Source organism: Gymnogyps californianus, chromosome 23 (assembly GCF_018139145.2).
Source record: "Gymnogyps californianus isolate 813 chromosome 23, ASM1813914v2, whole genome shotgun sequence".
NCBI lineage: Eukaryota > Metazoa > Chordata > Aves > Accipitriformes > Cathartidae > Gymnogyps > Gymnogyps californianus.
Window position 1 is genome coordinate 1 of NC_059493.1, and position 122,672 is coordinate 122,672.

General features: G+C 61.9%; 11 protein-coding genes across 13 annotated transcripts; 6 read left to right on the forward strand and 5 right to left on the reverse strand.

The window, feature by feature from the left end:
- Positions 1–407: 407 nt before the first annotated feature.
- Positions 408–3,064, forward strand: CIAO1 (cytosolic iron-sulfur assembly component 1). The gene is made up of 7 exons (XM_050910258.1): positions 408–546; positions 1,249–1,397; positions 1,483–1,594; positions 1,750–1,838; positions 2,037–2,238; positions 2,351–2,438; positions 2,539–3,064. Exons 1-7 carry the CDS (start codon positions 408–410, stop codon positions 2,777–2,779), a joined length of 1,020 nt encoding a protein of 339 aa, XP_050766215.1. The 3' UTR covers positions 2,780–3,064.
- Positions 3,065–3,429: 365 nt separating this feature from the next.
- SNRNP200 (small nuclear ribonucleoprotein U5 subunit 200) lies at positions 3,430–25,683 on the reverse strand. Its single transcript, XM_050910177.1, has 45 exons — positions 25,627–25,683; positions 24,807–24,970; positions 24,221–24,392; positions 23,749–23,941; positions 23,433–23,488; positions 22,715–22,813; positions 22,255–22,407; positions 21,667–21,766; positions 21,342–21,478; positions 20,365–20,448; positions 19,968–20,141; positions 18,017–18,154; positions 17,716–17,871; positions 17,181–17,351; positions 16,720–16,913; positions 15,994–16,117; positions 15,449–15,598; positions 15,173–15,283; positions 14,458–14,589; positions 13,904–14,092; positions 13,163–13,360; positions 12,523–12,675; positions 12,316–12,396; positions 11,919–12,002; positions 11,102–11,208; positions 10,752–10,870; positions 10,329–10,483; positions 9,978–10,167; positions 9,602–9,775; positions 8,798–8,958; positions 8,301–8,528; positions 7,755–7,946; positions 7,495–7,673; positions 6,952–7,103; positions 6,446–6,554; positions 6,137–6,245; positions 5,753–5,942; positions 5,445–5,609; positions 5,075–5,196; positions 4,796–4,939; positions 4,526–4,702; positions 4,277–4,437; positions 4,104–4,185; positions 3,909–4,001; positions 3,430–3,790 (listed from the first exon to the last, which is right to left on the reverse strand). The coding sequence occupies exons 1-45, from the start codon at positions 25,669–25,671 to the stop codon at positions 3,647–3,649; spliced, it is 6,411 nt and encodes a 2,136-aa protein (XP_050766134.1). The 5' UTR covers positions 25,672–25,683; the 3' UTR covers positions 3,430–3,646.
- A 571-nt stretch (positions 25,684–26,254) lies between these two features.
- On the forward strand, positions 26,255–30,511 carry FAM178B (family with sequence similarity 178 member B). Its single transcript, XM_050910299.1, has 15 exons — positions 26,255–26,516; positions 27,089–27,474; positions 27,594–27,655; positions 27,751–27,861; positions 27,950–28,099; positions 28,206–28,311; positions 28,387–28,456; positions 28,539–28,659; positions 28,741–28,828; positions 29,032–29,208; positions 29,317–29,414; positions 29,807–29,897; positions 29,993–30,094; positions 30,193–30,270; positions 30,371–30,511. Exons 1-15 carry the CDS (start codon positions 26,255–26,257, stop codon positions 30,509–30,511), a joined length of 2,043 nt encoding a protein of 680 aa, XP_050766256.1.
- Positions 30,512–32,634: 2,123 nt separating this feature from the next.
- Positions 32,635–40,475, forward strand: SEMA4C (semaphorin 4C). The gene is given in 16 exon segments (XM_050910083.1): positions 32,635–32,739; positions 33,857–33,995; positions 35,747–35,782; positions 35,785–35,894; positions 35,997–36,059; positions 36,196–36,294; positions 36,887–36,983; positions 37,077–37,193; positions 37,310–37,461; positions 37,563–37,738; positions 37,819–37,963; positions 38,045–38,267; positions 38,361–38,476; positions 38,586–38,743; positions 38,829–38,899; positions 39,009–40,475. Coding segments are annotated over 16 exon segments (2,634 nt in total). The 3' UTR covers positions 39,836–40,475.
- Positions 40,476–41,757: 1,282 nt separating this feature from the next.
- Positions 41,758–42,919, forward strand: ANKRD39 (ankyrin repeat domain 39). The gene is made up of 4 exons (XM_050910114.1): positions 41,758–41,906; positions 42,084–42,187; positions 42,282–42,485; positions 42,560–42,919. The coding sequence occupies exons 1-4, from the start codon at positions 41,807–41,809 to the stop codon at positions 42,695–42,697; spliced, it is 546 nt and encodes a 181-aa protein (XP_050766071.1). The 5' UTR covers positions 41,758–41,806; the 3' UTR covers positions 42,698–42,919.
- On the reverse strand, positions 42,892–44,318 carry LOC127025222 (uncharacterized). Its single transcript, XM_050910084.1, has 3 exons — positions 43,952–44,318; positions 43,705–43,874; positions 42,892–43,534 (listed from the first exon to the last, which is right to left on the reverse strand). Exons 1-3 carry the CDS (start codon positions 44,316–44,318, stop codon positions 43,325–43,327), a joined length of 747 nt encoding a protein of 248 aa, XP_050766041.1. The 3' UTR covers positions 42,892–43,324.
- A 2,318-nt stretch (positions 44,319–46,636) lies between these two features.
- On the reverse strand, positions 46,637–55,608 carry LOC127025249 (metal transporter CNNM4-like). Its single transcript, XM_050910113.1, is given in 10 exon segments — positions 46,637–47,541; positions 47,640–47,821; positions 49,362–49,461; positions 49,615–49,784; positions 50,342–50,479; positions 50,566–50,709; positions 54,290–54,667; positions 54,670–54,903; positions 54,906–54,953; positions 54,956–55,608. Coding segments are annotated over 10 exon segments (2,196 nt in total). The 5' UTR covers positions 55,548–55,608; the 3' UTR covers positions 46,637–47,331.
- A 747-nt stretch (positions 55,609–56,355) lies between these two features.
- Positions 56,356–65,486, forward strand: LMAN2L (lectin, mannose binding 2 like). The gene is made up of 8 exons (XM_050910335.1): positions 56,356–56,485; positions 56,568–56,686; positions 58,325–58,442; positions 59,009–59,091; positions 61,124–61,285; positions 61,359–61,473; positions 62,788–62,907; positions 63,576–65,486. The coding sequence occupies exons 1-8, from the start codon at positions 56,356–56,358 to the stop codon at positions 63,716–63,718; spliced, it is 990 nt and encodes a 329-aa protein (XP_050766292.1). The 3' UTR covers positions 63,719–65,486.
- A 171-nt stretch (positions 65,487–65,657) lies between these two features.
- On the reverse strand, positions 65,658–83,446 carry FER1L5 (fer-1 like family member 5). The gene is given in 42 exon segments (XM_050910085.1): positions 65,658–65,747; positions 65,851–65,998; positions 66,104–66,140; positions 66,143–66,212; positions 66,322–66,524; positions 66,660–66,759; positions 66,851–66,992; positions 67,096–67,191; positions 67,293–67,381; positions 68,087–68,225; positions 68,291–68,443; positions 69,791–69,961; positions 70,720–70,811; positions 70,901–71,056; positions 71,134–71,265; positions 71,786–71,908; positions 71,979–72,020; positions 72,125–72,150; positions 72,983–73,160; positions 73,249–73,398; positions 73,719–73,817; positions 74,126–74,307; positions 74,381–74,441; positions 75,862–76,038; positions 76,812–77,156; positions 77,259–77,373; positions 77,462–77,625; positions 77,714–77,827; positions 78,395–78,550; positions 78,661–78,847; positions 79,837–79,957; positions 80,054–80,231; positions 80,363–80,476; positions 80,574–80,659; positions 80,750–80,826; positions 80,931–80,974; positions 81,108–81,176; positions 81,967–82,017; positions 82,100–82,162; positions 82,240–82,368; positions 82,682–82,790; positions 83,352–83,446. Coding segments are annotated over 42 exon segments (5,073 nt in total).
- Positions 83,447–85,230: 1,784 nt separating this feature from the next.
- KANSL3 (KAT8 regulatory NSL complex subunit 3) lies at positions 85,231–111,047 on the forward strand. 3 transcript variants are annotated; one of them, XM_050910181.1, is made up of 22 exons: positions 85,231–85,457; positions 87,227–87,397; positions 88,163–88,253; positions 88,565–88,750; positions 88,897–89,028; positions 89,342–89,458; positions 90,052–90,153; positions 90,302–90,373; positions 90,709–90,783; positions 91,704–91,861; positions 92,753–92,816; positions 93,300–93,500; positions 93,775–93,931; positions 95,318–95,395; positions 98,629–98,820; positions 100,590–100,674; positions 101,572–101,726; positions 102,206–102,318; positions 102,947–103,166; positions 103,396–103,529; positions 107,883–108,045; positions 110,289–111,047. In XM_050910181.1, the coding sequence occupies exons 1-22, from the start codon at positions 85,231–85,233 to the stop codon at positions 110,873–110,875; spliced, it is 3,480 nt and encodes a 1,159-aa protein (XP_050766138.1). In that variant the 3' UTR covers positions 110,876–111,047. The 3 variants fall into 3 exon arrangements, with proteins under 3 accessions (XP_050766138.1, XP_050766139.1, XP_050766141.1); XM_050910182.1 differs by lacking the exon at positions 95,318–95,395; XM_050910184.1 differs by lacking the exons at positions 95,318–95,395; positions 98,629–98,820 and having other exon boundaries at positions 85,233–85,457.
- Positions 111,048–113,329: 2,282 nt separating this feature from the next.
- On the reverse strand, positions 113,330–117,285 carry ARID5A (AT-rich interaction domain 5A). The gene is given in 8 exon segments (XM_050910241.1): positions 113,330–114,788; positions 114,791–115,177; positions 115,180–115,297; positions 115,589–115,736; positions 115,822–115,919; positions 116,009–116,061; positions 116,153–116,318; positions 117,187–117,285. Coding segments are annotated over 8 exon segments (1,812 nt in total). The 5' UTR covers positions 117,247–117,285; the 3' UTR covers positions 113,330–114,006.
- Positions 117,286–122,672: the final 5,387 nt, after the last annotated feature.

A 122,672-nucleotide genomic window follows, 5' to 3' on the forward strand; every position in this document is an offset into this window, starting at 1 on the left:
GGACGGACACACCCGGCCCGGCCTCACCTCGTAGCAGCTCGGGGTCGACGTAGCCTAGGACATCGGCGACGCCCAGCTCCTGACGGGCGCAGGTGCCGCCGTGGATGCGGAGCCAGGCGGGTTCGGCCAGCGCCGTGCAGAGCGCCGTGATGGAGAGAGCACCGGGCAGCGCCGAGGCCAGGCTACGCTCCGGCTGCTTAGGCAGGCCGCTCCCCGCCGCTCCTCGCCGCCGCCGCCCGCCGGGCAGCCCCGGCCCGCCCGGGGTGTACATCCCGCCCCGACCGCCGCGCTCCGGGCCCACCGACAGCGGCTCCGCCTCGGACCCTTCCCTCACCGCCCCGCTTCCGGTCGGCGCCGCTTCCGCTTCCGGCGCGCTGACGTCACGGCGCGTCGCCGGGAACGTCGCCATGAAGGAAGCGTTGGAGCTGCTGTGCCGCGTACCGGCGCACCCCGATTCCCGGTGCTGGTTCCTGGCCTGGAGCCCCGGCGGCGGCCTGCTGGCCTCCTGCGGCGGCGACCGCCTCGTCCGCCTCTGGGGAAGGGAAGGTGGGCGGCGGGAGGGGCGGGGCGAGGGGGCGGAGCCGCAGGGGCTGCGAGGGAGGGGCTGCGAGGGAGGGGGCGGGGTCAGAGAGCCGGGGAGGGAGGGGCTGTGGTGAGGGGGCGGGGCTACAGGTGCGATGAAGGAGGGGCTGGATGAGGGGGCAGGGCCAGAGGGGCAATGAGGGAGGGGCTGCGATGAGGGGGCGGGGCTAGGGGACAGGGAGGGAGGGGCTGGGAGGAAGGGGGCAGGGCTAAAGGTGCGATGAAGGAGGGGCTGCGATGAAGGGGCAGGGCCAGAGGGGCAATGAGGGAGGGGCTGCAATGAGGGGGCGGGGCTAGGGGGCAGGGAGGGAGGGGCTGGGAGGAAGGGGGCAGGGCTACAGGTGCAATGAAGGAGGGGCTGATGAGGGGGCAGGGCCAGAGGGGCAATGAGGGAGGGGCTGTGATGAGGGGGCGGGTATAGGGGACTGGGAGGGAGGGGCTGGGAAGGAGGGGGCGTGGCTACAGGTGCGATGAAGGAGGGGCTGCGATGAAGGGGCGGGGAGGGGGAGGGAGGGGGCGGGGCTACAGGTGCGATGAAGGAGGGGCTGGATGAGGGGACAGGGCCAGAGGGGCAATGAGGGAGGGGCTGCGATGAGGGGGCGGGACCCGAGGGTCTGTGTGGGCGGGGCTTGTCCCGCAGGGTGGGCGCCATGCCGCTCTCCCCAGGCCCGGGCTGGTCCTGCCGGGCGGTGCTGGGCGAGGGGCACCAGCGCACGGTGCGCAGGGTGGCCTGGTCCCCCTGCGGCTCCTACCTGGCCTCCGCCAGCTTCGACGCCACCACCTGCATCTGGAAGAGGCAAGAGGACGGCTTCGAGGTGAGACATCCCCCCTGCCCCAGTCCCCCAGCTCCCCCCCACGCCCCCCCCAGCCCCCTACCTCCCCTCTCCTCTCCCTCCCCAGTGCGTCACCACCCTCGAGGGGCATGAGAACGAGGTGAAGTCAGTGGCCTGGGCTCCCTCCGGCACCCTCCTCGCCACCTGCAGCCGAGACAAGAGCGTCTGGGTCTGGGAAGGTGAGGGGAGAGCAGGGGGCGAGGGGGAGCAGCCCCCCACCGGGTGCTGGAAGGGAGAAGGGGGGACGGTGGAGGGCCCAAAGCTGCGCCCCCCCCCCTCCCCGCCACCAGCCCTGGCCTCCTCTCTTCTCACCGTAACAGTTTTCTCTCTGCAGTGGATGAGGAGGAGGAGTACGAGTGCGTCAGCGTCCTCAACTCCCACACGCAGGACGTCAAGCACGTGGTTTGGCACCCCAACCAGGAGGTAAGAACTAGGGCTGGCGGGGGGGGGCAGACCCCCCCCATTTCCACCCCAGACCCTACCCCCAGCGCTGGGAATGGGCCTGGAGAGCGGAGACCTGGTCCTGTTCCGGCTCCACCAACCTCAAAGCGCGGGTGAAGGGCAGCTTCACGCGTGCAGGCAGCTGCCTGGCGCCCGCTTCATTCCTCTGCCCACCCTCAGCTGTTGGCCTCGGCCAGCTACGACGACACGGTGAAGCTGTACCACGAAGAGGAGGACGACTGGGTGTGCTGCGCCACGCTGGAGGGCCACGAATCGACCGTGTGGAGCGTGGCCTTCGACCGCAGCGGCGAGCGCTTGGCTTCCTGCAGCGACGACAAGACGGTGCGCATCTGGCGCCGGTACAAACCGGGCAACGAGGAAGGTGAGGCTCCTAGCCCGTCTTGCGTGCCGCAGGGCTCGTAACCTGTTGGGAAAAAGAGCGGGCAGGGGGAAAAGAGCGGGCAGGGAGCCGAGGTTATTCTCTTGCCTTCCAGGGGTGGCCTGCAGCGGCACCGACCCCACTTGGAAGTGCGTCTGCAACCTTTCTGGCTACCACACGAGGACCATCTACGACGTGGCGTGGTGAGTGGAGGGAGGCGGCGGCGCAGCGGAGCCCGCCCGGCTCCGTTCTCTCCCGGCGGCGGCGGCGTGGGTGACCCGCCTGGCGCTGCCCTCGCCCTAGGTGCCACCTCACCGGGGCGCTGGCGACGGCCTGCGGCGACGACGCCATCCGAGTCTTCGAGGAGAGCGCGTCCTCCGACCCGCAGCAGCCCACCTTCGGCCTCGCCGCCCACGTTCCCCGGGCCCACTCGCAGGACGTCAACTGCGTGGCCTGGAACCCGAAGGAGCCGGGTTTGCTGGCCTCCTGCAGCGACGACGGCGAGATCGCCTTCTGGAAGTACCAGCGCCCCGAAGTTTGCTGAGAGATTCAATCCTCTCGCGCGTTCCCCCCCTCACCCAAGCAGCGGGACCCGTCGGCGCTGCCGCCGGCACGCAGCCCCGTGCCGGTGCAGGGACGAGGGTGACCGATCTCCTCTGTCCCACGAGTTGGACTTTTGCGTGCCCAGGAGCACAGGGCTCCCACCGGCCTCCCCGGGGATGCACACGGCAGCGCGGAGCCTTTGCCGGGATCCGGATGGCTTTGGGAGACGGCGGAGCAGGACTCGCTCCTCCGTCCTGCTGCCCCACACTTAATAAAGCTGTGCTCTCCTGGCCAAAGCCTCTGGCTCTTCCTTTCGGTGCCGTCACCGACATGCCTGTCACCCTCGGGGTGAGCGGAAGGGGGTGTAGGTGCTCCCCTGGGAGCTGGAGGAGGTGGCACAGGGGGACAAGCCTGCCGGGGAGCTGGTTTTATGCCTCCCGGTGAAGCGCAAGCCCGAGTGGAAGCGTTTAGGTCCGCTGGCGCCGGCATCGTGCTCCCAGAAACGGCTGCTAAGCTAACTCTGCCTTAATTAGTTCTGCTAATGATCTTTTTTTGAGCCCCACAGTGAGTTGGAGGACAGCTTCGGGGTTACGCCTGTTTCCTCCTCCCCTTTTCCGCCCCCCCCCAGACCCAGCAGCACAGAGGGCAAGATGGCTCTCAAGATTTATTCAACGGCCGCAATCACGCTTCTGCGCGCAGCTCCCGTCTAAAAAAAACACTGTACAAAGCATCAACACCTTAAAAAAAAAAAAGAAACCAGGAAAATACACGGAATCCACACAAAGAGAGGCGACGCAAGCGCTACCGCGGCTGGGGTTTGCTGGCTGAACTACGGGGAGGGATCCTCGCCGGGACCTGCGGCCCCGCGTTAGTCGGAGTCGCTGTCGCTTTCCGCCTCCTTCACGTCCACGCTGAACTTGTACTCCTGGTCGCAGCCCATGTAGGCGTCGCTCATGAAATACAGCGTGTAGTTGTGCGTCCCCGTAGCCGGAGCCACGAAATCCAGTTTCACCTACGCGACAAGGAAGAACCGGCGTCGGAACGGCGACGGGGAGACCGGGCGCCTGGCCGGCACATCCAAACCGCGTCCGTTTGGGTGCCGGCTGCCAACCCTGCCCGGTCCCGCTCACCTTGGCTTTCTGTTGCAGCGTCAACCGCTTGATGGAGATGAGGCTGTTGGATTTGGAGTCGCCGATCACCACCCACCAACCCTCCTCGCGTTTCTGCCGGAGAGGTAAGAGTTAACGGGCTGGGGACAGTAGGGGACAATCCCCACACACACACATACATTCTGCCACGCCGGTGTCACCGGGTTTGGCACGTACCTGTGGGAAAAGGGGAGCGATGACAGGCCCGGTGACCTCCTCTTCGCGCTCCAACTGCACCAGCACCACCACGGGTCCCCCGCTGCGCGGAGAGAACCGAGACAGAGGGTCAGGGCGTCCCCTCCCGTGCCGGCACAGCACCGAGGGGGCCGCACCAGCCCTCCCCGCCTCACCTGCGGATGCTCTCCTTCTCCACCACCTCGTAAGAGAGCTCGATGTTGGGGTAACGGTTACAGAAGCGGGCGACGTCGGCAATCTGGGCGTCCGAGAGCTGCAGCAGGGCGTTCCGGTCCTCGTCCTCCATCTCCATGATGTCGAAGACGCTCTCCACCCCCTGCAAGGATGAAATTTTCAGCCCTGAGCTTTCCCGGGGCTCCTCAGTGGGCGAAGGCAGGACCCACAGCGTTTCCCCCAAGCTTTACCTTGTCCGTACAGCGCTTGATGTGCTCAGAGGTGAAGTGAGGCAGCTGCTTGAGGTAGGAATCCTTCGACCACATGGCCTGCGTCACCATCTGCGCCAGCTCCATGGCGGCCAGCGCAGGACTGAGCCAGCCGTTGCTGGAGAGCACGTCCACGCAGGCCTGGATCAGCCGGATCGCCTGGAGGCGAGGGGACAGGGACAGGTCAGAAGGCAGCGAGGCAAACGTAGCGACCCAGGCAAGGCGGGCAGGTTCCCACCCGCCCCCTCGTACCTTGCTGAGGATTTCCTCGGTGTCCGACTGCAGCTCGGCGCTCAGCTGCATGCGCGACAAGTGAGCCTGCAGCAGGAGGTTGGTCTTGACGTGGGGATCGTTGAATTTGGGGTTGGTCAGCTTGTGGGGAACTTTTTGGGCCAGCTACGGGGAGAAACGATAAACCCGTCAGCGCTTTTAGCCTTACAGAGCCCAAAACGCGAGCAGCTTCCTTCCCCCGACCCTGCAGGACCCCACGTCTGTCCCCTCCGGCCCCAGATCTGCCGCGCTGCCGCTCACCTGCCGCAGCAGGTTGTCCTCATGGTGCCTGATAGGGATGTTCTCGTACTCGGCAGCGTTGGAGATGATTTCGATCAGCCCTCGTACCTTGGTCTTGGCGTTGAGGGACATGCTGAAGAGCTCTGAGGAAGCCAGAGAGATAGAGGGGTTAGGGAAAACCAGACAGCATTAAATCCCACGGTACCGGAGATGCCTTCAGGCAGACAACACGCAGCCACGGGCTAAAGGACAGAGTTTTTACGCACCCGACCACGCACACGGCACTTTCTGTCCATCGCCCGCGGCACAGGGAGCGACGCAGAGAGGGGACAGAGCGCAGGAGCGCCGGCGAGCGCTTGCGTGCGGTACCCGTCGCCCGCGGAGCCCTTACCGATGGTGGTGTAGTTGATGTAGTAATAGGCGGCGATCATCCCCAGGTTCAGAGGAGCCACGTCCATCTCGTCCTCGATGCTGATGCACTTGGACTGCTCCAGGTCACTGAGGGTTTGTTCCACCAGCTCGGAGAGATGATCCGAGAGATGCCTGTGGGACACACCTGTGGGTACAGCAGCGTTGCGACAGGGCTCCGAAACTCCCCAGGACAGAGAAAAGCCGCTCTTGGGAAAGCAAAGCCCACAAGGCAGAGGGTCCCCAATATCCTCCAACCCCGTATCCACCGGTGCAAACCCCTCCGCCCACCTTGCAGGTTGTAATAGTTTGGATTCTGCGTCATCCGGCGATACAGGAACGTCCAAGTGAGGTAATCCACCGCATCCTGCTTGTTTTCGATGGTCTTGGTGACAATCTCGGCATTGAAGTGATCGTGCATGCAGTGGTCCAAGTGCGACTCCACCGGCAGGGGCTCGTAGAGGAATTTCTTGAAGAAATCCTACAGCAGGGCAGGAGTAGAGGGAAGGGGTAAATAAAGCCCAGCACCTCCAAAATCCTGGAGCAGCTCCCAGGCAGCAGGGCTCTGAGTAAGGGTTATCCAGCAGCCTGCCCAAAGCTGGGAGAAGAAATCCACGCCCCAGGCAGGAGACAGACATTCGCAGGCCAGTAAATGGTGCCCCGCTCCTCACCCACCTTCTTGGATCCCTGGCACATGATGACGCAACGGCCCTCGTCGTCCTGCAGCGGGCGATTAGCGTGGCCCACCATCTGCAGCACGTCATAGATGGGGTAATCCACGTACCTGGGACACGGAGAGAGCGTTAACGAAGCTCCACGGAAAGTTACCACCGCTCTCCCGTTGATTCCCAACCTCTGCCTGGATGGGGATGAAGCTCTTTGGGATCAGGGCCTCGTTCCCTCGGGCTCAGCGCAGCCTGAACTGGCAGGGTGGACACCAAGGGAAGCCCACGGCCGGTCTTGCCGGCATCGCATCACACTCACGCGTGGATTTTGCCGTTGTAGTACTGCGTGTCCATGATGATCACCAGGTGAGCGGCGATGTTCATACCCCAGCAGAGGCTGCGGGAGGCAACCATCACCTGAACCGCACCTGAAAAGGTGCAGGGGGAGAGGAGTCAGCCCGCGGGCAGAACACCTCTCAGGGTCACAGAAATTAGGGGAAGGGAGAAAGATCCGGGGGAAGGGAGAAGATCGGGGGGGGGAGGACGGGGGGGGGAGGGGGGGGGGGGGGGGGGGGAGAAAGATCCGGGGGGAAGGGAGAAAGATCCGGGGGTTCTGCGCTCGAGCAGACGGGTCTCAGCATACAGGGAGGTCCAGGAAAGATGGTGAAGTTTAAGATCGCAGCGTTTTTGGAGCCGGGAGGCAGAGAAGAGACACGAGGCTTGGGCAAGCTGTTATCTCCAGTCCAAAGACTGTAGGGCACTGCCAAGCTCCGGGGAAAAGGGTTTACGGGTAGAAGTGGTGTGTCCCCATCCCACCCTGCTCACCGGAGCTAAAAAGCTGCTCCACCACTCGCCGTTCCATGGCGGTCAGCCCCTCGTGCAGGTAGCCCACTCCGTTCACAAGCGTCTCCTTCAGAGTGTTGTCGTTCAGCTTGTCCAGGTACGGCACCAGATCCTTCTCCGCGCAGTGCAGGAATCTGCCGGAGAGAAGGAGGGAAGAGACCACTGCCAGGCCCAGCAAGCCCGTCCCTCCCTGCTGGCACAGCAGATGCCTGAGTGAGACCATTTCCCCATCACTAGCTGTCCAAAACAGCCCCAAACGCCAGCAAAACAGCCCCAAACGCCAGCAAAACAGCCCCAAACGCCAGCAAAACAGCCCCAAACGCCAGCAAAACAGCCCCAAACGCCAGCAAAACAGCCCCAAACGCCAGCAAAACAGCCCCAAACAGCCAAACGCCAGCAAAACAGCCCCAAACGCCAGCAAAACAGCCCCAAACGCCAGCAAAACAGCCCCAAACGCCAGCAAAACAGCCCCAAACCTTGCCCCTGCCTCAGGCAGAGGAGGGACACAGGCCACAGCACCCTTACCTTTGCCTCTGGACATCCGAAGCGCAAGTGGTGAGGATGTTGATGGCCGTGAGCCGCGTCTGCTTGCGGGACGGGACGAAGACGATGACCGGCTTTTTGGGCGAGTGCTTCATGATGGCGTGGTAGACGGGCTTGGCCATGGAGAGCAGGCGAGTCTGCGTGTGGCTGATGTTGAAGCCCTGCAGAGGAAGAGGAGGAGGCAGTGACGCTGTCTGGAGAGCCGGCAGAAGGGAAAGGAGACGAGGGTGCCCAAACCCTACCTGAATGTGCAGCTCCAGGGGCACGGGACGGACGTTGGGGTGGAAGTTGAAGGTGGAGGTGGCACTGCAGCCCAGCCAGTGAGCCACGTCCTTGGCGTTGGACAGGGACGAGCTGAGGGCCACGATGCGGATGGGTCGCTCGATTTGGGAGGAGATGTAGCGCATGCGGGAGCAGATGACCTCCAGCACCGGCTGCAGGCGGGAGAAGGCAGGTTGTAGCAGGAACAGGAGGGGAATGCCGAGCTCTCCGCACCGCGGCCGCCTCTCCGGGCTGAGCTCCGGCCACTTCAGCCCACGGAGAAGCGCTCTTCAGCACTCTCACCCACAGAAACCCCAGGGGATACCACTCCCAAGCTTCCCAAAGGATATGGCCCTCCTATTCCAGCCCATCCTGCAGCTTGGGGAAACTCCCGGCAGGAAAAGCTGACCTCAGACCAGATATTAAGAGCGAGCAACCGTCTACCCCGCAGCGGCTCTACTACCGAGACCAACACGACGACGAACATCACTCAAACGAGTAGCGCCCTCCTCCCCTCCCAGACGCACCCCGTTTTCGCCCCCAATGAGATGCACTTCGTCCACGATGAAGAGGTTAACGTTCTGGACGTTCTTGCGCTGCTTCCAGCGTCGCGAGAGGATGTCCCATTTCTCAGGGGTGCTGATGATGATGTTCCCTTTGCCCAGCAACTTCAGGTCGGTGCTGGTCTCCCCCGTCAGCAAGACCACCTTCTTATTGAGACGTTCCTGGAACTTTTCGTACCAGTCCAAGAAAACCTGCCAAAAATGTGCCGTTGTTAACCTCAAATTAGAACAAATCCTCCCAAATCCCTGGAGACACACACGTGCACACACCGACATCAGCAGGTCGGCAGTGGGGCGGTGTCTCTTTGCTCCCTCAGAGAGACCACAATTAATCAAAAGACTCTAGAGTCATCCTGAGGGATATGACAGCAAAGAAGGGATGAGGAAAAGTGAAACAGGGGATGAAGAAGCAAATCTAAGCCGGGCTAAGGCTCCGGTTTTCCTCAGGATGCCAGGCTTACCTGCTCTGCCAGGGCTTCCATGGGGGTGATGTACACACAGCGTCCCTCCGAGTTCTGGAGCAACATCCTCAGGATGGCGAATTCAGCACAAATGGTCTTTCCGCTTCCCGTGGGGGCACCCACAAACACGTTGTCGTCGCTGTTATAAACCGTGTTAAACACTGGGGACAGACGGACAACACGGAAGAGAGCAGTTTAAGCAAAATCTCCGTGGATTTCTATCAAAGCTCTAGAAACAGGGATGGAAAACACAGCCCGGACCCAGCCCGCGCAAGGAGGAGCTACAGAAAAGGCTGTTGAAAGAGTTTTAGCCCAGGATCCACTGAGCAAAACAGGCCCTAGTCCGTCACAATAGCTCCTAAGTGTGAATTCCCCGCTCTGGCTAAGCCCAGGCAGAGAAACACGGACAGGGCAGCTTCGGTTCGCTCACAACTCCATCCCTACAAGCAGCAAAGACGGAGAAGTTTGGGGCCAGCCGGCTCTGTGAACCTGAGCTGCGGTGTTAGCACAGAGACGGCTTCCAGGAGCAAACCTGCTGCTGCCAGACAGCCCCGGACTGGCTGCTGCATGTACTTGAAGAATATATCAAAGATATATCAAGATACAAAGGTCTGTGGAGAAAGATTTCAAGCCATCAAACCTCTAAGGCTCAGGGAGGTAGAAGGGATATCGCTATTGCTACAGAAATTCCTCACATGGCATGAATAAACCCCACAAAACCAAGGCTACGGGACTGTGAACACCGAAAGGGCCGGGGCTCGCTGAAGAGGCAGTTTGGAGGAGGTGAGCAGAGGCAATACCCACCCTGAGTCTGGATAGGGTTGAAGAAAGGGAACTTGTCCTGGTAGAGGCTCTCGAAGGCACTGTTTCGCAGAGCCGACACGGGCAGCGGCTGCAGATCCAGCAGCTCGGTCGGAGGAGGGTACTTCTCAGGGAGGATCAGGTGGCGGAAGGAAACGGGCAGCTGGGTCTCACAGGCTGTCAGACACACAAAAAAACCCATTTTTGTCTCTGAAAACACTCCCGACGGTTTCATCTCTGAGCTCCCTCTGCCAACGGGATCCCCAGCCCTGCCGTCCCTTGGATGTCAGAAGTCTTTCCCCCAGCACAGCACGAGGAGGGAGCCCAGGGAGAACGGCTGCTGTATAACCGAGGCGCTCCTGGCAGAACCGAGACTTACAGAGCCAGCGGTCGGAGACCACCCGGATGAAGTACTGCGGGGGCAGCGGCTCAAACACGGGCACGAAGAAGGTGACGAGGTGCTCGTCCTGCGCGTATTTGGCTTTCAGCAGGAAGTACTCGTGGTGCAGGATCACTTCGCTGTCCACGTCTTCCACCAGGATCCAGAAAGCTTCGGATGAACCGTGTACCTGAGCAAGGGCAGCCGTTACCTTCGTATCAGAGTCCAGATCCCCGCCTTCCAGACCTCCAGGAGCTGAACGCCAGCCCTCCCACAGCAATCCTGCCCCAGAAGTGCCCTCCTCTCCCCAGCACGGTATTTAGCCCGGTGATCTTGAGCTGCACAGCTCACCTTTTCATCCCACTGGAAGTCAGGGGCAATGGTGAGCTCTACTTTCAGAGTGGAGCGGGTAATGGGCTGCAAGTGGACCGAGAGCTCCAGCTTTGGAAACAGATGAACATATTTGTGGATTGTCTTGCCCATCTTGGGCATTCGGATCAGTTCCCCTGCAACAGAAAGGCGCTGCCGTCAGGACAGACGGACAATAGGGAGACCAACAGCTCCCAAACTGAACGGTATTCATTATCGGCAATCCAAGCAGCCGGAAGGTGCCAGGGCAAAGCCTCTGCCCTCCTCAGGCTGTACCAAGACCCTCACCAGTTCTGCCCCTTCAATCAGAGAGGAACAAGCCCCTCAATCTCTGGGTCAAAACACGGCAGGGGAGACCAGAGAGGCAGACGCCTCTCCCTGCCCCATTCGCCCCTGTCTCCGTACCTATTTCGTTATGGTTCAAGTCGTAGAGCCGTTCAAACGGGAAATTCTTCTTCTCGATTTTCTTCACCACTTCTTCAGGCAGTTTCTTGAACTGGCGCAAAGGGCACATGGACTGCCACCTGCCAAGGACACCGCGGGGTGAGACAAGCGAAGAAACGGAGACGAAGCCTTCAGAGCTCCAGGTTCCCCACGCTGCCGAAGACCAGCCCTCGGCCAGCCACACGCCGCGGCTCCTTTGCACCCCGACAGGCACAAGCGCTCTCCTTCCCAAACGCTGCAGACCTAGCCAGGCTACGCTGCAGAATCTCATCCGGCTTGCCATCAGAAAATACCTCCGAGATCTCACTTACATCCGTTTGTCAATCATCTTGCAGAGGTTAAGGGTCTTGTCGGTGAGCTGGGCCCAGCCACGGTTCAGGACGATCTCAAAGATGGCACGCATCAGCCGCCCAGCAGACTGGGGGAACAGAGAGCAGCTCTCAGAGCCTGGCTGCCATCATCACGTTTAACTCTTCCTTCCTTTCTACCCGTTCTCCTGCCCAGCCACACGGTAACAGAATGGTTTGGGTTGGAAGGGACCTTCTAAAGATCACCTAAGTCCAAGCCCCCTGCCATGGGCAGGGACATCTTTCACTAGATCAGGTTGCTCTGAGCCGCATCCGAGCCGACTTTAAACACTTCCAGGGATGGGGCATCCACAGCTTCTCTGTGCCAGTGTCTCACCACCCTCACCGTAAAAAAATTCTTCCAACCTAAAGCTACCCTCTTTCAGTTTAAAACCGTTATCCCTTGTCCTATCACTACAGGTCCTGGTAAAAAGTCTTTCCCTTATACTTAAGGTCCTTCATCCCAAACACCTACAGGGCGAGGAACTACTTGATTCCCAGCCTTGGGAACTTGGCCTTTGTGGCAGAAGAATAAGGCTACACTGCAGTCCTCTAGCGCTGAATTATTTTGATTACAAATTGGAGACTCCAATGAAGATCTCACTCCCATCCTGACAGGGGTTAGACCTTCTCCCCACTCACAGCTTTAGTGATTTTCAAAGCCATTTATGACCGCAAACTAAATTTCCGAGGTGCCAATAGTTGTCCGAGACTGAGACGTGGCCGGACTGCGCACACCTAAATGGAAACAGAGAGGCCCCAGCCCCGTCTCCTCACTCACCTGGGTGACGTACACCATGTCTGCCATGAGAGCAAATCCTTCCAGCTTCAGCTGGGAGATGAAGGCCTGGAGGAGCACGTTGATCTGGGGAAGCAAAAGAGAGAGGGTCTCAGCGCCCTCCGCACCAGCGCCTGATCCCGGCGGGCTCTGACACGTGGCAGGACAGAAGCGATCAACGGGGACTGACCGTCCTACGCCGCAGGACAGCGCGCTCAACCAGAGACAAGAAGCACCTGCAGCTCTTTGAGCATCTCTGACGCGGCCCAGGATGTCCCACAGAGCGAGGAGAACAGAAATCCCCCCCCAGAGTGGCCTTTACCATGACAGCTCTCCCCCAAGGATCACCGCTCCCCTCCAGACAGGCAGAAGTCCCCTCGATGGGGCAGGCAGGGCTCACCTTGGCACTGGGCTCCTCTATGCTCTCCTTCACCGGGATGGGAACTCGCTCCAGCAACTTTTGAAGCTCGAGTTTCTCCTCCTGCAGAAAACCAAGGCAGGAGGGATGAGAACGGTCCCTCACAGGGCAAGTTCTGCATCTTCCCCTGCAGCAGCAAGACCGATGCCGCAGGGCTGTCTCACTCGGGACGGGCGTCTGGCTCCATACCTCCCTCACAGTGATGTTCCTGAACTCCGAGGACAGCGAGAAGACCCGAAACAGCTCGATTTCACTCAGGGTGGGTTTCAGGAGCTGATTATAAGTTTGCATCGTCTCGTTGGTGATGTAGTAGTGGCTGGCGATGCGGCCCAGCTCTGTCACCTGCCACGAGGACAACAGCCAGAGTGAAGCAGCAGAAAGACACCCAACTGTTTGTGGCACAGACAGAAGACGCTGAACAAGAACTAGGCTGCAGCAGGGGAGACGTCTCCAGACAGGCTAAGCGTAAACTCTCCGGCTACAAATCCCCCAGGAAAGCTGCTTTACCTGGTACACAATTCCATACATCACAGCCTCCCCTTTCTCATCTCACTGCCTCCGAAGCAATGAAAATGCAACGGGAACGTGAATTTGCTTGGGAGGCAGCAGCAAACACCCAACAGTGACAGACTGAGGGTCAGGTTTTACACCAGCAAACAGCTCCCTGGAATCACAGACGTGCGCAACAACAGGTCTGAACGACGGAGCAGCATTCCCTGGGATCCGTATTTAATCAGCGAGATGCCTCTTGCACCCTTTCTCTCAGTCAGAGGATGCTCCCGTCCAGCTCTGCTCGGTCACACAGCGCCTTTCCCCGGTCCTGTCTCACCTGGAAGTTCCCCGTCTTCTTGTCGTACTTCACCAGGTTGTTCTTGTCCAACATGAGGGCTGCGGTGTGAACCAGATCCAGGCGGCGCTGGTCCAGCAGCGGATCCCCCTTCAGATCATCGTGGGATATCCCGTAGAGAGTGGGGGAGCGCAGCATTCGGATGTACAGGTAGGTATAGCCCAGCCAATTCACGGCATCCTGAGGAAACACCAACGCGCCGTAAGAGCTGACAAACGTACCTCACGGCAAGCAAGGGCAACGCTCCGGCTCGGAGCCCAGCGCTCCCAGCACTAGCGTAGGACGCAGCAGGCTGAGCCCAGCTGAATCCTGACGGGTCAACATTAAATCAGAGCTTGGAAACCCAGCAGTGCCGTACACAACTCTTCTCCAGTAGCAGAAAAATATTAAGGAATTAAAAAAACAAAAAAACCCGCTCTCGACATGCAGACTTTTCCCCAGTGTCCTTCTCCATGTGGAGAACTCTGCTCTGAATTACAGAAGCACCTACCCACTTGCCTGACACACCAGCCAGCCTTACAGGCTGGTAGTTCTCGTGGCTGCCCTTCCAGATCTCTTAAAAATTTGCTCCCCAGGCACCAAAGGTTGCAAGTTTCTTTGCTCCCGTACAATGACGGCATCTTTCCCCAACACTGATCATCCTTCGGCCCCTGCAATTCCCACCAGCCCTCTGGGTGCAACAAAGGGCGCACGTACGTGGGGAAAGCAAAGATTTGCACTCGCCTTTGCGTTCTGGACGTTGCCGAGCACAGTCTCCGCATTCAGCATGTCTGGGAGCTTCGACACCATCTGACTTTCAATGGGGAGCTGCTGGTTGAGCAGGGACAGGTAATACTGCAGCTCGCCGTGGGATGTGATGAGAATCCCCTCTCCTTTGGTATCGTACTGAGGCCTCCCGGCACGCCCCAGCATCTAAGAAACGAGAAGGTGAGGTCAGCAAAACATAAAAGCTTTTAGCTTGGCAATTTCTCCTTGCCGCCGTGTCCTGGGGCTTTACTGCCAGATTGCTCAGTCTGTTGTTACTTCTAGCTGGCAGGAGACAGGTCGAAATATCTCAGATGTGTCTGGGCAAGACACTGGGAGAGGAATCATTCGTCCTCTTCTCCTACTGATCTGCTTCTCCTCTGCCCTCAAGCAGGGCTGTTCCCAGAACAGCTGAGACAGTCTGACAGTAGAGAACAGGGAGAAAATACAAAAGCAGACCTCAAACGTGCCTCAGCGGGAAAGGAAAAATCCTACCCCGGGTCTCAGCAGCGTCTTTGTTACCAGAACTTCACCTGCAGGATGTCCAGAGCACCCAGCTCGGTCCAGCGCCCCTTCTCGGGGCTGTACACCTGCGTCCCCTTGATGATGACGGTGTGAGCAGGGAGGTTCACGCCCCAGGCCAGCGTGGCTGTGGAAACCAGCACCTACAGGGGCAAAACAGCGGTCAAAGCCAGGTAGAAGCCTCTTCCCGAGGGGGGGGGAAAAAAAAAAAAGGATCTAAAATGCTGGTCCTGACATTAGAGACACGTACAAAAGGGACAAAGACGGAGAACTGTGACCGTCTCGACAGCTCAGCAGAGGAAGGTCAGGTAAACAGCAACATCTTTGCCCAAATTTCCCAGCTCACCGCACCACCCTGAGAAAATCCTTTGCCTTCCATTTATAACGCAGCTTGGGAAATTGCTTGGATGAGGTTTTGCCGAAGCGGCAACTGTGGAGGAGACAGCCTGCTCCGGGACAGACGTCTAGCTTTAAACACTCAGCTAGGCCTAGGGGAGAAGTTCTTGCCCTCTCCGCTCCTGGCCATGTGCTTTTAGTTTCTATTCTTTATGCGAAAATCAAGGCTGCCTTCATCAGGCACCAGCTTCAGTAGAGCGGGATGGGGGTTGGCTATGCTCGATCCTCTTGATTTTGCCCAAAGGGCTATTGGAAAACACGGCTCAAGCGTTTCTTGTGAAGTACCTACCCCGAACAAACCTGCAACTCCTCCTGGGAAGCGAGGCTCACCTGAATGTGCTTGTCAGCAAACAGATCCTCCACCAGTGTCCGGTCCACTCGCGTCATCCCGGCGTGGTGAATGGCGAAGCCGTAAGGGAGGAGGTCCTTCAGCTCCAGGTTCTGCAGCAGAAAACACAACCAGCTCTAGGTTTTCTACCCGAGCCAAGTAACACCAGGGAGAAAAGAAGGAACAGAAGGTAGTGCAGATCCTAGGGGAAAAGCCACGAAACTGCACCAAACTGGCAGCATCTTTGTAGCTCCTGCCATCGCCGGCCGGGCAGTTACCTTGCACTGCTCAGCTTCGGTCCTCAGGACCTCGGTGGAGGCTGAGCCCTCCCGCAAGAAGAGGCCCAGGGTATCTTTCTCCAGGCACATGTCCCTGATGGCCCGGGCAGTCTTCCCGGTCTCCTTCCTGGAGTGAACGAACACCAGGACCTGTTAAACAAGCAGACGGTACCATCGCTGAGAGAGGAATCACTACGGCTGCAGCTGGCAAAGATGCTCGACCCAACCTGCTCCTGGTGTTCGGGGTGGGAAGAGATCTAGAATTAGTCCAGATGCCCCGTGAACCACGCACAGAGTTCCTGATTTAATAGGGTAGCAGCACAAAAACTCCCTCACCCTAAAAGGCCGGGTCATACATTAATCAGACAGCTGGCACAGAGAGAAAACCCGTGTTCCTTCCTCTCTCAGCTGCCATCGACCACCCCAAACCTACCTTCTTCTCCACTGCAGCGCTTCTGCAGCGACAGCAACTCGTAAGAGTCTCACCAGCAACAGACAAGCACCAGGATTAAGCGCGTCAGGAACAATAAAATAAAGTATCAAACCTGGTTCTTTCCAGCATGCTCCATAATCTTCTCGTAAACAATCTCATTCATTATCTGGAAGCGTTTGATTGCTTTCTTCTCTGTAATACCCACATAGGTCTGCTCTAGGGGCACCGGTCGGAAGCTGTAAGGAAAAAAAACCAAGTCCATAAAAGAGCAGAAGAATGGAGAAACCCTGCTACAAAGGTCCTGTCAAAAGGCACCCTGTATTTCGTGCTACCAAGTTCAACACGCCTCCTTTGTGCCTCAATTTACTCAGAGATTTGTCGGCTCCAGTTCTGCCCGGTTAGATTAAACAGTAGGGGACAGTAACGTGTACTCCTGTTTCCTGGAATCCATTTGCTACGCACACACTCAGGGAGCAAAAATGGTGTTTTGGGAACTACCGTAATCCTATTTTAGGCTTCCTTCAAACAGCTTCTGCAGCACACAGGTACAGCAGGGTTTATCCACCTTCTCTAAAGCATCTTCTTGCAAGTATGACAACGCAGGAACCCTGGCACACATTTTGAAGCTGTATTTAACTGCTCCAGTCCTGAACGTGCGTTTACCGGCACATCTAAGAGCAAATAAACGCGTGTTGAGAGTAGGCTGAAGGCCCGGTGAGACCCTGGCACCATCTGACAGAGAAACACTCAACTGCCTCCACAGGAGGGAGGTCTTTCCCGGCTCTCAACAGCTACCCGCCATCTGATCGTAAAGATCTCTCCCAGCTTTCCACGGTACCTGTTATCAAAATAGAACAAGCCTTTGGCCGGGTCCACTCTCAGGAACGTAGCCACGTCCTCGTAGTTGGGGAGGGTGGCACTCAAGCCAACGAGCCTCACGTCCTCCTGAGTCATCTCGATGTTGCGGATGGCTCTGGCTACCAAAGACTCCAGGACGGGTCCTCGGTCATCATGCAGTAGGTGTATCTCATCCTAAAGAGAGGAAACAGGACCAGAGTTATCCCCGCTCCAAACCAGCTCTATTTACCCATTTTTCTTTTAGTTTCTTAGCAGACCTGCTTGCATGGACTGAAGCACGCTCACCCCACAGCTCAAAGCCCCAGTCTCTCCACAACCAAGCACCAGAGACATCTTCAACCGCTAACGCACGTTCAGGAACCGCAATACCGAAAGACCCGGCGTCCGTCATCGCCCCCCCCTTCCTCACGCCAGGGCTTTGCAGGCGCCGGCGCTGCTCACCAGGATGACCAGCCGCACCAGCTGGGTATAAGTGCGTTCTCCTCCCTTGCGGGTGATGATGTCCCACTTCTCCGGGGTGCAGACGATGATCTGGGTAGCGCTGATTTCCTCCTTGCAGAGCTGGTGATCCCCCGTCAGCTCAGCCACGTTGATGCCGTAAGTCGCCAGGCGCTAGGAGGAAGCCCGCAGGCGGTTAAACCGGATAAACGCGCGTTCCCCGGGGCGGCGTTGGAGCAGCGCAGCCCCGAGAGGCTCGCAGACAGTTTCACGCTTCTCCCATCACAGCGCTGGAAGAAACGCGGGGATTTCGTAGCCCACACTGACATCCAAAGCCCGTATCGACGCGCACCCAGAGCCTAGTGAAGGCAGACTACACGAACAGAGACTAAAGGCGCAACCCAAACTCGTCCTCTCCCGACAAGCTTCTGCCACAGCTTATATCCTTCCGTAAGCGTAATATAAGGAAGCCACCGCGATAAAGCTCATCTTCCCCAACCTACAGTTCAAGCAGGGGCAGGATCAAACCTCTCCTTACCTTCCCAAAGCTGCCCACCATCTCCTGCACCAAGGACCTCATGGGCGCGATGTAGATAATCTTGAAATCATCCACGTTGATGGTTCCGTCGATATTAATGTGTTTGCCTATTTCTCGCAACATGCACATGAGGGCCACGTTCGTCTTCCCGGCACCCTAGAACGCAAACAGAACCAGTCCCGTCAAATTCGTGTCCTCTCCAGGATAAAGGTTCACCCGCAGCGGCCAACCTTTTCCGCCCAAACAGATCGTCCTTCTGGATTCCCCCATCGCAGAGGACCCGAGTATCAGGATTCCTTACCGTGGGAGCGCAGAGCAGCAAGTTCTCATCCGATTCCAGCGCAGCGCGGTAGAGTTTGCTCTGAATACGGTTCAGTGTTTTAAACCCCTCGAATCCAGCCTGGGCGTATTTGGGCAACTTTTCGACAGAAACCAATTGCTGAAAAGGGAAAACATCAAGTTCGATGCCTTTGTTTCAGTACCTCGCAGGCTGCAGGGCATATGTGAGACCTCAGAGACACCCTGGGGAGTAGCAGGGCCATGTTGTCTCCAGATGGCCGGAAAAGAAGCCCCGTGCCCAGGGATCGTGGAGCAGGTTAGGAAGAGATCAAACGAGGCTCATTAGCTGGCCCGTGAGCTCCAACGAGTACAAGTTATAGCTGGCTACACCATCAGAAAAGCAAATCCCCACCATGTTCTCATGATGGGACAGATCAGACCACATTTCCGCTGCCAGCGCTGATCAAAAGAGGCAATTTATCACAAGATACGCCATGAATCAGCCAGCTCTCTGGCCCACGCTGCACATCACAGCAAGGAGGGAGCAAAAGCAGAGCCAAGGGCTCAGCAAAGCAGCTGAACGGGGCAGGGGAGTCCCGAGACAGAAACCACCACGCTCCAGAAGTGAGAAACTAAAAATCAGGAACTCTCTTCAGACAGGCGAAATCTCTTAGCTTAAAATAACAGTTCTTCAAGAAATCTGAGAGGGCGTCAGAGCCACATCAAAGCCTGCTGAGTCCCAGGAAGTATCTGTCACGATATTCGCAACAACTCATAGAATGATAAAATGGTTTGGGCTGGAAGGGACCTTTAAAGGTCATCTAGTCCAACCCCCCTACCGTGAGCAGGGACATCTTCAACGAGACCAGGTTGCTCAGAGCCCCATCCAGCCTGGCCTTGAACGTTTCCAGGGATGGAGCACCTACCACCTCGCTGGGCAACCTGGGCCAGTGTTTCACCACCCTCAGCATAAAACATTTCTTCCTTATATCTAGTCTAAATCTCTCCTCTTTTAGTTTAAAACCATCACCCCTTGTCCTATCGCAACAGGATCTACTAAAAAGTCTGTTCCCATCTTTCTCATAAGTCCCCTTTAAGTATTGAAAGGCCACAATAAGGTCTCCCCAGAGCCTGCTCTTCTCCAGGCTGAACAACCCCAACTCTCTCAGCGTTTCCTCACAGGCTCCAGCCCTCTGACCATTTTTGTGGCCTCCTCTGGCCCCGCTCCAACAGCTCCGTGTCTTTCCTGTGCTGAGGACCCCAGAGCTGGACGCAGTACTGCAGGGGGGGGTCTCACCAGAGCGGGGTCGAGGGGCAGAATCCCCTCCCTCACCACGCTGCTTTGGATGCAGCCCAGGATAGGGTCGGCTTTCTGGGCTGCGAGCGCACATCGCTGCCTCACGTCCAGCTTTTCATCCCCCAGTACCCCCAAGTTCTTCTCGGCAGGGCTGCTCTCCATCCCTTCATCCCCCAGCCTGTATGGATACCGGGGTTGCCCCGACCCGGGTGCAGAACCTTGGCACTTGGCCTTGTTGAACCTCATGAGGTTCACCCGGGCCCACTTCTCCAGGTCCCTCTGGATGGCATCCCCTCCCTCAGGCGCGTCAACCGCACCACGCAGCTTGGCGTCATCTCCAAACCGGCTGAGGGTGCGCTCGATCCCACTGTCTGTGTCACTGATGAAGATATTAAACAGTACTGGTCCCAGTACGGACCCCTGAAGGACACCGCTCCTCACCGATCTCCATCCAGACATCGAGCCATCGACCACTGCCCTCTGGATGCGACCATCCAGCCAATTCCTCGTCTGCCGAACAGTCCCATCCATCAAATCCATCTCTCTCCAATTTAGAGAGAAGATGTCGTCGGGAACCGTGTCACAGGCCTTACAGAAGTCCAGACGGATGACATCAGTCACCTCGTCACTTAAGACACCTAGTGCTAAATAAGGGGGAAGAAAGCAGGTCACCTACCTCTTCGGAGCCAAAAGGCTTTGGCTTCAGGGCAGGCACGTGCACCTCCTCGTAGCCCTTGCGCTGTCTGCGGAAGGAGCCGTCGGGCAGCTGGCATCGCTTGTTGGCCATGAAGTGACTACCTTGGGCAAACACCAGATCCTCCAAATCCAGCACCTGCCGGGGAGCCAGTGCCTGGAAACCGCAACGGGAAAGGGGCAAGGATTAGAGAAGAACCCTCTCCTGCCATTTTCACCCTGGGACCAAATGAAAAGCAACCGCATCCAACGGGCAAGTGCCTCTTTAGCACATCAGGGGCTTATTCTTGGTATCTCCCTGCCCACGCCACTTCAAGTACTCTTTTTGCTGAGGATGCTTGTCAGGAGGGCTAGGAACAGATGACTTCAAAGAGTTTTACCTCTCCTCCTTGGTCCAGATCCATGGTCTCCAAGTCAGTATCCATCCGGGACTGACGAACACGCTCCCGGCGAGAGCGTTCCTCCTGCGCGAAGAGATGAGAATTCAGCCCCGGGGAAAAGCTGCCGAGCCTCCTCCGCGGAATGCCAGGCTCTCCTGTCAGGCACGGCTTCGCACCCTGCGAGGCCGCGCAACCAGAGCGGCCCCGCGCCACGATTTCTTTCAAGCGTAGGCATTCACGTAACCAGAGCCAATAATTTTTGGCAGCAGAAACCAGCGCTCCCAAGGCCAGGACATAAACTTGTCTTCCAGGAGAGCAGATGAAAGGAAGCAGGGAGCAAAGACACACAAACCCGCAGCCCCCCAGCAAAAGCCCAGCCTGCCGCACGCCGGCAGCGCTCCTCAAACACAGAGATGCCAAACCGGCCCCTCACATCAACACAACCAGGTTTTTTTCTAGCAACAAAGCAGCAATATGGTATTAATCCCCCAAAAAACAACCCCCACATCAGTCAGGGAACTGCTATCATCCAAAAGGCCAAGCAGAGCTAATCCTGCATGCCAATAAACCTGTTGGGCGTCACATTCCAACCCCAGGTAATTAGGAGCTGATCAGAGGTGACCAGGGTGTTTTATTGCGGTGAGCCTCCCATCAAGGAGGCCCAGAGGTGAAACGGTGCTGTTGCAAGACAGTTATTACCAGCGTCAAAATGTGAAACTTGCAGATATTGACATTTTCCTGCAAAAGCAGACATCTGAGTGACTCGAAAATAAGAAGTGGTAAATATATCGCCCTCTCAGCCGAGTCTCAGCCGTCACCTACGCAACGTTTCCTACGGTTTCAAGATTCCAGCCGAGTCAGCAGGCTCCTCTCTCACGAACAGCAAACAAAACCCACAGCCCAACGATGACCGCAGACAGCGGCAAGGTTCCCACGATTTCTCTTCTCGTCCTGCCTGAGGTTCCCTCTAGCCTTACCCGGATGAGATCCTCCTTCTCCGTCTCGTGCAGCTGATACAGGAACTTCGACAGCTCGGGATCCGCTTCCATCTTCCCCATTATCCTCTCTTTTTCAGCTTCGCTTTGTGCGCTGGCCAGCAAAGTGCAGTACAGGACTGATGAAAGAAAATGAAGGGATGGCAGGCGGGGTTAAGGGTTGAACCAAAAGAAGGGAGCAAATAACAAGGCCCCAGGCTTCACAAAGCAACACGGATGGCAGTTAAAAAGCCTCGGGTCGTGCTAGAATCACATCAGGACAGCAGGGAAACCACAAGGTGGGACAATTAAAGTGAACGCCACTCACTCATCATCCGGTGCTGTCGCAGGACTTTGATGAAGTCGAAGGTGTTAAAGCCCAGGAGCAGAACAAGCTGGTTCTCACATTCCCGGTCATCGCTTGCAGTCTGGGAGAAGAAGAAACAAGGAATGACCGGTCACCTCTGCGCCCCGCAGAACAAGAATCCCTGCTTCACCCAGAACTGAACTCAAGCGGAGGTAAAGAGCAGCTACACGCAAGACTAGGTACCCGATTCAGACCGCGGATAAAAATCCCATCCTCTCTGACTCCCCTTCTCCCCCAGCGAGTCACGATGCCCAGCGCACACGAGCATCGGCACCAAAATTAGCCGGGAAACAGACCCGACTTAGGATGATCTCCCAGCAAACGCTGACAAAAACCCCCTCAGCCTCCCCTTGGAAGAAGATTTCTGTGAATTAAGACCAGGCCCAACCTAGTCCAGCGCTTATCTATCTCGTCGGCAAACACGACACATCGACAATTGCCTTTAATTTGAAGAAACATAGATAACGAGTTGTTGGGGCAAATTCCTGTCTTCCAGACAGAGAGGTATTCTGAGACCGCTGCAATCCTGCGGATCAGGTGGCCACTGACCTTCAAAATCTCCAGCACTTCATCCGCCTTCTTCTGGGAAACAATGGCGTCGTCGTAGAAGCGGCTCAGCTGCCGCTGGAGCCAAAAGGCATCGATGTCTCGAGGGTGCAGATCCTTCTTCTTCGAACTCATCAGCTCACCCGACGCCACAAGCTTAAGAAAATCCCACCAAAATGTTATCTTCCCGCGAGAGGAAAGCAGGCACGCGACCTTTGTGTTGCGGAGCGAGCGTTTGGGGCCTCTCTCTACCCCGGCAGAGGAGCAGAGAACCAGCAGATGCAACTGTGCAGCCGCCAGACCCGTTAATTTTATTAACGTTCATTTTGGCCTCCATCAGACAACAGCTTCAAGGCTCCTCTCCGCACGTAAACGACCTTAACTCCATCCCTAGACCAACGGGATCCCCGACCCTCCTCCAGACGACCCCAAACCCCATTTCACGTGCTCCTCGGTGACTCACGTTGGCCGAGAGGGTGCAACGGACAACGGCTTCATCTCCCTCCATGTCATCATCGGACGCCTCGTCACGCACTTCACCGTAAATGTCCTCATCGCCCTCCTGTTGAAAGAAGAGTTCCAGCAAGCGGCTTTTGCAAACGTCAAAGAGAAGCTTTCCCTCGACAGAAATGAATAATCTGGCAACTCATTCCTGGGGGGAAACAGCCTGCCTTGTGCTTTTAACAGGAACATCACGCTGTTGTTCAGGTAAAGGACCACGTGATAAGATTATTTCTACTCTCCACGGAAAGGTTTTGCCAGCGACTCCTCCAACAATCTCGTATTTGTCTCTCTTATCGTTCTCTCAGCTTCTTCCAAAAAACAATCCCAGGGAGTGTTTCTATGAAACACTTCCAACCGGCGCATCTGAATTTCTCTCTTCCTCCCAATCTGTCAAGTTTCCCCACAAGATCTAAATATCACCATCTGTTTTCCATCGTACTGACTCATGATAAGCCTTGGATTAGCAGGATAATCAACAAATCCTCCCCAAGCCAGGAAGCGGCATCTAAAATAATCCGGCTTCTCCTTCCTGGCAGAGACATCCCAGCCCGAGCCAATGCCCACTTCCCAACGTGACCGAGTAAAACGGGACAAACATAGTCCCTGCGGAGCGGCTGGGAGCGAGGGGACAGGGCAGAGCCCCCGCTGTCACCCTGCAGCCTCTCATCTCCTCGTACCTCCTCGTCGGACTCGAACTGCACGTTCACCCCGTACGTCTCATCGATATTGTCATCTGCAAGGGAGAGCGGAGTTAATTCATCAGAAAATCTGGGCACCACATGCAAAGTTCACAGATCCGCACGCCCGCCCACACCTCCGCGCCTCCACAAGATGAAAAGAACGTGGTTTGGGGGCTTGAAAACCGTCCAGACGTTTTTCTGGCTTCTCTGCGTGCGAACGCAACCCCGGACTAAGGCTGGTTTGGCACCAGTAACCCGACTTTCTGTCAGCCCCGTCCCTGAAGCCACAGCCCACGACGATGGCTTCCCATACCCATGTTCTGGATTTCCTTGTCTCCACCGTAATCCGTGATCTTCTTCCCCAGGTTCACCAGCACGTGGTAGCGGGTATCGTCGGTCTGTCCCAGCAGCAGATCGATCTCCTTCCGCCTCTCCTTATCGCGCAGCTTCTCATTCTTCAGGACGGCCAGGACCTCGTCGGCGGCTCCACAGAGGATGTCACGCGGCTACGAAAGGAATAACGTGTCACACGGAGAAGAAATTTGCTACCTGAAGGGTACGGGGTCGCTCCCTCTTATTGCCAGACCCTCACAGAGGCACCGAGAGGCCACCCCCACAACGAAAGCGCCGTCACAACGTCCCCGAGCCCAAAAGCCAGCACCGACGGAGCGAAACCATCCCACGGGATTACAAGGAAGGATTAAAACATCCAAGGGCCGGATCTTACAGGCTTTGAATCCTCTGCCGGAGCAGGGACACCCGTCCTGAGGCATCCCCATCCTCACCTGGTCCCCAAGAGCCGCCTGAATGAAGCTCAGCAACACCTCGTACGTCTCACGGGTCTCCTTGGTTTTGGGTTTGTAGATGATGCCCACCATCTCATCGATGCCCTCGGAGAGCAGGGTGTAACCCTTCATCTTGTTGATGTCGTGCCTGTCCTCGTCACGCTTCCTTCTCCTGGAAAGAGGGCAGGGGGGAGAGCGCCCGGGTCAGCCCCGCTCCTGCTATTTCAAGTACGGCTAGTCTCTTTTGTTCGAAAAATAAAGTGCAAAAAAGGTATTTTTTCATTTTTCACTTCAGTTTTAGTTCCTTGACGCAGAGCAAGCGGCTCCAAACGAAGACAATAACGTCTCTGCATCTACCCAGTTGGCGGTTTTCGCTCTGCGGCCCTGCGCTCACGCCACCAAAACGCTTTCCGCTACAAAATATTCCCAACGCCGTTAAACTCGACCCCCTTCACAGCGCTAAAACAAACCAAGGCTGTGTTATTCAAAGACAAGAATGACAAATTAATTGCCCGGAGCGTTTTTCACGCAAATCCAGTTCTCAATCAGGGCTCCGCACCCCTTGGGCTACGAAACTCGCACTCACTTTGCTCGTCTCTCCTCCTGCATCTGGGGTTTGGTCCTTTGGGCTTTGTCCCCCATGCGGGTCCCCTCCAGTTTGCCCACCAAGGACAGGACCTCTCCCGTCGGCTCATCCCGCCGGGTCCGGTCGATCAACGAGCGGTCGGCTTGGAGAACGAGGTTGGAGTTCTGGGAGAAGAAAGAAGAGGAGCTGATGGGGGCCGGGGAGGAACTAACGTGGGTCCCGCCGTGGGGCTGATCGGGGCCGTGGGTCCTGCCGGGGCGGCTGAGGGGGGGTCAGCCCCATCCGGGACCCACGGCAAACCCCGGTGGGTCTGCGAACAGCCACATGCGTGCCATTTTTTTTAATATACCACGCTCCACGTTGCTCCAGGCACAAATAATTTGCATTTTAATTAATCCGGGTGTTATTTAAACCCCCCCCCCCCTCAACCACACCAGGCGCGGGTTTAGACTTTAAGCTGGGACTAAGCCACTCGGTGCCATCCCGGGGCTTGTTTCAGCCGGGAGAACCGGCACGCTGCTCGCCCGGGTGCTCCGTTACCTCTCGGTGCCCGGAAAATCCCGCTTTAAGGAGGAAAAGGTCCGGAAAAACCCTTAAAAGAGGGTTTTAGTCCCCAAAACCACCCCCCGCTGCGGTAAAGGGCCGTTACACCGAGCTCGCCTCAGCAGGCCGCTCTCGCGGGGAGAACCGGGGCCGCCACGGACCCGGGAGGGGGTTTAGTGGCACCCCTTGGGTTAACGGCACCGAGGAAGGGAAGGACACCGGAGAGGGCCCGGAACCGGGCCGGTGAGGAGATGGAGGCCCAGGGGCCCGCACTCACCGCCTTGTACTCGTACTGCAGGCTCCGCGCGGTCACGTCCGCCATGGCACCGCCGGGCTGGAGGCCGCCGCGCCGCCGCCACCGCCGCGCACCGGATCAGGCCGCGGAACGCAACTTCCGGGGCAAGCGGAAGCGGGTCCCGTCCCCGTGCGAGCGCGACCCGGAAGCACTTCCGCGGGGGGCCGCTCGCTCGGCACCCCGATGCCCCTCCCAGCATGCCCCGCGGCTCCCCCCGGACTACAGCTCCCAGCATGCACCGCTGCGCCCGGTGAGAGGCGGTAACGCTCTGATCCTGATTGGCTGGCAGTGCCTCTCTCGGCCGCTCCCCGCCCCCGCGCCAACGGCTGGCCGTGATTGGCTCAGCCGCGCCGCTCCGCCCCCCCCCCCCCCCCCCCCCCCTCCGCGCGCTCCGATTGGCCGCGGCGGACAGTTGGGCCGTTGACGGTTGAGGCTTTGAAAGCGCCGGGGCGCCGCGGGTAGGAGGGATCACCTCCCGGCCCGCCCACCTCCTATTGGCTCTCCCCAGCGTAAGCCCCGCCTTTTTCTCACAGCCCCGCCCCCGTCCCCATGGCGACGCCTTGGCGGCCATTTCGGGGTCTCCTCTGAGGGTCCCGGGCCGGGCCCCGCCATGGCCCCCCACCCCGAGGGGCTGCGCTGGTACCAGATCCCCCTCTCCTCCGCCCGCGTACCCCGCTCGGGGCTCTTCAGCTATGGCTTCCAGGCCGGCCTCCAGCGCTACCAGCAGCTCCGCGCTCTCAAGCACCTCCGGGTGGGCCGCCCCGTCGCCCCGCCGCCCCCCGGCCTGTTGGAACCCTGGCCCCCCGTCCCCCCGCCTGCCGACAGCCCTCCCCGGGCCTCCCACCGCCCACGGGGCTCCGGCAGGGTGCGAGGTGAGCACGGCCCTGCCCTGGGGATGGGTGTGAGGGGAGCCGTGACCCTCCCGTTGGCCCCATGGTGCCCCAAGGGGGACCCTGGTCATCCCCACGTTGTCCCCACGGCCCTCCCCGTGCCCCAAGGAGCCCCCAGTCACCCCTGCGTTGTCCCCACAGTCCTCCCCGTGCCCCAAGGAACCCCTTGGTCACCCCTGTGTAGTCCCCACGGCCCTCCCCATGCCCCGAGGGGGCCCCCAGTCGCCTCCGCGTTGTCCCCACAGCCCTCCCTGTACCCGAGGGGGCCTCCGGTCACCTCCGCGTTGTCCCCACAGCCCTCCCTGTGCCCCGAGGGGGCCTCCGGTCACCTCCACGTTGTCCCCACAGCCCTCCCTGTGCCCCGAGGGGGCCCCTGGTCACCCCTGTGTTGTCCCCACAGTCCCCTGGCACCCCAAGGGGGCCCCTGGTCACCCCTGTGTTGTCTCCGCAGCCCCCGTACCCCCAAGCAGGGGGCCTGGCCACCCCTGCATTGTCCCCACAGCCCTCCCTGTGCCCCAAGGGGTTCTGTGGTGACCCCTGTGCTGTCCCCACAGACCCCCGGCGCCCCAAGGAGTCCCCTGGCACCAGGAAACGGGTGAGCAGAGGGCGGCAGCCTCCTGGCCCCGCTCAGCCCCATGCCAACCGGCGGCATGCGGCCAGCCAGGGTTCCCCACCATGCCAGGCGGCACTGGACAGTTCCAGGCATGTCCCGGTGCTGCCGGAGGCGGCTGTGGGGTCCCTGGGGGGTGAGGCCAACCATGGGCAGCACACCGCAGCCGGGATGGTGCCGCAGCAGGCAGGCAGGAGCTTTGGGGGGCACCCGCCGGGCACGGTGAGGGGGCCGGTGTCCCCCACAGACAGCGAGGACGATGACCTGATCCCGCTGAAGGACATGCTGCTGGCGGGGGACGAGCCCCCGAGCCCTGTGGACCACCGGCAGGTAGGTCCCTGCCCGAGGGTGGGTGCCCAGGCATCGGTGGGTCCCTGGGGACATCCCGGCACCCGCTGGGTGTTGTGGCACCCATTGAAGTGTCACCGTTCCCTTGCTCTGTTGCCCAGGTTGCGTGCCCACGGCCAGATCCGCTTGCCAACAGCCTGGATTCACTGGTCCGGGAGAAGAAGTAAGGCTGGTAGCCCCGGGGCATGGGAGTGGGCACGGGAGCTGTGCTGGGCATCCTGGGGTGCCCTTGCCCTGCCTTAACCGTCCCCGTGCCAGGGAGCAGAGCCAGGCAGCCACGCTGCAGGCCGACCCGGCGTGGGTGCACGTGGACGACGCCAGTCCCTGGGAGTCCCCGGACGAGGACACCCAGCTGCCCGAGGAGCACAGGTACCCCTGCCAGCCCTGCCCGGGCGGGGGGGCTAGGGGGATCCGCGCGGTGCCCGCTCCCCGCCTGACGCCGTCCTCCCGCCCGCAGGGATCTCCTGGCCCGCTTCACCGTGAAACCCAAATTCATCCCTGCCGTCCACCCCGGCGAGCCCATCTTCTGCGCCCGTCCGGCGCCGGCGCCCACCCTGGACACCCGTGGGCTGGAGCCTCAGAGCGCGTTGGAAGGGTTCTTCCTCTGGTGAGCGCCGGGCACGGGGCAGGCAGGACATATCAGGGTGACGGCAGAGGGGGGGGACAGGGGACACGGGCAGAGCCCCGCTCACTCCCCCCTGTCCTTCCCCCAGCGACTCGCCTGCCTGCCAGGCAGCTTTCGTCCGTAACGGGGGCCTCAGCCTGCTCTACCGCTGCGTGCCCACTTGCCCGCTGCCCGTCCTGCGTTGGCTTTTCCAGGTAAGCCACCGTCGCAGGAAGGTGTCCCCCTCCTCCTGCGGTGCCATCCCGGTCACCCCCTCTTTGTTTCACCAGCTGATGTCCCTCTGCCCGGACACGACCAACGCTTCCCAGGCGCTGTGGGAGATCTGGCTGAGCATCGGGGGTGAGCGCGGGGCGGGCGCGGGGCTGCCTCGCCGGGGTGCCCCCCAAATCCCTACCCGCCCTCACCGTCCCCTCGCTCGCAGGCGAGCCCTGGTGCCCCACGGTGCAGGAGATCAGCCAAGCTTTCGTCTGCCTCGGCGCTGACCTGAGCCCCCTGTGCCGCCGGCGTCTGCTGCCCGCCGAGCTGTGCCCCGCAGACAGGAGGTGAGCCCCGGTACGGCGGGCAGGAGGGTGCTGCCCACCCTGCCAGCCCCCCCTGCCAACCCCTTCTCCTCTTTCCAGGAGCCTGGATCCGTCCCGCTCCCCGAGACAGACGAGCCCTGATGCCACCAGCACGCTGGCCCTGGTGACGCAGCTCGGTGACATCTGCAAGGTGGGAGTCCGCTGCCCACACCGGGGACGCTGCGCCTTCGTTATCTCTGCCCTGCTAATTGGGTGGGCAGCGCTGATGCCAGCTCCTGGAGACGTGCCCGCTGGGGCTGCCGCCGGCCGTGCCAGCCTGTCCCTGCCCCGGCGGGGATGTCACCACGGTGGGTTTCGGGGGCTCCTTGGTGACACGCCGCCTTCCCCCTCCAGTTCCTGGCGCTGTGCGTGGTCACCCAGCCGTGCCGTTACGCCGACGGTGCCCGCCTGACGCTCGTCACCCTCCTCTCCTTCCTCGGCCTCGACCGGGTGCTGCGCTGCCAGCCCCTGCCCGAACTGCAGCACCTCCTGCACTGCCTGCTGGAGGGCATCCGGGACTGGCAGGAGCAGGTACCCAGGGCAGGGGGGGATCCCCTCGCCCCGTGCCCACCCTCCGCACCCCTCCCCGAGGGCTCTGCCCACCCTGCCCGCGCCTCAACGCCTCCTTCTCTTCCCCAGCTGCCTGCCCTCTGCCTGTCCCTCTGCCAGCTTTCTCGCCACCACCACAACCTGGTTGCCCTCGCGCGGCTGCTGCCGGACCTCACGAGCAGGGGCAGGTACGTCCCTGCCCGCAGCGCCGCAGCCGGGCGGGATGCCAGGCAGAGCTGGCAGCGATGGCCTGCCAGGCGTCCCGTGCCACCCGCTCCCCGCGGATTGGTGACGGGGAGCCCGGCGGGAGCTGGCACGGCCCCGCGGCACCGTGCCAGGGCCGGGAGGGCTGGGATGCGTCTGCCTCTAATTCCTTTATTCCAGCCGGTTGCTCAGGCACAAAGCGGGCAGCATCCGGCTGCCGGCACCGCCGCCCCTCACCACGGGCGTCCGGAGGGCACCGGGGCCATGCCGGCGCTGCGTGGACGGCACCGGGGAATGGCGGTGACGGGCACAGAGGTGGGGACGGGCGCGTGGGCACGCGCCGGACCCTCCCTCACGCTCTTCCCCCTCTCCCCAGGGAGCTTCGCCGGCACCTGAGCCTTCATGCCATGGTCCGGCTACTGAGGGAGCCTCCGGGCACCGTGCCACACCCCGGGGCGCACGCAGAGGTGGGTGCACCGAGGCGGGACCCCGCCAGGGCTCCGGCACCCACCGCAGGCTCCGGTACAGGGTGCGGGCACCCTGACACCCTCTCTCCCCGCAGCTGCAGGCGCTGGGCCGGCTCCTGGTACTGGCGCAGCCGGACACCCTGCGACGCCTGGTGCTCGCCAGGGGCCTGGACGAGCCGGAGGACGCTGACCAGGAGGTGGGTGCTCCCCTCGCCGAGAAATGGGTGCCGTGGGGCACCCCTCAATGTGCCCGGCGCCCCTTTTGGTAAGCCCTTGTGCCCGCTCCCGTCCACAGTCTTGCTACCTGAGCTCCAGCCTCCTCCTCCTCGCCAGCAACGTGGTGGGCACCGAGCACCCACCGGCCGAGCAGCGGGTGAGCACCGGGCCCTGGGGGGGGTGGGGGTGTCCCGGGGTGGTGGTGGGGGTGTCCACCGTGTCCCTGACCCCCTGTCCCTCCCTGCCTGTCCCCACAGGGCCACCTGGAGCGGCTCTGCGCCCAGCTGGACCGGCACTTCGGGAGGGGGCTGCGCGAGGGCCCCCGGCTCCTCTTCCGCACCCAGCTCAAGGGCCTGGCCACCCTCCTCTACGTCAAGTGGCAGGAGATGTTGGCGTAGGGTGGGGGGGGGGTCCCCCCGACCCCACCCCCCGTCCTGGGGTGCCCCCGGGGCACCCCCCCTGCCCAATAAACACCCATAGCTCCTCCTGCGCCTACGGGTGTGTTGGGGTGGCCGGCGTTGGTGGCCGTTGGCACCCTAAAAGGGTGTCGGGGTTTCTGTCCCCACTAGGCTGAGCTTAGGCTGAGCTGAACCAAGCTGGGCTGGGCCAAGCTAGGCTGAGTTGGGCTAGGCCAAGCTGGGATGGGTTGAGCCAAGGTAAGGTGGGCTGGGTTGAATGGGGTTTGGCCGGGCTGAGTTAAGCCGAGACTGGCCAAGCTCCGCTGAATTGTGCTGGGCTAAACTGGGCTGAGCTGAGCTGAACTGGGCTGAGCCAAGCCTGGTTGAGCCAAGCTGGGCTGAGCCGAACCGGGTTGAACCAAGCCTGGGTGAGCCAAGCTAGGCTGAGCTGAACTGGGCTGAGCCAAGCCTGGTTGAGCCAAGCTGGGCTGAGCCGAACCAGGTTGAACCAAGCCTGGGTGAGCCAAGCTAGGCTGAGCTGAACTGGGCAGAGCCAAACTAGGCTGAGCTGAACTGGGCAGAGCCAAACTGGGCTGAGCGAAGCCTGGTTGAACCAAGCTGGGCTGAGCCAAACTGGGTTGAGCTGGGCGAGCCAAGCCTGGGTGAGCCAAGCTGGGCTGAGCTGAACCAGGTTGAGCCAAGCCTGGGTGAGCCAAGCTGGGCTGAGCTGAACTGGGGTAAACCAAGCTAGGCTGAGCTGAACTGGGCAGAGTCAAACTGGGCTGAACCAAGCCTGGTTGAACCAAGCTGGGCTGAGCCAAACCGGGTTGAACCAAGCCTGGGTGAGCCAAGCTGGGCTGAACTGAACTGGGGTAAACCAAACTAGGCTGAGCTGAACTGGGCAGAGTCAAACTGGGCTGAGTGAAGCCTGGTTGAACCAAGCTGGGCTGAGCCAAACTGGGTTGAGCCAAGCTGGTCTGAGCTGAACCGGGTTGAACCAAGCCTGGGTGAGCCAAGCTGGGCTGAGCTGAACTGAACTGGGGTAAACCAAGCTAGGCTGAGCTGAACTGGGCAGAGCCGAACTGGGCAGAGCCAAACTGGGCTGAGCCAAGCCTGGTTGAACCAAACTGGGCCAAGCCAAACCGGGCTGAGCCGAGCCTGGTTAAGGTGAGCCGAACCGGGCTGAGCCGAGCCGAACCGGGCCAAGCTGGGCCGAGCCGGGTTAAGCCGAGCCGAACCGAGCCGAGCCGAGCCCCCTCCCCGCGGGGCGGCCGTGACGTCAGGGCCGGGGCGGGGCCGAGCGGAGCCGCGCGGCGCGCACCCGCCGCCGCCCCGACCCGCCGCCGCCGCCGCCGCAGCCGCCGCCTCCCGCCGCCCCGGCCGGGCCGCCCCCCCCCCCTCCCCGCGCCGCCGCCGCCGCCGTCGCCGCGCCCCGAGGTGAGTGCGGGCCCCCCCCCGCCCCCGCCGGGCCCGGCCCGGCCCCCCCCCCGCCCCGCCCCGCCCCGGTATTGTTGTGGCGGAGCCGCGGGGGCGGGGGGAGGAGGGGGAGGCGCTTTGTTCCTCCCGGTACCGGGGATCGGGACCGGCACCCCCGGTGGCATCGCCCCCGCCCCGCTGCTGGGGGGGCCGGACCCCGCCTCCGGTAACGGGGACCCGCCCCGATCCGTCGGTGCCCCGACCCCCCCCCCCCCCCGTCGGTACAGGCAGCCGTTGCCGCCGGTGCCGGCCCCACGCGTGGGGCAGCGGGGCGCGCCGGGGAGGTGCCCCCACCCGCGGATGCCGGGTGGGCTCGTCCCGCGGGGCTGCGCGTCGCTGTGGGGGGGCCCCCCCCCCGGGGGATGGCACCGCCGCGGGGCCGTGGCACCCCGGGATGGCACCCTTATGGGGACCCCCCTCCTCCGGGATGGCACCGTCGTGGTGACCCCCCCGGGGATGGCACCGCCGCGGGGCCGTGGCTCCCCTGTCCCCCAATGGGACCCCCAGGCGTCCAGCACCAAAACCGGGGACCCTATCCTGCCCGTGGCACCCCGGCCGTGCCCGGGGGACCCTGATGGTGCCTGTCCCTGCTTTTGGCACCCCGGCCATGACCGTGGCACCCCGGCTGTCCCTGTGGCACCCCGACCATGCCCGTGGCACCCCGCCATGCCTATGGCACCCCATCTGTCCCCATGGCACCCTGGCTGTCCCCACGGCACCCTGACTGCGCCCATGGCACCCTCACCATGACCGTGGCACCCTGCCCGTGCCTGTGACACTCTGGCCATGGCCTGTGGCACCCTGGCTGTGCTTTTGTCCCCAGGGCTGTGCCCGTGGCACCCTGGCCATGCCCGTGGCACCCAAGCTGCGCCCGTGGCACCCTGACCATGCCCATAGCACCCTGACCGTGCCCGTGGCACCCTGGCCATGACCATGGCACCCTGGCTGTCCCCGTGGCACGCTGACCGTGCCCGTGGCACCCCGGCCATGCCCGTGGCACCCAAGCTGTGCCCGTGGCACCCTGCCCATGCCCATAGCACCCTGCCCATGCTCGTGGCACCCTGGCCGTGCCCGTGACACTCTGGCCACGACCATGGCACCCTGGCTGTCCCCGTGGCACCCTGACCGTGCCCATGGCACCCCGGCCACACCTATGGCACCTCAGCTGTCCCTGTGGCACCCTACCCGTGCCCATGGCACCCTGGCCATGACCGTGGCACCAACAGCCCCCTTGCAGGCAGCCTCCCGGGGTGTCCCCCATTCCCACGCCCGTGGGGGGCCCATTCCCGGCCCCCCACCCTCCCGGAAATCCTTCCCCATCCGGCGTGGGGCCCCCCCGGACCCCCCCCCCCCCCCCGGGCTTCCTGCTTCCCGCCGGGCAGGGCAGAACAATTCCCGGCCACCCGCTCCCCTTGACCGCATCCTGCCCAGCCTGGGGGGGGACAGGACACACGACACACGGACAGACAGACGGATGGACACTCCGGGGGGGGGGCACCCCCCCCTCCCCGGGACACCGGCGGGGGGGGGGTCCCAGGGCAGGACACGGGTGAGGTGGAGCCACCTGGGTGGGGTGGGAAGCGGAAGGGCCCCGTTTCCTCCGCCGTGGACCCCCCCCCCCCCGGTGACTTGTCACAGCCGGAGGAGGGACCGTGGGGGGGGGACACACACACACACAGAGCAAGTCGGGGACCTGCGTGTGTGTGTGTGTGTCCCCCCCCGCTGCGTGGGGTGCCCCCAGCCTCGTGACGCGCGGCCCTCAATGCCCGCCTTGTCCCCGCGCCGCCCGCGTGATGCCGTCTCGGCTGGTGTCGATGCCCCGTAACCCTAACGGGGGCCGGGCGTGTCCGTCCTCCTCCACCCCCCCAGGCCGTGCGTCCCCCCCCTCCCCGCCGTCATGGCCCCCGCCGGCTGCTGGCCCTCGCCTCGCTGCTGGCCCTCGCCACCGCTGCCACCACCCCGGGGTCCTCGTGGAGCGCCGTGCCCCGAAAAACCGTCCCCTACGCGGGTGAGTAACGCGTGTCCCCCCCCCAGGGGTCCCCCAGGGAGAGGGGAGAGGGTTGGGGAAACTGAGGCACAGCGGGTGGGTGCATCGGTCCCATCGCTCGCCGACACCGGGGTGACACCCGGGTGGCTGTAGTTGTCCCCACTTCAGGCAGCTTCTGTCCCCCCCCCGCCCCGAGTTTGTCAGCACTGTGGGGACCCCCCCGGGTCGGTGGCCTCAAAACTGGGGGTCTGTGAGAGCAGAGGGGGGACACGCAGGGACGCTGCCCCGTGTCCCTGTGCCGTGCCAGCGCCCGGGGTTCCCAGCCCTGTGCCGTGTCCCTTGTCCCCGTGCCCTGCCGTCGCCCCGTCCCCAGCCCTGTGCCGTGTCCCCTGTCCCCGTGCCCTGCCGTCGCCCCGTCCCCAGCCCTGTGCCGTGTCCCCTGTCCCCGTGCCCTGCCGTCGCCCCGTCCCCAGCCCTGTGCCGTGTCCCCTGTCCCCATGCCCTGCCGTCACCCCATCCCCATCCCTCTGCCGCGTCCCCTGTCCCCAGCCCTCTGCCATGCCAGCACCCCGAGATGCCATCCTTTTGCCGTGCCAGCACCCTCTGTCCCCCTGTCCCTGCCCTGTGCCAGCACCCTGTGTCCCCATCTGTGCCGTGCGCTCCGTCCCTATCCCTGTGCCATGCCAGCACCGGTGTTCCTGTCCCTTTGCCATGCCCTGTGTCCCCAACCCTTGCCCCATTCCCCTGTCCCTCTGTGGTGGCAGTGCGCCGTGTCCTCTATCCCTTTGCCGCGCCACTGTCCCCATGCCATGTCCCCTGTCCCTGTGCCGTGCCCACACCCGAGACCCCTGTCCTTTTGCCGTGCCACTCTCCCCATGCCATGTCCCCTGTCCCTGTGCCGTGCCCACACCCAAGACCCCTATCCCTTTGCTGTGCCACTGTCCCCATGCCATGTCCCCTGTCCCTGTGCCGTGCCCACGCCTGAGACCTCTGTCCCTTTGCCGTGCCACTGTCCCCATGCCATGTCCCCTGTCCCTGTGCCGTGCCCACGCCCGAGACCCCCATCCTTTTGCCGTGCCACTGTCCCCATGCCATGTCCCCTGTCCCTGTGCCGTGCCCACACCCGGGACCCCTGTCCCTTTGCCATGCCACTGTCCCCATGCCATGTCCCCTGTCCCTGTGCCGTGCCACTGTCCCCATGCCATGTCCCCTGTCCCTGCACCGTGCCACACCCGAGACCCCTGTCCCTTTGCCGTGCCACTGTCTCCATGCCATGTCCCCTGTCCCTGTGCTGTCCCCACGCCCGAGACCCCCATCCCTTTGCCGTGCTAGTGCCCCGCATCCCCATGCCGTCCCCGTGCCGTCGCCGTGCCGTCCCCGTGCCGTCCCCATGCCGTGCCAGCCCCGCTTCCCCGTCCCTGCCCGGGGGCCCTGGCGCCTCCCCCGTCAATGGGGCCTTTCTGCGGGGCCTGGGGGCGGGCAGGGGGGGCGCGGGGGGGGGCGCGGGGTCTCGCCAAAGGCCGCTGTGTTCGCCCGGCGCCTCCAGCGCCTGCTCCGGTGACAAAGAGCCCTTTGTGCGGCACCGGGGCCGGGGGGCTTCCGGCAGTGGGGAGGGGGTGTGGGGGGGGGGGGAACGGACACGGACAACTGCGGGTGCCCTGGGGGTGCCAGCGGTGCCCACCCGGGGAGGGGCCGACCACGGGGCCGGCGGTGGCTTCGCCCTGATGTCCCCACGTGTGTGTCCCCCCCCCCCGTCTCCCCAAACCCCGCAGAGCTGCAGGACGCGGCCAAGCGCTTCTCGCAGGGGGGGTCTCGCACTACCTGACGCTGACGCTGGACGAGGCCGAGGCCCTGCTCTACGTGGGCGCCCGCGAGGCCGTCTTCGCCCTGGCCACCGGCACCGTGGAGCTGAAGGCGGCGGTGAGGTCCCGGGGGACCCCCCAGAGCAGGGGGATTATTTTGGGGGGGGGGGGGGGGGTGTTGTTTCCAGCCCACTGACCCTTTTTTTTTTTTTGTCCCCAGATCTCCTGGGAAGCCCCCGTGGACAAGAAAGCCGAGTGCATCCAGAAGGGCAAGAACAATCAGGTGGGGGGCACGGGTGCCGTGGCCGCAGCGGGGGGGGGGGGGGGGGTTACAGGGCACCCCGGTGTGCCCCCCTCCCTCTGCTGCCCCCCCCCCGGCCCTTAACCGGCTGTTCTCATCCCGTGCCCCCCCCCGCCAGACCGACTGCTTCAACTACGTGCGCTTCCTGCAGAGCTACAACAGCTCTCACCTCTACGCCTGCGGCACCTACGCCTTCCAGCCCAAGTGCACCTACATCGTGAGTGTGACCCCCCGGAGGGGGGGCCCCCCCAAAACCTGTCAGCCCCCGGTTCCCTCCCCCCTGCCCCTAGGGATGAGGTCCAGGGCAGCCCCCCCCCCCTCCCCAGCCTCAGGAGCATCATCTCGGGGTGTCCCTGTCCCTAGGGGTGTCGTTCAGGGGTGTCCCTGTGTGCAGGAGGGTTGTTCAGGGGTGGCCTTGTTCCCATGAGGGTGGTCCGGGGGTGTCCCCTGTCCCCTTGGAGCATTGTTAGGGGTGTCCCTGTGCCCTGTGGGGTCATCTGGGGAGGGGGGTGGTGTCCCTGTCCACAGGAGGGTCATCCAGGGGTGCCCCTGTGCCCAGGGGGGGTCATTGGGGAGTGTCCCTGCACCCAGGAGGGTTGTCCCTGTCCCTGGGAGCATCATTTAAGGGTGTCCCTGTCCCATAATGGGTCATCCCGGGCTGTCCCTGTCCCAGAAGGATCATCCAGGGGTGTCCCTGTCCCCAGGAGGATCATATGGGGGGGTATCCCTGTACCCGGGGCCAGTCTGGGTGCAGGGGGACTTGAAGCGGGGAGGGGGTCGGGACCCCCACCCACTCCTGTGCCCCGCAGGAACTGTCCGGCTTCACCCTGGACCAAGTGGCTTTTGAGGACGGCAAGGGGAAGTGTCCGTACGACCCCACCAAGGGACACACCGGCCTCATCGTGGGTAGGTGGCACCGCCGGGCACCCGCTGGGGTTGGGGGGGGGGGTGCCCGCTGCGCCCCCGCTGCCCCCCCCTCCCTAAACCCTTGCCTCGCAGACGGGGAGCTGTACTCGGCCACCTTCAACAACTTCCTGGGCACGGAGCCCGTCATCCTCCGCAACCTGGGCCCTCACTACTCCATGAAGACGGAATATCTCACCTCCTGGCTGAACGGTAGGGTCGGGGGGACACGAGGGGGACATGGGGGACGGCACGGGCAGCCCCCCCACCCCGGCACGGCGTTACCCTCCCCTTTCCGCCTCCTTCCCCCCCCCCCAACTCCTCCACAGAGCCCCACTTCGTGGCTTCGGCTTACGTGCAGGAGAGCGCGGCCAGCAGCACCGGGGATGACGACAAGGTTTACTTCTTCTTCAGCGAGCGGGCGGTGGAGTACGATTGCTACGCGGAGCAAGTGGTGGCCCGCGTGGCACGGGTCTGTAAGGTACGAGGAGGGGACAACCCGTGCCGGGGACGCCGTCCCGGCGTGGTTTCGCTCCACCGGTGAGCGCGGTGGCCTTGTCTTGATGCCGGTTGGATGCCTAGGGGGACGTCGGCGGTGCCCGCACGCTGCAGAAGAAGTGGACGACCTTCCTGAAAGCTCGCTTGCTGTGCTCGGCGCCCGAGCAGCAGCTCCACTTCAACCGCCTCCAGGCCGTTTTCACCCTGCCGGGGGCCGATTGGCAGGGCACCACCTTTTTCGGGGTCTTCCAGGCTCGCTGGTGAGCGCGTGGGGACGCGGTAGCGCCGGGGTTCCCTGTGACCGGCGGCTCCCTCTAAAAACCTGCCCCGTCCCTTGCAGGGGGGACGTGGATGTCTCGGCTATTTGCCGCTACCACATCCTAGAGGTGAAGAAGGCGTTCGAGGGACCCTACAAGGAATACCGGGAGCAGGCACAGAAGTGGGGCCGGTATTCGGATGAGGTGCCGAGCCCCCGTCCCGGCGCGGTGAGTGTCGACGCCGGGGGTAGGAGGGGAGAAGAGGGTGCGGGATCCGGCCGCGCGCCTGACGGTGCCCTCCGTCCTCAGTGCATCACCGATTGGCACCGCCAGAACGGCTTTGCCAGCTCCCTCGAGCTCCCCGACAACACCCTCAACTTCGCCAAGAAGCACCCGCTGATGGACGAGCCCATCCTGCCCCACCGCGGGCGCCCGCTCCTCCTCAAGAAAGACGCCAACTTCACCCAACTGGTGGTAGACCGAGTGCCCGGGCTGGACGGCACCGTCTACGAGGTGCTCTTCATCGGCACAGGTACCCGCCGGGGCGGTGATGGGGAACGCGGGGAGGGGACCGCGGAGGTTTCCTGGCGTGGGGACGTCCCTCACCGCCTGCCGTGACCCGCAGGTGACGGTTGGGTGCACAAGGCGCTGAACCTGGGTGCTCGCGTCCATCTGGTCGAGGAGCTGCAGGTTTTTGAGCCGGCGCAGCCCGTGGAGAGCCTGGTCCTGGCCGGTCGGAAGGTGAGCGGTGCCACGGGGAAGGGGCTGGCACCCTGGGGTGTCACCTCACGGTGTCACCTCGGGGTGTCACCTCACCGGGTCACCTCGCCCGTTCTCCCTGCCCTCGCAGAAGCTGCTCTTCGCCGGCTCCCGTTTCCAGGTGGCCCAGTTGCCCCTGGCCGACTGCGGCCGCTACCAGTCGTGCACGGACTGCGTCCTCGCCCGGGATCCCTACTGCGCCTGGAGCCGCAACGCCAGCCTCTGCGTCCGCACCGACGGCCTCAACGGGTAAGGGGGTTCCCCGGGAAGTGGGGGGGGACACCCCGCCGCGGTACGGGGTCCCCCCCCTCACCTCCGCCGCCTCCTCCCGCAGGTCCCAGCTGGTCCAGGACGTGCTGAGCTCCGACACCCGCGCCTGCACCCTGCCGCAGGTGGCCAAGCAAGGTGAGACCCCCGCTCCTCTGCAGTGCCGCGTGGAGCCGGGAGAGGGGGGGACACGGGGCCCCCCCCCCGACTTTGTGCCCCCCCTCCTGACTCGGCCGCTCTCCCGCAGGGCCCATCACCCCCAAAAACGTGACGGTGGTGGCGGGCACCGACTTGGTGCTGATGTGCCGTTTGGGTTCCAACCTGGCCCAGGCGCTGTGGACCTTCGAGGGCCGGGCGCTGGCTGCCGAGCAGGCGTTGGTGCTGCACGACGCCCGTCTGCGGGCTCTGGTGGTGCTGGGAGCCGGGGCGCAACACAGCGGCACGTACCGCTGCTTCTCGGAGGAGCAAGGCGCCCGGTTGGGCGGCGAGGTTTACCGGGTAGCGGTGTTGGCTAGTCCCGGGATGCCGCTGGAGACGCGGGCGCCGCTGGAGAGCTTGGGGCTGGTGTGGGTGGTGGCGGTGTGCCTGGGCGCCCTGTGCCTGGTGCTGGTGCTGGTGGTGCTCTCGCTTTGGCGGCGGCTGCGGGAAGAGCTGGGCAAAGGCGCCAAAGCCATCGAGAGCACCCTGGTGTACCCCATCGAGCTGCCCAAGGAGCCCCCCAGTCCCCGCTTCGTGCCCAGCGCCGCCTCCGACTCGGACGAGAAGCTCTGGGATCCGGCCAGCTACTACTACTCGGACGGCTCGCTCAAAATCGTGCCGGGTCACGCCGCCTGCCGCAACGGCGGTCCCTCCGGCGCCGCCTCGCCGCCCAACGCCATCCCCGGGCAACCCCTCCACTCGCCCACCCGCATCCACCTGGGTCCCCTGCGCGGTTCCTCCTCCAACGGTTACATCCGCCTGGCGCTGGGTGCCGAAGAGCGGCCGCCCTGCGCCGATTTGGCCGAGGAGCTGCGGCGCAAGCTGCAGCAGCGCCAGCCCCTGCCCGACTCCAACCCCGAGGAGTCGTCGGTCTGAGCCGCCGGCGGGCGGCTTCCCCGCCGCCGAGCAGCCGTACCTACCTCAGGGCCCGGCCCGGCACCCGCCGCGGGGACCCCGGTGCCGGCACCCGCCACGCGGGACCACCGCTTTGGCACCAGCACCCGACTTGGGGCTGCAGCGTGGGTGCCAGCACCCGTTGCGGGGATGCCGGTGCCGGCACCCATCTTGGGGACTGCCGCACCGGCACCAGCACCCATCTTAGGGATGGGACTGCCACTCCAGTGCCGGTACCAGTCTTGGGGACGGGACTTGCCACCTCAGTGCCGGTACCCGTCTTGGGGACCGCCACCCCGGCACCCGCCTTGGGGCCGTGGCACTGGCACCGTGTCACGCGTTTGGGGCACCGGCACCCATCTTGGGCACCGAAGCTGCTCTTGGTCACCGCGTCCGCCTTCGGTACCGCGTCCCGGGAAAGGGATCGACCTCGGGGACTGCCACCGGCCGTGGGGACTGCCACCGGCCTTGGGGACCACCACGACCTCCCCCCCCCCAGGCACCACTGAGCCCCCCCCCCCTCCCCGGGCACCGCGTCCTGCCCGGGACAGCGGCCGCAGGATGGGTTTTTTTGGGACGATTTAAGAACCGATCGGGTTTTTCTTCCTGAGAACTTTTCTAATTGCCCCCCCTTGTCCCCCCCCCCCAGGGTTTTGTCCCCCCTCAGCCCTGGTTGTAAATACCCCCCCCCCCCCGCCTGCCACCCCCCCCCTGCACGCTGCCCGCCTGGGCCCCTTTTGTATAACCCCCCCCCCCCCCAGTGTAATTTATTTGTTACTGAAATATATTTATTTGCTGTAAATATGTGAGTATTTTTATATTAATAATAATAATAATAATAAAAAAAAAAGAGTTAAAAAAAAAAAATTATATATTAAAAGCGCAGCCCGCGGGGGCCGTGTCCGGTGCTGGCTGGGGGGTGCGGGGAGGGTGCTGGGTCCCCCCCCCCGCCGCTGAGCTCATGGAAAAAGGCCGCGCTCGGGGCTATAAAAGGGCATCGCGGCGCCGTTCCCAGGGCGGGGGGGGGGCCCCCCCGAGGCTGCTGAGGCCTGGCCCCATGCCCGTGCCCCCCCCCCCCGGATGCCGGGGGTCAGGGTGGGGTGGGTTGCGGGGGGGGGGGGATATGTTCCCTGGGGAGGTCCTGCCGGGAAGCCTGGCGGAAGCGGCATCCGGGGTCCCGGTGGGGGGACGTGGGAACGGGGCCAGGGGCTGGCCGGGGCGTGGGAAGCGGGGCCGGGGGGGGGCCCTGAGCCCCCCGGGGGTGGGTGTGTGTGTGTGGGGGGGGGGTGAGCCCTGGGCCCCCATAGCTGGGGGGGGTTGAGGCTTGGGTACCCCACAGCTGGGGAGGGGGAGGGAGGGCGTGGGCCCCCCATAAGTGTGTGGGGGTGATCCCTAGGCACCCCATAGCAGGGGGGTGAGCCCGGGCCCCCCCACAGCTGGGGGGGGGGGGGGGGGGTGTGAGCCCCGGGCCCCCCCCCACGGCTGGGCGGGGGGGGGCACAGCCCAGGCGGCGCTCAGCACTGGGCGGGTGCGGGCGCCCCCTGGCGGCGGCGGCGGGGCCGGGCGGGCGGAGCAACTCACGCGCCCTGGCGCTCGGAAAGCGGCGCCTTTCGGCTCCGCTCGGCCCTTCCCGGCTTCCCTCGGCTCGCTCGGCCTTCCCGGTTTACCCTCGGCTCCGCTCGGCCCTTCCCGGTTTACCCTCGGCTCCGCTCGGCCCTTTCCGGCTTACCCTCGGCTCCTTTCGGCCCTTCCCGGCTTCCCTCGGCTCCGCTCGGCCCTTCCCGGTTTACCCTCAGCTCCTTTCGGCCCTTCCCGGCTTACCCTCGGCTCCTTTCGGCCCTTCCCGGTTTACCCTCGGCTCCACTCGGCCCTTCCCGGCTTACCCTCGGCTCCACTTCGGCCCTTCCCGGCTTACCCTCGGCCCCGCTCGGCCCTTCCTTCCCGGTCGGGGCGATGGCGGCGGGCCGCCGTTCGCCACCCGGTCCCTGCTGCCCGTCGCGGGTGGCGGTACCCAGCGTGTACCAGAGCCTGCCGGAGATGGACTTCGAGCGGGGTTCGGGGGAATACACCGGGGGCAGGGGTGTGGGTCCAGGCAGGGCGGGATACGGGTAGAACAAGGGGAACAAGGCATGGGTGGGGGTGCCTGAAGGGTACGGGCAGGGGCTGGGGTACCGGCAGGGGAGGGGGTCCGTCCCTGCCTAACGCGGCTCCCCCCCCCCGCTGCCCGCAGGGATCTGGTCGGCGGCGCGGGATGGGGACGAGCCCCGGGTGCTGGAGCTGCTGGAGCGGCGGGGGGAGCCCAGCCAGCCCGACCTGGCGGGGTACACGGCGCTGGTACGGGGCGGGGGGCACTGGTACCGGGGAGGGTGGGGGACAGACAGACAGACACCGACCCCCCTGCCCACACCCCTGCCTGCTCCCTCCGCAGCACTACGCCAGCCGCAACGGGCACCTGGGGGTCTGCCGGCTGCTGCTGCAGCGGGGCGCCCGCTGCGACGCCCGGACGCCCGGCGGTGCCACCCCCCTGCACCGCGCCAGCTACTGCGGCCACCTCGCCGTCGCCCGGCTCCTGCTGGCCCACGGCGCCGACCCGGCCAACGCCGATGAGGACGGACGTACCAGCCTGCACAAGGTGGGTAGCGAGGCCGGATGTCCCCGCACCGCCGGCGTTGCCCGTGCCGGCGATGACCGATGCGTCGCCCGCAGGCGGCTGAGCAAGGCCACCGGGAGCTCTGCGCCTTGCTCCTGCGGCACAGCCCGGCGCTGGCCGGCATCCGCGACGCCAAGGGCCGGCGACCCCGCGATGTGGCCGACCCGGCGGTGCAGGACCTGCTGGATACCTGAGGGGGACACGGCGGGAGCGGGAGAACCAGAGCCACCGTGCCGCGGGAGACACGGTGCCACCGGACCCCGTCTCCGATGGATAAACAAAGCCCCTGGCACCGAATGCTGTCTCCGCCTCTCTGTCCCCTGCGCCGGGTGCCGGGGGTCACCCCTCGGTGGGTGGCCGAGCACCCCGCCAGCGGCTTTTATTTCCTCAAAAAGCCACTAAAAATGTGCAAAATAGTGTTTTGTTAAACCAGGAAACACTGCAGGGCTCACGCTGCAGCCGCCGGCTCCCACCCCGGCGAGCAGCCGGGAACGCCGAGGAGGCAGAAGGGCTTCGGCCCTGGCTCTCCTCTTCCCCGTGGGATGGTTTGGTGTTGCCTGTGGCAGAGGAAACAGCAGCCGCTGAGCTCGCGGCGCCCGTGCCGGCGCGGCGGTTAGCCTCCGAGCCAGCGAAACGCGGCAAGACGCACGCGAGAGATGCACGACTTACACGCAGGGAGCCTCAGAGGGGGCAGCCCCAAACTGGGTGCCCCGGCGGCTGCTCTGCCCTGCCATGCCGCAGCCCGGCCTCAGCTGGTCGCTGCCAAGAAGAACCGGAGATGGAGGCGGCCCTACCAGCACCCCAGAACCCCTCAGCCATGCCTAGGGCACGGTTCCCAGTTGGGCATGGCTACTGGGGCAGCCATCACCATCCTGCTGCCATGCCGGCTCCCTACCTGGCGCGGTGTTCTGGTGGCTCCGGAGCGTGGTTTGGCTGCTGGGGACAATTTTTGGCTTGATGCTGTTGGGTGACTCGGCTGGATTCGGGGTCCTGGAGGCCGCGAGGGCACCGAGATACTGCGGCCACGTCACCTGGGCAGAGAGCGGATCAGTGCCACGCGGCACAGCCACAGTCTGACAGCAGTGCCGGGGATGGCAGGAGACTTGCAGGCAGCTCGGCATGGGGCATGGTGCTCCCAAAAAACTGGGTGAGGCAGGGGCAGGCTCCCAGCAGGACCCCGAGGGACGGATCCAGCCCCTACCTTGACCAGCTGCCGGTCGGCGAGCGCCTGCACGCTGTAGCTGGGGCAGTACGAGGAGCAGCTCGCCCAGTCGGCGCAGCCCGGCTGCCGATCCCGGCAGCGGGTGGATGCCGGGGATGGGTGCACCGGGGATGGTGTCAGAGAGCCAGAACCTGCCAAAGAGCATCTCCCTTTGCACCCCAAAAAACAGCCAAGTGGGTCCAGTGCTGCCCCAGGGGGTGAGCCCGGTGCTGCCGGCTGCTCTCACCTGTGGGCAGCGGTGCCAGAGCGAAGACGCCGTGGTAGGTGAAGGTTCCATTGTCAAACTTCAGTCCTTCCTTCCTTCCCGATTTCCATCTCCATGCCGCCCTGCGGAGAGCAGGCAGCTTGGGGCAGGCAGAAGGGAGCGCTGCCTGTAGTCTGAGCCACACGGGACAGCCTGCGGCACCGGCACAGCCGCCCCTCAACACGCCCCGACAGGCGGAGAGAGCACCCAGCGCCACGCAGACGTCGCGACAGGAGCCTGGAGCGGACGCACACACACGGGGCTGATCGGCCACGGCCGGGGATGGGCCCCTGCGCACCCCGTGGTGTGTGGTGCCGTCCCCGCGCCGGCAGTGCCGTACCTGCAGCATGAAGTGGCTGAGGGGATGGTGGCAGCGGTACAGGTAGTGCTCCGGGGTGAAGCGTTGTTCTTATCAAACTTCAGCTCCCGAATGACGCCAGGATGGCACAGCAAGTGCCGCAAGGCTTTCTCGGAGCCACGGGCTGGGCTGAAGAGCTCCAGCTCTGCGGGGAGAGTGGCCAGCATCAGCCCAGTGCCACTGAACAACCCCCATCACCGTGCCCAGGGACCCTCCGAGCAGCCCAGCAGGCAGGGTGAAGGCAGCCCGCTCCTGCCCACACTCACCTCGTGCCGGGGAGCGCCGCGCGGTCAGCAGGAGCTGCGGGGAGAGCTTTGCCGTGGCGGCACCGCCGGCCCTCATCGACGGGGAGAAATCCTCCCTGCGGCACTGCGGCAGGGGTCCGGTGGGGTCCAGATCCCACCTGCAGTGGGAGACAAAGGCGCAGGAGCACACGCGAAGGGGTGCATGGCTGTGACACCCCATTTGCCTTCTCCAGTTGCCCGACACATACTGTACTCATCCGACCCATCCAGGAGCTCCGACTTGGATCTCCTCGCTGACGTCCTCCAGCGTCACCAGCCCCGGCACCTCGCAGAAGGGGTCTCCTTGGAGGAGGCGTCGAGCTTGGCATCGTTGAAGACGAAGACCTGCAGGAGCGGGTGAGGGCGCTGAGGGGGGTGCGGGTCCCACGGTCACGGACGTGGAGCACCTCTACGTTCGCCCTCGTACACGGGCACCTGGGCCCAGGCGCTGCCCACGGTGGCGAAGTCCAGCACGGAGCCGGCTTCCCGCAGGAAACACTCCTCCAGCGGCCGCAGCACCTCCGTGGGGCCGTCCGGCCTGCAGGCCTGCACCGCCAAACCCCGGTTGCCGGCCTGGCTCCCTGCCGGGGCCCAGCGGCGCCGCTTCCGCTTCCGGGTCCCGTCACCATGGTGACGGCGGCGCCCGGCGGTCTCCAAGCCTCCGGTAGGGCCTGCCCTGGGGGAGGCCAGGGGTGGCTGGGGCCGGGGCCGGGGCCGGGCCGGTGTCGCCGCCCCTGGAGAGCGCCCCGGCCGCTCGCCGCCGCCCAAGCTCAGCGCAGCGCCCAGCCCGCCGTCGTGTCCCGCTGCCGCGCCCCGCCCACCTTCCTCTCGGAGAAGCCAATCGGCGGCCGCCTCCACCCTCTGTCGCTCCGCCTCTCCGCGACCACCCCCGGCCTGCAGCCAATCGCCGGCCGACGCGCGCCCCGCCCCGCCGCCGTTCCTCCTCGCGGCCAATCGCCCGCCGCCCCACCTCACTAAGCGCAGCCAATCGCCGCCCGCTATCCCTTCTGGGGGCGGTGCCTCACCGCCGCGCTGTAAACACCACCAGGGAAATATTTAAAGGGGCCGCGTCCCACGGCGGCGACCGGGAGCCGCCCCCCCCCCCCCCCCCCCCCCCCGGTAATCGGGACGCGTTCTCCGCGGCTCCCCCCACCCCGCCGCGAAGCACGGAGGAGGCCGACGTACAGATATAGATTTTTATTACTCAACTGGCACCACCCCCCCCCCCCCCCCCCCCCCAAAAATCCCATCAAATAAAATTCTACAGTCGGTTTCACAACCGGGAGAGGGCGGCGGGAGGGGGGGGGTGTGTGTGTCACAACCGGGAGGGGGAGGCCCGGCCCCCCCCCCCCCCCCCCCGCCCGGGCCCGGCCTCCCCCAAATATACAAATCAAACCTGATGCGAAAAAATAAATACGAATTCCTGGGGAGGAGGGGATTGCATAGAGGAAGATTTAATAAAAAAAAGGGGCTTTTTTTATCTCAGTTTATTATTATTATTATTAATTATTATTATTTCTAGTATCTCCTCGCAGAAGGACCTAGGACCTGATCGTCGAGATGTGATTAACAAAAATAATTAACCTTCTCCCAATAACTTACAGAGTTCACCCAAGGAACTTGTGCTTTTTTTTTGGGGGGGGGGGGGTGGGCTTCCCCCCTCCCCGCCGCCCCCCCCCCCCCCACCGGGCACGAAGCTCCGGAGACCGGGGCTGGGGGAAGTCTGGCCGGTGCTCACCGGGGGTCCCACATCCTGCCCCGAGAAGGTCACCGGGGGATTTAGGGGTCCCCTGGTGCTGGGGAGGGGGGGGGGGGGACACGACGACGACACACGGACACGGCGCTGGCCCCCTCCTGCCTGTACAACTTTGGTCACTAGCTTTGTGCCGCCCCGAAAAGCCGGATCCTGCACCGCGCCCGGCCTCCCCCTCACCGATCCCCGTCTCCCCGGCACGGATACCCTGAGACACCCCGTGGCAGGGGGGAAGGCACCGAAACCGCCGGGGGGGGGGGGGGGGGGCCCATCCCTGCCGTCCTCGGTACGCTCGTGACACCGGTGGGTGGCGGAGGGGCCGGGAAGGCGGGGGGAGAGGGATCTCCCGGGATGGCGGAGAGTCTCGGCCGCGGTCGTGTCCGGCTTTGCACCGGAGACGCTGAGCCCATCCCTTCGGCCTCAGGCCTGCCGCCGAGCTCTCCACCGCCGCATCCCCCCCGGTGCCCCGGGCCAGCGGGAAAGGGGAACGGGCACGGAATTGCTCCGGTTCATCCGGCAGAAGGAGGAGACGCCGCCGTCGCGTCGCACCCCAAGGCGTCCCCGTCCACCGTTGCGCCCCGAAAACACCGGAGAGGGGCCGGGATGCCCGTCCCGGGGGGCCGCGGCAGAGCCCCCCCCCTCCACACCCCTCGAAGCGGCGTACGAGACCTGAAGCTCCCTGAGCTGAACAAGCGCCGTCGGCGGGGCGGCCGGCGGAGAGTTGTGCCGTCTCCACCGCCATCCGTTTAAATTAATTAAAAACAAGCCAGTCTGGAAAGCAGCAGCAAATCCCGGCTCCGTTTTCCCACCGCGCTGCCGCCGCCTCCTCCAGCTCAACCGGGCTTCTCCGGCAACCGTGGCACCCGGCACGGCGTCACCGAGGAGACGCCGAGCGTTTCCTACCGGGGAAAGGGTCCCTAAAACGGGCACGCGAGGTCCCTCCCGGCGCGTGCCGGCGGGGCCGGGGTCAGATGGAGTTTTCCAGGGGGCTGTGGTTGCTCCGGCGGCTCAGGCAGTTCCTCTCGTTCAAGAGACTGGTGGTCTCGTCGGCAGTGGCGGAGGGTTCCGGTTTCTCCGGTAAACCGGCGTCCGGTTTGGGGGCGTTGCTGTCGGGGGATTGGGGACAACTGTCCATGCGGGAGGCCGTCAGGCCATTCTGGTATTCCTGCCGCGTGATCTGTGCCGGGGAAAAAAATAACAAGGGTGAGGGTGAGGAGCGGTGCCGGACCCTGCCGACGGCGTCCCTGTCCCCGTGCCGGCGGGCGCCCGCCTCACCTTGACGAACTGGAGGTCGGTGAGGGCGCGGACGCTGAAGTCGGCCACGTACTGGGCGCCGGTGCCGGTGTTGAGCTGGTTGTTGCTGCCGCTGACCGGGGAGGAGACGGAGTCGGAGCGTTCGTGGTAGCTGAGGGAGGCCGAGCGGTTCAGGCTGCTGACGTGGGACGGGGAGCGGATCTCTGCGGGGATGGGAAGGACGGGGTTAGCCACGCCGCGGACCCCCTACCCCGGGGAGGGTCCTACGCTGCGCTGGGATGAGGCCTGGAAACTCTCTGCCTGCCGGTTACGGGGTGCTGAGCCCCCGGTGATGCCGGCCCTGGCTCCGGCACGTGCCGTGCAGGGAGAGCCCCGTCCCGTAGGCTCCAGGGACACAGAGCCCAGTGGTGACAGGGAGCGACGGGACACACATCCACCCCAACGCAGCCCTGTGCACCCCGTGGCTGAGCGCTGCCGTCCCCCAGCTCTGCCGGGCAGCGCCGGATTTGATCCCTGCCCATTGCTTGCCGAACGGCCACCGATGATGGCCAGGGAGTCCGGAGCCCTGCCGGTCCCCCTGCTCCAGGCCAGGCACTGCTCAGGGGACAAGGGACCAGGGGACAGTCCCAGCCCAAGGACACTGTGACTCCCTGAACCGGTGGATCAGTCACCCTGCGTGGGGTTAGGGACAAGGTGGGGGTTACGGGGACAAGGAGGGCCTGGTGACGTGCTCGGAAAGCCGGGGTGACACAGGAACCACATGCAGCAGCAGGGAGAGTGGCACCTCCTCACCAGCCAGCCGGCGCGGGGGGGACAGCCACCACACCGGGCTGCCCAGCCGGCGTCATCCCCCTGCTCCATCGCCGTAGCCACGGCAAAGGCAGCCGGGAGAAACCGGGGCGGTTACGGGGCGTGCAGGATCCTAACGTCACCGTGAACGGGGCCGGGTGACACCAGGCAGCGGCGCTGCCCGGCTCCAGCCCCACGCCGCAGCCTGCACCGGGGCAGGAGCCGTCTGTCCTCCTCCAGAGGCACACGGACACGGGGCGAGAAAGCCGGCGGCACGGGGAGGCAACCAGGACGGCCTTGGGGCACACGGAGCCGGACAAGACGGCGAGTAGCCGGCCCGGTGTGGGGAACTAAATACCCGGTGCTGCATTAATGGGGTGGGGACGCCCACTACGGCGGGTTAATGCGGTCACAGCGGGGTTTGGCACGCCATGCAGCCGCACCGTTTACCTGTCAACCTGGCAAACAATGACCCTCGCTTTGTGGATGGGCGCCGGGGCTGGGCTGGGAGGGCTAGGGCAGAGAGACGGACAACACAACACACACGCAGAGGACAAGGTCAAGAGAAGCCTCTGGGGCAAAGGAGAGGGCGGCTGCGGGTACCTCTGCCCCTCCCGGTGCCGGTGGACGGGCACCGGTGAGCCCACAACGCCAAGCCGAGCCGTGAGGGTCGGTGTCCGGCCGCTCGCAGAGCCTGGCAGCGACGGGAGGGCAGCCCGAAATCGGGGCAGTGGGTTTTCAGCCTCCGGCTCGGGCACGGACCCTCCGCCCGCTGCCAGACACGCTCGGGTGTCTCCCTGAGGACGAGGGCTGGCCACGCAGCCCCCCAGGACGGCTCAGGGGGCACCGGTGGGGGCTCGGAGCCTCCGGTATCTCCTAGTCCCACCGGCAGCTCTAAAACAGGGTGGGTGGGCTCTGCTCACGCTGGCACCCAGGCGATCGGGGGGTGCTTACCGGATACAGGAGAGGGGCTGAGGGCCATCACCCCGTAATAAGAGAAAGCTCCCGCTTCAAACTTCATGCATTCCTTGCCGGCCTCCACCTCCACCTTGCCCTGCAAGGGAGAGACGGCGTCGGACGCCGTAAGCCACGTGCCGCAGAGCTGGGCTGGCTGAGACCCCCCCCACCATCGCAGCTTTCTCGGGGTGACGGTTCACCCAAGGGACGCCACGCGTGTGGCTGGCAATGTCACCCCGCGCCCGGGTACCTGCAGGATGAGGATGAAGTAGTCGGCTGCCTTGTTCTTGCAGTAGAGGAAGTGGCGCGGGGATTTCTTGTTCTCCTCGTCGAATTTCAGCTCCTGGATAACGTCCGAGTATTTGAGGAGCCGCAGCAGGATCTTCTCCGAGATGAAGTTGGGGGTGAAGAGCGTCACCTCTGAGAGCGAGAGGGGAAGCGGGGTCAGAGCCGCAGTCCTTGTCCCTCTCCCGTCCCTCCAGATGAAGGTGGGTCCCCCCTGTCCCTCGGGGTGGTTCCCTGGATCAGGCTGGGCCCCATCGACACCTCCCTGGGGCAGAAGCCCACGGGTTCGGCCCCAACACCAGCTCCAGGTCCCCAGCAAGGCCAGCCCCAGCCTTGGGGACACACGTGCCAGCCGGGGAACAGGACCATCCTGGAGGGACAGGGACCTGCCGAGCGCCAGAGGCAGGGCTGGCATCCCCGAGCCCTGTCCCTTCTCAATTTGGGGGGCAGAGGGGAGGAGAGGGGGACAAGACGCAAGCGCCCCATAATTTCTGAACGAGATGGTTGGAGCGACTCTTCCTCGGCGGGGGGACGGGAACGGAACCCACGTGGCTGCCAGGGACGCGGCAGCGCCCCGAGCCCAACCGGGTCGGTGCCGGGGAGCCGTCGATGCCGGCGCTCCACAGCCAGACTGAGCCTAGGGGTGCCCAGAGCCGTGGGGGGCTACTCCCCCGCCTCCAAAAAAAACTCACCCGTGGAGAGGAAGCGGTGAGCGGCCAGCAGCAGCTGCGGGGAGACCTTCACCTTCAGCTCGTTGACAGGGTCCTTGAAGGCCGAGAAGTCCCGCTTGTTCTTCTGGTTGCCCACCCGCTTCTTGCTGCGGTTGTCGGCTGTGGGGAGCAGGGTGTCAGGGTGGGGGGCAGGCAGGACCCCGGCACGCGACGAGGCGGGGAGAGGGGCCGAGCCCCAAACCTACTGTACATATCCGACTCGTCCAGGATCTCCGACTTGATGATCTCCTCGATGACGTCCTCCAGCGTCACCAGCCCCAGCACCTCGTAGAAGGGATCTCCCTCGCCCTCGTTGTTCACCTTCTGCACGATGGCCAGGTGGGACTTCCCTGCGGACAGACACACGGACGTTGGAAGGGTGACCAACCCCAGGGCACCCCCAGCCCCACCGCTGGGTCCCAGCACCCAGGGATGTCACCGGGACCTTCCCCGCCACCCTCTTGGATGGGAAACAATAAACCAGTTAAAATCTAAACGAGCCCCCGAGCTGGGCACTAATTCCCGGTGTAACGACAGGAATTAAGCCCACGCCGGCGGCTCAAGGCACCTCTGTGCCGCTGTGGGGAGTGGGCTTAGCCGGGGGGGTTCACCGGAGATAGGATGTGTCCCTGGAGGAGCCTGTGCCACATCACCAGAGCGCGGCACGGTGCCGGCAGTTCTGGGTGAGCGCCCGTGGGCTGAGGGCACCCCGGCACGGGGCCGGGGAGGAACGACGCAACCACGAATCGGGTTTCTGCTAGCGGCCTCAACCTCTCCGAATTTCCTCGGCGGCTTTGCCAAGCTGACCCAGGGCTGTCCCATCCCAGAGGAAACGCTCCGGACACCTGGTGCCGCAGCGGCTGCCCGATCCCAGAGCCAAAACATCCGGGGGAAGAGAGCCAAGGGCAGGCGGCCACTGCCCGGCTGGTCCTGGCCACGAGCAGGCAGGTCCTTGCCGGCAGGAAGACCTCTCCAGCCCTGAATTAACAACTCCCCTCGCTCTGCTGGCCTCACCCCACGCAGGCAGGACGCAGTTTGCCTTATTCTAGCTAAATCCGAACCGCCGGCTCGCGTGGAAGCTGGCGTCGCTCCTGCTTCGGCTGCTGGGCGTTCGCCGAGCCTCTCCGCGAACCGATGTTTTTCTCCCGCTTCATCCCAAAATCGCGCAGAGCCGCCGGGAAAAAAAATCCTCGGATGAGGAACATCCACCTCCGCTCCGGGGAGAGGAGCCGGGCGGTCGCGTGGAAAACCGCAGCACAACCAGGCCAGGCCAATGCACCTGCAGGACCGGTATCCTTAGCCTGGGGAAACCGAGGCACGGAGGAAGGTGACGTTCCCTCCCTACCTCAGCGCAGCCCGAAATAAAATCACTTCTACCTCCTTAAGCACCACGCTTGCCCCCAGGTCAGCAGCAAGGTGCCCCGCTCGCCGTCCCGCTCCGGCTCCAGCACAAATCTGCCCTCCCCGACGCTATCTGCTATTTAATTTTAGAGCTGGAGGCCGCAGGCCCCTTGTTGCTCAGGGAAAAGCTAATTTTAGGGATGGGCACCACACAGCTCCCTTTTTCTCCTTCTTTGGCCAAGCTCATGCAGTTCAGGCAACCCCGCTGCAAAAAGGCGCTGCACAGAGGGGCGAAAAGACCCTAAAATTGTTGCTTGGGCCGTGAAAACCCCTTACCCACCCGTCTAACCCCCTCGGTGAGGCGCGGTGGCTCCTTCGCCGACCATGTGCGAGGCGGGGAGAGATGAAAGGATCGAGGGTTGCAGGGCCAGCCCCGATGAGTCAAGCTGCGGTTCCTCTCCGGGATAAGCGGCCAAGGCCGAGCTCGACGGGGAGCAGCCGGTGGCAAAGCAAACACGCCACAGCGAGCCCAAACCGCCGGAGCAAAGGGCACGGGGCTGGGTGCCGCAGCATTGCCAGCGGGGTGTGTGTGACGGACCCCGCACACCACCCCGGGACCTCCTTTGCCGCGATGGTCCCCACACGAGGAGGGAAAGCAACACCCTGAGCTCGGCAGGGAGGCGGGAGCTCCCCGCGGGTCGTTCCCCGCTCCAAGCTTCACGCCGGGTGTGCGCCGAGAGAAGAAGATCGGGAAGAGGTGCCGAGCTGAGCGCTGGACGTCGCTGCGGGAGCTGTCACCCCGAGGCAGCGTCTGGGACACCCCTGTGGCACCGGAGGGAGAGGTCCGGCTGCCGAGCGCCACGATTAGGACGATCAGAAGTGCGCCCGGTTCATTTTTTCCCCTCTTTATCCTTTTGCTGGGTGCATCTCCCGCTTCCCATCCGAGTCCCGATCAGCGGACGAGGGCAGAGACTCGCCACGGTGCTGCGTCCACGAGCAACGGGGTTCAGAGAGGGACCTCAAAAACAGCCCAGGCAGCAGCCCCACAAATTACCCGCTCCTGACCTAGAGAGGCAGCGATGAAAAAATAACAGTACAGGACGTGGGCGGCTTTGTAACCGGAACGAGCGTGCTTTAAATCCTTTAATAAGGATTCGTCGGAGGGAAAGCCGGTGCCAGCAGCCGGGATAACTCCAGCTCCGGCAGCAGTAAGACTCCCGCTTCTATACTGCTGGTTTTTGGAAACGGGGTGGAGCGGGATGGCCGCGCGCGCTCCTACGGCGCTTCTCGAACCGGCACGAGATGAACTCAAAGAAAAGCATTTGCCAAGAACGTTTTTCACTAATCAGGGCAGCTCCAAGACGATGAGACCCCGTCGTCATTGCCGCAACCACAAGCGACGCCGAGCCGCGACCGAGGGGCGTTGTTCCCGTGCCGATATTTTTGGGGGCCAGGGAAGCACGGTCGCAAAGGGAGGCAGGAGCAGAGCTGCTGTCTCCTACCTCCCCTCAAAGATCAGCCAGGCTTGGACCTACCAGCTCCAAAACCCTCGCCCAAGCTCAAGCCGAGCTCTCGCTGCAGGAGGAATTATTTGATCCCTTAAATCTCGGCACGACCCCCCCCCAAATGTACCCGACGGCGGCAGGACGCAGCAAACCCCCCGGCTCTCGCGATGAGCCCAAACCTTTGCCGAGCGAGCGTAACGGGAGCCAGAGGAGAGAGCGGGGTCACGCACGGCTGAGGGTTGGCCTGGCATCACCCGGCACAGCTGCTCCACAGCCAAGCTCTTTACTTCATCCCAGCCTGGACGCAGGCAGCTGGTCCTGCGCCGGCAGGAGCTGCGAGAAGCTGGGGAGGGCAGGAGGGTCCCTGCCTGGTCTGGCAAAGCCCTGAGTGAGGACCCCAGGCAGGTCAAATCCTTCCTCGGAGCTAACGTGGCCTTGCCTGCTCCCGGTGGGCTCAGCCTCCGGCGAGCTTGGGTCCTGCTCCTCCTCCCAATCCTCCGGCTGCTCTCGCTTTTAGGTGCCCCGACGCTGTGAGTGGGAAGCAGAGCGGGGATGGGGGCTAGCACCGAGTGGTGCTCGCCGTTCCCCGCGGCAGGGAAGGGCCCAGAGGAGGGAGCCAAGCCCAAACCAGGGAGCCGAGCAATTTTCCAGCAGCTATTCAAGGGCCTCCGGGGCCGATAATTAAAAACAAGGAGCAAGTAAACACTCCCAAAGTGTTTCTCGAGGCTGGCGCTGAGCACGGGCTGCTCCGCTGCCAGTAAAGCAGAGGCTGTCCCTCCCCGGTGCAGCGCCGTTACACACCAAACCCCGGAAGCCTGGGTGGTTGCGGGCACCGAGCAGCTGCCCCCGGTTCGGTGCCACGCTGCCCATCCCCAGCACCGCAGCGGCGCGTCCCCAGGCGCCCGGTCCCCTCCAAATCGCGACCACTTGAACCGTGGGGACCCCAGGCAGCCCCGGTGTGGGCGGCTCCAGCCCCAGAGGGCAAAACTTCCCGGAGTTTTGCTTCCGGCATCCGCCGGCCTCTTCCGAGGGGAAGAAAGCAGCACCCCGGGGAAGCAGCGGCACCCCCCCTGACCCCCCTCACCCTTTTTGAACTCCTCCAGCATGGCATCCAGCTTGGTGTCGTGGAAGACGACGTGGACGGGGTGGTTGTAGAATTTGGTGATGGTTTTGAGGGGGGTGCAGTCGTCGGGGTCGACGAAAGCCAGGTCCTTGACGTAGAGGATGTCCATGATGTTGGAACGCTCGTCCTCGTAGACGGGGATGCGGGTGTAGCCGCTCTCCATGATCTCCGACATGGTGTTGAAGTCCAGGATGGCGTCGCTGTTGATCATGAAGCAGTTCTGCAGCGGGGTCATCACGTCCTCGACCGTCTTGGTGCGGAGCTCCAGGGCCCCCTGGATCATGTTGAGCTCTTCCCTCACCAGGTCGTTGTAGGGTTCCGTCACCTTCAACATCTCACCAGCTTCTCCCGGTTGTAGACGGTGCCGATCTCCTGGCCCAGGATGCAGTCGAGGAGCTTGCTGATGGGGTAGGAGAGGGGAAACGTCACCAGCATGAAGAACTTGGTGACCAGGATGGTGTTGGCACCCACGGCCAAGCCGTGGCGGGAGCAGAGTGCCTGGGGCACGATCTCCCCGAAGATGACGATGCCGATGGTGGAAGCGACGATGGCGCCGATGCCGGAGCCGATGAGTCATCGAGGAGGATGGTGAGGGTGGTGTTAACCAGCACGTTACCCAGCAGAGGGAACAGAGCAAATAGTTCCCCTTACGGCGGATGGGTTCGATCTTGCGGGCGTAACGCTTCTCCTTATCGGTGCCGCAGTTCTGCACGATGCGCAGCTCCATGGGATCCAACGCCATGAGGCCCAGGTTGAGCCCGCTGAACATCCCCGACAGCACCAGCAGCCCGGCGATGAGGATCACCTGCAACCAAAGGGGCAAGAGCGACTTCTTCTCCTCCAACACCACGATCCGCCCGTCGGGGCCTTGATGGGGCAACCAGGGTTGGCCGGGTTGGCGTTGGGTGCAGAGGACGTAGGTCTTGGCCTGCTCGTCCTTGCGCAGGGGCTGGACGCGGACCCGCAGCAGGGCCGAGGTGTCGCGGGCCTCGGCCGGGCCGGGCTGCACCAGCAGGTCCTGGGAGCGCTCGGGGCAGGTGCCGTTGGGAACCGAAGCGTTGGCGGCGGGTCGGAGTTCGGCGAAGGCCACCCGTTCGCCGGTGCGAGGGCCCAACCCCAGCCCGTAGAGGCGGAGCAGCACCTCGCTACCCTCCGTGACACGGATGGGCCCGCGGGCCGGAGCTCCCGCCGCCGGCTTCGTGCTCTCCTCCAGCCGCATCCCCAGGATCACGCTGTCTCCCGACGGTACCGCCCCGCCGGGCAGCGCCAGCAGCAGCAGCAGCGGCGGCAACAACGGAGGAGACGACGGGGACCCCCCGCCGCGACCCCGGCCCCGCCGGGGCCCCCCCGCCGCCGCGCCGCCGCCCGCCGCCCGGCGCCATGTTAGTGTCTCGCGGCCGCCGCGCTCGCGGCCGCGTCACACGCCGCGCCACGCCCCCCCCCCCCTTCGGGGAGCGCGTCAGACGCCCCCCCCCTCCGCCTCGCGGCTCGCGCGCCTTAAGGGGGCGATGGCAGCGTGGCCCTGAAACGGTGGGGCCCGCAACGGGTGCGGGGGTGAGAGCGCGGTGTCATCTCGCTCGCGGTGTTACGGGGGGGTGGGCGCGGAGAGGGGTGGGCGTGCATGGGGCTGTCAGCTGGATGGGGGTGTCGGTTAGGTGGCGGGGTATCCCCTGGGGAAGGCGGATGCGTGGGGGCCACGGGGCACTAGAACGTGTGGGGGGGGTCAGAACCAGGAGGGGGCACTAGGACCTGGGGGGGAACACACACTAAGACCTGGGGAAGGGGACACTAGGACCTGGGGGGCAGGACTCAGGCTGGGGAGCGGTAGGGCTGGTGCGCGCCAGGTGCCGGCGCGGACCCTTTAAGGCGGCCGAAACTACATTGCCCATCACCTCCCGCGCGCGTCCCGCCTCTCAGTTGACAGGCAGGCCGCGCGGCCAACCGGTACGCGGCAAGGCGGGGCGGGGCGGCCAATGGGCGGGCGAGGCGGAGCGCGGCGCGGCGCGGCGCTGGGCGGCAGAGGGAAGATGGCGGCGGCGGGCCGGTGGCGGGCCGGGCTGGCGCTGCTGGCGGTGGCGCTGGGGCTGGGGGGGCCGCGGGCCGAGCAGACGGAGGAGCACCTCAAGCGGGAGCACTCGCTCTCCAAGCCGTACCAGGGTGAGTAGGGCACGGGGGCGGTGGGGGCGGTGGACGGTGCCCGGTACCGGCGCCCGGTACCGACGGTGCGTGTGGGCCGCAGGTGTGGGCTCGGCCAGCTCGGGGCTGTGGGACCTGCTGGGCAACGCCATGGTCATGACCCACTATATCCGCCTCACCCCCGACGTGCAGAGCAAGCAGGGAGCTATCTGGAACCGAGTGGTGAGCCCGGGGGGGACCGGGGTGGGAGGGGGCCTGGACCGGGAGGGGGCACCGGGATGGGTTGAGAGGGGCTGGGGGAGAGCGTCGGGACCGTGGGGTGCCCCCTGTGGGGGTGGGATAGTGGGGGGGGGATCGGAGGAGCGGATTCAAGCCAGGTTGGGGGGGGGGGAGTGGGATTTGGGGGCTTGGGGTGAGTATGGCGAACTGGGATCAGGGGAAGGGGGTGGGGGGGTTTGGGGGAGGTGGGGGGCCCTGAGTAAGGGGGTTTGGGGTGTGGGTGTACGGGAAGGACTGGGGGGGGCTGGGGGGTCTTAGGGAAGGGGGTTTGAGTTGGGGGAGGATCTTGGGGGGGGTGGTGTCAGGGTGGCTGGGAAGGTCTGGGCCAAATGAGGGAGCGTGGGGGTCTAGGCTAGCAGGTATGAGGGGTTTGGGGGGTGGTTTGGGGGGCTATGGGACACGGGGTGTTTGGGCTGGGAAGGTTTGAGGGTCTGGGCCAAGGTGGTGGTGTGGGGAATTGGGGTGGGCTATGGGAGCCATAGGGAGAGGGTGGTGGGAAGCTGGCTGGGGGTGTTGAGTGGGGCTGGGGGGGGCTTTGGGGCTGGGGGGCTTTGGGCTGGGGGTACCAGCAGCAGTTCAGCTTCCAGCCTTTGGTGTGGTGATTCCTGCAAGGGCCGAGTCGTCCCCCCCCCAGGTGAATTTGGGGTGCCTGTGCTGACCAGCTTGGGGTCTCTCTTGGGACCGCCATGGCCGGAGCATGCCCACTGCCCCCTTTGCCATGCCCACATCTCGGAGCGGGGCCGGTACAGCGGCAGCTTGACGTGGTGTGCCAGCGCTGCGCTCTGTTAAGGTGTTTCGCTGCCGCCACGAGCCTTTTGCCCGGCAGACAGCAAGGCTCCCTTTAATACCTTGATAACTCCCGTGGATTTCAATTTGGGGTTGAAATCGGTGGGGGTTTTGTGCCCCCGGATCCAGTGGTTTGGGAAATGCCCTACGAGACCAGAAGCGATCCGTCTACGCTCAACTTTTAGCGTTATAAAATATTGAGGGAGGTTTTTTTTTTTCGCTTGGGTTTATGGCTCCCACAAAATGTTGTGGCTTCCGAGTGAAGCCACCAGCCGGCTTCACAACATCACGTGAGCGAATCTGTTACAAGCTCGTCGTGTTATGTGCCTGTTAGCGCAGGGAATTTGTTGATAGCTCAAGAAATAATTGGCTCTTCAGCAATTAGGAGCTGCTCCTCGGGCTTTTTCTGCTCTCCTTTTCCCGGGTGTGAGTTATTGATTTTGCTGGAGTTGCTGTTGCCTCAGAATAGCGTGAGATCAGAATCGGTTCCTTGGCTTTTTATAGCCTTGGGTAACGACCAATTCCCTCGGCTTAATGATGTCCCTTGGGATTAATTATTCCTGCTTGCATCCAAAATATAGGACAGCACGGTCTGTTGGCAAGGGAAATGGGCAGCAGCGGCACGCTCTCTGGTTTGATGGCGAGTGGAGCTGCCGGCTGTTACGATGGGCAGAGGACGGCGCAGCCGGCTGCGGTGGTCCATCCCTGCCGGCCCCTCACCCTCGTGGGCAGGAAAGCGGTGGGTGCTGGCATGAGGGACGCCCTAATTTCGCGTCCTCGCTCCTTCTCTTGCAGCCATGTTACCTCCGAGACTGGGAGATGCAGGTGCATTTTAAAATCCACGGGCAAGGCAAGAAAAACCTGAACGGAGACGGCTTTGCCATCTGGTACACCAAAGATCGCATGCAGCCAGGTAAAGCGCCGGCGGTAGCTGCCGGGGTGGAGGCCGTACCTCGAGGGGAAGCTGCCGGGTGGCACGTACCACCTTCTCGAGGATGCGTGTTGGCCAGACGTGCCCTCCTGGTCTGTAGGTCTGGGGAAATAGAGTGTTTTGGGGCCTTAGGGCTGTTTTTCTTTCGCCCTGGCAGGCGAAGAGGGAGTAACGACCGTGCGTGAGGCTGCCTCTGAGCCTCGGCGCCCTGGGTTGGGGGCTTACGGGGGCCCTGGGAGGCCGGAGTCAGCTCGGGGGTAGGCGGCTTTGGGATTGTTTTGCCCTGATCTCGAGATGGGCGGTGTAAGAGGAAGTGTGGGGCCTCCCGCGCTGGGAGTCAGCTCCTTAAAAAACAGACTGCGGAGGAAGCTCAATCCTTGACCGGCAAAGAGGGGAGGGATTTAATCTAGCTCTCTGACTTCCCTGCCTGGAGGATCTGTGTACTTGATTAACTGCTCAAGGCTGCCACGCGAAGGGATGGGTAACAAACCCTTTGCAATGCCTGCCTGGCCTTGCCACCCTTATTCAGAGCCTCTCCTTCCTTCTAGGACCTGTCTTTGGAAGCAAGGATAACTTCCTGGGCCTAGGAGTGTTCGTGGACACCTACCCAAACGAGGAGAAGCAGCAGGAGGTGAGCTAGAAAGGATAAACGGGACCGTGCTGCTTGTCAGCTGCCTGCAGAGCCTGGCACAGGCAGCGCCGAGGTTACGGCTCGCGTCGCCGCGAACGCAGCTCTTGGTTGGGGCGGTGCGATCTTTTTTGAGCTCTTAAATCAGGGACCAGATATTACTCTGCTGCTTCTCCACTGCCTTTCCCTGCCGTGCTCTGCATAGTTGGTTTTTCTTCCTGGCGAGGCAATAACTCCTTCAGCGACGTGAAAAGCTACGGGGTAGTTTTGTGGTCGGCTTTACCCAGAGAAAAGGCTTTCAGGGCAGAGAAAACTAGCTGATGACACCACCTCTGCGTTGCGAGCTCTGTGCTTTCTGGAGGCTGCCAGCAAGTAGCAGCTGAGGTGAAGCTGTACAAGAGCATGAGTCTTTGTAAACCTTGAGTAGAGCAGTACCTGAGCTGCCAGCCCGGGCTTGCCTGCATGACGGGGCTGTTTCATGGCAGCTAGTCGGCAGGAGGCTTTCCCTGCTCTAAGAGATGCAGCGTGACTGCGCTCTGCCTCTTTGGAAGATGCCCGTCTAAAGACCTTTGTGTTCCTGATGCGTCTGTTGTTTGTTTGGGGGTTTATTGGTGTCCGTTCCTGTGGAGAAGGGAATGCAGAGGCGGTTCAAACCGGGCCCTTCCCACCCTGTTGCTGGAATCGGTTTCATCGCTCCAAAAACAAAGCTGGACCCTTAATTCCAGTTTCTCCTAAAAAATAGGCACTTTTTTACCCCAAGACCTTGGCGCTAACCCCACCGCCCCGCAGGACCCCCTTCGTCCCGTGGAGAGAGACAAAAGGGTGCCGTTGGGATGCGCCCTGACCTTGGAGCTGCCGAGCGAACGTTGAGTAACTACCGGCTTTTGTTCAAACATCCAAAGCAGGCGGCTCTGGCACAGAGGTGGACTTTGTGCTCGTAAAAGTCTTTCCGAGCTGCCTGGCGCCGCGTTACGGGCAGCGTTCGGCGATTAGCGTGGTGTTGGATGGATCCTGTTGATTTGCGGGGTGGCTGCTCTGCTTTTCTGGGGAAAAGGGACGCACGACAGGTCTTATTTAAAAGAAATAATCGGTGGAATGTGGGCGTTCGGCTTCCCAGCACAGTCTGGAACCGGAGGGGGCTGCCCTCCTCCGGTCAAGCACCGAGGAAGGGAAGAAATGGAGAAATGCCAGTCAGCCAGTTGCTGTAATGGTGTGTGTGTGTTCACGGCTGCTTTCTCTCACCTTTAAAAGGACAAAAAGAAGTGTCTTATTCTCGAGAGAAGAGGCGCAGGTTAGTTGTGGGTCCCCGGGGAGCTGTCGTGGCCGATGTGTCCCCCGTTGGGGCGCTGGCTTTTCTGCGAGTGAACCGCTGCGCGGCGAGGAGGAAGGAATGCCGTACGCGGCAACGCTTGATGCGGCTTTCGCCCACGGGCGCCGTTTCCTTGCCCTGCGTCCCGGAATTTGGCACCTAACACCTAAACCCCTCTCTGCTTTAGTCTCTGCTAAGCCGATAACGCGCTGAGCTGCCTAGGGAGGAAGTTTCCAGGTTGCAGGTTAATACTAAACTCTGGTCTGTGACCGTCTTGCTTCTGTGCTCTTTCTTGCTTTGCGATAACCCTGGACTGGCAGGCTCAGAAGAGGAGGTACAGCCCGGGAAATCAGGTACTTGCTCTTGCTGACCTACCCGTTCCCAAGCTGTCGGGTTTCACCTTGTCTCACAGTTGAGGAATTCCCTCCTCTGAGCTCCAGAAAACCCTGTGTGAGTCGGGAAAAAGTGCATGGAAACGGGCTGTCTTCCATCCCGGATATCTGGGAGCTGACGCTGAGCCCGAGGAAGACTGAGGGATGGAGTGGGATCATCCTGTTGTCTTGTTGAGGCAGATACTTGGGGGGACAAAGGAGTTTGGGGTCCGTAGGGCTGTCGTGGCTCTTGACCCTGGAGGTATGCCGGGATTCACGGGCAGCCGGTAGAGCCAAGCCGTGGCCGGCGGAGCGAAAGCAGAAACTCACCCCCAGCCTTGTCCCCCCCTTGCAGCGCGTCTTCCCCTACATCTCGGCCATGGTGAACAACGGCTCCCTCACCTACGACCACGACCGGGACGGGCGACCGACGGAATTAGGGGGCTGCACGGCCATGGTGCGCAACCTCAACCACGACACCTTCCTGGTGATCCGCTACGTGAAGAGGAGACTGACGGTGAGTGCCGCTTGCCGGGGCAGAGCGGGTGGCGGGGCCGTGGTGGGGGCTAAGGGTGCTGCTTCTTTCTCAGGTGTTGATCGATATCGACGGTAAGCACGAGTGGAGAGACTGCATCGATGTGCCAGGCGTGCGCTTGCCCCGCGGCTACTACTTTGGGACTTCTTCTGTCACCGGAGACCTGTCAGGTACTGCCCCGGCGTCCCCAGCCTTGTTTCCCAAGCGGCTCTAGCAGCTCCTGCGCAGCTTTGGGTGTCTGGAGGTGCAGCTGGATACCCGGTGGGGCTTACAGAAGCATGTGAGGACCTTTCCATGCTTCAAACACCCTTGAGCTGTGAGCGGGAGCCTTGGTTTTTATCTTGCAGCAGCTCCTGAGGAGCCAAAAGCCTGGTCCGGGTGCACCGCTCCCCCGAGCGCTTTGTCTAGGCACCGCTTCCCACTTTCCTTGAGCTCCCTGTGGGCCCACGCCCCGACCTCAGCCAGCCTCTTTTAACGACACACGGCGGCGAAGTGGCTGGCTCAGCGGCTGTACCGGCTCAGCCGGAGGGTCTGTCTCCAAAACATGCGCCTTGGGAGGAGTAAAAACAGGATGAGCGCTGAAAAAAAAAAAAAATCTCGCTGTACTCCTGTCGTAACCCGAGGTGCCTGGGTTAGCCCCGAGGGCAGCGCTGAAAAGAACTGCCTTTGCTGCAAACGCCCCGGGCGTTTCAGCCAAGCCACGGTGCTTGCTCCTGCTCTCTGACTCTCTCTGGGACACGCCTGGGTGTATTTCGCTTTGGATTTTGTAGCCCGAGAGCTATCGCCCGCCCGTTATTGAGGGAAGGACCAGCCAGGTCCGCCTGGAGACGGTGGTGCAACATGGGCCAACGTAACTCAGGTTTTGCGGAGAGCTAAAGCCCTCCGCCTTCCTCAGCATAATACTTCTCTCCCGGCGCTGGTCGAGGTGCCGTGAGGCCTGACGTTACCCCGCTGTGCCTCGTTCGGCAGGTTTTAAGCCCGATTTGAGTTATGCCTCTACAAAAGCGCATTGATGGCCGGTGTCTGGGTCCATTGTTGGCTCCAACAAAAGTTCCTTTTCTCTCTCAGATCTCTGCCCAGTGCCCGGGGAGCAGGCAGGCTGGCGTGGAGCGCTCGCCTTCTCCCACTAATAACTCCGCCATCACGAGCAAAGGAAGTAGGGCCACGTGAGGTCGATTGCTAACACGTTCCCTTCGGGTGGCCGAGCGGTTTCGAGTCAGATGATCTCCCGGTCTGGGCTGTTGTTTTTCAGTTTAAGTAGCTTAAAGGTTCCTGTTGGCAGAGGGCCCTGCGCTGGGGCGCAGCTCTCGGCCCGGCGTAGACCCTGACCTGCGGAGGTGAGTTTTCCTCCCTTGGGAGGGGAGAGCCAGCACCTTTTGCCCCAAGTGATAGCATCCCACGGCGCTGCCTGTGGCACTCGAATCCCTGGCCAGAGCCATATTTATCGGTGCTGCCTCGGGACACCTTTCTGCTCTGCTTCCCAGACAACCACGACATCATTTCGCTGAAGCTTTACCAGCTGACGGTGGAGCGAACGCCGGAGGAGGAGAAGCGGGACAGAGAAGTCTATCTGCCGGTCGTGGACAACCTGAAGCTGCCGGGAAGTGAGTAGGAGCTGCCGGCCTCACGCGGGGGGAAGGTGGAACCGGGCAGGGATTTGGGGGGGACTTGTAGGGTTGTGGAGCTGTGGTGCTTGCGGAGCAGAAATCACGTCATCTCGCCAGCAAACCAGCCGAGCTCCAGCTGGAATCGGGAGGTCCGTGCCCCGTTCCTCCCACCGACGGTTTTCTCGCCCGCTCTGCGACGCAACCGGCGTCGCAGCCCGGCTCCGTTTGGCGTGGGCGTCGCGGTCAGCAGTGCTCGCCCTCGGAGAAGTGCTGCTTTCCTGGAGGACCCCGGCCTGTCAGGCTAAGCGTGTCCGCTCCGCTTTGGTCGTGCCGTGACTAAAATGGGGTGTGCTGGTCCACTGGAAGCTCATGGAGGTTTGAACCTCGATGGTGTCGTCTCCCCTCCAGAAATCCCACCGCAGACGCGTCCACGAGCCCCTTGTGTGCCCTGAGGTCTCATGGCTGGAGCCCTTAAGATGAGCTGGGCCCGAAAACTTTGGGAAGCCAAACCCTGGGGTGCTGTGAGCCTGGCAGGGTGTGCGTGGGGTTACCAGCCTGTCGGTGTGGGGCGGTTAAACCCCCCAGTGCAGGCAAATCTCAGCTAGGTTTTGGGGCACTGGGCTCTCTGGGGGCTCACGGGCTGTTTTTCTTCCTCTGTCACGCAGTGGAGGCACCGCTGGAGCCCATGAGTGGCCTGGCTCTCTTCTTAATCGTCTTCTTCTCCCTCGTTGCCATCGTTTTCGCCATCGTCATTGGAGTCATCGTCTACAACAAGTGGCAGGAGCAGAGCCGAAAACACTTCTATTGACTTGGGAACCCCGCCGGGATGGCCCGGTGCTAGTCCTTGCTAGCCACATCCCGACTCCCACCCATCCCAGACTGCCCAGAGCGTGATGGACCGACCCTCACCGCAGGGACCCTCGTGTCCCCCAAAAACCCCAGCGGGGACGGCTGCCGTTTCTTCGCGGGCTCCAGAACTCCCATGTCGCTCCCGGTGGGAGCGGGGATCCCCAGCGTGGCGTGCGATGGACTGGGAACCGAGCGCCGCGGCGACGGACCTGCCGTCTCCCGAAGGACCTTTGCTTTGTGAGTTGTTTAGGAGGACGGGCTGTGCCGCGGGGCGCCGGCGGCGCTGAGCCGTGTCTCTGCCGTACGGGGAGCCCCAACGTGGGCAGAAGTCGCCACCTCGGCTGTGAAATCCCGGCTGAGAGGGATGCCAGCGAGCGAGGCCTGGCCGAGCGCCTGCTTTCCTCGCCAGATTCCTACGGTAACCTGTTGCAGCGTTACCAGTAATCCTCGCAACCCCTTGTCTCAAGCAATTTCATCTCCAGGAGGGATTTTCCAAGCGATTCATCCTGCTCCGGCTGCTTTCCATCACCTGCTTTAGGCTGTTTTTGGAGACCGGACTGCTTTTCTTTGTACTTTGAAATCCCCCGCCGCCGTGCAACCCCTCTCTGCCCCGCTAGTTGCCGGAGTTTGGTGTTTTGGGGCAAGAGTTGCTGACGGTTTTCCCCGGCAGTGAGGTAGGTGAAGCCGGGAACCTTCCTGGCTGCCAGACTCATCCCTTGGGGAGCAGCCGGTCCCCTCCGCGAAGCCAACGTGGGGCAGCCCCTCGCTGCAAACCCCTCCTCGGTTCGGGGTGTAACGCCGGGTTCCCCACTTTTAATAACCGTTTGCTGCCGAGTCTCGGGGCTCGGCCCCTCTCCCCGTTCCGTAGGGCTGCCGCCGAGCGTGCCATCGCCTCGGCACGCCTCCCGTCCCGGCGCGGCCTCCTCCACCGGTGCTGTTTGCATGTCGTGTCGTGGCTTCTGGCAGCTTTTCCCCTCAGTGCTCGCTGCATCCCGGGGCCGCTCCGAGGAGGAGCTGAGCCTCGTGGGGTGATTCCCCTGCTTCTCGGAGCCGGAGTTCTCGCTGCCTTTCAGGGAGTCGTAGTTTATTCCTACCTCAGGGACTGCTTTGGTCAATGATTTCGCTCCGTTTCTCTCGCCGGTCGTCGCAGCCGCCTTCGCCCCTGGGGGGCTCCGTCGATCGCTTGCAAGGTGATGGCACGGAGGGTGCGGGGTCCCCAGGGGGATCCAGGAGAGGGAGACAGTAGGTCAGTTTGTCCCAGGGGAGTCTTAGTGGCTCTGGGGACATCAAGATGGCAAATTTGCCACCTTGCCAGCCCCATCATTGGCAGCACCCTCCTCGACGGTGTCCTGGGGAGCTGTGTCCTTGTCCCACTGCTTTCCAGGACACTCGCACCCAGGAGGGAGCCCCGGGGGGGTCCCAGTGGTAGCTGGGGCAGGGGGACACACGTGTGGCCGGCGGTTTTGCGGCAGGATGCTGTCGCCGGGGTAGGTGGGAGCTTTTTTCAAGTGCCCAATGCTGGTTGTGGCGTGACAGGACAGTTTTTCTGGTGTTTTGCCTCTTTTTGCCTGATAACCAGGAGTGAAACGTGCGTGCCTCTCCCTGGAGCTGTAACTGGTGTCTTGGAATAAACTTTGGGGGGGTGTGTGTGACATGGCCGTGCTCCTTGTCACCGCCGAGTCCCCTGAATACAGCGTTTCCTCCCCAAACCGATGTCAGGGGCCATGTCCCAGTGCCGTGGGGCTCCCCAAAATGGAGTAGCTCCTTTGTCGGTGCCCCCCCCCTGCCACCAGCCCATGGAGTTGGGGACGATGCTTTGACCGTTACTGGATGCGACTTTATTAAAGAGGTGACACAGATGGGTGGCATCCCCTCGGCGCTCCCCGGGGATTGCCACATCAGGGCTTGCCCGCGCCGGCTGCGGAACGCTCGCCGCCGGTAAGGTGCAAGCTCTGGAGAGGGTTAACCAGCTTCATGGCCAAATAACCCTGCGAGGAGGGAGAGAGGGGAGCTCAGGGTGGGGGGGCTTCACAGCCGGTGAGGGGGGGGATTGGGGGGGAATTGGGGGGGGCCGTGCCCCCCCGCGCTCACCGGGGCGGCGTAGATGAAGGCGAGGAGCAGGGCGAGGAGCAGCAGCAGCGCCAGCCCCAGGCTGATCCGGCAGCGGTGTTGCCGCCAGACGCCGTAACGCAGGCTGCGCAGCGGTGCCTGCAGCCACAGGAAGGACCACTCGGGCCGCCTGCGGGTGACACCCACCTCAGGCACCCCGTGTCCCCCTTCCTCTCACCACCCCCCTGCCCTGCACCCCACGGGGGGGACGAGCCGCTCTCCCCCGGGGACTCACACGGGTGCCGGGAGCGTTGGGTACATGTTGGGATCCTCCGGCCTTTCCCCGCCGGCCGCTCTTCCGCCTCCTTTGCTGTCAGCAGCTCCAGGCTCAGCTCCAGCTTACCCTGGAGGGGGGCGGTGGGGGGAAGTGGGGTGCAGGGTCTGTGTGTGTCCCCCCAACCCGTCATCGCTGTCCCCCACTATCCCGGTGTCTGTCCCCCCCCTGTCACCTACCGAGAGGCGCCGCTTGCCCCCCTCCTGCACCGTGCAGGGCCACCACCCCCTCGCCCGTCTCTGCCGGAAAAGGGAGAGCCGGGAGGGGGCCCGTGCCCCCCGCCAGGGCCAGGGGCTTTGGGGGGTCCCCTGCGGCGTTGGGGTGCAGTCCTGGGAGCGCTGGGCCGGCAGTGGCAGCCTGGTGAGCTCCAGCTCCAGGACGCCTGTGGGGAAAAACCGAGGTGGGGGTCAGCTGGCTGTTACCCATGGGTGTCCCCTGTCACCTGTGGGTGTCCCCTGTCACCTGTGGGTGTCCCCCACCCTGCTGGGGGACACAGGGCAGGGAAACTGAGTCTTACCCAGAAAATCATCGGCCGAAAACTTGTCGTTGTCCCACACTTGGAGGATGAGCTTGGGGGGCACCTTCAGCACCGTCTCATCCAGGCTCCAGAAATGCTCCTGCCGTGGCGGGGAGGGGGGAAAGGGGGGTGTCACGCTTGTCCCCTGTATGTCCCCCCCACCAGCACCACCACCCTGGGGTGCCCCTCGCCTTCCGGGGCAGGACGCAGAGCTGTTCGGCCGCCAGATACTCGAAGGAGAAGACGAAACGCCAGTTGAAGCCCCCGTCCCCCTGCAGCGAGCGGTAATGCACGTCCGTCCTCTGCCGCTGCTCCTCCAGCCCGTCCAGCCACCTGCCGTGCCACCCGGAGCCAGGGGACGCTGCCGTCGGCCCTTGTCCCCAGCCCCGCTGTCACCTCCCCGTGGGGAGGGGACACGGTGGTGGCCTTGGCTCACCCGGTGACGTAGATGTCACTCATCCGTTGCCCCGCCAGGTTGGTGTCCCCCAGGTCCACGTCCCGCGTGTTCCAGACCACGCAGCGCAGCTCGTACCTCGGGGCGAGGGGGGGGGACAAGGACGTGTCACCTTCTCTCCTTCCCTGGGGTGTCCCTGTCCCACCGTCCCACCCCCCAGGGCCTGGCCAGGCGCTCACCTCTGGGGCTTGCGGGGGGTGACATCGACGGGGGGTCCGGGGGGCCCGAGGCTGGCGGGGAAGATGTCCACCCACATCTGCAGCTTGCCCTGCATGGCACACGGCGGGGGGCTGGGACCGGCACCCCTCGGTCCCCGCGCCAGTGTCCCCCCCGTCCATGGTGTCCCTGTTACCCCCGCCCTCAGCATCCCTCCCTGCCCTGGGGTCCCTGTTACCCCCCCCCACACCCATTTTTGTCACCCCAGGGTCCTCATCACCCACCCCAGGTTCCCTGTCACGCTAGGGTCCCAGCACCCTCTCTGCCCGGGGGTCCCCGTCACTGCAAGGTCCCCATCACCCCCCCAGCATCCCTCCCTGCCCTGGCTCCCTGTCACCCCAGGGTCCCCAAGGCAAGCCCTAGCATCCCTTCATGCCCCAGGGTCCCCATCGCCCCAGGGTCCCTCCCTGGCCACGTCCCTGTCACCCCAGGGTCCCTGTTGACTCTTCATCACCCCCCAGCATCCCTCCATGCCCTGGAGTCCCATCACCTTGGGTCCCTGTCACCGCAAGGTCCCTATTGTCACCCTGGCATCCCCTTATACCCCAGGGTCCCCATGACCCACCCCTGGGGTCCCTGTCACCCTAAGGTCCCCATCATCGCCCTGGCATCCCCTGTACCCTAGGGTCCTCATCACCCTGGGGTCCCCATCACCCTAGGGTCCATCCCTGGCCATGTCCCCGTTACCCCAGGGTCTTCATCACCCCCTTCCCTGTCACTGTCCCCCCAGCCACACCCTGGGGTGCCCCATCCCCACCTGCTCCAGCCCGGGCTGGGTGCTGTTGTAGAGGGTGCGGGTCTCGAGGTGCTCGGGGACAAGGTGACAGCCACGGAGCACATGCAGGGCCAGGCGCTCGCGGGGCACCCCGGGGTGCCGGTGTGCAGGGGGCCGCTCTCTGTGAGGCCGAACTGTCACACCCGTGGGACAGGCTCCGGCCCCCCCCCCCACCCAGACCCCCACCCACCGAAGTGGCTGAGGAGGAAGGTTTGGTCCCCGAAGGTGACGGCGGTGCCCTCGGCGCTGAACTCGGGTGCTGGTAGCCCCCGGGCGCGGGTGAAGTGCTCCAGTGCCCGGCTGGGGGGGAGCTGGTCTCTCCAGCGCCCGGGGCCGGCGCTGCGGGGCCGGCGGGTGGGCTGGGGGCTGTGGCATCGCCCCTCCTGGGTGTCCCCTCCCTGGCCATCACCCCGTCTCCCTGTGCCCCTTGCTGTGCCCATCTCTGTGCCGACCCCATCCTCATCTTCTTGTGCCCACCCCCAGGTACCCCCCATCTCCATCCCCTTGTGCCCACCCCATAACCATCTCCTCGTCCCCATCCCCGTCTGCCTGTCCCCACCCCTGTGCCCACCCTCATGTACCCACCCTGTCCCCATCTCCTTGTGAGCATCCCTGTGCTGCCCCATTCCCCCGTGCCCACCCCAACTGTCCGCCATGCATATCCCTGTGCCAACCCCATCCTCATCTTGTGCCCACCTTGTCCCCATCCTCTGCCCACCCCCATGTTCCCACCCCATCCCTCTGCGCCTGCCCCATCCTAATCTCCTTGTGCCCGTCCTGTCCCCACCTCTGTGCCCACCCCACCTCCTTGTGCCCTTCCCTGTCCCCATCCGCTCCCTCACCATCTCCTGGTGCCACTGCCATGTTCCCACCCATCCCCTGTGCCCAACCCATCACCCTGTGCCCATCACTCCCGTTGCCCACCCTATTCTCATCTCCTTGTGCCCATCCCTGTCCCCATCTCATTCCTGTCACCCTGTGCCCACCCCTGTTGCCCACCCATCACCCCGTTGCCCACCCTATTCTCATCTCCTTGTGCCCACCCCTGTCCCCATCTTGTGCCCATCACCCTGTGCCCACCCCTGTTGCCCACCCATCACCCCGTTGCCCACCCTATTCTCATCTCCTTGTGCCCATCCCCGTCCCCATCTCGTTCCCGTCACCCTGTGCCCACCCCTGTTGCCCACCCCATCACCCCGTTGCCCACCCTATTCTCATCTCCTTGTGCCCATCCCTGTCCCCATCTCGTGCCCATCACCCTGTGCCCACCCCTGTTGCCCACCCCATTACCCCGTTGCCCACCCTATTCTCATCTCCTTGTGCCCATCCCCGTCCCATCTTGTGCCCATCACCCTGTGGCCACCCTGTTGCCCACCCCATCACCTCCGTTGCCCACCCTATTCTCATCTCCTTGTGCCCATCCCGTCTCCATCTTGTGCCCATCAACCCTGTGCCCACCCCTGTTGCCCACCCCATCACCCCGTTGCCCAACCCCTGTTGCCCACCCCATCACCCCGTTGCCCACCCTATTCTCATCTCCTTGTGCCCATCCCTGTCCCCATCTCATTCCCGTCACCCTGTGCCCATGCCGCTCCTGAGCTCAGGACCGTGCACCCCAATACCCCCAGCCCCCCCCCCCCCCCCCCCCCCGCCCCCGGTGTCCCCAGCCCCGGGGGGGGCACCCACGTGCGGTAGAGGGTGGGCAGGCCGCAGTGGGCGCGGAAGCGGGAGAGCAGGCGGTTCTCCAGGTCGATGGTGGTGGTGCCGATCTCCTGGTCGGGTGGCAGCAGGTCATAGTCCAGCAGCGAGACCCGCAGGTCCTTCTCCAGCGGGATGGTGCCCGTCACCTCAAACAGCCTGGCAGCGGGGGTGCCATCAGCCCCGGGGACACGCCGGTGGGGGGGCTGGCACCCGCTGCGACGGGGAATGGGGACCCATAGGCATGGGGAGCTGCTGGCATAGGGACCTGGTGGCACAGGGACCCTCCAGCATGGGGAATGGGGCATCTGGTGACACAGGGACCCACCAGCATGGGCAACAGGGCATTTGGGGGCATGGGGACCCGCTAGCATGGGGAACGGGGACCTGGTGACACAGGGACCCTCCAGCATGGGGAATGGGGCATCTGGTGGCACGGGGACCTGCTGTGGTGGGGAAGGGGGGGACCTGGTGGCACGGGGACCTGGTGGCTTGGGGAATGGAGATCTGGTAGCATGGGGACCTGCAGATGCTGGGAATGGAGCACCCGGTGGCACAGGGACCTGCTGTCATGGGGACAGTGGACCTGGTGGCACAGGGAATGGGGACTGGCTGGTATGGGGACGTGCTGGCAGAGGAATTGGGGACTTGGAGGCTCAGGAACCTTCTGGCATGGGGAATGGGGACCTGGTGGCACAGGGATCCAGTGGCATGGGCACCTGGTGGCATAGGGATCCAGTGGCATGGTGACCTGGTGGCATAGGGACCTGGTGGCACGGGGAAGGGTTGGCACGGGGACATGCTGATATGAGGAATGGGGTCCCACCAGCCCCCCTGGGCACCTTCTCTCAGTGTTAGGGGGTGACACCCCCCACCCGGGGGTGACAGTGCCACCGGGCCACCCACCCTGGCCATACCTGCCAAAAACGGGCTCCAGGGTGTTGGGCACGTACTGGTCCCGCTGGCCCAGCGTCTTCGTCCCCAGCGAGACACGGATATAGGGGTCACACTGGCAGCAGAGAGGGGACCGTCAGGGTGGCACGGGGGGGGGGGACAGAGGACAGGGGACCCCCGTCCAGCACCCATGGGTGGCCTTACCAGCCCGTTCCTGTCACGGGGGGGCAGGTCGAAGGCCCGGATGATGTAGACCCGCACCAGGCACTTTTGGGGTTGGCTGGGGGGCAGCTCCTGGAAGTGGCGCGGTGGCGGGGGCACCCCGGGGTCCTCGGGCAGGGGGTAGATACGGAAAAGCCCCTGCGAGAGCCGCCCGGCCGTGCACCCCCGGGGTGCCCCCGCCCCGGCTCTGGGGTCCCACGGGGGCTCTCACCCACCTTGAACTCGCCCACAGGCAGGGGGTCCTCCCCCGCCGCGGGGTGACCCCCCGGCTGGTAGAGTGGGAAGGTCTGGCAGAAATCCTGCAGCCCCTCGAATTCGGGCATTGCCTCCAGCTCGCAGCTGTAGATCTGGGGAGCGGTTCCTGTCCTCATCCTTGTCCCCATCCCTGTCCCTGTTCCTGTCCCTGTCCCCATCTTGGTGCTTCTTCCCATCCCGTCCCTGTCTCCTTCTTCATCCTTGTCCTCATCCCATCTTCATCCCTGTCCTTTTCACCATCCCATCTTCAGCCCTGTCCTTGTCCCCATCCCATCCCCTTCTTCATCCCTGTCCCTGTCCCCAGCCTGTTCCCCTCCCAATCTCCATCCCTGACCTCGTCCCCATCCCATTTCCATCCCCGTCCCCATCCCTGTCCTCTCCCAATCCCCACCTCACCTCCATCACTGTCCCTGTCCTCATCCTGTTCCCATCCCTGACCTCATCCCTATCCCGTCTTCATCCCTGTCCCCATCCCTGTCCTTGTCCCCAACCATCCCGTCCCAATCCCCTGCTTCATTCTTGTCCCCATCCAATCCCATCTCCATCCCTGTCCCCATCCCCGACCTCGTCCCCGTCCTTGTCCCCTGCTCCAGGTCCCAGGCTCTGGCTCACCTTCAGTCTGTCCCTGTTTGTCCCCCGCCGACTCTTTGCCTTGTCCCCCATGGCTGCGTAGAATTTGCTCCACCAGTTGTCCTCATCCTCATCTTCCTCCTCCTCCTCCTCCTCCTTCGCAGCCTGGTGGGGAGCAGGGTGAGGTGGGGACGGGTGACACGGGTGGCCCCGGTGGCCCCATTCCCGTGCCCACCTTGTTGGCAGCCCCCTTCTCGGTGGTGATCCTGGGCAGTATCTGCAGGGAGCAAAGGGGACTACTGAGGGAAACTGAGGCACGGGGCCGGGAGCCCCGGCATCCAGTGGTGCCGAGGCCGGGGGCCGGGGGCCTGGGGGACTCACCTGAGCTATCCTGCCCCAGGGAGCGGCTGTGGGGGGAGAGAGGGGCAAATAAACCATTCCGGAGGCGGGCAGGGATGGGGCAGAGGGGTACCAGGGATGGGGCAGGGATGAGGCAGGGGGGTAGCAGGGATGGGGCAGGAGTGGGGCAGGGATGAGGCAGGGGGGTACCAGGGATGGGGCAGGGGTGAGGCAGGGGGGTACCAGGGATGGGGCAGGGATGGGGCAGAGGGGTACCAGGGATGGGGCAGGGATGAGGCGGGGGGGTACCAGGGATGGGGCAGGAGTGGGGCAGGGATGAGGCAGGGGGGTACCAGGGATGGGGCAGGGATGGGGCAGGGGGGTACCAGGGATGGGGCAGGGGTGAGGCAGGGGGGTACCAGGGATGGGGCAGGGATGAGGCAGGGGGGTACCAGGGATGGGGCAGGGGTGAGGCAGGGGGTACCAGGGATGGGGCAGGGATGGGGCAGGGATGAGGCGGGGGGGTACCAGGGATGGGGCAATAATGGGACGGGGGGGTACCAGGGACAGGGCAGGGATGAGGCGGGGGGGTACCAGGGATGGGGCAGGGATGAGGCGGGGGGGTGGCAGGGATGGGGCAGGGATGGGGCAGGGATGAGGTGGGGGGGTACCAGGGATGGGGCAGGGATGAGGCGAGGGGGTACCAGGGATGGGGCAGGGATGGGGCAGGGGGGTACCAGGGATGGGGCAGGGATGGGGCGGGGGGGTGGCAGGGATGGGGCAGGGATGGGGCGGGGGGGTACCAGGGATGGGGCAGGGATAAGGCGGGAGGGTACCAGGGATGGGGTAGGGATGGGGCAGGGATGAGACAGGGGGTACCAGGGAAGGGCAGGACTGTACCGGAGCCAGATGGGGGGGTTCCGGGGCTGGGGGGCTGCCCCTCGCCGTGGGGCTGGCAGCAGTACTGCCCCAGGCTCCGCACGCAGGCCTGCCCCACCTCGGGCCGGTACCCGAAATCCCGCCTGTCCAGCACCCGCAGCCGGATGGGGGGCACGTACTCCTCCTCCGCCGGCAGGTGCTGGGGCCGAGCCGTGCCATCACCCCGGGGTGCCAGCGGCAGCACCCATGGGTGGGGTGCTCCCCCCCATCCACCCCCCCATCCTCACCAGTGTCAGCAGGAAGGCGTTGATGGGGAAATTGGGGTTGGCGGCGAGGTCAGCGATGGTGGGGGTCTGCAGGGTCCGGCCCCCACACTGCACCTCCAGGCTGGGGGCCCGCACGCCACCGCGCAGCCCCCGCAGCCCCCACGCCAGCACCTGGGGGGGCACCCAGCAGCTGTCACCCCCGCCGGGGTCCCCTGGGTGCCCAGGGGTCACCTTGAGTGGGCTGGATGCCCGGTGGGACGCTGAAGGTGCCCGTCCCTGTCCTTGCCCCATCTCCATCCCCATCCTGTCCTCGTCTTGTCTTCGTCCCTCTGTGCCTGTCCCCATCTTCATCCCTGTCCTTGTCCCTGTCCCTTCTTCAGCCCTGTCCCCATCCCTGACCTCATCCCCATCCCACCTTCATCCCTGTCCCATCCCTGTCCCCATCCCTTTCCCCATCCCCTCCCCGTCCCACCCCTGTCCCCAGGTCTCACCTCCAGTGCCACCAGCCGCAGGAGGGGCCGGATGCCCAGGGGGACGCTGAAGACCCCCTGCCTCCACGGCGGGGTGCTGACCTGTGCCAGGGACCCATCCTGCCGGGGGGGGGGAATGATGACGATGGGACCCCATCACCTGGGTGCCCCGCATGCCACCCCCCTCACCAGCCCCTCACCTCGGCGTCGTGCAGCAGCTCAAAGGCGGCCAGCAGCTCCCCGGCCGGTCCCCCTGGCCCCCCCAGCGGGTAACGCTGAAGCCGGGGGGGCTGCCGGCGCCCCACGTCCAGCCAAACATCTGGGGTGCACACACTCCTCCCCAGGAAACCACCGGCACCCTGCAAGGCATTGCTTGGGCGTGGGTGCTCCCCCCACCCATGGGTACCCCCCACCCATGGGTGCTGTACCCCTCCAGCCTGGTCGAAGATCTCCACCACCACGGCGGGGGGCTCATCCCGGACACCCCGGGGGTCCCCGTACAGCAGCACCCGGTGAAAAAGCAGCGTCTGATCCCAGAGGGGGTCCAGGGTGCCGGGCAGCACCCGGGTGCTCTGGCTGACGTGCACGAAGGAGACGTGGGCGACGGGGTCTGGGTGACAGCGACATCGTCAGCACCCTGGGGTGCCCACCGGGGTGGGGGCCAGGGGCCAGGGGAGTCCCACCTGCGGTGGCTTTGGTGCCGTGGGGTGCCAGCTCCAGCGCCTGGAAGATGTAGCAGCGGAGCTGGAAGAAGTTGGGCCCTATGGGAGAGGCAGGGGCTGGCAGGGGGGCCTGACCCCCCCCCCGGCATGTCCCGGGCCCCCCCCCCGTGTCCCCCGGGGCTCACGCTGGAAGGTGCAGAGGATGAGGGGCACGGGCTGCCGCGGGGGGGTCCGGGATGAGCCCCGCGCCCGCTGCTCTGCCGCAGCCGGTTCATCCTCTTCAGCTGGGTCCTCCGTGCCCTGCGGCGGGACGGGATGTGGGATGGGGGGGTCCCCCCGGCCCTGCTGCCCCATGTCCTACTGCCCCAGCATCACTCCATCTCCACATCACTCCATCCATCCCTCCCTCCCTCCCTCTCTCCATCCCTCTGTCCCTCCATCCCCCCTCTCCTGCATCCTTCCATCCCTCTGTCCCTGCATCCCTCCGTCCCTTCATCCCTGTCCCTCCATCCCTTCATCCATCCCTCTGTCCCCCCACCCCTCTCTCCCTCCCTCCCTCCCTCCCTCCGTTCATCCCTGTCCCTCCATCCCTTCATCCATCCCTCTGTCCCCCCATCCCTCTCTCCCTCCATCCCTCCATCCCTGCATCCCTCCCTCCCTTCACCCCTGTCCCTCCATCCCTTCATCCATCCCTCTGTCCCCCCATCCCTCTCTCCCTCCATCCCTCCATCCCTGCATCCCTCCCTCCCTTCATCCCTGTCCCTCCATCCCTTCATCCATCCCTCTGTCCCCCCATCCCTCTCTCCCTCCATCCCTCCATTCCTGCATCCCTCCGTCCCTTCATCCCTGTCCCTCCATCCCTTCATCCATCCCTCTGTCCCACCATCCCTCTCTCCCTCCCTCCTTCCATCCCTCCACCCCTCTCTCCCTCTCTCCCTCTCTCCCTGCATCCCTCCCTCCCTCCCTCTGTTCACCCCTGTCCCTCCATCCCTTCATCCATCCCTCTCTCCCTCCATCCCTCCATCCCTGTCCCTCCATCCCTTCATCCATCCCTCTGTCCCCCCACCCCTCTCTCCCTCCATCCCTCCCTCCCTCCCTCCCTCCCTCCCTTCATCCCTGTCCCTCCATCCCTTCATCCATCCCTCTGTCCCCCCACCCCTCTCTCCCTCCATCCCTCCATCCCTGCATCCCTCCCTCCCTTCATCCCTGTCCCTCCATCCCTTCATCCATCCCTCTGTCCCCCCATCCCTCTCTCCCTCTCTCCCTCCCTCCCTCCCTCCCTCCCTCCCTCCCTCCCTTCATCCCTGTTCCTCCATCCCTTCATCCATCCCTCTGTCCCCCCATCCCTCTCTTCCTCCATCCCTCCATCCCTCTCTCCCTGCATCCCTCCCTCCCTCCGCCCCCCCATCCCTCCACGCTGCCCTCCCTCCACCCCTGCCCTTACCCCCGGGGACCCCCCCGGTGCCCCCCAGCCCCAGCTCCCCCCCCGGCTGCCCTCCTACCGGGGAGCCCTCCAGGAGGAAGAGGGGTGCCACGGGCGGGGGCTGCGCGGGCACCATGCGCCGGTGCCAGCAGCGCCGCCGGCACACGTCGCCCGCCCGGGGCTGGAGGTGGAAGCGGCAGCCCCAGAGGGATCCGTACTCCCAGGCCTCGGCCCCCGCCGCCGCCTCGGGGCCGTGCTGCGGGGACACGGGGCACGCAGGGGACAGCGTGGCAGGGGACAGCGTGGCACGGGGACGGCGTGGCGTGGCACGGCACAAGGGCATGGACGGGGCTGCTCACAACAGTGCCGTTGGTGGGCCAAGGCCTGTCCCTGCCACCTGCGTCACTGCCACCCCCATCGTGCCACCCCATCCCTGCCATCCCCATCCCTGCCACCCCATCCCTGCCATCCCGTCCCTGCCATCCCGTCCCTGCCACCCCCATCCCTGCCACTCCACCCCGTCCCTGCCACCCCATCCTGCCACCCCATCCCTGCCACCCCCATCCCTGTTGTCCCCATCCCTGCCACTCCCATCCCTGCCACCCCATCCCTGCCATCCCGTCCCTGCCATCCTGTCCCTGCCATCCCATCCCTGCCACCCCCATCCCTGTCACCCCACCCCGTCCCTGCCACCCCCATCCTGCCACCCCATCCCTGCCACCCCATCCCTGTCACCCCGTCCCTGCCACCCCCATCCTGCCACCCCATCCCTGTCACCCCAATCCCTGCCACCCCATCCCTGCCACCCCCATCCCTGTTGTCCCCATCCCTGCCATCCCATCCCTGCCACACCCATCCCTGCCACCCCACCCCGTCCCTGCCACCCCATCCCTGCCACCCCGTCCCTGCCACCCCCATCCCTGTTGTCCCCATCCCTGCCACCCCATCCCTGCCACCCCACCCCTGTCACTCCATCCCTGCCACCCCACCCTGCCACCCCCCTCCCCACCGCCCCGTCCCTGTCCCCACCGCCCCGACCAGCTGGAGGAAGGCGGCCACATCCTGCTCCCGTCCCTGGGCGCCGGGGTCCCTGCGGCGGGTGCGTAGCCAGCGCCGGCGCCGGTGCGTGTGGTACGTCTTCTCGGCGGCGTGCCATGCTGGCGGGGGGCTGCCGGGGCCCGCGCTCGCCCCGTATTCCCAACCTGCGGCACCCGGTATCCTTGCCACCGCCGTCACCCACCCCAAGGTGCCCGGTGGGGACATCCACTCACCGGCCTCATCCACGGCCCCCGTCACGTCCACCCGCCAGCCGTCGGTGACGTGCCAACCTTGGGGACACACCACCTCCTCCTTGGGTGGCACCGCCGTGCCGCTCTGCAAAACCCAGGTGAGAGCTGAGCCCCAACGTGCTCGTGTCACCCCACCACCGGTGGCCACCCCCCCCCCCCGGTGCCCCCCACGCTGCCGCCCGCTCACGGCATCGGTGCTGGCCACGGCGGCGGGTCCCCACTCCCCGCCGAGCCGCCGGCTCTCGTTCTCGTAGACCTCCTCCAGCACCTCGCCCACGTTGGTCTCCGCGTCCAGCAGCAGCCTGGGGACAAGGGGACAACGCCGGCGTCACCCTCCGCCAGGTCCCCAAGGTGGCAGGGGGGTGTCACCACCCATCCCATGGGACTCACCGCCGCTGGGGCTCCACGGTCCAGGGTCCATCCCAGCGCCAGCCCTTGGGGGGCCGCATCCTGTGGCGGGGGAGCCCCGCTTTGCCGGCGCTGTCGGAGAAACCGGGGCGCCCCAAGAGTCCCCGGGGACCCCACTTGCCCAACAGCTTGGTCTGGTTTTCATACTGGGGGGGTGTGGGGTGGTGGACATGGGGTTGAGGGAGGCTGGGGGGGCACCCTGGGGTGGTCCCCCCCCCTCGCCCTAGGGCTCACCGTCTCGGCGTAGACGCGCAGGGTGCCCTCGAGGTGCCGTGGCAGGTCCCCACTGTCGGCCACCCGTCCCAGCCACAGCCGGAGCCGGAGGTGGGCACGGGTGTCCCCAGAGCCCTGCGCCCCACAGCGTGGGTGGGGACACGGGGGGGACATGGAGGGGGGATATAGAGGGGATATGGGGGGGGGACATGGAGGGGACATGGAGCAGCCATGGAGAAGGTTTGGGAGGGACACAGAGGGGACATGGAGGAGATGTGGGGGGGACGTGGGGGGGCACAAAGGGGACGTGGAGGGGACACGGAGGAGTTACAGAGGGGACACAAAGGGGACATGGAGGGGATGTGGGGGGGATGTAGGGGGGATATAGAGGGGACATGGGGGGGACGTAGGGGGGACATGGGGGGGACATGGAGCAGACATAGAGAAGATCTCAAAGGGACATAGAGGCGACACAGAGGGGACATGGAGGAGTTACAGAGGGGACACAAAGGGGACATGGAGGAGATATAGAGGGGACACACAGGGGACATGATGGGGACACAGAGGGGATGTGGAGGGGACATGGGGGGATGTGAAAGGTTCATGGATGGGACACAGAGGGGATGTGGAGGGGACATGGATAGGACACCGGGAACGGGGGGACACACAGAGGTGACATGGAGGGGACGTGGGGTGCCTTACCACCAGGAAGAGGGTCTGGATCCGGCCGCAGAGCCTGCCACAGGCGCCGGGACCGCTCCGGGAGAACATGAGGTCGGGCGCGGGGACGCGGGCGCAGGCCACCCGCCGCTCCCCCCGCAGCAGCCACAGCAGCACGTCGGGCACGCCGGCCTGTGGCTGCGGGGGGGGGGAGAGAGAGAGAGAGAGAGACCAGCGGGCTGAGACCAGCCACAACTCATCACAGCGATGGCACCCCCCCCACACACAACCCCAGCCCCGGCCCCCACCTCAACAGCCAGGGCGGCCACACGTCCCAGCCAGCCCTCGGCCACCGGCAGCAACGTGTCCCAGCCGGCTCTCGGTGGCACCGCCGCAGCCGCCGCCACGCGCCGGAGGAGGTGAAGACGGGCGGCCCGGAGGTGGGCGTCCAGCGGCGTGGGGGTGGGCTGCGCCTCCAGCCGGGGCAGTGCCCGCCTGCAAACAGACACCACCCCCCCCCAAATGACCTGTTTTCCCCCAAAATGCCCCGTTTTCCCCCAAAATGCCCCGTTTTTGCCCCCGGTTGCCCTGTTTTCCCCAAAATGGCTTTGTTTCCCCCCCCCCCAAAATGCCCCATTTCCCCCACAAAAGTTTCCCCCCCAAAATGTCCTGTTGCCCCCGCAATGCCCCATTTCGCCCCCAATTGCCCCATTTCCCCCCCAAATGCCCCATTCCCCCCTAATTGTCCCATTTCCCCCCCAAATGTCCCATTGTCCTCTAAAATTCCTCACCTTCCCCCCAAATGCCCCATTTCTCCCCCAAATGCCCCATTTCCCCTCCAAAATCCCATTTCCCCCCCCCAATTACCCTGGTTCCCCCCCAATGCCCCCATTTCCCCCCAAATGCCCCGTTTCCCCCCTAAATACCCCCTTCCCCCCAAATGCCCTCATTCCCCCCCAAATGCCCCATTTCCCCTCCAAAATCCCATTCCCCCCCCCAATTACCCTGGTTCCCCCCCCAATGCCCCCATTTCCCCCCAAATGCCCCATTTCCCCCCCTAAATACCCCATTTCCCCCTCAATTGTCCCATTTCCCCCGCAAATGTCCCATTTCCCCCCCAAATGTCCCACTGTCCTCTAAAATTCCTCATTTCCCCCCAAAATACCCCATTCTCCCCCCGCCCCCCCCTAACCACTGCTTGGCAGGGCCAGGGGTGTGTGTCCCCCCCCCCCAGTATCCCACCACCCACCGCTTTGGGACACCCAAGACCCCCCCCACCCTGGGGACCACCCGCTCGCCTGCAGTCCTGTCCCAGCTGGCGCAGCAGCCTCCTGCCGATGTCCCCCCGGCGTCCCCACGGGCGCCCCGCAGCTCCGTCACGTTCTTCTCCTGCAAAGATGCTCCCAAACCATCCCAATCCGGAGAGCGGGGGGGTCACATCTCACCCCACCCCACCCCATCGTCACCCATGGGTGCTCACCAACCGCCGGCACACGGCACGCAGGAGGTTTAGGGCATCCCAACGGTGACCGGCGTCCTCCCAGGACGAGGTGACGGCCGCCACCGGCTTGTCACCGTACCACGGCAGGTAGTGATAGCGGTTGCCTGTATCCGGAGAGCACTGAGCATCCCATGGGACACCGGAGGGTGCCACCCTTGTGTGTGTGTGTGGGTGTCCCCCCCACCCAGCATCCCGCTCACCGTCGAAGAGGGGACAACCGTGCGGGGTGACGGAGGCGGCCGGCTTGCAGGTGACGTCGCCCGTGTCCCCGTAATTGCCGAGACTGAGCTCGAAGCGTAGGAGCTCGGGACCGGCCGGCACCATGGTAGCCGAATAAAAGATCCCGCACAGCCCAAACCGGCGGCGGGGTAAGTGGCGCTGGGGCAAAAAAAAAAACCCCAAAAAGGTTAAAATACCCCCCAAAATACTCAAACGGCACTTAAAAAAAAAAAAAAAAAAGACCCCCAAGGGTGGCATCGCACCGTGGCCCCATGTCCCCGTGTCCCCACCTGCACCCGTGCGATGTCCTCGGGGGCGATGGTGTCTCGCTGGCGCCCATCCGGGGTCCCCATATGGGTGCTGAGCTCCAGCAGCACCCGGCCCCGGTAAGCCACCCCGGTGTCCTGTAAAATAAGGGGGGGGGGGGGGGGGGGGGGCTGGGTGTGTCCCGTCCCCCCCTCCCCCCAAATGGGTGCTGTCTCCACCCTGCCACCCTCTCACGGTGCTGGGTGTCCTGGCAGGATCCGTCCGGGGACCGTAGAAGGGGAGAAAGCTGGGTCCGAAGCAGGGTAAGAAGCCGGGGGTCCCTCTGGGAGCGAAAAAGGGGGTTCAGTGGGGGAAGGAGGGGGGGGTCTGGGTGCTGGGGACCCCCCCACCCAAGGATGAACCCCGCTCACCTTCAAGCTCGGCACCGGCAGAGGAGATTTGGGAGAGGTGAAGGGTGGCGGTGCCCAGGACCTTGCTGCTGCGGGACCTATGGGCGGAGAGCGAAAGGAGTGGGAGGTCCCCCCAAAAAGGGAGGGTCCCCCAAAACCAGGGGGGGTCCCCGAAACCGGGGGCGCGGTGTCCCCCGCTTACCCGCTGAGGATGGCAAGCTGGATCTCATCACAGATGGGGGGCAGCTATGGAGAGAAAAAAACGGGGGGGGGGGGGATGTGTTGAAAAAGGGGGTGCCCCTCCTTTTGGGGGTACCCCTGCTTTGGGGGGGGGGTGCAGGAGGTGGGGGGGGGGCTTGGGGGGGGGGGGGCACCTCACCCGCAGGGGGAAGAAGAAGACCTCGTTCCATGCCGGGTTGGCGTCGGGGGGCATCACCCGGGTGCAGAGCTGCATTGGGCAGAGCCATGAGCCCCCCCCTCCACCTCACCGCAGGATTTGGGGGCCCCCCCCCCCGCCACATCCCCTGCCCGGCACCCACCGTCCTGCCGGCAAAGCTGACCCGCACCGCCGCCGCCACGAAGAAGCCCCTTTTGCCGCCGACCGGTAGCACCGAGGGGAGGCATTGCCGAGCCGGCTCTGCTGCACCGGGGATGGGGAGAGGTGGGTAGCGGGGGGGGGGTCCCCCAGATTCATAAAGACCCCCCCACACCTCCAAAACGCGCCCCGGCGCGCACCCTGCGGCAGGTCCTCGCCACGGTAGATGCGGAGCTGGAGCGTGGCGGCACATGGCGGTGGCTGCAGCAGGTTGGCCTCCACGTCCTCGTCCCCGCCGGCTCCTCCTGCTCCTTATGGGGGTGTGTGTGGAAAAATGGGGACCCCCCCCACCCCAGGAAATATTTTTTTTAGGGGGTGCTGGGGAGGATGAGAGGGGGCTCACCGGTACCGGCTCGCCGGCGCGGAGAACGGCCAGGCTGACGCGGAGATACCCCCGGGACTCGGCGTCGGGGTGATGGGGATGCTGCAGGCTCAGCCACTTCCAGCTCAAGCTGCGTCCTGGCATGGTGAGAGACCCCGGCATCACCCCGGTGTCACCCCAGTGTCACCGCGGTGTCACCCCAACCCTCTCACCTACCCGGCGCGCGGTAGACGGTGCCGACATCCAGCTGCGGGGATGGCAGAGGGGGTGAGAGCAGCCGAACCGCGGCGTGATGCCGCGTTGCCAAGCCACCCTCCTCACCTGGAAGACGCCGATGACGGCTTCGGCACGAGTGGCCCGCGAGTCCAGCACCTGTGACAGGGAGGACAGACACGGCGTCAGCGGCCACCCCGCTGTCCCCGTCCCCGCCGGTGCCACCGATCCCCGCCCCGACCTGGATGCGGATGGGCTCCGCCGCCAGCTGGGCGGGCGTCCGGTGGAAATTTTGGCAAAACACCTAGAAAATGGGCAAAAGGGGGTGAAGGTGGGCTGAGGGGACACCGGCGGGTCCCCGGGTCCCCTCCCCGGCGTCACCTCGTTGTAGTAGGGGTTGTTCCCCACCCGGATCCTGGTCCTGAAGCGGTGCTGGCCGATGAGGACCGTCACCACCGGCTTGATGTCATTGCCCTGGAGCTGGTGGCCCTCGATGACCCTCACCCGTACCTACAAGACAGGCGGTGACGTGGTGGCTGCCGGATGGGACATCACCCCCGGGTGCCACCGCACCCATGGGGCCATACCTGGAAATCCTCTTTCCTCCCCGCTGGGGGCTTGCCGGGGCGGTGGGGTGCCCCTGGTGACACCGCTGGCGGTGGCACCCGTCCTTGTGGGGGGACTGCAGCGTCGCTGGCTGTGCCACGGGGGACGTAGGAGCAGCGGAGGGTGATGGTGCACTGCAAAGGGACGGGTGGCACCCCAGACCGTGCCCGGCGGCACCCTAAGGTGCTGCTGGGTGGGTGCATGGGTGGGTGCTCACCCCCGTGGGCTGTCCCTGGGGGTCCAGCAGCGGGATGTGGCTGAGGGCCAGCGGCAGCCCGGGGTCGGCCACCAACTGGTCCAGTGACACCGTGGTGGCACCCAGGTCCCTGCAGGGACAGGGGGACACGGTGAGGGTGGCCACCCTGGGGGCAGTCCCCCAGGATGCCCACCCATGGGTGCTACTCACCCCCAGGGCGCCGGCTGGCCCCAGTGCCGGAGGCGCAGGGTCAGGCTGGCCGTGGGGTGCAGGGGACGCGTGCCCAGTGGCCATGCCAGTGTCTGGGAGGGGGAGGTGACAAGGGGTCGGTGGGGTGACCCGAGTGTCCCCGTGCCACCACGGGCCACCGTGGGGTCACCTCACCTCATTCCAGGTGGGGCTGCGCTCCTCCGGCACCACCCGGGTGCTCCTGGGACGCCTGGGGGGGGGGGGGGACGGGAGAGAGGGTGGTGGCACATCAGGGTGGGGACATCGGGGTGCAAGGGAAGGCTGGCACTGTCCCCACACGCGGGGATGGCCAACGCTGTCCCCAGGCGTGGCTGGCACCATCCCATCACACGAGGATGCCACCCCAGTGCACCAGGATGGCCGATGCCATCTCGTCACACAGCGATGGCCGGTGCCATGCCATCCCATGGGGACGGCCACCGCGGTGTCCCCCCCCTCGTACCCAGCAGTACCTCTGAAGCGGGCAGACACGTGCACGCCAGGCCCGGAGCCGGTGGCCCCAGGGATGTGGGCACTGGCCACCAGCAGCCGCAGCATGGCCGCGTCCCCAGGCCACCGCGCCACGGAGGTGCTGTCACCGAGGCGTTGCCACCACGGCGCTGGGACGCGTTCCGGAACGGCACCGTGGGGGGGACGCTGCTGTTGGCTTGGCTTGGTGGGTGTCACCGTGTCACGGCATGCCCGTGTCACCGGGTACCTATGCCCCCGTGTCCCCATGTCCTTATGTCACTGGGTGCCCATATCTGTGAGCACCCGTGTCACTGTGTCCCTGTGTCCACACGTACCCACGTTCATGTGCACCCGTGTCTGTGTGTCACGCTGTCCCTGTGTCCCCATGCCCGTGTCACCATGCCCACGTCTCCCTGTGTCTGCTTGTACCTGTAGCACTGTGCCCATGGGTCCCCGTGTCCCCATGACCCTGTGTCCCCACGTCTGTGTGTACCCATACCCATTTGTCTCAATGTCTGTGTGTCCCTCTGTCCCCATGTCCTTGTGTCCCCATGTCCCCTTGTCCCCATGTCACTGTGTCCCCATGTCCACATCCCCCCACGTCACTTGTTGCCATGCTGGTGTGTCCCCATGTCCCCACATCACTGCATCCGCATGTCTGTGTGTCCCTGTGTCCCTGTGTCCCCATGCCACTGTGGCCCCATGTCTGCGTGGCCCCGTGCCCCCATGTCACTGTGTCCCCATGTCTGTGTGTCCCTGTGTCTCCATGTCACTACGTCCCCATGTCCGCACGCCCCCATGCCCCCACGTCACTGCATCCCTGTGTTCCCATGTCCCTGTGTCCCCATGTCCCTGCGTCCCCAAGTCACCGTGTCCCCATGTCTGCACGTTTGCATGTCTACATGTCCCTGTGTCCCTGTGTCACTGCATCCCCACATCCACATGCCCCCGTGTCCACATGTCCCCACACCACTGCAACCCCATGTCCATGTGTCCCTATGTCCCCATGTCCATGTGTCCCCATGGCACCATGCCCCCATTTCTGTGTGTCCCCATGTCACCACATCCCCATGTCCCCGTGTCCATATGCCCCATGTCACTGCTTCCCCGTGTCCCCATGTCCCCATGTCCATATGTCCCCATGTCACTGCTTCCCCCTGTCCCGTGTCCCCATGTCCATGTGTCCCCATGTCCATATATCCCCATGTCACTGCATCCCCATGTCCATATGTCCCCATGTCACTGCATCCCCATGTCCATGTGTCCCCATGTCCTTGTGTCACCGCATCCCCATGTCCCCGTGTCCCCATGTCCCCCTGTCCCCGTGTCCCCATGTCCATGTGTCCCCATGTCCTTGTGTCACCGCATCCCCATGTCCCCGTGTCCCCATGTCCCCCTGTCCCCGTGTCCCCATGTCCCCATGTCATCGCATCCCCATGTCCGTGTGTCCCCATGTCCCCACGTCCCGTGTCCCCATGTCCCCATGTCACTGCGTCCCCATGTCACCGCATCCCCATGTCCCCGTGACCCCATGTCCCCACGTCCCCGCATCCCCATGTCCGTGTGTCCCCATGTCCCCACGTCCCGCATCCCCATGTCCGTGTGTCCCCATGTCCCCACGTCCCCGTGTCCCCACGTCCCCGCCTCCCCCCGCCCACACACTCCGCTCCGGATTCCGCTCTCCGCGCTTTGACCCCGCCCCGCTCCGCTCCTCTTAAATCCAGCCTCCGCGCTTTACCCCTTCCACCGCCCCCGCCTCGCCGCGCAGGCGCCGGCCACGCCCCCCTTCGGGGGCGTGGCCGGCGCCTGCGCGGCGAGGCGGGGGCGGCGGGCCGGGCGCGGCGGGATGAGTCGCGGCTGGCGATAAGGCCATGTCGCAGCGCGGGGGGGACCGTGATCGCGACCGGGAGTTGCAGTGGTCGGCGCGGAGGATGGGGACGTCGTTGTTACTGCAGCTGTCGGTGCACGAGCGGGAGCTGGACCTGGTCTGCTTGGATCATAGCTACGCCAAACCCTGGAGCGCCCACCCCGACGCCAGCGCCGCTCGTCCCACCCGCATGCTCTTCCTCACACCGCGGCGGCAGCCCGGCACCGCCCTGTGAGCCCCGGGGAGGGGGGGGGGGCTGAGAGGTCTGGGGGGGGGGGGGCTGGGAGGGGAAGAATGGGGGGCCTGTGCAGGAGGGAAGGGACCTGTGGGGCTGAGGGGCCTATGTGGGGGCCTTGAGGGGCTTGTGGGGCAGGTGGGGGGGGGGACTGTGGGGCTGAGGGGCCTGTGTGGGGGTCCTGAGGGGCCTGGGGGGTGTCTGTGGGGCTGAGAGGCCTGTGGGGGGCTGGAGAGGCCTTGAGGGGCTTGTGGGACATGTGGGGGGTCCTCTGGGGCTGAGAGGCCTATGTGAGGGCTGTGGGGGTCCTGAGGGGTTTGTGGGGCAGGTGGGGGGGGGGCTGTAGGGCTGAGGGGCCTGTGTGGGGGTCCTGAGGGGCCTGGGGGGTGCCTGTGGGGCTGAGAGGCTTGTGGGGGGGCTGGAGAGGTCTTGAGGGGCTTGTGGGGCATGTGGGGGGTCCTCTGGGGCTGAGAGGCCTATGTGAGAGCTGTGGGGGTCCTGAGGGGTTTGTGGGGCAGGTGGGGGGGGGGCTGTAGGGCTGAGGGGCCTGTGTGGGGGTCCTGAGGGGCCTGGGGGTGCCTGTGGGGCTGAGAGGCTTGTGGGGGCTGGAGAGGTCTTGAGGGGCTTGTGGGGCATGTGGGGGGTCCTCTGGGGCTGAGAGGCCTATGTGAGGGCTGTGGGGGTCCTGAGGGGTTGTGGGGCAGGTGGGGGGGGGGGGCTGAGGGGCTTATGTGGGGCTGGGGAGGTCCTGAGGGGCCTGGGGGGGGAGCTGTGGGGCTGAGGGCCTGTGTGGGGGCTGGGGGGCCTTGAGGGGCTTGTGGGGCAGGTGGGGGGGGGGCTGTGGGGCTGAGGGGCCTATGTGGGGCTGTGGGGGTCCTGAGGGGCTTGTGGGGCAGGTGGGGAGGGGGCCTGTGGGGCTGAGGGGCCTATGTGGGGGCTGGAGAGGGTCCTGTGGGGCAGGGGGCTCTGTGAGGGGAGAGTGTGGGGCAGGGGGGGCATGTGGGGCTGAGGACCCTGTGTGTGGGCTGGAGGGGGTCCTGAGGGGCTTGTGGGGGGGGGGTGTTCTCTGGGGCGGAGGGGTCTATGTATGGGCTGGGAGAGGTCCTGAGGGGCCTGTGAGGGGAGAGTGGGGGGGCCTGTGGAGCAGGGGGGCCTGTGTGAGGGCTGGAGGAGGTCTTGAGGGTCTGTGAGGGGAGGGTGTGGGGCCTGTAGGACTGGGGGAAGTCTTGTGGGGCTCGGGGGCCTGTGAGGGGAGGGTGTGGGGCTGGAGGAGCTGGGTCAGGTCCTGAGGGGTCTGTGAGGGGAAAGTGTGGGGTGGGGGGCGTCCTGTGGGGCTGGTGTGGTGGTGGGGGGAGAGCGTGGGCTGGGGAGACTAGAGCAGGTTTTGGGATCCGTGGGGATCAGTACGGGCTGTGGGAAGGTGTGGGGGCTGAGTTGGGGGTCTCGGCTCGGGGCTGGGCTCGGGGCTGGTTTCACGGCCTTGGTGTCGGGGCGGGAAGGGGGGTTGTGGCCAGGCCTCAGTGGTTTGCTTTAGGGTCGGGGTGTGGGGCTGGGCCTGGGGTCACCGGTGAGTTTGGGGTAAGGGGTGGGAGTGTGCTCAGGGTCGCAGCTGAGGAGCTTGGTCTTGGGGTTCAGGGGGCTGCCTGGGCTCAGGCCGGGAATAACAAGATACCTGGTTATGAAGCTCAGTGGACTTTTCGTTATAAAGCACGGCAGACCCCAAGGTGAGCGATCCCCTTCTCTAAAGCATAATTATTCCTGACAGTGAAGCAGATATCCCCATCGACGTCGAGATGGTGACGCCCACGCCCGTGCCGCTCTATGACAACCAGAAGGCGCGCAGCGTGATGAACGAGTGCGAGCGCCACGTGATGTTCGCTCGCACGGATGCTGACGCCCCTCCGCCGCCGGACGACTGGGAGGAACACGTCAACAGGTAGCACGGGGATAGCAGAGAAAAGGAATTCGGGCACTAAACAGCCACCCGTTGCATGGGTTGGGGTTTTTTTTAGTGTGACTTGATACGCAGTGACGTTCCTGAACTGAATAATGTTCAAAGAAAATGAATTCTCGTGTCCAAATTCCTCGTCTGCCTGCTGTGAAAGCTGTCGGATTTAATGGTAGAGGCTGGCCCAGCTGTTGAACCTCTCCCACACGCTTCCCGTGAAGCCACCTCCTCTGCTCGGAGGAGGTTGGGACAGGGAGTCGTTAGATTACACGTAGATCCTCAGTTCAGCCATATTCCAACGTCAAAAATTGAAAATGAGGATATGCATAAATTCCACCCTATTACAAACCCTCCCTGGAGCTGTAGTCAAGCCAGTTTGCAGTCTTGATGTTATGATGAATGTTTTTTTTTCCTGGACAGTTTGTTTGAGAAACGTGGTGATAACCTATGCTAAAAAGAGTGATTGGTCTTAATTATTGCTTCTGCTGTCACTCTTGTCTTTCTGATGCTTGGATGTTTGCTGGCATGCCCTAGTGACATTTAAAAACTAGCGATTTTTATTGAGCCATCCTACTAATTAAATCCTCGGTAGCGAAACTCACTTTATCCGTAGACATAAATCGGTTCTTGAGGCTGCGATCGCAGCCGATGCCCAGCTCTGCTGCCAACTGCCTTCGGGAACGGGCAGCAGCTTGCAGGACCTGGATGTCTGTGTAACAGCGACCTACGTTACCTCTCTGGTTTTCTCGACAGGACGGGTTGGACGATGGCCCAGAACAAGCTATTTAATAAGATTCACAAAGCGCTGCAGTCTGACAGGCTGGCTCGCTTGGCTAACGAAGGGGTAAGGTCTTTTACTCCCTATTTCGCTTTCCAGCAGAGTCGCTGCCTGCGTGTTTTTATCAGCCCTTCCTAGCAAAGCCCGATTGAGTCAAGATGAAAGTTTTGGCCTTTGGGTTGTGTAGTCTTAAGGAACAGGCAGCTCTGGGCTTCTTTGAGGCATGGTTTTGTCCTCACTGCGAGGATGTTGGTCTTTGCTTGCTGCCGGAGGACTTTGGGCCGCCCAAGCCAATACTTTCCTGTGGCTTGGGATGGACGTGGCACGCTTGATTTTTTCCCATAACTGTGTTTTCTTTTTAATTTCCTGGTTTTTAGGCTTGCAACGAGCCCGTCCTGAGGAGGATAGCGGTGGATAAATGTGCTCGGAGGGTCCGCCAAGCTCTGGCTAGTGTGAACTGGGACACCAAACTGATCCAGTGGCTTCACACGACGTTAGTGGAAACCCTCAGTTTGCCAGTGCTGGCTGCTTACTTGGATGCTCTGCAAACACTTAAAGGAAAGGTGATAAAAGCAATGAAAGACTTTGGTATCGCTTATGATGTTCTCCTTTTATAAAGCTCATTAAAGGAGGCTGATGGAGGTTTTTATCCTTTTTCTTTGGGGTGGCTGTGTGCGTTTTCTCAGTCCTTTCTGGCCTCTGGTTTCAGATCCCCACCCTGATCGACAGGATGCTGCTCTCCTCTACCGCAAAGACGGGGGCAGCAGGTGCTGAGGCTCTGTCTCTGCTGCTGAAGAGACCTTGGGACCCAGCAGTGGGTGTCTTGTCACATAATAAACCAGTGAGTACCTGGTAGGGCTTGCAGGGAGCGAGAGGCTGGTCTCACATCAGCTTTATTCTTCCCATCCTTCTGCTGTCCTCTTCCTTCCGCCTCTGTCTTGCTTCCTGGGCTCTTTTCCTCCTGCTTTAGGCTTGCTCAATGAGGGGGACTCCTTCTGTTGGACACATTCCTCCCGTACTATCCTGAGGTGGCTTTGGCTGGGGAAAATGTGATCAATTAATGAGCTAGGCAAGATCCCTCCTGCTTCGTTGGGCAGTGAGGTTTCAGGCAGGGAAGTGGCTTTCCCTTACATGTCTCTTGTTAAACTTTGTAGAGCAAATTGCCTGGTTCCCCCCTCATCCTGATTGCTTCCTCTGGACCCTCCAACTCCATGTTTCCCACTTCTCGACGGCACCGATTCTGGCAGTCGCAGCTTTCCTGCTTGGGAAAGGTTCGTATGGTTGGTTTTGAAAGGAGGGAAGTTCGAACTAGGAGCTGTGCTAGGCTGCAGCTGCTGAGCTTGGTTTTTTATAAGCCTTCGGTGCACCAGAATACTTGCTTCTGCTGAAAGCAGAGGCTGGCATCTGCTACCTGCAGTGTTTAGCATTTGAGACACTGCACAGGGGATGAAGTTGCCCAAATCTGATGCGTTTGGGGTCTCTTGCTGACAAAAGCCATCCATCTTCAGCAGTTTAGATTGTATCGTTACTGTTATTAAGGATTGAGTCTTCCAGTAGGAAAGAGGTTGGAAGAGAGAGACTATAGGTCACCTTAGTCCTCTGCCTGGATACAGAGCTGCTCACGCACCTCCTAATGTAGATATACTGGGTGTATAGGAGCGAGGTGCGTAGCAGAGGTTGTCTCTGTGGGGAATTCTCTGTTTCCTCTGTTTTTAGTAGCTAGAAGTGAATCCCGGGGGAAAGAAGGAGAGAGCAAGCACAAGTTCATGCATAAACTGGGTTCCAGTCTGTGCTAATTGTTGTCGGTACCTGTTGTCCCCGGTCGTGCCTTCGTTATTTATCGATCTTTCATTTCGAACCGCAGGTGATTCCCATCACCACTCACTTGTTGAACAACGGCGGCGGGGTGGGAGTGTTGCAGTGTCTCGAACACATGATCGGGGCGGTGAGGGGCAAAGTGGCGGAGGTAAGTAAGAGCGACGAGCGTATCGGGGAGCCTTTGCTGCTCCCTTCAGACTATTCACCTTGCCTGTAGGTGCTGTGCCACCCCAGTGCATTGTCCCGTTGTCTGTCCCTCTTCTCCATCCATGTCTTTTTCTTTTTTTCTCCAATAGATTCACAACCACTTCTCTCACAAGCCGATCATCCTGATTGGGTGGAACACAGGTGCCTTGGTGGCCTGTCACGTAAGTACCCGATTCCTTTGCGTCCTCTCGGAGCCCGCTTGACAGCTTCAGTTCAGAGTTAGATTTGAATTACTGTTGCGTTTAAGACTGCCGGGATTCTTCTTGTCCCTTTTCTCTTTCCAAGGCCTGGCTTTGAGACAGAAGTCCTTTCTGGTTGTGGGGGCATAAGCCATTTGAGTCATTCAATTTTTTTTTTTCCCCTTACTCTTTTAATCAATAAAGCCAGATCTAAATATGGAAGATATTTCTGTGCCTGGCAGGAGTCTGGCAAAGCCGCCTTCGCACCCTCGATGCACTTGGCTGTCAGGATGCTGACTGTTGCTTTTTCTACCCAGGTTTCAGTGATGGAGTACGTCACTGCAGTTGTGTGCCTTGGATTCCCGCTTCTCACCGTTGATGGCCCCAGAGGGGTAAGGACCAAAGGGAGATGGAGCCAGTTAAAGAACTGTACTTTTATTTTTAAAATCTCTCTAGATTGTTTCATAGAATCGGGCTTGGAAGTCCAGTGATAATTGGAAGATTTTTTTGAGGAGTGTCTGTGTGATTTTTATTTGGAGGAGGTGCACCCAGCAGGCAGGACTGTTGCATTCGTAGTAGGATTCTTGATGCGGTAGCAGGCGTGAGAAGTCCTGTGTTTGCTTGTCTCTGCTGTGACATATTTTTGCAGCTCCTTCCTGGGGTCTTACGTGCAGTTCACTTGTTAACTGTGTCATTTGGTACCAGAAAGGACAACCTGGGTTGATTTATATGGAGCCCAAGTTGCTTCTTTATTAGCTGACCAGTGTGTGACGGGGTTGGGAACGATTATGGTTGTGCTAATGAAATGGCTAATTCTGAGGGTTGTGGAAATCGGTATAAAAGGCATTTGCTGGAGCACGGTGCAGCTCTTGAGCAGAGTTTTCTTCAGGGCTCGGTACGGCTGTGTAAATCCTGTTGGGGACTCGCCCCAGGAAGCTTCACTGTTGGCGCTTCTGCAGCCTTACCCTGAGTTTGTGCGGCAAAAGCTTGGAAGGAGGAAAATGCGGTGAAATAGGGTTTCTGAGGGGGAGGGCCTCGGTCTCAGCTGTTAATGAGTAACAGCACTATGTCCTCATTCAGCTTCTGAGTCGCTCCTTCTCACGAGATGTTTAAACGAACCGCACAATTTATACTTCTCTCCTTTCAGGACGCAGTTGGTATGTACTGCGATTGCACGTGAAGCGCTGTCTGCCCCTGTGGCACGTGCCTTCCCTTTTTGGAAATCCTCATCTCATTCGGAAAGGTGTTCGGCTCCAAAGACTCTGTATCCTGGATCGGTCCTTCCGGATTACAGTTCCCCTTGCTCTTGCAGGATGTTGACGACCCCCTCCTGGAGATGAAGACGCCTGTCCTCTTTGTGATCGGTCAGAATTCCCTGCAGTGCAACATCGAAGCGATGGAAGATTTCCGGGAGAAAATACGAGCCGATAACAGCATGGTGGTGGTGGGAGGAGCAGATGACAATCTCAGGTAACGATCTACGAGATGGATGCTCCTGGGCAAGATCTGAGCGTGCTGCGTACAAAAAAAAAAAAACCACCCAAATTTGGTAGTGAAACTAGATGGGAACTGCATAAAAATGCTCCATCGAGGTCAGCTTTGTTATTCAAAACCTGGTATGTTGGACAGAGGGTTCATTTTCTGTGATAAATCTGCATTGTTTCTCCCAGTGGTAAGTTAAAGATCCCGGGTACAGTGCGGTATGACACTAGAGCAAGTATTTGCTTTTTTGTGCCACCCCTGACTCTGGAATCTGTAGCTTTTGGAGGCTGTGCACAGAATTGGGGTAAGGGAGGCTGTAAGAGCCTTGCAGGAAGCAAGAAGCTCTTAAGGTTTCAGTAAATTTTGGAGCTTGTTCTCCTGTCACACTTGTGCGTGTTTGGAATAACTGCACCAAAAACCTGAGCAAGTCGTGTATGAGAAGAGGGTTGGCCTGGTGCTGGAGCTGGACCCAGCAGCGCAGACAAGGCTTTGGAGCATCATATAAGTCAGAAATCTATTGTGGGGATAATCAGTAAAGGAGAGGAAGGAAGGAAACATAGAATTCCGATAGTGGGTCTGAAGACAGAGCTCTGAAGGGAGGGAAACGTCATATTTGCTTTGCAAAATGCTTTGGGATGCTGGGCCTTTTTCCTCGTCATCAAAGTTGGTCTCGGCACTTCTGAGGGATGAACCTCGTCTTTCCAGTAGACGGTGCTCTGGAGTTCAGAGCTGGCTCTTGCCTTACTCTGTGTCTAACTGAGTAAGGGAGTGAGCTTGCTGTCGCTTGTATCTTACTCTCAGGTGAAGAATGATGTTGTGAGTGTGAAAGTGGAAAACCAAACATATGTTGACTTCCATCTGTTGTTTTTTTTTTAATAGGATAAGCAAAGCCAAAAAGAAGTCAGAAGGCCTGACCCAGAGTATGGTGGATAGGTGCATCCAGGTAAGCACAGAAATCTTCCTTTTACCTCAGATCTATATTAAAAAAAAAAAAAAAAATCTGTGCTGAAATGTCTCGGTGACCACAAGTTACAACCTTACTGCCAGGATTGGTTGGACGAAGGTGATCTGTCCCCTGAGTGGGAGGAGAGACGTGAGCTTCCTGGTAGTGCACCTTAAACAAAGAGCAGTTTTCCGAGTCTCCCAGTACCTCTGCCTGGGGAAGCAAGCGGTACTTTTGGGAGCATTGGAGAAACCATGTTTCTCTCCCCTGTGTCAGAAATCAGCGGAGTATGAGCTTTAATGAGAAGCCAAGGTCTGTCTGTAAGGTTTTAGGGTTTCTTTTTGCAGAATATTAAACCTAGAGAGCCTTATCCATTTGTCCCTTTGGGCATCTTTCGTTCTTGTTTATGTTTCAAGCTGTGAAGATCAGTTGTTTAGAGACCTGCACACTGCTTAATCTAGCTATTTCTTTCATCCTTCCTAGGATGAAATAGCTGACTTCTTGACTGGAGTCCTCACCCGAGCGGAGAGCCACTCGGGCTCCGATCCCCGTGACCTGGATGCTGAGAAGAAGAAGAAGCCGCGCGACTCAACCAGGAGGGATCTGTCGTTTGACTTGCCGGAAAGAAGCAGCAGGCCCGCCTCGCCGGCAGCCAAAGTGCCTGCCTCGCCTTCGGGCTCGGAGGTGGGGGCTCTCTCTGGGACACTTTGAACTGGGGAAGGCTGAGGTTGTGTAAAGAGATGCTTTTGTACCACTGAAATACGTGGCAGGAGATGTGGTTCGTGTTGGAAGAGGGAGGTGAGAGGATACGGAGGGACTAATGGCTGGCGGTGGGGCAAACGAACCTTCAGAAATAGATCTGCTCCAGCAAAAGGATGCTGGTCTGCTGCTACGCTCAGGGTTACGACTGCCTCTTAGGGAAACGTGGGGGTAAGAGGTGTTCCTTCTCTTTGAGCAGGACTTATCCAGCGTCTCCAGCAGCCCCACTTCAAGCCCCAAGACTAAAATGGCTGCTGTGTCCTCCATCCAGAAGCCCAGCCCGATCGGCACCACGCAGCTGCTGAAGAGGCAGGTGCAGAGGACGGACACTGTCCTGACGCATAAGCAGGCACAAGGTAATGCCCTGCAACTTTCTTACCCTCTTCCATCTGGATTTTTGGTCTTTATCTGTCCTGACGTGTGTAGGTTTTTTGTCTTCTGAGTCCTGTCTTGAATTCCAAGCTCCCCGTGGCAGCTTTCTCTCCAGCTCGGTCCTCCGTCGCTCTGATCTGAAGGCAGCAGCCTGCGGCGGGTTGACATTAGGTTGGAAATGGTGTTTCCGCAGCTTGTGGAACCTTGCTGCTGTTCAAAGTGGGAAGGATTTTCACTTGCTCTGGCTGACCAAATCACCACGTAGCCATACTCTTGATTCTTTTTTCAAGTGTGAGCCCCTTGACTGGTGTCTCATATCCTTGAAGGCTGCTTTGGAGGGAGACTAAAGGTACGCAGGAGATGCTTGAGGCTGTTGAATTGTGACTGGAACAGTGGGGCTTGGGTAATTACAGAGTCATCTTGCATCAAATGGCAGTGGAAAACCTGCTCTGAATAAGAAACCAGCTTGAGCTGTGGGGTTTTTTTTGTCCTGTTAGATGGTGATTAAAAACCTTACGGTGCAGCTTCAGTCTGACGGTGAATGCTGTGAATGTAGGTAATGGTTTTGTTGATGGTGATCCCTTCTGGCAAATATCAGCGGGCACCTGGGGAATAGTTCTCCATCCTCCCTTCTCTCCTCCGTATTTCTTTGCTCAGGACAGACCTGAACAGGCTGCTTGTTGTCTCCTGCAACAGTGTGACCCTCCACATTCTCTAAAGTCTTTCTCCAGCTCAGGGGTAGGCTCCAGGGAGAAGTTGGAGCTTGGATCTCCCTTAATTTCTCAGAGCACGGACTAAAGAAATCTACTCCTTTGCTGTTGTAGTTGAGGGAGGAAGTTTTCTAGATAGCACGCGGGGAGGCAGGAGGGGAGGGTCTGTGGAACGGGGTCTGTCGTGGCCGCCTCGTTTTGTCAGGAGCGCTGCTGCAGCGTGGCTTCTGGCCTGCGTTTTGTGGCCGTAGCTGTTCAGGGATGTGCTGGCTGACGTCTCCCGGCTGCTCTCAGCTTCTCGGTGCAACTGCTCTGTCAAGCTAGCCGTGCCTCTCGCAGCCAAGCCTGCTCTCGTTCCCTGGGTGCCAGACCTTTTCCCCAATGGCTGTGGGGCTGGAGAGGGCTCGTGCTGTTGGGATGTGCTCTCTGTGAAAGCTGGGATGATGCCCCTTCTAGTGTCAGATGTGCTACGGTGCCGTCCGGAAAGGAGGTCGGTGTGTCTCCGTTGTGCCCCGTGGCTGGATGAGTCATGTCCGGAGCTCTCTGCCTGCCTGCCTGCTCCGAGGTCTCTGTCTGTGGGTCGCAGCGGTGTCCCTGGAGTTCCCTGTCCCCCCTTCAGAGCCGGGCTGTGATACTGTAATTCTCTCTGATTCATTTCAGCTCAGTTCGCTGCTTTTCTGAAACAAAACATGCTGGTGAGGAAAGCTCTTCCTCCTGGCACCTCTTCATGTCTCTTTGGTGAGTATCTCCTCACTTCTCACTGTCTCTCTCTCTCCATCTCCCTCCTTCTCTCTGTCTCTGCTACCTTCTTTCATCGTCTTCCTCTTCCCTTGCATTGGTTTGGGGATGTGGCCCAGCGCGTCCCCTTGTCCCCCTGCTTTTTGCTTTCTCATTGCTGTATTTGAAGCTAAAGCAAATGGCCCACTTGCTAGCTGAGAGCATTAACTTTTCCTGAGCTCTTCCCCTTTCCCTGCTCCGGTGGGTTAATACTGCTCTTCGAGCCGTGTAGCCTGGCAGCCGGTTTGCTCTGAGGGACTAAAACTTTGTGGACGATGGGGTGACTTTTTGTGATCGTGAGTTTAACCCTTTCCTGTGCTGGGGCTGAGAAGGGGATGTGGACACCAGCCTGAGAGACTGCGTGTGGTGGTGGAGCGTCCCAAACACGTGGAGCAGCGAAGAGGCTGTCAGTGGGAGCAGAAACAAGGCACTGCCAAGTGACTTGGAAGGGGCATGGATTACAAGTGGAGCAGTGTTTCTTGGCCAGAGAGAGTTAGAGAAGAGCAGAGAGGTCAAGGTGAGGGATGGCTTTGGGAAGACGGTGATGTGGTGGGAGACGGATGCTGCCTGGCCCAGGAGACACGTGGAGATGAGCGGTCTTTAGTCCTGTGGTCTCTCGCGTTGGGTGCTGGAGCACGGAGAGAGGTGGATGTCAGCGTGTGCGGTGCTCTGAGGGTTAGGGATTGAGGGGTGAGATCTACAGCATATCTAAAGATGCGTTTTGCTGTCCCATATGGCAGTGACTGTGTGGATCTGGGATTAGGAGAGGACGAGAGGTTGAAATCCGAGGCTTTGGGAGGCTGCAGTGTCGTCACGTGAGCTGTCAGTGTCAGTTCTCCATTTGGGTGGCCCCAGGGTGCTGAGAGCGTTGATGTGGGTGAGAGCTGCCTCTCTGCAACACCCTGAATGCCGGTGCTTTTAACTCGACAAGGCAAGTGCTGGATGCAGAGAAGCTGGTGCTATTTTGGCATGCAGTGTGGAGACTCCTGAGATACAGGCTCCCTGCTTGCCCTGAACACACACGAGATACAGTCCAAACTGCACGTATACCACTGTGGTAACAAACTCCTGAAGCAAGTATTGGCCCGAGCTGGTTGTTTTAAAGGTTTCTTTCTCCCTTGAGCCTTGTTTTGTGCTCTCCCCTGTACGATGAGGTTAGCCTGGGAGCACACGTGAAGCCCTGTACTTATCCAGAGTCCTCCCACCCAGCGTCTGCTGGGAAGAGAACCCATCGTGGATGTTACCCCGCTGGTGGGGAGATGTGGAGAGGCTGGCACCAGCCTGGGCTGCCTTTCGATAAGATCAAAAGCCGATTAAGATCTCTGGGCTCCTTACTGCGTTGGCTCGGCTGCCTGCGCTGCGAGGTAGGAAGGTGGGGCGCGTGTGTTGGGAGCGTTCGCTGTTGTTTTGGGAGCGGGGTGCTCCTCCCGAACACGCAGCCAGCCCTTTGCGGCAGGGGTCTGCGTACCCCTGCGTGAGCAGAAGCAGGCTCCGCTCTCGTGCGGTGGGGACACAGAGGGACGCCGGGACACTGCTCGCCGCTGCTTTGAGGGGCACCTAACGCCGCTGCCTGTGCATGTGCCGTTTCACTGTCCTGCTTGGCTGGTGGCACTTGGTGGGTGGCGGGGGGCTTTGGTGCCTGCAGTCTGCGCACGCCTGATGAGGTCTCTCTGGACGGTGATTTGGACGATGCATGTTTGCAGGTGGGTGGGAGGCACGGGAGCGTTGCACGAGCGTCACGAGTTAACGCGCTCGAGCCACAAGTCCGGCCGTCGATAGCAGCACAGCAAGCTTGGCGCTTGTCTCGGGGACCAGAGCGGCCCCAAAATGCTTGGAGTCACCTGACATTTAAGTGTTTGGCTGCAGTCTTGTCCTGCGTCCCCTGTTCAGAGGTATGCAGGTGGCGTGATACGCAGGGAGCGTATACATACATATATATACACACATCTATATCGATTTTATGTAATATATCCATATCTAGATATATGTAAATTAAAAGGTACATACATCTTGGCCTCTAGGCTGCTGAATACATGGCCTAGATGCCCAGGACCATCTGTAAGGAGGGAGTTAGCTGGCTCAGCAGTGGTGTGCAGAAGCCCTCGATGGAGAGGGCTCTCCGTAGCTTTGAGCGAAGGCCTTTCCCCCCTTGCCGCAGATGACGGCAGCACTCGGGCGTAGCGGCGGCGGCATTTCTGAGCGCTGCTAGGCTGCAGACGCCGCAGCAGGAGGCAGATCTGCGCCCTCGTTTCGACCCAGTCCACCAGCGTTTCAGGCTGGGGCCGGACAATCGTACGCCAGCGGTGGGAGATGCGCGGAGAGAGCGGATGGGCAGGATGCGGCAGCTCGTGACCATGTTTTGTTCCTGGGCTGCCCAGAGGCGCTTGTCGTGGGTCCTCTGTGCCTTTTCAGATAGCCCTGGCAAGCTTGTGCTCTAGGCAGGACGAAACAGATGTGACAGGTCAAGGACATGGCAGCAAAACGAGCCGTTGGTGTGGAAGAGAAATCTCAGCTCGTGGTTTTTCTCCCCTAGTACCAAGCAGCGTAGGGTATGTGGGGGCTTGGCTTTGCAGCACCTTTTGTGCTCACGGCTGCTTCGATTAGTGCCTCTAAGAAACCTGTACGCTTCAATCCAGCTCCTGGAGGGCCGGTTAGGAGCGCTGGAAGGGATGTGCCGAACGACAGGCATGCTGGTGTGTCGGAGGAGCAGGCGGACTGAGCTCTAATCCCTGCGTTGGCAGCGCGCCTGCACCAGCTCTGCAAGTCTCTGCACCCTCATCCCCTCACCTGGAAATTAGGGGTGTTGGAGGGGCCTGATGCCGGGATTGATTATGCTGCGCTTTGAAATGAAAAGCGTTTAGGTGGAGATGTGGTATCGCTGCAGACATCTGTTTTTCTTCGCTGCAGAGGCAAGACAGACTTTATATGCTGTCCTGCCTTAGCCTGTGAGTAGCTTAAGCTAAGTCCTGGCCTTAAGACAGCAGCTTAGGGCACGCAGAAGTCAGCGTAGACGGTGAAAAGGAGAAGCGTGGGTAACCTGGTGCATGGGAGATGGGCAAGGCTGGCATGGAGGGAGCTGTGGAAGTGTGCATGGGCATGTGTCCCTTCTCCGCACCTCGGTGCGCACAGTGGAGCAGCACTGACCTCGAGGGATCGGCCATCAGTTTTCAAAAAGCTACTTCTGTGTCCCCTAGTTCCAGTCTCCTCAGAGCACTCGGAAGGGGCTGAGAAAGATGATGTGCGTATGCAGCTGAAGAGGCATCAGACCCCCAGCCCGACCCAGTGCACCAAATCCTCCAAACGAGCCAAAATCAAGGTGACCATTGTCTCTCACGGAGATGCTGCTGGCGTGGGGAACGGAGCACCCCTCACCACCCAGGCAGAAAGTGAGTTGCCATTGCATAGCCGCTTTTTAACCAGAAAGCGGGGTCGTGGCTGTGCCCAGACCCGCTCCTCTGGGGCACGGCGTGGGGAGGGGAGGGGAGCTGTGAGTTTTTTTTTTCCTTTGGTTTTTTCTTTTTTGTTATTTTTGGAGGAGTTAGCTGCAGAAAACAGATGGAGGCTCAAGGTGTGAGTGACTTGGGGATAGCCGGGGAAGTGTGGGGGCTGACAGCACATAGGAGCTTGGCAGGAGCCTCTGTTTTCCGTAGCGCTTGGGATTGCACGCTCCAGCGAAATGCTCGACCGCAGCCTTGTGAGCTGCGAGGCGAATTTTACACCTTCCTCTGAGGCATCGAGCCGCTGCTGGAAGCAGGATGCCGGTCCTGGCGGACCCCTTGCTCCGAGTAGGTCCCGTGTGTCTCTGGTTCCGCTGCCTGCTCCTGCGACTCCTGCGCGAAGCTCTCGCCTGGAACGTGCTCCTGCTTTAGGGATGACGGCGATGTTCCTCCCTCTGGAAGACCTTCGTGCATTCAGACTTCACGATTCAGCCGAGTGTCCCGCTCTGCTGGTCCCCTTTGGGCCTGAAGTCTGGCACAATACGCGCTTGATATACGTATAAACAAATTCCAGCTCCTTTCCTGCCTCTGTGGCTGGGAAAACCCACTGCGACACGCGTTGCAGAGGTCCCTGCGGTCCAAGAAGAGGTGATGTGCTCCGTCTTCTTCCCCTTGAGCCTTTGCAAGGGAGGCCAAAAGCTTTGGCTACTGTCACCCTTGTACCTGAAGGATGTTGCCTTGTCGCTGGCCGCGCTGGCGTGTACAGCTTCCTCCCGTCAGAGTGCAGAGCCCCAGATATGTAAAGCGGTTGCTCGTTATTAGCGTTAGCTCAATGCAGTGCAGGACTGAAAGGTCAGCGACTCCGTTCTGATAGGAAATCAGAGGTTTTCAAAGCTGAGAAATAATTCTGCTCCTTTGAAGCATCTCTCAGTTAATTTAACAGTTGTTTGGAACTGTGAAAATGAACTAATAAATACACATCCTTTTTTTAAGGTTACAGTTTATCTTCTGGCAGCTTTGAAAAATCTCTGGTTTCCGGAATCTTTTTTTTTATTTTTAATTTTCCAAACTTTACTTCTTTTCACAGAAAGGAAATGAATTGCAGAAGTAAACATGAACCAAAACAAGAATTCCCTCTTACCGTGTGTGAGCAGGAGGAATGCACAAGACAAACGCAGTTGTATCCCAAAACGCCGCAATAAACAAATATTGTGACTCGTCGCATCCCTGTGTATTTTGTAAAGTGTCTCTAAAGAATGCTTACAAAATCGATTGCTAGCGACCAGCCAGATCCGAACTAATCGGTTGAGGCGGTAGACCTGTGCCATGATGGACTAGGAGGAGGGGATTAGTGGAGATAACGTTTAGGAGAGAGATTTGCATTTGGTGGCGAGGGCCTGAGATTTCACTGCTTACAGATTTTGAAGCTGATTCCTTCCATCTCGTCTGTTGTAACACTTCCACAATGGCAGCTTTCCGTTTTTTTTTTTTTTTTTTATTCGCAACTCTGCTCTGTTTGATGCTCCCGATCTCCCGTAGCGCGGTGGCTGGAGCGTGTGTTTATGGCTGCGGCGGAGGTTTCCTTGAGAAGATGCTTTGTGAGCAGGATGAGCCCGTGGCCTGCAGCGCTGCGTCTGTGGGTAGTTGTGTGAGAGACGGGGAATCCCTCAAGACTCGTGGAGGAGAGAGAGTGAGGTTGCTTCTTTTTTCTTTTGCAGTTGTCGCTGGAAAGCCGGTCCCCATGGCTGTCGGCCAGTCCGTGTCGGGCGCAAAGGAGCTGTCAGGACTGCTCACCGGCCCCAAGTGAGTGTGACTTTGGTTTTTTTTTTTAATAAGCTGTGGGTCTTTTTGACAGGCTGCTGATGGGAAGCACAGCAACAGGGTGATTTCTGCATGTGCGACTTTCTGGCATCTTGCTTATGACTGGAATTATCTGAAGTGCAGGAGACTCTTAGGTTCCTGAAAACTATTTGTCAACCGGCAGACGAGTCTGAGAAGGGCAGAAATGGGCAGAAGTAGAAGGTGTTGTGGCTGTTGGACTATATTTCTATATGGTTTCCCAAATCCAAGGTTGCTTAGCTCTGTCTTTTGAGTGACTGTGGTGTCTTTGCCAGAAATTCAGTGTTGTCTTTAATTCTTCCCTTCATTCCCTCTGACAGTCAGGTGTTTTTTTCCAGAGACAGGGGAAAGAAGCCTCAGTATCGGCTCGTGAAGTGGATTAACTGGCTGTAGGGATTTCTGTTGGGGAATGAATCTGACTTCGCATTACTGTTTTCCCTTTTAATTCAAACCAAGCTTTGGAGAACCGGACTCTGACTGACCTGGGAGGGGAGAGGAAGAAGAGCTGTTTTAGAGAGTAGGTTTTAAACGGGAAATGTGTCACTGCAAGGTAGATTGCTTTTGTGTCGGGTGACACAGCCCTTGCAGCACCTAGGTAGGTGCGCACACGATAACAAGCTCACTTCCAATTTAGAAATACACTGATTTTGCCGTAGGTGCTCCTTGTTCTAGCTGCCGCAGTGGACGCAGGGAAACTTCTCTTGCTTTGGGGTTTTTGTAGCTCGTCAACTCCCTGTCTTACGCTTCCAGGAGTCCTGGTTGGTTGCGTTAGGCCAGTGACAGCTCGCTGACAAAGCTGTCTCACGTTGCCACGTGTAGTTTATCGCTAACCGGAGTCTTGCTCTTCTGCTCGCTTCGTAGGCTGAGTTCGGCAGCAGAAACCTCCGCCACGGGTCCCGCTCCGTCTGCCGTGATCCCCAGCAGCACGGCACCCAGCGCTTTCCATGCCTTGCAGAGCAGGCTGGTGGCCAGCAGCACCCACTGCATGCAGGCCCAGCCAGCCAGTACCCTCCAAGGTACCTGCCTCTCTCCATGTCTCTCTTGTGAATGTAAAAGGTAAACCAGGTTCAAAATCATTTGGTGGATCCTCTTTCTTGCGTTCCCTGGTTGCTTTGGGTTTGGCTGAGGCAGCATTTGTGGTGCTTTGCTATTGCAGAGCCTGCAGAGATCCAGTGGGATGCTGTCAAGTGAGACTGAAGGCGCAGTAGGTGACCTGTTAATTGTCATTTGTATGTAATGATACCTTGAGATACCAAACCCGACCTCCTCTTGCCTCCCGGGTGTCACAGCTAACCTCGTTTGTAGCTGCAGCGGTGAAATGTGTTGGACTGTGTGTGTAGAGCGGCTAGGAGGATCCCCACCAGCCTCGAGGCAGGGTGCTTGGGACGCTGCTCTTTAAAGAACAGTTTTGCAGACACCTGCCGTATGACGGACCTGGAATTTCATGCTGGTGAATTCTCCAAGCCTGATTTCTTTATTTACTTCTTTTTTTTAGGAGCGGCATCTGCCAGCAGCCTGCTGCAAGGGCTGAGCTTCAGCCTGCAGGACATCGGGACCAAGTCGTCAGCCCTTCCTGCCAGCGTGGCTGCTGCTGGGCCGCCCGTGCAGGTACGCAGCCTGCAAACATCAGAGATCTCTCTCTGGAGGGAAGCTGTATGGAGGATAAAGCGGTAGGAATCGGAGTGAAGCTGGACAGGCCCTGTTTGCTCCAGGACTAGAAGAGATGAGGGATGCTAGGTGTGAACCGCAGCTGAAATGATGCGTCCAAGCCTTGGCGGTGTGCCGGGGGCTAAGGGTTCCCCTAAGTGGCATGAGGTCTAGGAAGCAGGGCTGTGGGAAGTTGTTTCTAGGCGGCCACCTAGAAGATGCTGTGGAGGAGTTGGAGAATGGATGGGGGGGAAGCAGTGACCTTTCTCCTCCTTGTTCTTCTGGGAAACCGCATGCCTGGGACCTCTCAGGCAATGCTCCTCATCCCTTGGTTTGAGGCGACCTCTTTCAGAATGGCTTCATTAGAAGCGGAGCCACAGTTTCTCCCAGTCGTGCTTTCAAGTTGAAATGAGTATGTGCGGACTGGAAGGGACAAGTTTACTTGCCTTTAGACCTGCTTGTGGCCACCAGAATGAAGTGTGGCAACTCTGACCTCTAAAGACCTCTACCTTCTGCATAAGGGAGAGGCCGTGCCATCCTGGCATCCCCTTTCCTTCCAGGTACTCACTGTTTCTGTCTCTCCTTCCAGACCTCAGCTGTGAAGACACCTGCGCCTATCCAGAACCTGAGTGCCATAACCACGGGCACCGGCACAATTGTCCGCACCATCCCGGTTGCCACCTCTTTGTCTCTGGGAGCCTCAGCGAGCGGGAAGCCCACGGCCATTCACCAGCTGCTGACAAATGGGGGACTGGCAAAGCTGGCCAGCAGTCTCCCTGGCTTGGCTCAGATCTCCAACCAGGCAGCAGGTGAGGGAGAAGGGGGACAGGCATGCGATGCAGGTGCCTGGAAGCACCCCATCACCCCGAGACTGGCGTTTCCAAAGCTTATTTTGCCTTTGAGCCGTAGCTATGGACAGCTGCGTGTGCTAGAAACTTCTGAGGAGCTGGGAAGAGGCTTTTGATGCCCCCCCCAGTTGGTAAGCATGGCCTCCGCAATCCCCGTGCCTCAGGGATGTCTCGCTTGCGTGTTTTCTAGGCTTGAAGGCCCCGACGACCATTACTGTGACGCTGCGTGGGCAGCCCAGCCGTATGACCACGCTTAGCCAGGCTGCGATGGGGACTGTCCAGCCCCAGCTTGAGGAACAGCCGATGCAGATGCAGGCACCTCAGGTAATTTTTTGGCATCCTCTCTGTAGAGAAGGTGTCCGCTGCTGCTCTTCTGAGCTTTTTCTGACCATCGTAGTCAAGGGCGGATATAGCTGTTGTGGGGACAGTGTTCTTGGTCACGTCTCTTGGCTGTGATGAGCTTTGTTGCTTTGCTGAGGCCGCACAGAAAGGGCCTCGCAAGGCGGTGGTTAAGAAGACCCAGGTTATCTTTGTGTCTGTTAGTGGCAGGAGTTGATTGCGCTCGATAGCACGTTGGTACCGCACCGAGGGAATCTCCGGCTAGACTTCGAAAGCCGACATCAGCGTGGGAATTGTTACTGAAGCTCCAGGTTTTCTTGGCAGTAACAGGTTTTGGTAGGAGGAGGAAAGCTGCTTGTAGAGCGTCTATCCCCTGCCTATTCAGGCAGGAGAGTGGGTTGGCTGTGCTGTCTGGAGCCGTATTCCTCTTGAAAATGCTGCTTCTGACTATTAGATGCCCTGACGTGAGGCTGGGCCCCGTGGATGTCGGGGATACTGTACTATTTCCTTCTGCAGCTCCCCAACTCCTGCTCTTTCTCACTGCCATGCTGTTGAAACCAATTTATGAAGTGCTGAGTGTGTGCTCCAAGGTTGTATCTGTTCGATACAGACCTCCTTTTGGAGGTGGATCACTGACAGTAGGAAAAGCTGTTACTGTTTGGACTCTGAACGTGTGCCAGGTACTGTCTCAAGGATCTTTGCTGCCTTCCTGTTTCCTAGGTTAAGTCTTGGTGTGGTTGAGCTGAAAGCACGAGGTGCCCAGGCGGAGAGGGATTTTTTATTGTTGTGAATGTAGTGGTCTTGGGTACTGTAATGTGGACGTCTCAACCTCAAATCCTGGAGGGAGCAAAAGGGGTAAATTTACTGCAGATGTATCCTTGGGCTCTGTCCTAAACCAGTATCAACTTTGAGCTGGATCCATCCCAAACCACTGTCAACTTTCAGCTGGATCCCTAAATGTGAGAGCGGAAAGGTTGGCTCTGACTCCCTGCACAGGATGGTTGGTCAGCGGTGGCTGTGATGTGCCATCAGCAAGATTGACCTACGCTCAGATGGCTTCCCCACGGTCCCAGCTCCGGTGCTGTACAACGCTCGGGTCTCTTCTTATAGATGCTTTCCTGGACACGGGGATGTAGGGGAAAACAGGCAGCCCAGGCCTGTGATCTGCCTCACGGGACTGAAGGAGGCATTGCAGGCAAAGGGCTGCTGGTTGCATGAGTCTATACTGAGGGGTATAACTGACTGTCCAACAGATGCTGACTGTAGTGGTTTGAGGCAGGCATTTGCAGGGAGAAAGTAGTTCAAAGAACAAGTCAACAAGCTTCCAGAATGATAAATGCTGCAGCTTGGGCAGTCGGATGAGCGTGGAGCGTCTAGTGGGGATCAAGCTCCAGTTCCCAGCAGGGGTTAACAAGCTGGCACTGAAGGCTGAGGATGCCAAGATCACTCCAGATTGTCAGGGCGTGTGTTTTTTTTTTCTTTTTTCCCTTGCACGTGATTTTCCTACTTCTGATAGCACTAACGCAGGTCCTGGGCACGTAAGCTGGTGTAGAGCAGTCTTCGCTTTGTAGATGAAGCTCTGCAGTTTCGGTCCCTGTTGCTGGGGTGGCCCGAGTTGTGGGCAGCGTTGTGAAGGCAGGGAGAGTGCTTCTACTCCTTGCTGCCGTCTGCAGAGGTTTGAGGTTGCTTGAAGCCCTGAGATATATTTAGGGAGGCCTTATCCTAAAGGTGAAGCCTTCGGATGGAAGTTGGGTAAATACTAACAGCAGCAGCCATAAGTCCTTAATTTGTCCTGCACTGTTGTAGAGCTGGCATTGCATCCGCTGTTGCCAGTAGTTTCCACGCAGAGCTCTGGTTTGCTGCTGGTGAAAGCTCAGATTTGAGAGCATCCGCGTCCTTCCTCCCTTGACTTTTCTGTGTTTCTTTCAGTCACTTCGCTAGCGCGACAGAGCCTGTGAACGTTGGCAGAGCTGAGCTTAGAGCCGGCTAAGGTAGAGCTCGGAAACGCAGAGCTAGTGACACTCAGTGCAGATCCCACCTAAGCAGCGGGTGAGTCGCTTTCGTAGGTCTGAAACTCTTCCTCCATGTTGGAGGCAGTTTTTGTGTTCTTCAAAGGCCGTTTAATAAACCATCAGAACCGGCGTGCTTTCTTTTATGTCCTTTGTTACCTTGGAGAGACCCTAAATATCCAGCAGAACAGTAACTCCGCAGTGTAATGAAACTGGGTACAGATCGACTCCGGGGTTAATGGGTTCACGTACGGGTTAATGTTTTAAGGCGGTGGCACTTGGAACTGGATATTGGATCGTAGGCTCTGACTTTTACCTACAATGCTGAGCTTGTGTGTTCAAGGTAGGGCTTAATTGTGTGGCCGGCTGCGAGAGTTGCTTCAAAAGCAAACTGAAAGCTGGCTTTTACAGGAAATGGAATGAGCTGTGTGTTTTTGTAACTAATTATAGCCCTTGACATCAGCTCGTGTGTACCCTTAGCGCATAGGATTACGTAATCTAGCAGGGCTTCCTGTAAAAGAGCAAATTTACAGAAGGCTTTGGGGGATAACACCGAGGGCTTAAACTCTTTGTGTTTTTCAGCAGTAGCCAAAGCTGTTGTCGGTTGGGTTCCCTTTTGAAATTCCAACTGACGGCTCCAGTGTGCCTGTGCAGGAAGCGTGAAGCCCACGCATCGGCTGTGCGCTGTGATTTTTAAACTCTGGGGGCTGGGGCGATGCCTGTAGTAGCTGAGATGCAGTTTGAGCGGGTAACTCTCTTTTCCTTCCCCCGTGGGCATTAAACGGGAGGCGGAAGACTGAGGAATCTCCCTGGGGAGTTTGGTGCAAATGCTTTCTGTGAGTAGCAGAGTAAGAAGCTAAGTGTGTTTGGGTGGCTTTGAAGTGAAAATACAAGCAAGCTTCAGCTTCTCTTTTCAAGAAACTGCTCCACGGTGCTTTGAACGTAGCTTTTTGTATGGGTTCCCCCCCTGCAGCGTGGTTATATCCTGATAGGAGCTCCATAAAGTGTGGAGTGATGCTGGTGCTGGATCACGCTCTTGTTTTCTGCTTAGTGGCACGAAGATTTATGCAGCAATGACTGGAGCTGCAAGCTGAGGTCACGGTTTCAGCTTTGGGCAAGGGTCTCCCTCGGATGGCACGAGGAGAGCTCTGACTCCAGCCCTTGCCGCTGCCCAGAGCCGGCTGCTGGTGGTGGATGTGCTGTAAGCAGGCGGTAAATGCCTTCCTTTTTCTGAAGTCTGTCCCTTTCGACTCCCAGGGGCAGAAATACAGGTTATAGCTAACGGAGCACGGTTAAATTGCTGCACGAGGCACGGAAAAGCAGGCTGCGACCTGCATGGGCATCAGGTAGGTGGGGTGGTGCTTGTCAGTGGTGGAGGAAAGCAAGCAAGTTGGCTCAGAGGAGTCTGAAGAGGCGGGTATCTGCTTTTGTAGCTGAAAAAGCTGCTTTGGAGCTTGAATTATGTCAGCTCAGGGCTGTGAGTGCTCCCAGGGGAGAGCACGGGAGCGTGCATGCTGCCGGCTCTCTGCAGTATCAGAGTGCAGATGCACCTGGACGGAGTTCAGGCAAGTGAAGCGGACCCAGAGGCGTTTGAAGAACCCCTCGAGTGGGGGAGTTTCCAGATATTTCACTGAAGTTTTGTCGGTGCTCTCCAGGGTGTGCTGCCATCTGCCTTAGGGTATAAATCCAAACTCCCCAGTTGTCCCAGTCTTGGACATCTGGTGGACACTGGTGCTGTGTAACCAGCTGGTTCTTGTCAGAGGGGCTTGTACGTCGTTGTCAAGCGAGAGGGAAGCTCATGCAGAGGATGGTGTGCGCTGTTCCAGTTTTTGCTGGGCTTTCACTGGTGCCGCTGGTAACGGCGCGTCATTTTTGCAAGTGGGTCCGCACGATGCGGGAATCGTTCTTGAGCTCCTGGCTGTTGCTTTACTATCGCTGCAGAAGAAACGAGAGCAGGACTGATTTCCCCGACAGCCAGAGATGGGGATAGAGCCATCCCATTCCGCTCCAGAAAAAGGCAACGAGTTTGTGCCGGTCTGAGCCCAAGCGCCGACAGTGGTGCCAGTGCTGCAACGTCATGATTTTAAAATACAGACCTCTGCGGCTTTTCTCTCGGTACGCATTTTTCCTTGAGCTTGGTAATGACTGGTCGGAGTGAGGGCAAGGCTAGAAGAAGCAGGGAGAGGGCATGCTCTGACTCTTTTTTTTTGAGGTGAGGGCTAGCACAGGTCCCGAGGAATGGTTGCAGCCCCCCGTGGCCCCCCGCAGATGGTGTATCCTCGGCAGCGGGGCACTTCCAGTAGCTCTTCGTTACTTTTAACCCTTCCAGGCTCCAGACGGTGCTGTTGGGAACCTGGCCGCCCCAGCTACCAGCGCCGCCTCTCCTGGCAAGCTGCTGTCTCAGATGGATCTCAGCAAAGCCCAGGCTGGCGCAGAGATGGCTCCCGCCGACCCCGCGGCACACCTGACCGCCGCCGCGGCAGCACCCGTAGGTGAGGCGCATGGCAGTCGTGGGGCGCGGGCAGCCGGCCTGGGGACCAGAGCGGAGGCCGGGTTGGAGCCATGCCGCCGGGTGACGTGTGCGGAGACACTCCGGGGAATAGCTGCCTGAATGCTGCTTATTTTTAAGCCCATCGCTTTTTTTGTTGTTGGTTTTTTGGTTTTGTTTTTTTGTGTGTGTCCCCCTTTAAGTTAGGTTCCCCCCTGGTTTCTTTGCACGAGGAATTTTGGCTCAATGCAGCCATTTTTGAGCAGCTGACGAAAAGCAGGGTGTCACGCTTGAGCCCGAACACAGGAGGGATTACCTGCAATTTGTGTTTAGGGCCCCCGTCACTCGTAGCACTAAGCGCTCTCCCTGCTCCCCACGTTTATTTACCTTGCCTGGGGAGAGCAGACCCATCCAATTACAGCTAAATAAATATTGCAGAGCCACTACCCAGCCAGTAGCCTCAGCCTTCAAAAATAAAATCGACACAAAGCGGTGATGCGATCCATTGCATTCTCAAAGGCTTCTGTACCCAAGAGCCCGCTGCCAGCCGAGCCAGTGTTCTCGTTTGCCTCGGTCCAGCCGATTTCCGAGCAAGCGGCCGGGTGAGCAGGTCGTCAGCGCTCAGGCCAGATCTGGCGGATGAAGTTCAGTGGGGCTGTGCCAGTTTTCCAAAGGGCGAACGAGGCAGCTCTGCAGCGTCTGGGTTTTACCACGCGGTCGGCTTTCCTTGCAGGCGTTAAACCCAGCTAACCGACCTCTGCAGACCCTCAAACTCTGCTCGTCTCCCCCAGGACTCAACAGGGAGGTGCAGAAGCACTAGGCTTAAGTAGTCTTCTATGTGGTTTTTTTTTTTTTCTTGTTCCTTTTGCTGTTTGTCAGTGGATGAAGTTAGATCTGTGGAGAATTTTACCTGCTTTCGCTGGCGGTTAAGGTTGGCTTTGTATCCAGCGGGCAGGACCGGTTTGTAGGAAAGCTGCTGGAGCAGCAGGGTGGACTGGGGTGTTAGGGCAGAAAACTTTCCAGGCTCTTTTCGTTTCGTGGAGCGGTCGTTGCGGATGTCCGACAGCATCATCGCCTGTCCGTGCCGCTTCCCCAGCCTGCGTAGGGGTGGCTGGAGTCGCCTGTTCCTGCCGTGCTCCTGCTCTCCCGGACCCCAGGACGGTGGGGTCGGTGCTCCCATCCTTGGTCGGTCATCAGCCTTCGCTCCGTGCCCTCTCCGCTCGAGGCACTTCATTTTGGAGAGGTCCACGCCGCGCTGGTGGTGTTTCGTGGCACGCCGTCGCCGCTGATGAGCGCGAGGGACACCGCGGTGCGCCTTTGATGCCACTGTATCGGAGAGATGCGGTGCTGCGTGCCCGGTGACCCAGCGTGGCTGGGTGTCCCGCTTTTCCGCTCCTCGGTGTGAGCTCCTGCGGAGCAAGTCGCAGCCTTGGGCGACTGCAGGGGCAAAACCACGGGCTGCTCCAGGTTGGGGTCTTTCTGGCCAGCGTTGTTTTTAACTAGCAGCGGGTCTCCAGGCTTTTCCCCATCCCTTGAGCGCGTCGAAACCCAGCGAGCAGATTCCAGTGAAGTTTCTCTCCCCTCTGTTGCTCTCTGGGCTGTGGCTACTGTCGAGGCAGCTGGGGAGCCAACTCGGACGGGGTAACCACCGCGATACAACCTCTGCTGTCGCCTTAGAGCACAGAGGGCTTCATTGCGCAAAGCCTGAAGTCTTTTAGCCACCTCCTGGGGTGGAGCGTGATGAGGGTCTGAGCAGCCCCAGCGCTGCTGGTGGGACGGAGCTGGAGATGCCAGAGATGAGCAAGAGCTTGCCTTGAGCTGGGCCGCCGAGAGCAAGGTGAGCTCGGCGTGGTCTGTGGCAGCTCAGCAGGTAGGATGGGGCAAGATGGAGCCTGCTTGGTTAAGAAAGAACCATGACATGCTGTCCCAAGAGGAGGGGACTTTTTGAGGGAGATCATCAGACACTGAAGGAAGAGAGGGGCTTCCTTGGGGGATCTGAGCGGTCTAGGAGGGGAGCGGTGCTGATGGTGCCCGAGTGTGGCTGTTGTGGTTTCCTTGCCCAGGCTGTGACAGCGCTGGGGCTGGTTTTGGGGTTTGGTTTTGGGGTCTCGCTCTGGAGAGCGGACAAGGCCAGGTCTTTCTGTTCAGTCCGAACACCTGCGACTCCGCCGCTGCGGCTGGGGGCTGCAGCCCAGGGTGGGCACCACGTCCCCGCAGCCACTGACTGCGCTCTCCCCTTCTCCGCAGTGACCACCACCAGCCCCATGAAGACGCTCTACGTCATGTCGGACGCCAAGCTGTCTGCGCTTACCAAGTCTGTGATGGCTGAGGCTACCTCTGTCCCCCTCAAACTGCCGGGCATCCAGCCTTCCTCCTCCTCCTCCTCCTCCTCGTCTGCCAGCTCGCCCACTGCCGCCGTCACCTTCGCCACCTCCCCTCTGGCCAGCACCCCCAGCCCTCCCGGCAGCCTGGTACACTCAAAGGTGGGACCCGTCCTGCAAACCGCTTCCAAGACCGTCATCCTGACCTCGACGCTGGCCGCGGTGAAGGGCGACGGACCCCTGGCACACATCGGGGAGAAGGTCAGCTTGACCAAGAGCGCCGCGGCCCTCGGCCACGCTCTGGGGACGGTGGAGACCCTGGGGAGGGTTCCCTCCATGATGGATGACGGCAGCACCGTCATCCACACCAGAGAGGCTCTGGCTAACAGACACTTGCTGTCCCAAGGTGTGCTGCCAGGAGGGACCGGCACCACGCTCATAACGCTGGGCAGCAGCCTGGCCAGCTCCTCCATCATCGCCACGGCGGGGCCCACGCTCAGCCAGAAGCCGTAGGGACCCTCGGGGACCCCTCGGCTACGACCGGGCACTTTGGGAAGACTTGAGCTCGGCTGCGGGGTGGGAGAGCAGCAGCCCTGTGGGCATGGGGGGCTGGTTCAGGCTGGAGCAAACCGAGGGGATGTTTTTCTGGTTTTGTTGCTGTTTAATAAAACTTTTTTTTTGGGTTTTTTTTTCTTTACTGACTTCATTGCGCGTGTCCCTTCCAAAAGCAGCTTTGGTTGCAGCCCAGCCCTCGACCGCTTTTTGTCGAGGGCTGATTTCTCTTGCCGTGAAGGCGTGGAGGGACAAAGCAGCCTTGTGCAGGCAGGGAAGGATTCATGCTGTGGGTCCTGGGAGCGGGCTGGGCAGCAACGAGCAGCTCCTCCTGCCTGTGCCATCTGCCCGTACGGCCCTCCTCTGGGTAAATGTTTCAACTGATTCCTCCTGCTATCGGGGCTATTTGTACTTGCTGAAAAAGGCTCAACTTTAGTCTGCCCTGAGCTTTGATTTAACCTTTACAGTTGCATTTGCATCGGCAAGCAGGAGTAGCGCCGGGCAGCTTGTGCTTGAAATGAGGGGAGGCCAAGTGTTCCCCCCCGGGCCTTCCTTTCGCAGTACGGAGCTTAGGGCCGTGGTTTGGTGCGTCTTTTTGTGGTTATCGGGGATAATCCCGATGCTCTCTGCGTCTCCATCCCGTGCTGCGGCTCTGCTGAGCCCTCTACCCTCGCTTCTGTGGAGGGACACGGGGCGTGATGCAACGTTTGCTGGCCGAGATGCTTTCGGGGAGCGTGATTCTTGGCAGACGGAGACCCACGGCGCTGGGATGGCCCCGTGCTCCCCCCGAGGGCAGGCACGTTTCCAAAATCTCCGCTCACTTCCTCATCCTACCGGCTCGTGAGAAGATCCTGTTTTTGGCTCAGCTCGGCCGGGATAACGCACACCATGGCAGAAGCAGGGTGTTTGTTACAGAGAGCCCAAAAAAGAGCAGGAGAATAACCGTTTTCCCCTTTGATGGCTGTATTTGCTTGGCGTGAGAGGAGGGAGATGCCGTGACTCCCTTCCCGCCCTTCCTGGGCTATACACATACCGCTCCAGATGCTGTCCGGCTTTTTGGGGACTGTCCCGCTTTGCCGTCGTAGCCTCTCGCACACCGGACTTCGCGCCGCCACGATGGTGAGTAGTGATCTTGAGGATGCTGAGCTTTGCCAGCATCCCAAACCCTGCTGAGCCCTGGGATTTTCTTCCCTTTTTCCCTGGGATTTTGTGTGGGGGGGGGAAAAACCGGCAAGATTTTACTTTGCCAGCAATCCGGGTTCAGCCCAGGCAAAGTTTCCTGCAGGGAAGGTCGGGGGTGCGGGATGACCTTGAATCCCGAGGCTGAGCTAGCCGATGGTTTGCCGATGGGATGCCGCTTAACACGGTACCCTCTCCCCGAGCTGACAGCGACGGGAAAACAGCCGGGATGAACTTAGGCTCCGCTCTGGCATCTGCGGCACCCACGGACACAAGCGTGTCTGGTAAAAACGAGGCTCCGCTGTCGACCCGCCGGGTTTTTAAGCAGCTCAACTTTCTTTTCCAGGCTTGAAGTCGCAATTTCTCCGCTGCAGTACCAATAATAAGGCTGAGACGCCCTTAGGGCTCTGGCACCTCCAGTGCCCTCGCTCCCAGGCGCGGAGGCAGCTCTTCGTGGGAAAGACTCGAGCTCCGTGACCACGTCCTCGCTCACAAACCGGGCTTAATGGTACGTGTTTTGGCAGCGAAGCTCTTGGGGTACAGCCGGGGCGATCTGCAGCGCGTGTAATGCCTTTCCGATGTCCAGGCTGGAGGATCCAGGAGTGGTTGGGTCCACGTTGCTGCTCTTCTCAACAAGTCTAAAGCACCATGGAGTGACCAGTGCTGCCTGGGGCTAATTCTCCTCTTCCAATTTCTATCCCAAAGCTTTTTCCTTTCCATGGATGCAGCAGAAGTGGTCCTTAAAAGCTGACTTACTGCTCCTGCTCCACCTGAAGCCGTAAACCCTCTCCGGGGACGAGCAAGTGCCGCCGTCCCTCTGCCCTTTCCGCTTCGACGGCTCGTGGCGAGGCGCCCGGCACGGCGGTGAGCGGATGCGCTTGTGGGGAGCAGCCAGCACGAGAACGGCGAGTCCTGCGGCTCCGACGAAGCTTTTGGGCCATTTGCAACAGCTCGACGGCAGCTCCTGGAGGCAAAAAGCACCTGGAGATGTTGCTGGGCTGGTTCGTGCGTGGACGCGGGGCTGCTCCACGAAACGGCTGCGATTTTTTTTTTTTCCCCCAAAACTGATGCAGAAAAGCGTCTCCTTCCCCACGGGATCGGGGCGGCCTCGGCGCTAGGTCTCAGCCCATCCCCACGGCGTCACGAAAACACCTCTGGGGCTCCGCGCTTGGGGTGAGGATCCCCCCAAACCCTGCCCTGATCCCAGAAATCAAGGACACCCCAAACACAGCCAGCTCGGGACCATCCAGCCAGTTTTATTTCGGGCGCTGCCTTTGCCACCGGCTCAGCCGCCGCGGCTCTTGGAGGTGCGGAGCCGGCGGCGAGCCGAGCGGCCGGAGCGCTTTCCGAGCAGACACCAAACGCAGCAGCCGCTCGCTGCAGTCCCAAACCCCTAAAAAAAAACCTCCGGAGCCCCGGACGGAGGCAACGTAATGAAAAACCAAAATTGCTTTGCGTGGTGTGAGCCAGCCAGGGCTCTGGAGCGGGGAGTCGCCGAGCTTCCCGGGCGCGGCGGGATGGGAATAACCATCGCCTGGCTCAGTCTCCTTGCCATATCACGCGAAACCGCGCTGGGGCATGGCGTCTCTAGCAAAATAGAAACCTCCGCAACTCATTTTGCTCCCTCATTTTTTTTTTTTTATGTGTATGTATATATATATATAATATATATATATAACCTTGTGATATTGGTAGTTAAGTCACCGGTGTAACGATGCTGGATACAAACAGCTCTAAGATCAAGAGTAAAAATGACACAGTCCCGATTGTCTCCTCTTAGTCCCTTTGCCGCAGGCTCTGAAGCGGTGACCGGCTCCGGCACGCGCCTCGTTGCCCGGCCTCAGCTACTGCGGCATCCCGGCTGCCTCCCTTCTCCATAGGGAACGAGGCCGATCCGGAGCGGGATGGAAGGGCTACAGCTTGGCGTGGTGGTGAAAGGCCGGCGTGTGCGGGGAGGCGTAGGTGGGTTGGCTATGCCACGTCGCCGCCGCCGGGTAGAGCCGGTGCCGCAGCGAGCTCTCGTAGGAGGCCGGGTAGTGCCCGGGGCCGGTCGCCAGCGGCCGGCACAGATCGGAGGGCTGCGTGGAGGCGGCTACCAAAGGGCTAGGGAAAGCGGGGATGACGAAGGGGTTGACGGAGAGGGACGGTGCCACCGGTACCCCCTGGGTTTTGAGGTGCTCCAGCGGGTCGCCGAAGCTCACCGGAAAATGCAGCATCGCTCCCTTATAAACGTCCGGGGCTTGCGGCAGCGGCGCGGCGTAGCCAGGGCTGGCTACCACCGCCTTGGGTTTGGCCAACCCTTGCTGGCCCCTGGGCGAGCCGGCGCCCGTGTCCCTGCCGTCGGCCTCCTTGATGAAGGGGGAGATGGCTCGTAACTTGGCGCTGGGGCCGAAAGCCGTCTCCTCCTCCCGGCCGCGCTTGCCCCTGGGCGCGGCGGGGGCGAAGCCGGCCCCGGGGGGCACCCAGCAGGCTTTGACGGCGGCGCAGGCGGCCGCTCGCCGGCTCTCCCCGTTCCACGGCTGGCCCGCTTTGTTCCGCAGGTCTTGGGGCTGCTCCGGCTCTTCGGGTTGCGACGGGAAGGCGGAAGACGGCTCCAAAAAATCCTTCAAGCTGGAGAAATAGCCCCAGAGGGGATGGCAGCTGACGGGCTTCAGCACCTCGTTGCGGTAGGCGTGGAAGCAGCCGGTGAAGACGGCGGCGCCGGACACCCGTCCTCGGCCCGCGGGCAGGGCTGGCTGTCTCTCCCGCCGGGGGATGCGCTGGGGATGGATCCCACCTCGCTCCCCATGCCCGGAGCTGTATCCTGATGAGCTCCCGCCGGCTCCGGGCTCCTCTGCTCGCGGAGATGGGGGCCGGTGGTCGGCCGGGGGGGCTCGGGGCTGGGGCCGGCGTCGCTCGCCACCCGCCGGCCCTCGGGGCAGTGGCGTTTGTGGCAGTGCAAGGACTCCGCCTTGCTCACCTGGGCCAGCAGCTTCTTCTTGGCCAACGGAGACATGATGGGGTGGTTGCCTTTGGAGTAGAAGCTGGAGAAAAGGCGCTTGTAGGTTTCCGTGTGGGTCCTGCAGGGGCCGGGACACCCCCCGAGGGGCTGGGGCTCGGGACCGCCGGGCTGGAGCATCCCTCCGCCGCCCGGCCCCGCTCCGGGGCGTCCCTCGCCTCCTCTGTGCCGGCTGCCGCCTCCGGCTTTGCCTTGTCCGCAGGCATCTGCAAGCAAAGGGCATTCGGGGTGTGGGTGCCGGGGCTCTGCCGCAATCCCTGTGCCGGGGTCCCGGCTCCCCCCGGCCCGCTCCCCATCTTTGCCTGCCCTCAATCCCTCCGCTCTCCTCTTTATTTTTTTCTCCTAGCCAGCTGCATCCCTCCTGGCTCTTCCCCGGCCACCCCAACGGCTTCTCCCCGGCGAGGGACGGACACGGAGGCTGGCGCGGCGTTCCGAGGCTGCTCCCAAACCGGAGCCGCATCAGCCGGGCTCTCGGGAGGGGTGGGGGGACCACGCACCTGCTCCCGGCCCTTCTCCTTCTTGGCCCTCTTGCTCTTCTCCCCCGTCTCGGTGCCCTTGGAGACCTTGTACTGCTTGCGGGGCTTGCTGGGCGGCAGAGGCTTGTCGTCCTCCCCCTTGAGATGCCGCACGTACGGGAGGACCAGCCTGCGGGGAGGGGGGGGACAGTGAGAACCGGCGCCGGGAAGGGAAACCGAGGCACGGAGCGGGACCCCCTCGCCTCGTCCCCTACCTCTCGTAGTGGCGCCGGGTGCAGGTGGCCGCGCTGGTGCTGCCGGGGCTGCCCCCCAGCTCGTCGTAGACGTTTTTCCAGAGCCGTCGTCCCGTCACCTGCGGTGGGAGGGATGAGTTAGCCCCCGGCACCCAGGGGCCATCCCGGCACCCAGGCGCCATCCCGGCACCCAGGGGCCATCGCTTACCAGCTCGTAGGCTCCCAGTTTCTCCACGGCTTTGTAGATCTTCCAGAGGTTAACTGGAAATAAAGAGGAGATGCCGAGGGTCAGGGGGATGCGGTGTTGGCCGCCGCCGCCGGCAACTCCTCCCGGCCCCGGTGGGAGACGTACTCTGCTTGAAGCCGAGGTGGGGGATCCTCTCGATGGGCGTGTGTCGGTCCTTCATGAACTTGTAGAGGCTGACGAGGAAGGCTTCCTCCTCCTCTTTCTCACCACCGGTTGTTGCTTCTTCCACCGGCTTCTCCCGCTCGGAGCCATCCTCCGGGACCGGAGCCTCCTGCGGGACACGGGGGTGGGGTGGGGGGGGCGGTGAGAAGGAGCCTAAGGGGAAACTGAGGCAGAGCAGAAGCACCCAACACCCCCCCCCCCCCCTTCACTGGCCCCGGGGACGCTTTGCAACGCGAAGGCATTTAACGAGCTCTGGGTTCGTTAGCCGGCAGCCTGGGCCGCCGGCCAAGTTGGTCAAAGCGCTGGAACCGTGCGAGAACACGAGGAACGGCTTCCAGGAAAACAGACGGGCAGAAATTCATCCTCCACCCCCCGCCGCCGCCACCGCCGCCTTTCTCAGCTAAAAATGTTTCTCGTTTGTTTGTTCTACATTTTCCGGAGTTATAAAACTTGTTGCTATTTTTGGGCAAAGCAGCTGCTCGGCTCCCAAGTACTTTATATATTTTTTTTTTTTTTTTTTTTAATAATTCTTCTTCTTCTTTCTATTCTTTTAACCGCTTGTGACAGACGCGGTATTTTAACGGCTGAACTATTTCGAGGCTTGCTTTTTTTTTTTTTTTTAAAAATAAAAAGCCGCTGGAGGGAAGGAGGGGGTCCGGCGCGGCAAAACCTAACCCCCATTTCCGTCAGGATTAAAAAAAAATAATAATTAGAAAAATTAGAAGCCGCGTGGGTGGGTGGGGTGGGGTGGGGCCTTATTTTTCTCCCCCAAAATGCCCTGTTTTGGGTAAGTTCCCCCCCCCCCCGCCAATGCTGGGAAATTCACCCTCCTCTTCCTCATCCTCGCTCTCAGTGGCAAAAGCGAGACTCGCCCTGCGAGCACCTCCTCTGTGTGTGTGTCCCCCAAAATATGGGGGGGGTCAGCACCCTCCTCACCCCCCCCCCCCCCCCAAAAAAGCTGGGGTGCAAGCACTCACCGCCGGTTTGGCGGCGGTGGGCTCTTGGACGTCTCGTCGCTGCGCTTGGTTGTCCTCCATGGAGGGGGGGAAAGAGTTGTCGTCGGCTTGGATTTTAGGAGGGGTCCTGCAAGGTAATAAAAAAAAGGGGGGGGGGTGAGACACCCCCAAATTATTGCTTCCCCCCCAAAAAAAGAAGAAATTAAGGGTAAATTGGGATGATTTGGGCCACGGCGTCGCCCGCCAGGCACCGAAATCGGCCGGCCGGCCGATTTCGGTGCCTGGCGGGCGACGCCGTGGCCTAAGGCTGCTCCCTGGGTGCCCCCCCCCCCAAAAAAATTTAGGGGTCGGTACCCCCTTATCACCCCAAATCCCCCCCCCCCCCGCCCCACTTTTAGGGGCAAAACCCTGGAAAAATGGGGGGGGCGGGGGGGGCAGTGCCAACCTGGGGAAACTGAGGAACGGGGTGTGGGTGGGGGGGACCCCCACTCCCACGCGAGACCCTCTCTCCGGTGTCCCTGTCCCCCCCCCCCGCACCCCACGCCGATCCCGGTCCCGCTCACCCGCCGCTGCCGCGCCATGTGACTGCCCGCCGCGCCCGCGGGGCGGTGCCGCCACGCCCCTTCCTCCGTCTATTGGGTGGCGCGGCCACGCCCCCTCCGCCTATTGGGCAGCCGAGCTGCTCGTTTCCCCCCCCTCCCGCGGCGAAGGGCACGCTGGGAGTTGTAGTCCTCCAGCGGGCGCGCTGCCACTGTGTGTGTGTGTGTGTGCGCTCGTGCAGGCGTGTGCACACGCGTGTGCAAGGGCGCGTGGGTGGAGGCGCGCCCACGCGTGGACGCTCCTGTGCGTGCGTGTCCATGAGCTTGGCGCTTGGGGCATGTGTGTGCACGGCATGCGTGTGCAGTGGTGTGCACACGTATGCAGGCATGTGCGTGGGGTTGCACGTGTGTGTGCACGCGTGTGTACGTGTCTGTTCACACGTGGGCATGTAGCTCTACACGTGTGTATGTGGGTTCATGTATCTCGGGGAAGGTGGGTGTGTGTGGGGGGGTGCGGAGTGGGTAAATGCGTGTGCCAGGGTGGGCACGCGTGCCCCAGGCGTGTTCATGGGGGCATACAAGTGCCAACGTGCGTGTGCATGTGAGTACAGGCGAGCACACATGAGTACAGGCGTATGAATGCGGGAGCGGGTGACTACATACATGTAGGCGCCCTCACGTGGAGGTGGGCACACGCGTGTGCACGCACGCACACAGCTACAGGTGAGCACACGCGTGTGGGTACACGCCTCTGCATAGGGGTGCGCACATGTGGGTGCTGGTGGGCACACGCGTGTGCCTGCGTGTGCGCGCACGCAGGCACACGCGTGTGCAGCAGGTACGTGTCAAGTACACGCGTGTCCGTGCGTGCGCCAAGCCCCGCGTGCCCCGGCTGTGATTTCACCGGCTCAGATTTGCTTCTCGGCACTGCGAGCGCGGCGAAGCCGCTGACGTGATTTCCTCCCTTTCTGGTATCGCTACGAAAACGCAGGAAACCGGGGTGGGGGGGGGGGGGACGACGACGGGGGACAGGGGACGGGGGCTTTTGGGGTGAAAAGTGGCCGATTTGGGGCAAAACAACCCAAGCTGGCGCGGACGAGCTGCGTTGCATCAAACCAGGCGGCGGGGCGAGCTTCATGCCGGTAACGCTGGGGGGGGGGGGGGGGGGGGGCTGAAGGTGACGGCCCGGCTGTAATTACGCATTTAACGCGATAATAATTAACGGCGCTTTGGCGGCGGGGGCGGCACTTTCCCGGCGCTGTCGAGAAACCGCAGCGTCGCTCCGCGAAAGCTGGGCCGGAGCGGGGCTGAGACCGGCCCAACTCATCCCACGTACCGCGCCACCGCGCTCCTCACCACCTGCAAACCCCTCGGGTTCCCCCTTGGGGGCTCGTTCATCCTTACCGAAATCACCCCGTTTATAACCCAAATTTCGACCGTTTAGGCCTAAATTCTCGGTGAGTGGCGTCCCGGTGTTGCCGGCCGGCCCCGAGCGTGGCGGACGTCGGAGCGAAGGGCCGAGCGTCACGGCTAGGAATAGCGCGGGAGCGGTGCCAAGCCATTACGGCGGGTGAGTAATGGGTTGAAGTCATCCCTTCCCCGGCCCGCGCCGCCGCCGGGAGTGAAAATAACCCCCTTACATCACCCAACGCCGGGTGATGGCACCCACCGGGGGCCGGGGCCGTGGGAGAAGGCTGGAGAAGGGGTTTGGGGCAAGCGGGGATGATCATGGGTGAGGTGGGTCCCCGTGGGGTTGGGGTGGGTCCCCCCTTTTTTCCGTAGTTTTGGGATTCCCACCCGCCGGGATGGTTTCCCGGCCTTGCCGCCGTGGCGTGCGCCGAGTTCAGCCGGTCTCAGCTCGGCGGCGGGATGGGGGTGAGGCAGGGTGGTGAGGCGGGGTGGCACGTGGCTCGTGATGGGACACCCACACCCCCACACCCCGTGTCCCCCCCCCCCCCCAAACCCCCGGTCCTGGGACCCCCGGTACTCACCGGCTCAGGAGGCGAAGGCCGGACGGCTCATCGGCACGGCCGGAGGAAGAGCTCTGTGGTTTGCTGGTGTTACGGTACTGGGGATGACGGGCTGGGGGATGAGTCATCCCCCACTCAGGGAAGTGGCGTGTGCGTGTGCGTGTGTGTGAGTGTGTGTTTGCGTGTGCCATTGACTCTTTCGTTACCGGAACGGCCGGGCTTTTTGGGGTTCTCACCCAAGGGGCAGCCCGGCACCACGCTGAATGACTGTGCCGGACTTTCCAGCTTGAGCACCCCCCCCCACCCCACCACCACCACCACACACCCCCCCCCCCGGGGCTGGCAATGCGGCCGCCGTGCCACCCGGTCCCCGGGGATTTGGGGATACGGCCGGGTCCCGGTGGCCGGGATGCTCGTGGGGTCACGGTCCCGGTCCCCCTCCGAGGGTGACTTTGCTGGGCACCGTCCTATAAACGGGGGACGGCGTCACCGGTGTCCCCCGGGCTGGGCACCGTCCTGTAAATGGGGGACGGTGTCACCAGTGTCCCCCGGGGCTGGGCACCGGGCTGAGCACCGTCCTGTAAATGGGGGACGGAGTCACCGGTGTCCCCTGGGGCTGGGCACCGGGCTGGGCACCGTCCTGTAAACGGGGGACAGTGTCACTGGTGTCCCCTGGGGCTGGGCACCATCCTGTAAATGGGGGACGGAGTCACCGGTGTCCCCGGGGCTGGGCACCATCCTGTAAATGGGGACAGTGTCACCAGTGTCCCCCGGGCTGGGCACCGTCCTGTAAATGGGGGACAGCATCACCGGTGTCCTCCAGGGCTGGGCACTGTCCTGCAAATGGGGGACGGCGTCACTGGTGTCCCCGGGGCTGGGCACTGGGCTGGGCACCATCCTGTAAACGGGGGACGGTGTCACCGGTGTCCCCGGGGCTGGGCACTGGGCTGGGCACCATCCTGTAAACGGGGGACGGAGTCACCGGTGTCCCCTGGGGCTGGGCACCGGGCTGGGCACCGTCCTGCAAACGGGGGACGGTGTCACCGGTGTCCCCCGGGGCTGGGCACCGTCCTGTAAACGGGGGACGGTGTCACCGGTGTCCCCCGGGGCTGGGCACCGTCCTGCAAACGGGGGACGGTGTCACCGGTGTCCCCCGGGGCTGGGCACCGTCCTGTAAACGGGGACCGATCCCCCCCAGCATCGCTCGGGCGCTGGGTACCACTTTCCAGGGATGCTTGTCCTTTATCTCCAGCTTGGGTATCCCAGTCCCACGGGACCGAAGCCACCCGTAAGCGAGGGATGGTTGGGGCCGGAGCGGGGGCTGCTGGAGAGCACCCATGGGTGTTCAACCCCAGAGCAGCCCCCCAAGAATCCTACCCCCCCCCCCCCCCCGGCCGGTTTGTGAAAGAGCCCCGAAAAAAAAAAAAAGGAAAATCCCCCGGTGACTCATTTTGGGCCAAAAGCCGGAGAAAGCAGAAGCGGGGGGAGGTCAGGGGGGGCATCTGGCTCCTGTCCCCCGCCCCGGGCCTAGAAAAGGGGGTGAAGGAATCCGAGGGTGACATTAACCCTTTCGTTCCAGGAACGCGCCCGCCTTCTACTTAATAATAATGTGACTTAATGAAAAAGGGCAAAAAAACAACAACAACAACAAAAAACCCCACTTGGGTTTCTATTCCCAGCTCCGGTTTCTATTCGAGCACAATGGGGGGTCTGGAGTTGAGGGGGTGTGGGGGGGTGTCCCCTGCCTCAGTTTCCCCTTGCACACAGCGGCTGCGTGCGTGGTCCAGCCTGCCGGGACTCACCATCGGCTCTGCTGGGAATATATTGGATTTCAGGCTCCTGGGGGGAGCTGAGCATCCCCGGGTGGGATCCGGCCCCTGCGGAGCTCCGCTCCAACCGGAGCGCGAGGAAAAGCTTCTCCCCGAGGCGGGGGGAGTTATTTTTTTTAATCCCGCGGAAGAGATGCTGGAGGAGAAGGGGAATTGTGGAGGTTGACAGATGTCGCTGGGGTGATAGCGGCCATCGGTGCACTGAAAGGCGTCAGGGCTCAGCCAGCGTGCAAAGCCCCGTGCCGGCTGCTGCCTGAAAAGGAGAAGGAGGAAAAGGAGAAGGAGGAAAAGGAGAAGGAGAAGGAGAAGGAGAAGGAGAAGGAGGAGAAGGAGATGGAGGAAAAGGAGAAGAAAAAGGAGAAGAAGAAGAAAAAGGAGAAGGAAATGGAGAAGGAGAAGGAAAAGGAGAAGGAAAGGGAGAAGGAAAAGGAGAAGGAAATGGAAAAGGAGAAGGAAAAGGAGAAGGAAAGGGAGAAGGAAAGGGAGAAGGAAAAGGAGAAGGAAAAGAAGGAAAAGGAGAAGGAAAAGGAGAAGGAAAAGGAGAAGGAAGAGAAGGAAAAGGAGAAGGAAAAGGCGAAGGAGGAGAAGGCAAAGGAGGAGAAGGCAAAGGAGAAGGAGGAAAAGGAGAAGAAGTAGAAGAAGGAAAAGGAGAAGGCGATGGAGGAAAAGGAAAAGGAGAAGGAGGAAAAGGAAAAGGAGAAGAAGGAAAAGGAAAAGGAGGTGGAGGAAAAGGAGAAGGAGGAGGAGAAGGAAAAGGAAAAAAAGAGCTGAAAAATGAAAGCCCGGCTGCTGGGGACGGCGCTGGATTTGGCAGCGCCAGTGGCACCCGCATCCCTTTGGGGCACAAACTGCGGCGAGAGGGTTCGTTATCTCACGGGGGTCTGGGGGGGGCTTTGGGGTTGGGGGAATCGCCAGCACCCTCCTCCCGTGGGTTATTCCCATCGGGTGCTGGTATAGAAGCGCAGCTCTATTCTGAAGCCTGATGCTATAAATTATGAATATAAAGCTGTAAAATAGCTCCCTGCATTTAATTACCCCATGATTAACCGATGTAATCACCGGGAAAACAGCCTCCTCGGGGAGCACACGTGAGCTGAGCCCCCCCCCCAGCACCGGGGAGATGCTGTGCCCACGCCGGCACAGGGGCTTTATTATTTAGGAGGTAAAAA

What these genes read in the sequence shown, in the direction of transcription:
- LMAN2L (XM_050910335.1), top strand. Translation starts at nt 56,356, where the DNA reads ATGGCGGCGGCGGGCCGGTGGCGGGCCGGGCTGGCGCTGCTGGCGGTG. An exon ending in GCTCTCCAAGCCGTACCAGG is followed by an intron (nt 56,486 to 56,567) that starts GTGAGTAGGGCA and finishes TGTGGGCCGCAG; the next exon opens with GTGTGGGCTCGGCCAGCTCG. An exon ending in CAACCTGAAGCTGCCGGGAA is followed by an intron (nt 62,908 to 63,575) that starts GTGAGTAGGAGC and finishes TCTGTCACGCAG; the next exon opens with TGGAGGCACCGCTGGAGCCC.
- FAM178B (XM_050910299.1), top strand. Translation starts at nt 26,255, where the DNA reads ATGGCCCCCCACCCCGAGGGGCTGCGCTGGTACCAGATCCCCCTCTCC. An exon ending in TTGGAAGGGTTCTTCCTCTG is followed by an intron (nt 28,100 to 28,205) that starts GTGAGCGCCGGG and finishes TCCTTCCCCCAG; the next exon opens with CGACTCGCCTGCCTGCCAGG. An exon ending in CGGAGGACGCTGACCAGGAG is followed by an intron (nt 30,095 to 30,192) that starts GTGGGTGCTCCC and finishes TCCCGTCCACAG; the next exon opens with TCTTGCTACCTGAGCTCCAG.
- LOC127025222 (XM_050910084.1), bottom strand. Translation starts at nt 44,318, where the DNA reads ATGCTGCAGGTACGGCACTGCCGGCGCGGGGACGGCACCACACACCAC. An exon ending in TCTGGCACCGCTGCCCACAG is followed by an intron (nt 43,875 to 43,951) that starts GTGAGAGCAGCC and finishes TGGGGTGCAAAG; the next exon opens with GGAGATGCTCTTTGGCAGGT. An exon ending in CCGACCGGCAGCTGGTCAAG is followed by an intron (nt 43,535 to 43,704) that starts GTAGGGGCTGGA and finishes CTCTCTGCCCAG; the next exon opens with GTGACGTGGCCGCAGTATCT.
- SNRNP200 (XM_050910177.1), bottom strand. Translation starts at nt 25,671, where the DNA reads ATGGCGGACGTGACCGCGCGGAGCCTGCAGTACGAGTACAAGGCG. An exon ending in GTTGCACCCTCTCGGCCAAC is followed by an intron (nt 22,408 to 22,714) that starts GTGAGTCACCGA and finishes GATTTTCTTAAG; the next exon opens with CTTGTGGCGTCGGGTGAGCT. An exon ending in TACAACGGCAAAATCCACGC is followed by an intron (nt 6,246 to 6,445) that starts GTGAGTGTGATG and finishes TCCGTGTCCCAG; the next exon opens with GTACGTGGATTACCCCATCT.
- CIAO1 (XM_050910258.1), top strand. Translation starts at nt 408, where the DNA reads ATGAAGGAAGCGTTGGAGCTGCTGTGCCGCGTACCGGCGCACCCCGAT. An exon ending in GAGCGTCTGGGTCTGGGAAG is followed by an intron (nt 1,595 to 1,749) that starts GTGAGGGGAGAG and finishes TTCTCTCTGCAG; the next exon opens with TGGATGAGGAGGAGGAGTAC. An exon ending in ACCATCTACGACGTGGCGTG is followed by an intron (nt 2,439 to 2,538) that starts GTGAGTGGAGGG and finishes CCCTCGCCCTAG; the next exon opens with GTGCCACCTCACCGGGGCGC.
- ANKRD39 (XM_050910114.1), top strand. Translation starts at nt 41,807, where the DNA reads ATGGCGGCGGGCCGCCGTTCGCCACCCGGTCCCTGCTGCCCGTCGCGG. An exon ending in GGAGATGGACTTCGAGCGGG is followed by an intron (nt 41,907 to 42,083) that starts GTTCGGGGGAAT and finishes CGCTGCCCGCAG; the next exon opens with GGATCTGGTCGGCGGCGCGG. An exon ending in GACGTACCAGCCTGCACAAG is followed by an intron (nt 42,486 to 42,559) that starts GTGGGTAGCGAG and finishes CGTCGCCCGCAG; the next exon opens with GCGGCTGAGCAAGGCCACCG.
- KANSL3 (XM_050910181.1), top strand. Translation starts at nt 85,231, where the DNA reads ATGTCGCAGCGCGGGGGGGACCGTGATCGCGACCGGGAGTTGCAGTGG. An exon ending in TCTTGTCACATAATAAACCA is followed by an intron (nt 89,029 to 89,341) that starts GTGAGTACCTGG and finishes TAAACTTTGTAG; the next exon opens with AGCAAATTGCCTGGTTCCCC. An exon ending in CGCCGCGGCAGCACCCGTAG is followed by an intron (nt 108,046 to 110,288) that starts GTGAGGCGCATG and finishes CCTTCTCCGCAG; the next exon opens with TGACCACCACCAGCCCCATG.